General features: G+C 49.6%; 4 protein-coding genes across 4 annotated transcripts; 2 read left to right on the top strand and 2 right to left on the bottom strand.

Annotated features, from left to right (window-relative positions):
• The first annotated feature begins 12,314 nt into the window (after window positions 1–12,314).
• Window positions 12,315–61,195, top strand: ABAT (4-aminobutyrate aminotransferase). Its single transcript, XM_060260866.1, has 16 exons — window positions 12,315–12,397; window positions 34,119–34,251; window positions 38,834–38,931; window positions 39,639–39,668; window positions 41,052–41,169; window positions 43,004–43,053; window positions 45,705–45,785; window positions 46,634–46,726; window positions 48,863–48,925; window positions 50,094–50,157; window positions 52,226–52,374; window positions 52,905–53,042; window positions 53,441–53,608; window positions 56,581–56,727; window positions 57,225–57,336; window positions 58,162–61,195. Exons 2-16 carry the CDS (start codon window positions 34,182–34,184, stop codon window positions 58,281–58,283), a joined length of 1,503 nt encoding a protein of 500 aa, XP_060116849.1. The 5' UTR covers window positions 12,315–12,397; window positions 34,119–34,181; the 3' UTR covers window positions 58,284–61,195.
• Window positions 61,196–63,118: 1,923 nt separating this feature from the next.
• On the bottom strand, window positions 63,119–67,028 carry TMEM186 (transmembrane protein 186). Its single transcript, XM_060260610.1, has 2 exons — window positions 66,850–67,028; window positions 63,119–64,722 (listed from the first exon to the last, which is right to left on the bottom strand). The coding sequence occupies exon 2, from the start codon at window positions 64,714–64,716 to the stop codon at window positions 64,015–64,017; it is 702 nt and encodes a 233-aa protein (XP_060116593.1). The 5' UTR covers window positions 64,717–64,722; window positions 66,850–67,028; the 3' UTR covers window positions 63,119–64,014.
• PMM2 (phosphomannomutase 2) lies at window positions 66,901–81,879 on the top strand. The gene is made up of 8 exons (XM_060260608.1): window positions 66,901–67,180; window positions 70,698–70,809; window positions 72,115–72,191; window positions 75,319–75,410; window positions 77,540–77,639; window positions 78,416–78,491; window positions 80,364–80,479; window positions 80,810–81,879. The coding sequence occupies exons 1-8, from the start codon at window positions 67,094–67,096 to the stop codon at window positions 80,912–80,914; spliced, it is 765 nt and encodes a 254-aa protein (XP_060116591.1). The 5' UTR covers window positions 66,901–67,093; the 3' UTR covers window positions 80,915–81,879.
• Window positions 81,880–87,206: 5,327 nt separating this feature from the next.
• On the bottom strand, window positions 87,207–100,879 carry CIAO3 (cytosolic iron-sulfur assembly component 3). Its single transcript, XM_060260907.1, has 11 exons — window positions 100,789–100,879; window positions 99,036–99,131; window positions 98,020–98,163; window positions 97,069–97,201; window positions 95,446–95,580; window positions 94,674–94,792; window positions 93,445–93,574; window positions 91,565–91,637; window positions 90,900–91,037; window positions 90,012–90,169; window positions 87,207–88,508 (listed from the first exon to the last, which is right to left on the bottom strand). The coding sequence occupies exons 1-11, from the start codon at window positions 100,861–100,863 to the stop codon at window positions 88,267–88,269; spliced, it is 1,443 nt and encodes a 480-aa protein (XP_060116890.1). The 5' UTR covers window positions 100,864–100,879; the 3' UTR covers window positions 87,207–88,266.
• Between the last annotated feature and the right edge of the window lie 16,898 nt (window positions 100,880–117,777).

Below are 117,777 nucleotides of genomic sequence, written 5' to 3'. Positions count from 1 at the left end.
TTTAAGTCTCCTTCTAGCATCTCTCTCTCTCGGCTTGGCTTCGCGAACGAAGATTTAAGAAGGGTGCAATAGCCCACGTTTGCTGCAGGCTCGCTGGTGGCTGACAAGACCAAGCATAAAATATGCAGTATAACCCAATAACAAAATGTACAATTCAAGGCAGACGCAATTTAAAACCTAGGCATACAAATGCCAATATTCCAATTCTAAAATTTTAGGCTTAAAATTGATAAAATAATTAAATATTTTTGCCTAACAATTTTTTTTCCGGTGTCTTGTAGCTCGAACAGTAAATGTTGCCACCTTTAAGGTAATTTCCTGGTCCCTGTCAGCTCAAAGCTTATCTAAATAAAATCTGGAATCTCTTCCCAGAAGTCGACTACAGATCAGGGATATATAGGCCATCCAAATATTCTGATGAAGTTTGCATTCGAATGGTACGTGTTCCCTTGTCTCCATCTTCCCAATTGCATACATATGCATCTTTCTGTGCAAAGAAAAGTATTAAGAGTTTTAGTAAAGATGTGTGTGCATTTAAATCATCATCTGTAATACAATATTTCCTTGTTTTATTTCTGTCTTCTGACTTTCCCTCAACATTATGTGTATTTTTAATGTTAGAACGTAATATGTCATTGCATAAATTTATTTATAGAAAAGTTAATAAAATATTAATTCAAAAAAAGAGAGTTGTATATGCAATATTAGTTCATGTCTTGCAGCTCTCAAACATCTGACATTAAGCAAGTTTGGCTACCCCTGGTCCAGGGTGTTCTCCTCAAAGCCAAGTCTGGAAAGACACCCACCATTTCGCACTTTGCCTTCTAACCTCTTGTATCTGCAGCCTCCCCTCGAGCATGAACTGAGATAGCTTCCCTTGGGAATGTTATTCGGCCAGACGCCCCCCTCAGAGCAGATTTGGATAGTTTAAAAAACAAAATATGTCTGTTTGAAATTTTAATCTTTATTTTGCTTAAGAGCATAAGAGAAGCCATGTTGGATCAGGCCAATGGCCCATCCAGTCCAACACTCTGTGTCACACAGTGGCCCCAAAATTTATATATACACACACACACACACACACTGTGGCTAATAGCCACTGATGGACCTCTGCTCCATATTTTTATCTAAACCCCTCTTGAAGGTGGCCATGCTTGTGGCCGCCACCACCTCCTGTGGCAGTGAATTCCACATGTTAATCACCCTTTGAAGAAGAAGAAGAAGAAGAAGAAGAAGATATTGGATTTATATCCCGCCCTCCACTCCGAAGAGTCTCAGAGCGGCTCACAATCTCCTTTACCTTCCTCCCCCACAACAGACACCCTGTGAGGTGGGTGGGGCTGGAGAGGGCTCTCACAGCAGCTGCCCTTTCAAGGACAACCTCTGCCAGAGCTATGGCTGACCCAAGGCCATTCCAGCAGGTGCAAGTGGAGGAGTGGGGAATCAAACCCGGTTCTCCCAGATAAGAGTCCGCACACTTAACCACTACACCAAACTGGCTCTCTTCTTTGGGTGAAGAAGTGCTTCCTTTTATCTGTTTTAACCTGTCTGCTCAGCAATTTCATCGAATGCCCACGAGTTCTTGTATTGTGAGAAAGGGAGAAAAGTACCTCTTTCTCTACTTTCTCCATCCCATGCATTATCTTGTAAACCTCTATCATGTCACCCCGCAGTTGACGTTTCTCCAAGCTAAAGAGTCCCAAGTGTTTCAACCTTTCTTCATAGGGAAAGTGTTCCCTATGTATCTTAAGTATCTCTTTTGACTTTTAATTGGGGGGAGTCCATTGGGGCAATTCCATAAAGTGACAAGAGCAAACAACAATGTGGGCTGCTTGTGAAAACAAAACCTAGCGTCTCTTTAGTATTTGAGAGGGGAGATCAGAATTTAAAAAAATGTTTCTTATGTTGTACTAGGACTGGCAAGTAAACCCATGGACATTCCTTTCTCTCATCTCCTACAGCTCACCCAATCCCAAAATTAAGTGCTTGGGGTTTTTGCACAGAATACAAAGCCCAAATGCTTGCAGATTGGCACTGGCCTATGGAAAGTCAACCCCCCTCCCCCCATTGGAACGGGCTTTCAACCTCATCCAGTTTTCTGGGTCACCCTTTGTTCAGCAGCCTGAGCAGCCACAGAACCCCAGCTGTGCTTCTCCTTGGTCACTCTTTCGCAGGCCCTGGCCTTCCTCCACTCTGCCTTGCTGACCCGCACTTAGCTCCCCTCCCCCCCCCCGTCCCTTAAGAACACACACTCCCTTTTTTGCAGAGAACTCTGCCCCCTCATTCAACTCATAAGAACAGAAGAGAAGCCATCTTGGAACAGGCCAATAGCCCATCTGGTCCAACACTCTGTGTTATACAGTGGCCAAAGTCCCGGTGCCACCAGGAGGTCCACCAGCAGGGCCAGAACTTCAGAAGCCCTTCAACAGTTGCTCCTCCCGCCCAAGCACCAAGAAGACAGAGCATCACTGCCCCAGACAGAGTGTTCCATAAATACCTTGTGTCTAATAGCCACTGATTGATCTCTGCTCCAGATGTTTATCCACTCCCCTCTTAAAGCTGTCTGTGCTTGTAGCGGCCACCACTTCATGCAGCAAGTGAATTCCATGTGTTAATTACTACCGCTCCTTGATTTCATGGAGGGACCGCGAGTTCTAGTATTGTGAGAAAGAGGGGGAGAGACTTCTCTGCCTTCTTTATCCCGTGCATCACTTTCTCTGTCATGTCACCCCCTCAATCCTCATTTCTCCAAGCCAAAGAGCCCGGACCTAAACTCCTTTTTTTACATGCCCTCTACAGCTGGGTCTACGCAAGGGGGGAGGGGGACTTAAACAGCATCTCTTTTGCCACGGAAAAGTAGTTGGGATGGGGCATAGCCAGGAAAATGTGAATCCTTAAAGCATGAGCCTTCCCCCCTCTGAATATATATATATATATGATCAAAAGAGAAGCCATGTTGGATCAGGCCAATGGCCCATTAAGTCCAACACTCTGTGTCACATAAGAGAAGCCATGTTGGATCAGGCCAATGGCCCATCCAGTCCAACACTCTGTGTCACATAAGAACATAAGAGAAGCCATGTTGGATCAGGCCAATGGCCCATCCAGTCCAACACTCTGTGTCACATAAGAACATAAGAGAAGCCATGTTGGATCAGGCCAATGGCCCCTCCAGTCCAACACTCTGTGTCACATAAGAACATAAGAGAAGCCATGTTGGATCAGGCCAATGGCCCATCCAGTCCAACACTCTGTGTCACATAAGAACATAAGAGGAGCCATGTTGGATCAGGCCAATGGCCCATCCAGTCCAACACTCTGTGTCACATAAGAACATAAAAGAAGCCATGTTGGATCAGGCCAATGGCCCATCCAGTCCAACACTCTGTGTCACATAAGAGAAGCCATGTTCGATCAGGCCAATGGCCCATCCAGTCCAACACTCTGTGTCACATAAGAACATAAGAGGAGCCATGTTCAATCAGGCCAATGGCCCATCCAGTCCAACACTCTGTGTCACACAGTGGCCAATATGTGTGTGTGTATATACATACACACATACATACACATATACATACATGCATACACACACACACACACATATATATATATATATATGTACTTTAATATATATTTCAATATATATATATATTGCAAAACTATGGTAATCTAACCCCAATCCAGCCAAGGTCAGTAATTATTTGTGCCGCTGAAGTTGGGTTGCCAATCTCCAGGTGGGGGCAGGGGATCCCCCGGTTTGGAGGTCCTCCCCCCGCTTCAGGGTTATCAGAAAGTGGGGGGGGGAGGGAAATGTCTGCTGGGCATTCCATTATTCCCTTTGGAGACCAGTTCCCATAGGATGTAATGGAGAATCGATCCATGATTATCTGAAGTTCGGGGGAGGGGTTGTTTTTTGAGGTAGAGGTACCAAATTTTCAGCATAGCATCTGGTGCCTCTCCTCAAAACATCTCCCAAGTTTAAAAATGACTGGACCAGGGGATCCAGTTCTGTGAGCCCCCAAACAAGATACCCCTATCCTTCGATATTTCCAATGGAAGGAAGGCATTTAAAAGGTGCGCAGTCCCTTGAAATGTGACGGCCAGAACTCCCCTTGGAGTTCAATCATGCTTGTCGCACCCTTGCTCCTGTCTCCACCCCCAGAGTCTCCTGGCTCCACCCCCAAAGCCCCCAGAGATTTCTTGAATTGGTCCTGGCAACCTGAAGCCAAATGCACCATAACTAACTGAAGTCTCACTGCTCTCCAACCCTGACGAAGGAGGGGAGCAAGGGGGGAAAGCATGGAAATGAGAAATGAGAGTCCAAACAGAAAAAGAGAGAGGAGGGAGGCTGCATGCTGTGGATGGGGCAAGTCAGGTCTGGAAACTGGGCCTCTGGGGGCCAAGGAGCAGAGGTTTCCAGGAAGTGTTGGGAGGGGAGAATTCCCCATTAGTTTTGACCTTTGAATAGGCAGTCAAAGGTTGATATCCAACCAAGGACGGCCTTTGGAGGATATTCCTTACAGATCACCTTTTCCGAAGAGGCGTCTGTGTGCAAACAGTCTCTCTCTTTGTGGTTGGTTAGTTTGCTTTTCTGCATTGCAAAGAGAAAAGAGGCAGAGCATGTCCTCATCTGCTACTCTTTATCCCCCACCGCACAAATTGACATGACCCGGCTGACTGTCTTCTGCAAGAGCGATTCTCCCAAGGCCCTGCCATCTTTGATTGCTGGGCACGGAGGGACTGGCATGATCAGAGATGGCAGCTCCTGCCCCTCAGGGAATTAACATCTCGGCAGAGAGATTTGGAGAGCAGGGCAGGGATTACAGAAACGATGCAAGAATCCGGGCCCCAAAAGAAAACCGGGTTGAAAGAACAAGATGTTTAGCATTTTTGCGAGAAAGACTCGAGGCAAGCCGGTTATGAGGAGGAAGTTTCCTGGGAAACCGGAAGATGTCCTCATCCTAGGGTTGCCAAGTCCAATTAAAGAAATATCTGGGGACTTTGGGGGTGGAGCCAGGAGACTTTGGGGGTGGAGCCAGGAGACATTGGGGTGGAGCCAAGATCAAGGCTGTGACAAGCATCATTGAACTCCAAAGGGAGTTCTGGCCATCACATTTAAAGGGACGGCACACCTTTTCAATCCCTTCCTTCCATAGGAAATGAAGGATAGGGGCACCTTCTTTTGGAGCTCATAGAATTGGACCCCCTGGTCCAATCTTTTTGAAACTTGGGGGGTATTTTGGGGAGAGGCACTAAATGCTATACTGAAAATTTGGTGCCTCTACCCCAAAAAACAGCCCCCCCAGAGCCCCAGATACCTGCAGATCAATTCTCCATGATTTTCTATGGGAATAAATCTCCATAGGGAATAATAGCGTTCCCAGCAGACATTTCCCTCCCCTCCCCCCCGCCCCCCCCCCCGCTTTCTGACGACCCTGAAGCGGGGGGAGGGTCTCCAAACCGGGGGATCCCCTGCCCCCACCTGGGGATTGGCAACCCTACCTCATCCCAAGAAGTATGCTTGAGTTGCAACGCAATCTGCCAACTTTGTCCCTCAGGTTTTTGAACGCAAAGTCTGGCCTCTCGGTTTGACTGCTCCCAACGTTGTTTCTTCAGTGGACGTCAAATTAGAGCCCGTGTGGTGTAACGATGGACACAGCAGACTCAGATTTGATGTTCGCAGATCCAGGTGGGAATCCTCACTCTGCCAAGGAAGGTTGCTGGGTGTCTTTGGACCACTCACACACTCTCTGCTTGAGCCTACCTCACAGGGTTGTTGTAAGGATAAAATAAAGGAGGGGGAAATCTGCTTCCTCCCCCCCCCCCAGGGAAGAAATGCATCCGTGGAATGCATCCGAAGCAGATATGGTCTCGCACTGATGTGTTTCAGCTTTGCCAGTGGTACAAACCATTGAAATCAAGCATATCAGATTGCGGCAAATGTGAAAATTCAGTGAACTTCCAGTCATTTAACACCATTGGTTATATCAAAACATTGCAATAACCACCCCCCACCTTAGGAAGGCTAGGGTAGGGGTGTCAAATGTGCGACCCGGGGGCCGAATCAGGCCCCAGGAGGACTCCTATCAGGCCCCCAAGCAATTGGCTGTCATCTGCTTCCTTCGTCCTGTCTCTCGCTTCCTTCTGCATAGCAGCTTGCATTGCCAGCCAGGATTGCTCAATAGCACAGGAGTTACAGAGCAAAGCTTGTATTTTCTCCATTGGCTGAGTCTCCTCCCTCGGGGAGGAATGGGGTGAGGGAGAGCTTGCTTTGCCAGGTTCTCTCAATCGCACAACAGAGCTACTGAGCCAAGGCTCCCTCCCTTCTATTGGCTGAAGCTACTCCCCCTCCTGGCTCCCTGGGGAAGGAAGGAAAGAGCCAGAGCTTCCCTGGATCCCATGGGGAGAAATACAAAGAAAGCACCTTTAAGACCAACAAGTGCTAATGTTTTAAGCATGTTTTATTTTTAAGTTTTTTAAAAACCTTTCAATTGTGTGTATCTTTGTCCTTTATAAAGTTTATATCTCTGCTAGCTAATCTTAAATAGGTACACATGCGGCCCGGCCCGATACGGCTCGGCCCAACAAAGCCTCCTTTACGTAAGATCTAGCCCGCATAACAAATGAGTTTGACACCCCTGGACTAGGGTTTATCACCCCCTCATTCTAAAAGGCTGATTTCGGAATCTAAGCAAGGTCAAAATTGGCTACTCTTTGGGTGGGTGACCTGCGAGGAATACCAGGGTCGTGGCAGAGGCAGGCAACGACAAACCACCTCTGAAATGTCTTTTGCCTCAAAAGCAAGTCTAGCTTGCTACCTGCGACAAGGTGACCGCTTTATTAATCACCCCACTAAAAAGATCACCTGTCGTCATTTCAGTTGTTAAGAAGAAGGTGATATTGGATTTATATCCCGCCCTCCACTCCGAAGAGTCTCAGAGCGGCTCACAATCTCCTTTCCCTTCCTCCCCCACAACAGACACCCTGTGAGGTAGATGAAGATATTGGATTTATATCCCGCCCTCCACTCCGAAGAGTCTCAGAGCGGCTCACAATCTCCTTTCCCTTCCTCCCCCACAACAGACACCCTGTGAGGTGGATGAAGATATTGGATTTATATCCCGCCCTCCACTCCGAAGAGTCTCAGAGCGGCTCACAATCTCCTTTACCTTCCTCCCCCACAACAGACACCCTGTGAGGTGGGTGGGGCTGGAGAGGGCTCTCACAGCAGCTGCCCTTTCAAGGACAACCTCTGCCAGAGCTATGGCTGACCCAAGGCCATGCTAGCAGGTACAAGTGGAGGAGTGGGGAATCAAACTCGTTTCTCCTAGATAAGAGTCCGCACACTTAACCACTACACCAAGTGGTTAATACATTAAGTATTTCCCTTCAGAAAGTTGGCATGGTAAGCACCCAGGTAAAGTTTATACAGTTTTTGGTTTATTAAAACAAAATGGCAGGAAAGGGAATTGATATTTCTGTTGGGTTGGGGATGTGGAACTGGCAGGCAGAAATTTAAATGTAAACACAGAACTGCCTCTTAGGTTGATGTCACAAGAGATGGTTTTAGACTTAAAGCTGTTTTGCCTCCATGAAAGGTGTTACAGATGTTAAAAGGTTTAGTCTTAGAAGCTACTTAATCTAGATGTCCTGTTAAATTTTACACATTATAATCACACTGTCTTGAATGTACTCAGCTTTGTCCCTTTGATTAAGACTAAGATCTCTCCTCTATACCTCTTTTCTCCGGCAAGACCGTTATTATTTCCTCTTTAAAATAAATAACCTCTCAATGCTTCCTGGAAACCATTCAACATCACTTCGAACCCTTTGCCTAATCCTGATTTTCCAGACTGACTGTCTTTCCCCACTAGACAATAAGCTTAATACTGGAGAACGAAAATTCCCTCTCAAGATGTAATTCTTTGCTTAACACACGCTTTTGGGAACAGTCTCCCAAACAGAGTATATCCCAAGCCCCAGCACCCTGGCTCAGAAACAGACTCTCCACTTTTTGGGATGTCTCTCACACCCAGGGCTTTTTTTTGTAGCAGGAACTCTTTTGCATATTAGGCCCTGATGTAGCCAATCCTCCAAGAGCTTACAGGGCTTTTTGTACAGAGCCTACTGGAAGCTCCAGGAGAATTGGTTACATCAAGGTGGTGAGGCCTAATATGCAAAGGAGTTTTTGCTACAAAAAAAGCCACCAGAGAGTCTCCCTAAAGCAACCACATTCTTCTCCATCCACTCTCCATCTGCCGTAACTCTCCAGCTCCTGTCTCCAACTGCCTAACTGCCACCCTCTTCTCGAAAGTTAAGTTGTAGTTCCCCAATCAGAGTGAGTTCTGTTAGCTGCCACTCGCTTGCAGTTCCATTAGTTGCCACTCCTTTGCACTGCCTCTAAGCATGCGTAGGCCTGCTGTCCGTCACACACCCTAGTGGTGCACAACGCAAAAAGAACTAGAACTTCTGACTGCCAGACAATCTCAGGTTCTCCTGGCTATGCTACACACAATGCCATACGATAATTAAGAGGAATCAAGCTTCGTCAGTAGCTTTCCGGTCCAGACTTGTACCTGATGACATTTGTAAGACAGAGGTAAGTGAGCTTGCTGCTCAAAGGAGGGGTCGTGGCTCAGCGGCAGAGCCTGTGCTTGGCATGCAGAAGGTCCCAGGTTCACTCCCCACCAGCTCCAGCTAAAAGGACCAGGCAGCAGGCGATGGGAAAGAGCTCTGCCTGAGACCCTGGAGAGCCACCGCTGGTCTGAGTAGACATTACTGACTTTGATGGACCAAGGGTCTGATTCAGTTGAAGGCAGCTTCACATGTTCAGGTGTACTCTCCCATGTGGGACTGCACAAAAGCCACTATGGTGAAAACGGGGTTGCATTTATAGAACCATCCCTCCCTCCTTTCCCCATAGGGGGCTGCTCATCCATTGCAATAGCGTCCTGGCGGAAAGGAACTGTGATCCTTTGGGCAGGAAAGGGATCTCTGAAGATGGAGAGGAGGGGAGCACATCTAGCATCTAGAATAGGAGCGGCCAACGGTAGCTCTCCCGATGTTTTTTGCCAAAACTCCCATCAGCTCCAGCCAGCATGGCCAGTGGCTGGGGCTGATGGGAGTTGTAAGCAAAAAACATCTGGAGCGCTACCATTGGCCACCCCTGATCTAGAATATTCTTTTTCAAAGCTTGCAAGTTCTTTCCTGCAGCTGGCTTACAACCATGCAGTTGCCTGTCTGCACAGAAGATCATCTGATGAACAACAATTACAGGGAATTGTTTCCCCTCTCCCCACCCCACCCCCCCCTTAGATATCTTCTGGAGCGCTCAGCCTTCTCAGTTGTGAAATCTTGTTGGAAGAAGACATAACTAAACCGTCAGACTAAGCGGAACAGGAAGGGTCAGGGTGACATTGACCTGTTATCAGGTTGAGTTCTGTCCTGATGAAACTTCAGTTCTAAAGTTAAGGCTCATGGAAGCAGTTGGTGAGGGTGTGCTCTGATCCCCATGTTGTCCATCTGCTTGGATGGGGGGAAAGTGATGGCTAAGAATGGAAGAATGGAGAGCCAGTTTGGTGTAGTGGTGAAGTGTGCAGACTCTTATCTGGGAGAACTGGGTTTGATTTCCCAGTCCTCCACTTGCACCTGCTGGCATGGCCTTGGGTCAGCCATAGCTCTGGCAGAGGTTGTCCTTGAAAGGGGATGGTGGCTCAGTGGCAGAGCATCTGCTTGGGAAGCAGAAGGTCCCAGGTTCAATCCCTGGCATCTCCAAAAAAGGGTCCAGGCAAATAGGTGTGAAAAGCCTCAGCTTGAGACCCTGGAGAGCTGCTGCCAGTCTGAGAAGACAATACTGACTTTGATGAACCAAAGGTCTGATTCAGTATAAGGCAGCTTCATATGTATATATATATATATATATATATATATATATATATATATATATATATATATATATATATATATATATATATATATATATATATATATATATGCTGTGAGAGCCCTCTCCAGCCCCACCTCACAGGGTGTTTGTTTTAGGGGAGGAAGGGAAAGGAGATTGTGAGCCACTGAGACTCTTTGAAGTGGAGGGCGGGATATAAATCCAATATCTTCTTCATCTTCAAAAATGGCATTGCTGGCTGTGTGCAGCACGAGCAGGTTTACTCCAGAGTATGGCCCAGTGAGACAAGTTGATGATTCTCAAGGAGTTAAAATGTAAATCAGCTTGGAGTGTAATCAATTGGAAGGGTCTCCGGCTAGACCTGAGATGGGCTCCCATCACCTTCTGCTCAGTCCTTTTAACAGGAGATGGTGGGGATTGAACCTGTGACCTTCTGCATGCCAAGCAGGTGCTACATTTGGTTCAGAACATAGTTGCTGGGACATTGTCTTTGGCAGGCTGTTTGAAGGAATTCACATTGATCTGATAACTTCATTGGCTCTCATTGGCTGTCGTTTTTGGTTTGTTTTCCTGTTCTCAGACTAGCTTCCTTTGAATTCTTTCCTTTGTTGCTAGTTTCATGTGTTTGTGTGTGTGTGTATGTTGTTATTGTTTTTTTAGTTTGTTTGGTTCATGTTGAACTTCATGAAAGCTGCCTGAAACAATTGTATTAAAACCAACAAGAAAACCAAGGTGCGAATATTTTAATAAGTAAACCTCTCTCCGGTGGTCCAGGGTTTTTTTTTGGGGGGGGGGGCAGGTGGAGTCTTGAACCAAAGGGAAAAAGACACCTGGGGGTAGCTGGGTTTGTTACCCTCTTAAGATGACAGCTGATGGAGGGACTTCTCTTTCAGTTTCCAATTTTAACCCTGCCTGGCTAGCAGCCAGGTCATTTTTGGCTTTGCTTCTTTTTTATTTGTCATATTTAGTTGGCATTGATAAAGATTTTTTTTTCCTTTGCGAATTTTCCTAAGTCTGTTTATAAACTCTAACAGACACCCACCCCCTTTGCTGCATGACGGTAACCAGACATTTCCCTTTTTCCCTTCCCTTTTAACCACACACGTATACCTATGCTATGCAACCTGAGTGTAGGAAATAATCTAAAGCAGGGGCTTTAAAACTGGGGCTTGCACACATTTTGTGTGGCTCTTAAAGCACCCACAGCCCCGTTGGGCCATTTAGAGAAGGCATTTGTCTCTTTAAATCACTTTTACAAGCCAAGCCAGCCAGAGTCTTGGGGAATGCTTTTAAACTTAAAAGTTGCTTTCTTTCCACCTGTCCCTCCCTCCCCCCTCGCTCCATCTATTTGTTTTCTTTCCACCTACCTACCTTCCTTTTTTCCTTCCTGTCTTGTGGCTCTCAAACATCTGACATTGATTCTATGTGGCTCTTACATTAAGCAAGTTTGGCCAGGCCTGATCTAAAGGGTGCATCTGAGCATGTTGAGAGCACTTTCCTCTCCACAGCAGCTTTTCAGGGAATCTAGTGGGAGGGGCATGGCTTTGTGGCACTCATAAACCCCACTGTTGCATACAGTTGCCGGCTCTCGGTTGGGAAGTATCTGGAGATTTGTGGGGTGGAGCCTGAGGGGGCCATGGCTTGGGTAGGGGAAAGGACTTCAGTGGGGCATAATGCCCTCTCCAAAACAGTCAATTTCTCCAAGGGGAGCTGATCTCTGTCAGTTGGCGATCAGTTGTAATGCTGGGAGCTCTCCAGGCCCTGCCTGGAGCTTGGCAACCATACACTATTGTTTTTAAAATTAAACCAGCCTTGCATTGCACTGATCTTTAACAAAGGATGTGACGTCGCAAGAAAATAGCTGGTGTTGTGCAAGTGGGTTCGACTTGGCGGTGCGAGGCATGAGTTCAAATCCGGCTCCTTTTCTCGCCCGGTGGCTTTGCGCGCCCGCTCAACCTCACAGGGTTGTTGTGACGCCAGACCGGAGGAGCCATGCAGGCTGGGCTCCTGGGCGGATGAAAACGAATGAGTCAGGGAGACAATAAAAAGGAATTTCATCTCTGCCCATCTTAACCATGGCCTCCATTCAAACCGCCGGCCTCGAGGTCTCTGCCAGCCTCTTCCCCTCCCTCGGAGCACTTTCCTCTCCACTGTGCTGGATTCCTCGTCTGATGAAGCGTGCTTAAGAGCACACGAAAGCTTACGTTCTAAATAAAAACTGGCTGGTCTTAAAGGTAAAGCTTGACTGCTGCTTTGTCCCTCGGAGGGGGTGTGTCATCGGCGGCTCTCCCCATTGGCCGGCGCCGCAGCCGGGCGGCCAGAACGCGCCTCTGATTGGCCACGACGCATTCGGAGGAGCGAGCCAGCCCAGCGCTGAGCCTTCGGGGACGCGGGCTGAACAGGAGGCCGCGGGCGAGGGCGCTTTGCGGCGGGACCGGCTGGGAGGCCGCTGGGCTGGGAGGAAGGAGGACGCCGGCCGTTGCTTCGACCGCGGTGAGCGAGGGTTGAGCCCGGGAGAAGAGGGGCGGCGGCCTTTCGCCCCCCACCCCCCCTGCGCGGAGCCCGGGATTGCAGCCCCCAAGGGCGGCGGGGGGAGGGGGGTCGCGCCCAGGATGCCGGGATGGAGGGCTGCAGCGGGAACGGCGGCTGCTGGCAGAGGGTCGGGGGGCAGGTGGGTGGCGGGGGGAGGATGGCCGGCCGGCCAGCCATCTTTGCTCCTGCCCTTTCTCAGGGTAGCTCTCCCCCAGGCTCTTCAGTATTCACTAATACCCCCCCGCCACACACACACACACACCCCTTTTGCTCTTTTTGAAGACCGCCCACCCCCTCCTTTTTCTGCCTGGGTATCCAAGGGACTCCAGCAGTCCTGTTTTTTTCGGGGGGGGGGGGACATCCCTAATTTTTAAATTTTTCCTTCCTCCCTCCCTCTCCTTCCTTCCCTCCCTCCCTTTCCTTCCTTCCATCATTCTTTCCTCCCTTCCCCCCTCCCTCCCTCCCTATCTTCCTCCCTTCCTTCCTCCTTTCCTCCCTCCCTCCCTTCCCTTTCTTCCTTCCTCCCTTCCCTCTTTTTCCTTCCTTCCTTCCACACTGCCTCCCTCCCTTTCTTCCTTTCTTCTTTCCTTCCTTTCTTCTTCCCTCCCTCCTTCTTTCTTTCCTTCCTTCCTCCTTTTCTTTCTCCCTTCCTTCCTCCCTCCTTCCCTCCCTCCCTTCCTCCTTCCCTCCCTCCCTCCCTCCCTCCCTTCCTTCCTTCCTTCCTTCCTTCCTTCCTTCCTTCCTTCCTTCCTTCCTTCCTTCCTTCCTCTCTCTCTCTCTCTCTCTCTCTTCCTCCCTCCCTCCCTCCCTTTCTTCCATCCGTCCTTCCTCCTTCCTTCCCTCCCTCCCTGCCTTTCTTCCTCCTCCCTCCCTCCCTCTCTTCCCCCCTCCCTCCCTTCCTCCCTCCCTATCTTCCTCCCTTCCTTCCTCCTTTCCTCCCTCCCTTCCCTCTCTTCCTTCCTTCCTCCCTTCCTTCCACACTGCCTCCCTCCCTTTCTTCCTTTTTTCTTTCTTTCCTTCCTTCCTTCCTTTCTTCCTTCCTCCCTCCCTCCTTCTTTCTTTCTTTCCTTCCTTCCTTCCCTCCCTCCCTCCGATGTAAAGAAGGGCCACTTTATTAACTCTTTATAAGCAGTGCAGCGAGGGGAACCCAGAAGTGCCGAAAGGGCAGTACAGGTACATCCTTGGAAAGGCTCCCTGCCCTCCATTGGTTGAATCAGCTGCCCCAGTGCCATTTTGGGGCTCCGGATATTGGCCTAATTTTTAATATTCCAGTCCAAGACTTACTATATCCGCTCCCCCCCCCCCCGCTCGTCCTCCAGGGGTCTCAGGGATGAGTCTGGTGTCTCTTCCTCACAGCACCCCTGTCAGGTAGGTTCAGCTGAGGGAAAATGAGTGGCCTGAGGTCACCTATGGAGGCTGGTGGATGAGCCGGCATCTGAACTCAGGCCTCTCGAGATGCTGCATCATGCAGTCTTTCTGGATCCACTCAACCCTGGGTTTCCCTCCACCCCAGAAATGTTCATGAAATGTTTCTGGGTTTCCCTTCATTCCCACCACTCTCCCTCTCCCCAAGGTGTATTGTGAGTCTGCCTGGTTGCTGATTTGCTTACTGTCTCCCCAAATCAACCTCGCCCCGTCCCCTTTTTTAAAGATCCTATTTCTAAAACTTCCATCTGTTCCGCTCCTTTCTCTCTGTCCCATTCTGAACGTGTCCTGTTTCTTTTTCTAAGCTAGGGCTGTTAGATCCTAGTTGGGAGACTCCTGGAGATTTGAGGAGGACAGGGGGACGATAGCTTAGGGAAGACAGGCCCCTCAGTGGGGTTCACTGCCCCAGAGTCCACCCTGCAAAGCACCCCGTTTTCTCCAGGGGATCTGAACCCTGTAATCTGGAGATGAGCCATAATTCCAGGTCCCGCCTGGAGGCTGGCATCCCTATTTCCGCATTATCCTGTTAGATGCGTCTTGCTGCTTCTCCATCTAGTTCCCCTTTCTCTGATGCCCCCAGGGAGAGAGCAGAGGACTCCTTCGGGCCAAGAGCAGGCCTTTGCTGGAGGATAACTAGCGTCAGAGAGACGTTGCAGTTTCCCTTGGACGTCTCCCAGAGTCACTCCCCGGGCATTCAAAGTAAATATTGTGACACATTCTGGGCTGCAAGTTATCAGTTTGATTAATCTGACAAAGCGTCCGTTGATTGATAGTTGGGGGGGGCGGGTTCAGAGTCAAAAAGGCACCCTTTAGAGGCAGTTTGGTGTAGTGGTTAAGCGTGCGGACTCTTATCTGCGAGAACCGGCTTTGATTCCCCACTCCTCCACTTGCAGCTGCTGGAATGGCCTTCAGTCAGCATAGTTCTGGCAGAGGTTGTCCTTGAAAGGGCAGCTTCTGAGAGAGCCCCACCCACCTCGCAGGGTGTCTGTTGTTGGGGGAGAAGATATAGGAGATTGTAAGTCTCTGAGTCTGATTCAGAGAGAAGGGTGGGGTATAAATCTGTGGTCGCCATCGTCTTCTTGATTTTCCTCCTCAGTTTTTCATTTTGTTGTAGGGAGCAAAAAAAAAGAAACAGGAGGGGTGTGCGAGACCGTGCCACCTTTGCCATTCACAGTTTGGGGAAAGCTTCGCACTTTTGTTCTTCAGCTTTCTCTTTTAATTATAATGAGTATTTTTGTGTCAAACCCAGCCTTCCTTAGGAGACCGGAGCTGGCGTAGAAAATGCAGCCTTGCTATGGAGGGGAGGCTGAGAGAAGTCACCCAGCTTTGTGGCTGAGCAGAGAATCTGAGACCAGGTTTCCCCTATCCGAAGGTGAAACTAAGTGAACTGCGCAAAGTGTTACCTCAGCCCTATACTTCCGATCCAGCCTAGTCGGTTCTGGCGGTTGTTTTTATCGATTTTTTTAAAAAATGGTCATGGATCTCTTAGCAGTCTTCGACTCTGGCTCTCAGTCCCACACATTAGCAGATGGGTTTAAATTTTAATGAATCTGTCGCGACTCCCTTTTAATGTATTTAACGCCGCCACCAGGAATTTAATTCCAAACCTTTTTTTAATTAACCTTTCCCACAGTATTGCGCTCAAGCTCTACGGCTTCTTCGTTGGCCCTGGGGATGAGAATCTTTTGTTATTAAAGTCATAGGACTCCAGGTTAATAGAAAACAAAATAAAACTTTATTTGTACGATAAGCATAGTGGTTTCAAGATGTTTTTAGCTTAATTCTTCAGTGAATAATAGCAAGAGCTAAGTGTTACCCTGCCAGGGTGAGGAAAACAGACTACGACATTTTTCTAGAAGTGTATACATTTCATTTTTGTGTTTTAAAGAATTTATTAATAACATATGGTTACAATAATTAATTGTCTCTTTTCTATGCTAACCCATATGATATTTCAACCCCCCCCTCCCTCCAATTTTTGACTTCCCCGAAGTTATAAATTTAAATTCAATTGCAAAGGGACCACTAGCCAATCAAAGTCCAATATTTTTCTTCTCTCATTAATACTAATAAATTGTCCAATGACTTTTTATATTCCATTCTTTCTCCATATATCCTTTAAATTTCTTCCACTCCTTTTTGAATATATCCAAATCATAGTCTCTTAAAGTTTTAGTTAATTTGTCCATCTCACTCCACGATAAAACTTTCACAATCCAATCCCATTTCTCTGGTATTTTTCCCTATTTCCACAGCTGCGCATACAATGTCCTAGCAGCTGAGAGCAAGTACCAAATTAAAGTCCTACCTTCCTTTGGAAATTTTTCTAATTGTAATCCAAGCAAAAAAGTCTCTGCAGTTTTCTTAAAATCATAACCCAAAATTTTGGAGATTTCTTGTTGTATCATCTTCCAAAATTCTTTCACTTTTTCACAAGTCCACCACATGTGAAAGAAAGAACCTTCATGTTTTCTACATTTCCAACATCTATCAGACATCTTCTTACTCATCCTATATACATTTCATTTTTTATGTCAGGTTCTATGTAATAGTCCCACACTAGCTGTTGAAGTGTATTCTCCCCCCTGGTGTCTTCCAATAAATCCATAAGGGTGACTTCCTCCACATCCAACTATCTGATTATTTGTAAAGTGCTGTAGTAAGTTTTTATTTATTTATTTGACTTCTTTCCCGCCTAAGCAGACTCTCTCTCTCTTTTTTTAACATATTCACGTGTACCAATTTCCACCTCTGGTCATTTTTGACCCTAGAGATAGCATATATCAGGGGTTGCCAAACTTGCTTAATGTAAGAGCCACATAGAATAAACGTCAGATGTTTGAGAGCCACAAGATGTGAATGTCAAGTGTTTGAAAGCTGCAAGACATGCAAGACGGACGGAAGGAAAGGCAGAAAAAAAGCAAATAGATGGGGGAGGAGGGAGAGGTGAAAAGAAAGCGATTTTAACTTTAAATGCATTCTTCAAGTTGCCAGCTGGCTTGGCTTGGAGAAGTTATTTAAAGAGCGAAATGCCTTCTCCAAGATGGCCGACGGGGTAGTGGGGGCTTCAAGAGCCACAAAATATGTTTCTGTCATACCAGAGTTTCTGTTTGACCTGTGTGCTTGCCATATTAATCTGTGCATGCCTCATCATTTCTTCCATTTTTCCTTCGAGGTTTAATACATAATCCACTACAGATGTTTTTCTTTCTGATATTTCCCCTTCCCATTCCTCCTTTACTAAACTAAGAGGTCCTTGCGGATAACGCCCATGCATCAGTTCAAATAGGGAGAATCCTATGGATTCTTGCGATACCTCCATATACACAGAGGAAATAGGGAAGTCTGTCGTCCCAATTGTTCGGTGACCCTCCACGTACGCTTTCATCATGCTCTTTAAACTGCTAGTAAACTTTTCCACAAGACCGTTAGTTTGGGATTGAAGTGCAGTGGTCTTTAAATGCTTGATGTCACTGCGCTCCCATATGGTCTGCGTGGTATCAGACAGAAACACTTTAGAAGAAGAAGAAGAAGATATTGGATTTATATCCCGACCTCCACTCCGAAGAGTCTCAGAGCGGCTCACAATCTCCTTTACCTTCCTCCCCCACAACAGACACCCTGTGAGGTAGATGAAGATATTGGATTTATATCCTGCCCTCCACTCCGAAGAGTCTCAGAGCGGCTCACAATCTCCTTTCCCTTCCTCCCCCACAACAGACACCCTGTGAGGTGGGTGGGGCTGGAGAGGGCTCTCACAGCAGCTGCCCTTTCAAGGACAACCTCTGCCAGAGCTATGGCTGACCCAAGGCCATTCCAGCAGGTGCAAGTGGAGGAGTGGGGAATCAAACCCGGTTCTCCCAGATAAGAGTCCGCACACTTAACCACTACACCAAACCGGCTCTCCGGCTTTATACCTTGATCAGATAGTATTTCTACAGGGAATCCTAAACTCAGGAAAACAAATATTTAAAAGCGCTTCTGCAACTGATTTCACCTCCACAGAAGACAGTGCCTCTGGGTATTTAGTTGCAAAGTCTATCAGGATGTTTTGCATCCCTTTCTGATGAATTTGGGAAGTGCATTTCTTTATTTCCTTTTGATTTATATCCCGCCCATTCCAAAACGGACTCAGGGCGGCTAACAAGTCACAATAAAACCAACATCTCAATTACAAGTATAAAACGATAAAACATAAACGGTTTACAATTTAAAACAAAATATTGGTGTTATACAGAATCTTAAAACATAGGCGGATCAGATTATATTAGGTCTTCTAATTAGGTTTATCTGTTGGTGGTCCTTCCGGTGGAATTGCTCCACAACATAGAAGCAGCAGCCTTCTTCCACTAGTTACTATAGGCCTGTTTAAAAAGTTCGGTTTTACAAGTCCTGCGGAATTGGGAGAGATCCCACAGGGCTCTTATGGCTTCAGGGAGAGCATTTCACAACATTGGTGCTGCCACCGAGAAGGCCCTGGCCCGTGTAGAGCCTGGTCTGGCTTCCCTTGATCCGGGGATGGTCCCACTCTGTCAATTCCCACTCTGTGAAAGGCTTTAGGGGTAAGGGTTGAGAGGAGCATTTACTTTATGCCCTTGTTTCCCCACCTTCTGACAAATCTCACAGCTTTGACAGTACTTTTTCACATCTTATGAAATTCTGGGCCAGTAATAATCTTTCCACTAGTTACTATAGGCCTGTTTAAAAAGTTCGGTTTTACAAGTCCTGCGGAATTGGGAGAGATCCCGCAGGGCTCTTATGGCTTCAGGGAGAGCATTTCACAACATTGGTGCTGCCACCGAGAAGGCCCTGGCCCGTGTAGAGCCTGGTCTGGCCTTCTCCCTTATGCCTTTTAATTAGGGTCTGTCTTAATCTCTTTCTTAAACTTTTCAGAGTTTTTATTAATGCCTCTTCTTTTTCCTTGGGACATTTCAGCAGTACTGACAAAGGTTTCTGAGTCTGCATTTCTGCTCTCCTGCAATGTATCGATTGAGTTTGTTGCTAAGACACTTACGGGCCTATTTTCTGACCCTGTTTGTTCACCTTGCATCAAATGTTTTGTGTCTGTGCATATTTGAATTCTTGCCTTTGCTACCATTACATCTCTTCCTAATAGGACTGGTATTCTCTGTTCTTTCCCCTGCTATGGGGAAATATTCTTCCTTTTTCCTCAAGTTAATTTTCAGCTGTGCTAATGGTACACTTGTAGAATTTTCCCAAACACCTTGTAAGGATATATGCTTATCTGGAATCATGTTTTCTTTGTTAACCAAATCCACTCCCAACCAGCGTTATTGATGCCCCTATGTCTAAAATGGCTAAAGCATCTCTCCCATCTGTGTGTACAACTTCTCTCAGTTTAGTATCGTGGGCAATCTTATCTATCTTACACAAGTAAACTTTTTCAGGATTCATGGATAAGGGAATGTTTTTACTGGATTTTTCAGGTGTTTTGGTTGAGCAGTTGGAGTCTCTATCTAGCCTGTTCCCTCTCACTCTCTGAACTGGTTCTAGTGACTATAAGAACATAAGAGAAGCCATGTTGGATCAGGCCAATGGCCCATCCAGTCCAACACTCTGCGTCACATAAGAACATAAGAGAAGCCATGTTGGATTAGGCCAATGGCCCATCCAGTCCAACACTCTGTGTCATACAGTGGCAAAAAAATTTATACATAAACACACAAACTGTGGCTAATAGCCACTGATGGACCTCTGCTCCATATTTTTATCTAAACCCCTCTTGAAGGTGGCTATGCTTGTGGCCGCCACCACCTCCTGTGGCAGTGAATTCCACATGTTAATCACTATACATGCTCAAGTGCAATATATATATATATATATATATATATATATATACACACACACACACATATATTGGCCACTGTGTGACACAGAGTGTTGGACTGGATGGGCCATTGGCCTGATTCAACATGGCTTCTCTTATGTTCTTAAGTGTTGTCTGCTTGTGTTGGTTCTTTGAACATTTGTAAGATAAATGGCCTTTTAGCCCACATAAAAAGCCCAGTCTGTCTTTCCAGGATCCACCATTTCCCCCTTCTGTATTCTTATCCTGTCTCTTTATCATTTCAGTTCTCTCACACATTCCTTTCCTTTATTCCTCTTATCCTGTTTGATTTAAAAGCTAGTTTATAAGGAAAGTCTGTTCACTGCACTCAAGAACCTCTATTAAGTGTTAACTTATCAGCCTGTTCTTCTGCCTGTTTGGCATTCTCTGGAAGCTTCTCTCACCAGAAGCCTGATCTTTGAGGGAAGTTGAAACAAAAAATTGATGTAAAATCATTAGATCCCTTATTCCCCCTTTAGAATTAGCTTTGGCAGATGAAATCAACTTATCCAAATAGTCAGTTAGTTTGGCACTAAAATACTTAAATGGCTTCTCTTTCTGTGGCAGTGCGCTTCTAAACTTCTTTCTAACTTGAACCTGAATCTTTTAATGCCCCCTGCATGATGTTTCTGTTCCCATTTGTGATGTCTCCCCCCCCCATCAACCTAGGGATGCCAGCTTCCAGGGGGGACCTGGGGATCCACAGGAATTACAGCTCTTCTCCAGACTACAGAGATTAATTCCTCTGCAGAAAAGAGCCTCGTGGCGCAGAGTGGTAAAGCTGCAGTACTGCAGTCCGAACTCTCTGCTCACAACCTGAGTTCGATCCCAGCGGAAGCTGGGTTCAGGTAGCCGGCTTCAGGGGGACTCACCCTTCCATCTTTCCGAGGTCGGTAAAATGAGTCCCCAGCTTGCTGGAGGGAAAGTGTAGAGGACTGGGGAAGGCAATGGCAAACCACCTCGTAAAAAGTCTGTCGTGAAAACGTTGTGAAAGCAATGTCACCCCAGAGTCGGAAACGACTAGTGCTTGCACAGGGGACCTTTCCTTTCCTTCCTTTTCCAGAAGAGCCCCGTGGCGCAGAGTGTTAAAGCTGCAGTGCTGCAGTCCTAAGTTCTGCTCACGACCTGAGTTCGATCCCAGCGGAAGCTGGTTCAGGTAGCCTGCTCGAGGTTGACTCAGCCTTCCATCCTTCTGAGGTCGGTAAAATGAGTCCCCAGCTTGCTGGGGGGAAAGTGTAGATGACTGGGGAAGGCAATGTCAAAGCACCCCATAAAAAGTCTGCCGTGAAAACGTTGTCAGAGTCAGAAATGACTGGTGCTTGCACAGGGGACTACCTTTACCTTTTAGAAAATGGATGCATTCGAGGGTGGAATCTATGGCCTTGCACCACACCGAGGGCCTTATCCTCCCCAGGCCTCATCCCCAAATTTCCAGGAGTTTCCTAACCTGGATTTGGTAACCCTAATCCCCCATCTTCAGCAGTGGCCAGCTGACTCACGACAACCTTGTAGGATTTTTATTTATATTTATTTATTCCTTTTATTCGATTTTTAGCCCGGCCTTCCCGTAGAACGGGCTCAGGGCGGGTTACGTCATCAAAACAGTCAACAGTAAAAACAATAAAAGACTACTTTAAAATCTAAAATTAGACAGACTAAGATGGCAGATGCTGCCTCATGGATGTGACCTGTTGTCCAGGTCCAGCAGATCTTGTAGCGCTGGGATGGAATGAGGCGGGGAGGCCGATAACGAGTGACGCCCACAGCCTCAGCTGAAAGCCTGGCGAAAGAGCTCTGTTTTACAGGCCCTGCGGAATTGAAGGCGGTTTGCCATTGCTTGCCTCTGCATTATGGTGGTCTCCCATCCAAATATTCGCCAGGGCTGTCCTGCTTAGCTTGCAAGATCTGACAAGATCGGGCTCTCCTGGAGCCATCTAGTCCAGGGTCCATTAGAAACACACACACCCCTCAAACGCACAAACACACTCTTCATTTTTTCCTCCTCCTCGGGAGAACGCCCCAGGCCTCCTTTTTCTTCTTTCATTGTGAGCTGTCATGGTTGGCTGCTGTCATTGTGACGTCGGCTTTGTGCTTGGCAAGGGGAGATGAGAGCAGAGTCCTGTCTTCCCGAAGGTGGATTTATGCCAGAATGGTTTGCTCGCAAGTGGGCCGGCTGGAACCAGGAGCACAGCCTCCGTCTCCCTTCCCTGTTATCAGCCTGTGCCAGGTGTGTTGGGTGGGGGTGGGGGGAGAGAGAATTCATTGCTCAGCAGAGAGAGGTAGAAAGAGCCGTACATTTGCACTTTGGTCTGCACACTCGGCCTTGGCAACGGCTGAGGGAATGCCCAGGGAGCCCGCCTCCATCCGGCCCAGTACAGGTGAAGTACCTGCAGGATTAAACCTGGGACCCTCTGCATGCAAATCGGGTAAGCAACCGCAGAACTCCGATCCCCGTCTCGCATACACATCTCTTGGACGATAAACAAGCACTTGAGAGGCTTAAAAATGGAATTTTGTTTTCGTTATGCTTATATAGGATTCAGTAAGTTTAAGAGAGCGATGAGGATGATCGGGGGCGTGGAGACCAGGCTGTACGAGGAAAGGCCGAGGGACCTGGGGATGTTCGGTCTGGAGAAGTGGAGGTTGAGAAGGGTCAGGATTCGTTTTCCTTCTAAGCTGCCGAGTCTTGTGAGCAAAAATTCTTCTTTGGGGAGCTACTGGTATTAAAGTGGTGAGCTCCTGGCGTTAACGTTGCGAACGGCTGCATACATTATTGTGTTCTGGGGCCATTTTTCCTGATCTAAGACAGAAGTGTGCGAGCTGGAGGCTAAAAAATCGGTGAGCTAGCTCACGCTAACTCAGCTTAGAGGGAACGCTGGTCCGGGTTGCTCTCTTGAAGGGTTGTCACTTAGGGGAGGGCAGCGGAGGAGACGCAAGGATGGGTTTAAATGAAGGGTGGGGAGTAGGGTTGCCAATCCCCAGGTGGGGGCAGGGGATCCCCCGATTTGGAGGCCCTCCCCCCGCTTCAGGGTCATCAGAAAGTGGGAGGGGGAGGGAAGGAAATGTCTGCTGGGCACTCTTTTATTCCCTATAAAGATCGATTCCCATAGGGTATAATGGAGAGTTGATCTGCGGGTATCTGGGGCTCTTGGGGGGGGAACTGTTTATTGAGGTAAAGGCACCCAGTTTGCAGCATAGCATCCAGTGCCTCTCCTCAAAAGACCTTCCAAGTTTCAAAAAGATTGAACTAGGGCAGAGGTGGCCAACGGTAGCTCTCCAGATGTTTTTTGCCTACAACTCCCATCAGCCCCAGCCATTGGCCATGCTGGCTGGGGCTGATGGGAGTTGTAGGCAAAAAAAAAACATCTGGAGAGCTACCGTTGGCCACCCCTGCACTATTGGAATCCGTGGCATCAGCATGTTTATAAAGTTGTACATCAGGTAGAGAAAGTAGATTGTGAGGATCTTTTTTGTCCTTTCCCCAAAATTGTAGAGCTCAGGGGAAACCCAATGAAGTAGATAGGCAACAGATTTTGGGACAGGCAGGAATTTTTTCCACTCCAAAAATATTTAGCTTGTGGAGCTCGCTGCCACTGGGTGAAGCGATGGTTGGCTTTAAAAGGGGAGATTCGGCAAATCCAGGACTATTCGCCACAATGACTAAAGAGAACCTCCAGTTGCAGAGGCAGTGTACCTTTGGAACTCTCAGGAGGTAGCAGACAGGGAGAGCCTTTGACCTGTGTGCACTGGCTTGTGGGCTTTCCAGGAGCATCTGATTAACTGCTCTGGGAAACAGGATCTTAGATTTATCTGTTCCAGCACGGCTGCTCTTATATGAGAGTCAGTTTCATGATATGGCCTGTGTTACATCATCCAGTGCTTAGTTCTTGTGGCCCTTTCTTGCACACCCAGGGAAATGCTGACTGGCACTTTGGGGTCAGGCAGCAAGTTTGGCAAGGGATCCTGGAGGTTTTTTTTGCCATTTTCTGGGCATGGAGCACGGCTCACTGGATGTGTGTGTTGGGGGAGGTATTTGTGAAGTTTCTGCATTGTGCAGGGTGCTGGACTAGATGACCCTGGAGGTTGCTTCCAACTCTATGATTCTACAGTTTCAGGAATATAATATTTCTCTTGTAAACTGTCCTAAAGCTTTGTAAGTCACCTTGTGTGCCGTTGACTGGCAGAGAGGCAGAGGATAACTGCTCCAAAATAAACCTGAATAACAATTACAGGTGTTTGCAGTTTAGAATGCCACATCTCTAACGTCGAACGCGCAAGCCCTGCTTTCCCCCAGGGTTCCTAAAAGGCGAGTTAAACTTAGAAGCAAAATGCAACCAGAGACTTTCTCCGCTGTCCCCGGGCAAATGACTGAAATGTAATCTCTGTCGGGTGGTGGTACCCGGGAGGCTGCAGTCGAACAACATGCAAAACTGATTTCCAGCCAAATAAGAGACTGTTTTGCAAACGGTGGCTGCTGGAGAGAATGCAAAACTCCAGGAAGCCGTCCCTGCAGCTTGCAGCTGTTTCCCCATCTTAGCAGCTAGGGAAGCGTCATGGTGGACTTCTCTGGCCTTGCCGGAACAGCAGTTAAGCAGCACTGACCACTAGGTCAGGGGTGACCAAACGTGCTTAATGTAAGAGCCACGCAGAATAAACGTCAGATGTTTGAGAGCCGCAAGGCATGAACGTTGAGTGTTTGAGAGGTGCAAGGCATGCAAGAAGGAAGGAAGGAAAGGCAGAAAAAAAGCAGAGATGGGGAGGGAGGGAGAGGTGGAAAGAAAGCAATTTTAACTTTAAATGCATTCTTCAAGTTGCCAGCTAGCTTGGCTTGGAGAAGTGATCTAAAGAGAAGAAAAAGCACACTTCTTCATACGAGGGGATCAGATGCCACCGCCTCGGGAGGTTGTGGGCTCTCCTTCCTTGGAGGTTTTTAAACAGAGGCTAGATGGCCATCTGAGAGCAATGAAGATCCTGTGAATTTAGGGGGAGGGATTTGTGAGTTTCCTGCATTGTACAGGGGGTTGGACTAGATGACCCTGGAGGTGACTTCCAATTCTCCAAAATGGCTGGCAGGGCGGTGGGGGCTTCGAGAGCCACACAATATGTGTGAAAGAGCCACATGTGGCTCCCGAGCCACAGTTTGGCCACCCCTAGCCTAGGTTCTGGAAGTCCAGGCCCCCGCTCTGCCTTGGAACTCACTGAGTGACCTTTGAGGCGGTCATACTATCAGCCTTGCCTACTCTGCAAGGTTGTTGTGAGGGTCAAACCGGGGAAAGGAGAACCGCGTACGTATCACATTCCTAAATGGCCAGCTGCTTCCACGAGGCGGGACCGTGGCGATGTGAACAGGAGTCGTAAACGTTGGCTTAGTGAGCGGTGGCGGCAAGAAAGCCAAATCCTTGTTAGGGATTATTTGTTAGGGATTATTTAGAAGGGGGAATGAATGTAAATCAGCTGGCATGGTAATGCTATTGTGATAAATCTGTGGTGTGCACTTGGAATACTGTGTAGTCCTGGATGCTGTATCTCCGAAAGGGGCCTTGTATCTGGAAACGGTGCAGTAAAAGGCAATTAAATCGAAGGAGGGATTGAAACATCTTCTGTACCAGGAACAAAGCAGGAGTCAAGTTGTACCTTTAAGACCAACAAAGTTTTATTCAGAACATAAGCTTTCATAGAATCATAGAATTGGAAGGGACCTCCAGGGTCATCTAGTCCAACCTCCTGCACAACGCGGGCAACTCACAAATCCCTCCCCCTAAATTCACAGGATCCTCATTGCTGTCAGGTGACCATCCAGCCTCTGTTTAAAAACCTCCAAGGAAGGAGAGCCCACCACCTCCTGAGGCGGTGGCATCTGATCCCCTCGTATGAAGAAGTGTGCTTTTAGCACACGAAAGCTTACATTCTGGATAAAACTTGGTTGGTCTTAAAGGTGCACCTTGGTTGGTCTTAAAGGTGCACGCTTGGATCTATGTCGCAGGAACAGTTAAGGAACATTTTAAGTTTAGTAGGGTTGCCAGCTTCCAGATCAGTTCCCCCTGGAGAAAAATCTGCTTGGGGGGGTGGGGGTGGATTCTATGGCATTATACCCTGCTGAGGCCCTCCTCTTCCGAAATCCTGTCTTCCCAGGCCCCACCCCCCAAATCTCTGGGTATTTTCCACCCCACAGCTAGTAGCCCTAGATAAGAGGCAACTTGTGAATGGGGCATGATAGACAACGACAGGGGTGGAATTCTAGCAGGAGCTCCTTTGCATATTAGGCCACCCCCCCAATGTAGCCAATCCTCCAAGAGCTTACAAGGCTCTTTTTTGTTAGCTTTTGGAGGATTGGCTACATCAGGGGGGCATGGCCTAATATGCAAAGGAGCTCCTGCTAGAATTCCACCCCAGGACATCGATAGAGTACATGCAGGGTAGAGAAAGCAGATAGAGAATTTTTTTGGCCTCTTTTGCTGGATCTCAGAGGAACCCAGGGGCAATGCTGGGATGTAGCTTGAAGCTGGACCCCGAAACGTTCAACCCCTTTTTCATCATCAACCAGTGGAGTTTCGTAAAACCTCGGCCACTGCTGTTCTTCCTTTCGTGACCCGATGACTAACTGGGGCAGGCAGAGAAAGGCGTTAAGCCTGATCAAAAGTCACCGGTGAGTTCTTGGGCACATTTCCCTCCCCTGATAAAAATTCTGGTTAGTAACTGAATCTGGCAGCCGCCTCTCAACAAACCCAGCCCGCGAGTTCAGCCTTCGTGGAACTCATTAACTCCCTGCTGTCAGCCACTGCAAGGAAGGGAGGTTGCGAGTTCAGAGTTCGATCTCTTCGCCGGGTCTATTAATAGTGCAACATTTGATCAAAAACTGCTGCGGATGAATCCAGCTCTTTCATAAAAAAAACTCTGCCAGATGCTGGGAAGGTAAACTCACGGCAATGGTCAGGGGTGCTTGCGCTGTGATGCTGTTTCCTGAAATTCTGCCATTCAAGCAGGAAAAAAAAAAGTTTAATTCTCTTCCCTTCTGCTCAGTTGGGGTCTTGGATTCTAACATCCGGCAACCATGCCGTACACCTTCTGTGGGTGACACCAAGCCCAAGGGTGCCCCAATTCCTGTAGACTGGGAGAGTAATGAACACGCAGAATTCACTGCCACAGGAAGTGGCTACAGGCATGGACAGCTTCAAGTGGGGATTGGGTGAACATCTGGAGCAGAGGTCCAGGAGTGGTTATTAGCCACGAGATACAGAGGGAACCCCTCTGTATGGGGCAGTGATGCTCTGTATTATTGGTGCTTGGGGGGGGGCAACACTGGGAGGCCTTCTGGAGTTCTGGCCCTGCTGGTGGACCTTCTGATGGTACCTGGATTTTGGTCACTGTATGACAGTGTTGGACTGGATGAACCACTGGCCTCAACCAATGTGGCTTCTCATATGTTCTTGTGTCTGGGGCAGAGATACTCTGTCTGCTTGGTGCTGGAGGGGCAAGAGTGGGAGGCACTGCTGGTGGACCTCCTGATGGCCCCTGGATTTTGGCCACTGTGTGACCCAGAGTGTTGGACTGGATGGGCCATTGGCCTGATCTAATATGGCTTCTCTGATGTTCTTATGTCTGGGGCAATAATACTCTGTCTTCTTGGTGCTTGGGGGACAAGAGTGAGAGGGCTTCTGGAGTTCTGGCCCTGCTGGTGGACCTCCTAATGGAATCTGGATTTTGGCCACTGCATGACCCAGAGTGTTGGACTGGATGGGCCACTGGCCTGATCTAACATGGCTTCTCTGATGTTCTTATATCGGGGGCAGTGATGCTCTGCCTTCTTGGTGTTTGGAGGGCAACAGTGGAAGGAAGCACGTTGGTCATCGTCATCTTGAATCCCCATCGTCAGTGCTTTCAGAAGCTTGCGTGTCGTTATGGATGGAAGCAATCGCTAAAGATTTCTTTGGAGCTGATTCAGAGTGAGATTCCTGAGGGCACTTTTGCTTTTTCCTCTTTATTTAAGTCTGCTTTCAGTTTACAACAAAGTTTTGGTATCCTCAGCTCTGGGATCATCTTATGTAGGCTGCTGAATTGGTTGCTGCTCAGCTAATATTTGTGATGGTGATGAAGCTAGAGGCCTGCTCCTGGTCTTGCAGATGTTACGAGGCTTATTCCTAGAGGTTATAGAGTTCCTTGTAAACTTCACAGTTGATAAACTCACACTCTTGAGAACATACTCAGCTTAGTCCCTGTGTTTAAGGCTAATGTCTTTCCAGAAGAAGGAAGAAGAATTTCAGAGCGGTCACAATCTCCTTTACCTCCCCCTCCCCCACAACGGACACCCTGTGAGGTAGATGGGGCTGAGAGGGCTCTCACAGCAGCTGGCCTTTCAAGGACAACTCTTGCAAGATCTATGGCTGACCCAAGGCCATTCCAGCAGGTGAAGGAGTGGGGAATCAAACCCGGTTCTCCCAGATAAGAGTCTGCACACTTAACCACTACACCAAACTGGCTCTCTAAACCCCTTTTCCAGTAAGATGGTTCTTATCTCTTCTTTAAGATAAACAACTGGGCCTTTGGCATGCTGAGGGACTTTTGATGCCACTTTAAACCCTTTTGCCCAATTCTTATCTTGCAGACTGCGTCTTTATACCCTGGAAAGTAAGCTTAAACTGGAGATTTAAAATTCCCTCTCAAGATGTGATTCTTTGTTTTACATACACAGTCTCTGTTTAGACTTTTGGGAAGAGTCCCCACCAGGGTCTTTCCTGTATCCCAAGCCACACCACCCTGGCTCTGAAACAGTCTCTGCTTTGGGGGCTTTTCAAAGACCGTCGCAAGCAACCACCCTCTTCTCCATCCGCACTCCAACCGCTTCTCCAGCTCCCTAACTGACACTCCCTTTATTGACAGTTAGCAGTGGCTGTGATCGTATAGTGGTTAGTACTCTGCGACAGTTAGCGGCAGTTCCCCAACCAGAGTGAGTTCCATTAACCGTCACTCCTCTCGTTCAATTGCACGCCTCAAAGCATGCAATCTGTCACACCTCAGCTTGGTCATTTTAGCTTCTAGGGTGTGTTCAGGCTTGGTTTGATCTTGTTGTTGTTGTTCGGTCGCACAGTCGAGTCCAACTCTTTGCGACCCCATGGATCAAGTCACGCCAGGCCCTCCTGTCTTCCACCACCCTCCGAAGTCTGCTCAAATTCGTGTTAGTTACATCAGTAATGCTGTCCAGCCATCTCCTCTTTTGCCGTCCCCTTCTTCTTTTGCCTTCTGTCTTTCCCAGCATCAGGATCTTCTCCAGGGAGTGCTCCCTTCTCATTGGGTGGCCAAAGTATTTGAGCTTCAGCTTCAGCATCTGACCTTCCAGGGAACAGTCAGGGTTGATTTCCCTTACGACTGACTGATTGGATCTTCTTGCAGTCCAAGGGACTCTCAAGAGTCTTCTCCAGCACCACAGCTCGAAAGCATCTATTCTTCTGGCTCAACCTTCCTTATGGTCCAGCTCTCACAGCCAAACATTACTACTGGGAATACCATCACTTTGACTATACGGACTTTTGTTGGCAGGGTGATGTCTCTCCTTTTTATTATACTGCCTAGGTTCGCCATAGCTGTCCTCCCAAGGAGCAAACGTCTTTTAATTTCATGGCTACAGTCACCATCTGTGGTGATCTTGGATCCCAGAAATGTGAAGTCACGATTTCCATGTCTTCCCCTTCTATTTGCCACGGTGTGATGGGGACGGATGCCATGATCTTAGTTTTTTTTTTGATGTTGAGTTTCAAGCCTACTTTTGTGCTCTCCTCTTTCAACCTCACTTTTTGCCATTATGGTTTGATCTACAGTCCACTTATTTGTCTTTTTGGCCTCCCACGTTCTCCATAAAACTCTCCTCCAACACCACGTTTCAAATGCCTCCAGTCTCAGTAAAATTATATCGTGGTCTGGATTTTACTGGTCTGTTCCACGTTTCGCCGGAGCACGGATCTGTCTGCTAATGCAAGAACCTACGTCACAAAGTTGTCTTGAAGGGAATATGTGGGACGCTAACCCTGTCCATGAATGATTTCTTCTGACAAGTAACTAACTCCCTTGTTGCAGTTTCCCCTCAATCCCTTTTTTCCTCCCCAAAAGCTAATGCTGTTGACTGTGGATCTCTCTCTTCCTTTCGATGCTCACTGCTACCCTGCGAGGTAGAGTAGGCCATGAGGGGGAGGGAGGGAGGGAATAAGGTTACTTGGCCGTCATTGTGGCTAAACGGGAATTTGAACCTGGCTCTTCCAAGGTCAAGGCCAAGACTCCCAGGGTATTTATTTTTTCACTCCTATGCAGGGCTTTTTTGATAGAAAAATCCCAGCAGGAACTCATTTTCATATTAGGCCACACCCCCTGACACCATGCCAGCCAGCACTGCATTCCTGTGTAGATAGATCCAAGAGAGCAGCCGTATTGGTCTGAAGCAGCTGAACAAAGCAGGAGTCAAGTGGCACCTTTAAGACCAACCAACTTTTATTCAGAACGTAAGCTTTCGTGTGCTCTCTAAGCACACTTCATCAGATGAGGGGTGCAGGTATTGTGGGCTGAAATGCATGCAGAGTGCAAACTGGCTGTGGTCACGTGATAAAACAGTGTGGCTTGGCCATTTGGTCCGGATAGCCATAAAAGGTAATATAGTTCCCTGCCAATTGGTGTTCTTGCAGATCACAGAATTCCTGTGCGTTCCTGCTTAAAAAAAGCCCCGCTGCTATGCATTTTAGGAAACAAAATTAGGAAGAACATCCATCCAAGACAGTTCTGCTTGTTTCCATTTCCCCCCCAGAAAAAAAACATCCCTGGGATGCAGTTTTCTATAGAGTTGCCGAACGGCGTTAACACGCACTGTCTCGTGTCTAATAATTGCAGGTTTCCTTAGCGGTACCCTCCCTTTTCCTCCCATGGGTTTCCACAGCAACTGGGTAATAGCTCAGCCGAAGAGTGGAGAGCCATGGGGGTACTTTGTGGCTCAAAAGGCCCCCACCCTTTGCATTCATTGGTCCCCTCTGCTCGCCTCCCTGCCTGTCACGGGTGCCATGGCAACACATCCAGGGACGCTGAGGGGCTCTGCTGGCTTTATTTTCTCACCACGAGTTAAGAAAAGATCTGCGATTGCTTGGAAGAAAAGATCTGGCATTGCCGCTAATCCCCCATGCGCGTGTGTGTGTGTTGTGTGTGAGCAGGCCATGCATGCATGCAAGGACCGCGGATTCATGCGCCGGAGGGTAGGACAGTGGCTCTGTTCTTTAGGAGATTTTTTTGTGTTGTGCTGTGTGTGCAGAATTTCAGACTCGCCGTGACCTGGGAATCCCTTTCCTGCTGCGAGACTGGGGAGGAGAGAATCAAGCTCTCCATACAATACGGTTTATTCGGACATGCAAATCTCGCTTCATGATGACGATCGCGATGCCAAGCACTTCGGAAGGGAGTATTTGCATATTTGGTTAATAGAGCAGAGTTTGCCTAGCCGTAGAAGCGTGGAACTGAGTGCTGAAAATAAATCTCCCAAGCGGTATATTGCAACAAGGGTAAACCTACATTTATTCATGTCGATCCAGTTCACATTCAGGTTGCTGTTGGAAGGAGAGAGAGGGAAGCCTGTTCTAAAGAGGACTTTCCCTGTTGCAAATGGCCAGCTTGTCTGGCATAATTTGTGGTAGCTGTGTGTGTGGACAAGATCTTGGTGTATGGATGGACCATATGTTAAATGAGAGCAGCCAGTGTAACGCAGCGACAGAAAAGGCTAATGTGATCTTGGGGGGTGTATCAACAGAGGCGTAACGTCCAAACCGCAAGGTGTCCTAATCCCGCTGTACACTGCCTTGGTCAGGCCACACCTGGAGTATTGTGTGGAGTTCTAGAGGCCTTCCTTCAAAAAGGATGTAGGCAGAATGGAGTGGGTGCAGAGGAGAGTGGCGACGATGATCCGGGGCCTGGAGACGAAGAAGCCGGGGAGGGACGGTGGCTCAGTGGTAGAGCATCTGCTTGGGAAGCAGAAGGTCCCAGGTTCAATCCCTGGCATCTCCAAAAAAGGGTCCAGGCAAATAGGTGTGAAAAACCTCAGCTTGAGACCTTGGAGAGCCGCTGCCAGTCTGAGAAGACAATACTGACTTTGATGGACCAAAGATCTGATTCAGTATAAGGCAGCTTCATATGTTCATATGTTCAAGCCCTAGGAGAGGTGGAGGGACTTGGGGATGTTCAGTCTAGAAGAAAGGAGGTCGCGAGGGGACAGGATTTTAAGCAGGGTATAAAAACCAACCTCCTCTTCTTCTTCTTCCTCCTCTTTCTCCTCCTCCTTTTAAGAAGTCAGTCTCCTGTACATCACTGGGAAACGTGTGCAAGGAAGACTTGAGGTGCTGCGCTCTCGCCCTCTTTCAAACCTCCCTTTGTGTGCAAACACCCCCAGACACACAGCTAGCCCTTTCCAGCTCCCAAGCCATGATTTTTTTTTCTGGGCCAGGCCCCTCATCGCTCCACAGCAAAGCCTTCCCTTGTGAATTTCTCAGCCCCTTTCAAGAGACTGGAGAGGCCAGCCCGATTTGGCAAGAGCATCCTTGTGTTTTGCAAATGCCGTAATAAATTGTGCAACCCAGCCAGAAGGGGCCTGGGTTCTGGAATAACGGTGAAGCAAGAATCCTTGCGTACGCAGCACTGCGACGGGGAACGGGGGGGGGGAGACTCTGGAGCGGCTCATGACTCAGCACATGTTCAGTTCCTGCCAAGCGGCTGCTGAGAAACTGGATTTGACCTGCTTTGCAGGATTACGGAGACTCCAGGAGCAGGGAAAGGAGTTTTTGAGGCAGGGAGGAGGGGGAGAAGGATGCATTCTTAACCAAGGAAGGAGAAGGTGTATAATAGTTTTCGCTTTGCTCACGTGGTGTTAGGATTGTTGACAATTCTGTGTGAGGACGTTCCTGGAGGTTTCAGGAGCAGAGCTTGGGAACAACAGAGTTTCAGGAGGAGAGGAGACTCAGCAAGGTAGAATGACACAGAGTCTACCTTCCTAAGCAACCAGGTTTTTTTTTTTCTCCAGGGGAACTGGTCTGTGTAGTCTGGAGATCAGTTGTAATTTCAGGAGAGATTCTGGATTTATGACTCCACTGGTGGACCTTCTGATGGCACTTGGGTTTTTTGGCCACTGTGTGACACAGAGTGTTGGACTGGAGGGGCCATTGGACTGATCCAGCATGGCTTCTCTTATGTTCTTATGTCTGGGACAGTGATGCTCTGTATTCTTGGAACTTGGAGGGGCAACAGTGGGAAGACTTCTGGGATTCTGGCCCTGCTGATAAACCTCCTGAGGGCACCTCGATTTTGGCTGCTGTGTGGCACAGAGTGTTGGACTGGATGGACCACTGGCCTGATCAGATATGGCGTCTGTTATGTTCTTATGTCTGGGGCAGTGATGCTCTGTCTTCTTGGTGCTTGGGAGGGGGGCAACAGTGGGAGGGCTTCTGGAGTTCCGGCCCTACTGATGGACCTCTAGATGGCACCTTGTTTTTGGCCACTGTGCGACACAGAGTATTGGACTGAATGGACCATTGGCCTAATCCAGCATGGTTCCTCATAGGTTTTTGTGTCTGGGGCAGTGATGCTTGGACCTGGCGCCTTGAGGGGCAATAGTGGGAGGGCTTCTAATGTCCTGGCCCCACTGGTGAACCTCCTGATGGCACCTGGGTGTTGGCCGCTGTGTGACCCAGAGTATTGGACTGGATGGGCCATTGACCTGATCTGGCTTGTCTTCTGTTTTAAAACATACATACTTTTGGCCAGAGCCGTTAGCCGACGTAAGCCCTAAAGTCCCCTGTGCTTGAATCCGGAAGCCCTCCCACTGTTGCTCCCCAAGCACCAAGAACACCAGAATATGGAGCATCACTGCCCCAGATCTGAAAGAGAAAAGCAGTGTGCTGGGTTGTGTCCACCCAGGTAGCCCTCATCTCATCAAATCTCAAACACTAAGCAAAAGGTCGGTCCTGGTTAGTACTTGAAGAGGTGGCCTGCCAAGGAATAGCAGGGTTGCTACGCAGAGGTAGGCAGCAGCGAACTGCTTCTGAATCTCTCTTGCCTTGAGGACCCTAAGAGGCCACCATAAGTCAGCTGTGACTGGTTGGCACCTAACCCACCACCAGGGTTTAATGAGTTCAGGCTCAGCAATGAGAATCTTGTGCGTCTGGATCCTGTTACAGCAAACCGATCGTGGGGGTCATTTGGCGCAGTTGCGTGTTTTTGTTTTGCAGGCTGGATTCCGACGCTTAGTGGCCTGTTAAATTAAAACAAGCCAAGAAATGAACACATCCAAATTCTAGAGTTGGAAACCTGTTCTCGCAGTGCTCTGGCAATCGAATGAATTTGTGATTTTGTCTCTGTCTTTGTTTCTGTCTTTGTCTCTGTCTCTCTCTCTCTCAGGTCATCGGCTGAGACAGAAAGATCCACACTCGTTTCCCCTCCAAAAGCAGAGCAAGGAATAAAATGGCATTGATGTTGTTGAGCCGACACGTGGCTTGCTTGCTGCAGCCGAACTCCAGGGTACTCGCAGCTGGTAAGTGGAGATAATGTATTTTGGGGGATCCCAGACCTCAGGCTGTCGTTTTTGATTGTGGGGTTTCTCACCATCTCAGCAGGTGATCCTGTGTGAAAGAGGAATGGGGTGGGGGAGTGAGGGGAGGCTTTCTGGAAAGACAGCTTGCCCATCCTGATACGATCACCATCTTCAAGTACTTGAAGGGCTGTCATATAGACGATGGTGTGGGATTGTTTTCTGCGCCCCCAGAAGGTAGGACCGGAACCAGTGGGTTGAAATTAAATCAAAAGAGTTTCTGGCTCAACATTGGGAAGAACTTCCTGACCGCTAGAGTAGTTCCTCAGTGGAACAGGCTTCCTCCTCAGGAGGTGGTGGGCTCTCCTTCCTTGGAGGTTTTTAAACAGAGACTAGAGGGCCATCTGACAGCAATGAAGATCCTGTGAATTTAGGGGGAGGTATTTGTGAGTTTAGAGCGATTCCTCAGTGGAACAGGCTTCCTCCTCGGGAGGTGGTGGGCTCTCCTTCCTTGGAGGTTTTTAAACAGAGGCTAGAGGGCCATCTGACAGCAATGAAGATCCTGTGAATTTAGGGGGAGGGGTTTGTAAGTTTAGAGTGGTTCCTCAGTGGAACAGGCTTCCTCCTCGGGAGGTGGTGGGCTCTCCTTCCTTGGAGGTTTTTAAACAGAGGCTAAATGGCCATCTGACAGCAATGAAGATCCTGTGAATTTAGGGGGAGGGGTTTGTGAGTTTAGAGTGGTTCCTCAGTGGAACAGGCTTCCTCCTCGGGAGGTGGTGGGCTCTCCTTCCTTGGAGGTTTTTAAACAGAGGCTAGAGGGCCATCTGACAGCGATGAAGATCCTGTGAATTTGGGGTAGGTATTTGTGGGTTTCCTGCATTGTGCAGGGGGTTGGACTAGATGACCCTGGAGGTCCCTTCCAACTCTATGATTCTATGATCCCTGTTTTATAGGAACGTATGAGGCTGCCAGTTTGGTGTAGTGAGTAAATGTGCAGACTCTTTTCTGGGAGAACCAGGTTTGATTCCCCACTCCTCCACATGCACCTGCCGTTGTGAGCTTGAGTCAGTCATAAGTTCTCGCAGAGCTGTTCCTCTCAAGAGCAATTCCTGTCAGAGCTCGCTCAGCCCCACCTACCTCACAGGCGGTGTTCCCTCTAAGCTGAGCAATCCTGTGAGCAAAACGTCTACTTTGTGAGCTCCTGGAATAAAGTTGTGAGCTACTGGCAATAAAATTGTGAGCTACTGCATGTATTACTTTGCTCTGGGGCCCTTTTTCATGAGCGAAGGCAAAAATGTGTGAGCCACAGGCTAAAAAAACTGTGAGCTGGTTCACACTAACTCAGCTTCGAGGGAGCACTGCTCACAAGGGTGTCTGTTGTGGGGAGGGGAAGGGAAAGGAGATTGTAAGCCGCTCTGAGACTCCTTTGGGTAGTGAAGAGCAGGGTATAAATCCAGTCTTCTCCTCCTCTTCCTCCTCCTCCATTGGCCCATCAGGCTCTCTGGCTGGGTCTGGGGCAGAGAAAAGTGGTACCCAGAGAGATGCTTTTGACAAGATGCTTTTGACAGGACTGAACCAGGAACCTTCTGTCGTTTCATCAGCAGCTCATGAAAGTAAAAGCTGGTGGTTTTCTTGTAGAAGATGTAGTGCTCGTTCCACAGAAGTGTTGAAACCATTGCTGTCTCTTCCCCTCCGAATGCAATTCTGAAAGCCGTCTGCGAGAAGTATCGATTCCTTTTCAAACCACTTCCTCAGAGGGTCTGTTTTGTTTCAATAGTTTGGAATGCGCCAGATCAGTACTGCGGGGGGGGGGGGGGGAGGCAGGGCTGGATCTAGGGGGGGGGCAGAGGGGGGTGACGGGGGGGCGCCAAATTGGGTATGGACTCCCAATTTACTGTATTCTCACTGTATTCTATGGGACCATAAGATAGAATGGCCCAAAAGGGGGTGTCATTTTTAAATTCCCCCCCCCCTTCAAAAAACATGTAGATCTGGTCCTGGGGTAGGAAATGACCGATTTGCTAAACTGTAGAGCGTGTCCCTCCAACACCCCAAAGGAGAGGGGTAACAGAACAAAGCAGTAGACAAGTGCACCTTTAAGACCAACGAAGTTTTATTTAGAATGTAAGCTTTCGTATGCTCTTCAGCAGACTTCAGTGCCTGGGAAATCTGGGTTTGAATGCAAGAAAGCCCTCTGTGCACCTCTTCTCTCAGCCTAGCCTTCCTCACAGGGTGGTTGTTAATTGGAAATAAGGAAGAGAGAACAATATGCATGCAGTTGCCTTATACAGAACCAGACTGTCGGTCCATTGAAGTCAGTATCATCTACTCAGACCGGCAGCGGCTCTCCAGGGTCTCAGGTAGAAGTATTTCCCATCACTACAGATGCTGGGGATTGAACCTGGGACCTTCTGCATGCCCTGGAGAGGCTCTTCCGCTGAGCTGCAGCCCCTCTGGGATAAAAATGGACTGATAAACCATGGGCAACTTAGGGCTGAGGAGTGCCGCTTTAGTCGCAAGGTAGTCAACAAATAGGTTAAATGAACGAAGCCTGGGGTGGGCCTGGATATCATCTTTGCCATTCTTCAGGGACAGCTCTCAGCCTCTGTAGATCTATTTGCAAGCCTGGAAAGATTCCTTGGCTTCCTTCGGCGCACACTGTGGGTTTTGTGTGCTTGAATTCCTGTGACTTTTCACCATGCAGCCCCAGGAAACCTGGGCAAACAGTCTGGTTTCTGGCTTTCCGTGCTTCTGACCTTTAAGAGGCTTTTGAATGCCTCCGATTTGGGGGAAGAGGAGAAAGGATACTTTCCTGGAAGTTGCCTCCTTGTGCGGTTCCTGGGTTCTCCAAGGCTTCTTAAGTTTCACTGGGAGCATTTTTGCCAGAAGATTGTGCAATCGGCCGTGTTTACATGCTACTGCTCCTTCCCGTCAGATTGCTGTGTTGCTTTTGGGGCCTTGGAGGTTTTCTGTAGGAATAGCAGCCAAGAGCGCTTGGGAAATCTAACTTCTTGGAGAGAACTAGTTTCTCGCTCATCACTAAGCTTCAACCCTGAAGAAGTTTTGGACAGATATTTTTAAGGGAAGTGGAAAAGAGGTTGTATTTACAATGCGACGTACGTGCATTGAAAAACTGCACTGGAAACGCCAACGTCCAGTGTGGTGTCGTGAAAGGCAGGTTGGACTAGGAACTGGAAGTCCCAGGTTCAAATTCCCACATGGCTACGAAACGCACTGGGTGACCCTGGACTGGCTGCTACTGGCCTAGCCTACTTTGCAGGGTTGTTGTGAAGGTAAAATGAAAGGAGGGAAGGAACCCCTGTTCATCATTGATGCTTGTTGGGTGAATTTGGGCAGCCCTTTCTTTCAGCCTAGCCTACCTCAAAGGGTTGTTGTGAGACTGAAATGGAAGACAGGAGAACCAGACACCTTGGAGGAAGAAGAAGACTGCAGATTTATACCCTGCCCTTCTCTATGAATCAGAGTCTCAGAGTGGCTTACAATCTCCTATATCTTCTCCTCCCACAACAGACACCCTGTGAGGTGGGTGGGGCTGAGAGGGCTCTCACAGCAGCTGCCCTTTCAAAGACAACTCTGCAAGAGCTCTGGCTGACCCAAGGCCATTCCAGCAGGTGCTAGTGGAAGAGTGGGGAATCGAACCCAGTTCTCCCAGATAAGAGTCCGCACACTTAACCACTACACCAAACTGGCTCTCTGACTGAGATTTTAAAAATGTACTAGGTAACATTGTGAATCACAATAATGCAAAATCATCACAAAAGAAAAATTGGAAGGCAACAGGAAAAGAGGGAGACTCAACAGGAGATGGACGGACTTAGTCAAGGAAGCCACGGTCCTAAGCTTGCAAGACCTCAGCGAGGCTATTAGCAAAAGGATGCTTTGGAGGCCGACAATTCATAGTGTGGCTGTAAGTCAAAAGTGACTTGACGGTGTATAACACACACATCAGTCTGAACTTTGTAAAGGGACCTGAAGAACCCACCGACTGCAAGAGCAAAAGAAGAAGAAGATATTGTATTTATATCCCACCCTATACTCTGAATCTCAGAGCAGTCACAATCTCCTTTACTTCCCACCCCCCCACAACAGACACCCTGTGAGGTGGGTGGGGCTGAGAGAGCTCTTGCAGCAGCTGCCTTTTCAAGGACAACTCCTATGAAAGCTATGGCTGACCCAAGGCCATTCCAGCAGCTGTGAGTAGAGGAGTGGGGAATCAAACCTGGTTCTCCCAGATAAGAGTCCGCACACTTCACCACTGCACCAAACTGGCTCTCTAAGAAATGTGAAAATAAGGAGTCAACAGAGGAAAAAGTCTGGGTTGGTTTCCACCAAGGGAAGTCGGTTTTGCCTCTGCTTTTCCCTCCCTCCAGTCCGGTCCTGAAGCCTCAAAAACCGCTGGCAGAGGAGGTGTCTTGGAGGAAGCAGCAAGGCAGATTCTTGGAGCAGGGAGTTCCACAGGCTGCATCCCCCAGAGCCTAGCTATGCATGCCCCCCAGTCTTACTTCAGGTCCTGTGGGACGCAGGGCAGATCTTAACTCAGTCTCTTTATTCTTTTTTTCTCCAGGACACCGAGGGATCAGTCAAGCTGCGGCGAAAATCGACGTGGAGTTCGACTACGATGGACCTCTCATGAAGACGGAAGTCCCAGGGCCCAAGTCCAGGGTAAATCCATACAATCAAAGTCCTCCATCTTTCCTGGCTCACCTCGAGAGCCAGTTTGGTGTAGTAGTTAAGAGCGCAGACTCCGATCTGGGAGAACCGGGTTTGATTCCCTACTCCTCCTCCACATGCAGCCAGCTAGGTGACCTTTGGTCAGTCACAAATTCTTTCAGAGCTGTTCTCTCAAGAGCAGTTCTCTCAGAGCTCTCTCAGTCCCACCTGCCTCACAGGGTGTCTGTTGTGGGGAGAAAGATAAAGGAGATTGTGAGCCGCTCTGAGACTCTGAGTGAAGGGTGGGGTATAAATTCTACTCTTTGCTTCTCCCTGATGTTTTCAGTCTTCTTAAGGAAGGAGAACCTGGAATACTCCCGCAGTTCTACCTCAAGCATTGTCCATTTTGCTGGCAGAATTTCCCAGCTATGGTTGACCCAAGGCCATTCCAGCAGCTGCAAGTGGAGGAGTGGGGAATAATCATTTTATTTTATTATCTGTTTATTGTTATACCATGATATTGTATCATGCTTTGTAAGCTGCCCTGAGCCTGCCTTGGGGGGGAGGGCGGGGTATAAATAAAAACGTATTATTATTATTAAACCCAGTTCTCCCAGAAAGAGTGTTGGATGGGCCACTGGCCTGATCCAGCACGGCTTCTCTTATGTTCTTAAGTTATGTTTGTAACTAGCTTCTCCTCCCTTTTATTTCCTTTCCAGGAATTAATGAAGCAGTTGAATGGAATTCAGGTAAGTTTTTTTGGGGGGGAGGGTGGAGAAGAAGCAAGCTTCTGCCCTCTTTACCCCTCTCAGCCCCAAGCTATTTCTTTGCAGGGCCCCAAAAGACTAGTAGTCCACACCACAGTGTGGTGAAGTGGTTAAGACTGGCAGCCTAGTACCTGGGAGACCCAGGTTCAAATTCCCTTTTTGCCATGGAAGCTCTCTGGGTGATCTTGGATCACACCTCTCAGCCTGGCCTACCTCACAGGGCTGTCTTGAGGGGGGGAATGGAGGCGAGGAGAAAGATGTAAGACATCTTGGGTTTCCTGCTGTGGAGAAAGACGAGGTATAAATGAATTAAATAAATAAAATAAACCAAGCAAAACAGTTTTGTTTGTGAGGGGGTGCGGTCGAGGAGACGAATGAATGACTTTGGTCATCTCTTTGTGAATGACTTTCCTCTGAACGTATTCATTTCTTAAAACTTTTATATCCCACCTTTCCTTGTGCTCCAAAGCTGCTTACGATAATAGTTAAATGAGAGTCAGTTTGATGTAGTGGTTAAGTGTGTGGACTCTTATCTGGGAGAACCCGGTTTGATTCCCCACTCCTCCACTTGCAGCTGCTGGAATGGCCTTGGGTCAGCCATAGCTCTCGCAGGAGTTGTCCTTGAAAGGGCAGCTGCTGTGAGAGCTCTCTCAGCCCCACCCACCTCACAGGGTGTCTGTTGTGGGGGAGGAAGATAAAGTAGATCGTGAGCCACTCTGACTCTGAGATTCGGAGTGGAGGGTGGGATATAAATCCAATGTCTTCTTCTTAAAACATTTTCAGATTGAACACCAAAATTAAAATTGGAAGCCCCCAATCTCCCCCCCTTTCAAAGATGCCTGCCGTACAACCCCCTCTCCCCCACCTCCATAGCCTTGGCAAACAGGCAGCCCTGGCAGTGCCTCCTGAAAATTTCCAAGGAGAGGGACTCCCCTCTTCAGAAAGCCTCTTCCACAGAGCCGGGGCCACGATCAAAAAGGCCCAGGCTCTGGTCGATGCCTGACGGGAGCCCCCTAAGTGGTGGGAGAGCCCACAGATGGCTTCCTGATGACCATAGTTGGTGCATCAGGACATGTGGAAAGAGGCGGTCCTTCAAAGACTGTCCTTCAAACAGCTGTTTCATAAGGGGCATCCTGTCTTCCTAGCAGCTTGCTCTTGTCCATAGTCAGAATTCTGGTTTAGCTGCTGCCTCGTAGGAAACTGGTGAATGTCTGAAGTCATGTAGGGAAGGGGAGACTGAAAAATCCCACCTCGCCAGCCCGCCTCCATCTCCCTGGTCCCTTGCACCCAGAAAGCAGCCGTTCCCAAGCCAGACGTGGCCCTGTGCGAACTATGCAAACCGTCTTCCCTTCTCCCGCCTTCCAGAATGCAGAAGCTGTCCACTTTTTCTGCAACTACGAGGAGAGCCGAGGGAATTACCTCGTCGACGTGGATGGGAACCGCATGCTGGATCTCTACTCCCAAATCTCTTCCATCCCAATAGGTAAGGCTCTGACACGTGGAGCGGAACTCTCTCTCCGGGTCGAACAATGCAGGAGTCAAGGAGCACCTTTAAGACCAACCAAGTTTAATTTAGAACGTAAGCTTTCGTGTGCTCTCTGAGCACACTTCATCATCTCTCTGGGTGGAAGCTGGGTACTCATTTTACCGACCTCGGAAGGATGGAAGGCTGAGTCAACCTTGGGCCGGCGACCTGAATCCAGCTTCCGCTGGAATCGAACTCAAGTCGTGAGCAGAGAGTTCAGACCACAGTACTGCAGTACTGCTGCTTTACCACTCTGCGCTGAGCACTCCCTTTATTCTCTGAGCTGTTGTGACATGGCATCACAGAATGCTCAGGCATTCCAGCTATTGGGTCTGAATTTTTAATTTATTTGTTAACATTTATATACATTGGCAGGGGTAGGATTCTAGCAGGAGCTCCGTTGCATATTAGGCCACACCCCCTGATGGAGCCAATCCCATTGGAGGATTGGCTACACCAGGGGGTGTGGCCTAATATGCAAAGGAGCTCCTGCTAGAATCCCACCCCTGGACATTGGTCTCCTGAAAACAATTTCCTGAAGGTCTCATTGTCGGGAGACCACGGTATATCAAACGAATAAATTTTTAAAAATCCAGGCCTGACAGCTGGAGTGTTTGTGCGCATTCCGTGACATCGCATCGCAGCAGCTCGGCAGATAAATGAAAAGATGCAACGGCATTGGAAGTAAAGCATGGGAAACGCAGGACAAGCCGACAGCATGTTAAGGTGAAACTAGCAGTACCGTTCGAATAAAATCAGGCACAAATGCCTGAAGAAATTTTTTTTTAAAGTTTTGACCGGCTGCTGAAAAGTTAACAGATGTGGGAGCGGATGAAGGGTTTGTGTCCAGGGGCCTCAGCAGAGAAGTCTTCGTCCTTTGTGGCCTCTTGCTACTTGAAGCGGGGCCTGTGTTGCAGATCTCTTTTTAAAAAAGAGCGGGCTCCCGTTTGCAAGTGCCAGCAACGGAATGAGACAAACAGCGCAGTTTCTGGGAGGGAAGAGAGAGGTCAGCGTGGCTAGGGGAAAATCAGACAGATCTATGGGCCAGAAACTGAGATTGGGACAATGGGAGATCTCTGTGGTGAAACGGATCCAGGAGGAGATGAAATTTATCCAGAGGCTTAGGAGGAATGTGTCAGAAAAAAGGCTTAACGAACAGGTCTGTCATTGGCTGGGCCTGTTGTGAGGCTACAGAATGTTCTCAAGCATTTTCACTGCTCAGAGTGAAGGCAGCGGCAATGAAGTACAACAAGCATCTGCATTTCTCAGGCAGCCTGTTATTCTCCCTTTTTCCCCCTTAAAAAAACAAAATAAAACAACCAGATGGGCCTAGGCCATTTTGATGTCCTCTAAATCTCTTTAGAGGAGAGAGCTGGTTTGGTGTAGTGGTTAAGTGTGCGGACTCTTATCTGGGAGAACCGGGTTTGATTCCCCACTCCTCCACTTGCACCTGCTGGAATGGCCTTGGGTCAGCCATAGCTCTGGCAGAGGTTGTCCTTGAAAGGGCAGCTGCTGTGAGAGCCCTCTCCAGCCCCACCCACCTCACAGGGTGTCTGTTGTGGGGGAGGAAGGGAAAGGAGATTGTGAGCCGCTCTGAGACTCTTCGGAGTGGAGGGCGGGATATAAATCCAATATCTTCTTCATCTTCTTCTTCTTTACTGCTTGTAAGCCATACAAACCGTCTCTGTTCTAAGCCATTTCTGAGAATCCCAAAATGCAGCACTTAGCATCGCAGAGACATAGTTCATTTCGGTGGAGACACCCTGAAAGCCTGCTCCTTCTTCCATTCCAGGGTACAGCAACCCCTGTCTGATCAAGCTGCTTCAGCAGCCTCAGAATCTGGTAAGTGTCTCCTTTTCAAAGTCGGCCATGTAAATTCCGCCCACGTCTGGCTCACTTTTGTGAAAGCTCGTTAATATTCCTGATTCGTGAATCCCTCGGGATGTCATCAGACGCATACCGATGCCTCGCTTCCTTGCTGGTTTAGGAGAAAGCCACAGCAATTGTTTTTCCCCCCAGAAGAAGACACCCAGGCTGTCTCTCTGTAGGAATTAGGGAAATCTAGATTCTCTCGTCTTCTTTCCAAAACCGGATCACTGACACCCCCCCCCCCCCCTGCTACCTCCATCCCCTTCCCTGTGCCATTTTCCTGCAAGACTATTTACCTTTTAAATACCTCAAGAGCAGGGATATTTTTATAGCAGGAACTCCTTTGCATATTAGGCCACACACCCCCTGATGTAGCCAATCCTCCAAGAGCTTACAGGGCTCGTAGTACAGGGCTTACTGTAAGTTCTTGGAGGGTTGGTTACCTCACGGGTGTGTGGCCTAATATGCAAAGGAGTTCCTGCTACAAAAAAAGCCCTGTTCAAGAAGCTGCATCAAGGAAACACAGCTATTTGTAGCAAGGTGCTGGATCGAAGTTTCCGAGGGCGACGGTATCTTTCCAGGCTATGCAATCTTTTCCGGGGCAATATTAACTTAAATAGCATTCCACCAAAATGTTGCAGACGGGACTGGGGTACTCCCTGCCACTGTGAGTAAGGTTTGTCCATTATCAGTGGCAGGCTGGTCCCTCCTGTGGTTGAACGGAAGAACCTTTGACACTAGACCCCCCCCCCCCCCCCCGAAAAAAGAGAGATGGAAGATGCTGGGCTTTAACTGGAGGTTCATGATGCCTTTTAAGCATTGGATGGAGGGGCGTGGAGTTAAGGGTAAAAGCCTTCTCTCCCTGTGAGGAAGTCGCAATCTGAAAGGGGGTCGGTCCCTTGTGCAGCTATCTGCTTAGCACTTAGGGGTGTGCTCACTTTTGTTGCCAGCAGTTTAGACATGGCTGTGTGTTGCGTAATTTTGAGGGGACAGCACGTTTACTCTGTTACACAAGCTGTAGACTCACTACTTTACATTGCAGCCAAGTGTCATTTCTTCAGTGTTGTCACATGAAAAGATATAAGAACATATGAGAAGCCATGTTGGATCAGGCCAATGGCCCATCCAGTCTAACACTCTGTGTCACATAAGAAAATAAGAGAAGCCATGTTGGATCAGGCCAATGGCCCATCCAGTCCACACTCTGTGTCACACAGTGGCCAAAAAAATTATATATATATATATATATATATATATATATATATATACACACACACACACACACACACACTGTGGCTAATAGCCACTGATGGACCTCTGCTCCATATTTTTATCTAACCCCCTCTTGAAGCTGGCTATGCTTGTAGCCGCCACCACCTCCTGTGGCAGTGAATTCCACATGTTCATCACCCTTTGGGTGAAGAAGTACCTCCTTTTATCCGTTCTAACCCGACTGCTCAGCAATTTCATTGAATGCCCATGAGTTCATGTATTGTATATACTTAAATATTTACAAAATGGGACGGGGTGTGCTCACTTCTGTGACATACTGCATATAAGAAAATTCTACTATGCATAACTATGGTGTATATATAACATTGTAGAACATGTTATTTAGCATTTAAGATAACATCCAGTTCACCAATCAATCTGTGGATAAATAAATAAATAAATATCTTCTAAGTGTCAGAACTGGGAACTTCAAAGGAAACACATCACTCTGTTTCAAAAGTTAATCCGTTTATTCAAGAACTCCTGTCCATGGAAAAAGCAAGTTGACTCTGATGGCTTCCAAGGCCATCGGTGCATTCTTATACATTGGTAACATAAAACAATAAATCCTTTCTCACACTCAGAGAGACAGTTGTCTGTTCCCAGGCCCCTTATCTCCCATCAGGGAGGAAGAAACCCCCGCTGTCTTTCTCTGGCTTACTAGCTTCAAAGGGCACCTGCAGATTTTTGTGAGGGGTTACCCGTCACCCTTCAGTGATTAGGGTTTGTTTGAAATGCAGAATCACTGGGTTAGAAAGTTTCACAACATGGTTAGTACAACTCACAATATGGAGTCAGTTGAGCTAACTGGGTACAACTCTAGCTAAGCCTATAGGTAAAGGTACAAGTTCTGACACTAAGGATACATTAACTGGTAATTGGGCTAGCATTTTGACTCTTAAGCTAAGAATCATGCCTTGCTCCGTCCCAAGCCAAACCAAAGGGAACATTTCAATACAAAGAGAAAGAAGGGATAGCATAAGTTAGAAAGAATTATAGTGAGAGAAACTGAAGGTAAGTTGTGTTAATAGGTAAAGTGTTTTTAGATTCAGTATATTCCAGCAACGGAAGCCATTTTTCTTCAAAAGATGTGACCTTGGGGTAAATGTCAGACAAGGAAAGTTGTGCTTTGATTTTCTCCATTATTAAAATGTCCCAGATTTTTGTAAACCAGGGTTCAAGGGACTGGAAAGTGTTGGATTTCCACAGAGACGCTAGCAGTGTCTTTTGAAGAACTGTGTGATGGTTATGGATTAGGAGAATTGCTTGGCTTTTAATTAATGTGGCAGATTCCCTCCCAGGCTCTCCCGGGAACTCTCAACATTCAGGGTGAACTTTCCTTTCCTTTTTAGAGCACTTTCGTCAACCGTCCTGCCCTGGGCATTCTGCCCCCTGAAAACTTTACGGAGAAGCTAAAGGAATCCTTGCTTACAGTAAGTTGACTCGGGGTGGAATGGGAAGGAACGGGACTGGAAAGGACCCAACGCAGACAATCCGGCTGCCCGCTTTATGGCTCACGGATGAGAGGCAATGTGGTGCAGTAGACAGAGCACCAGACTAGGACCTGGGAGGCTTGAGAGCCTGCTGCGGTGTCGTGGTTAGGAGCGGTGGACTCTAATCTGGAGAACCGGGTTTGGTTCCCCACTCATTCACATGCAGCCAGCTGGGTGACCTTGGGTCAGTCACAGATCTCTTAGAGCTCTCACAGCCCCACCTACCTCAGAGGATGTCTGCAGAGATAGAGGACTGAAGAAGAAGAAGAATTGCAGATTTACACCCCGCCCTTCTCCCTGAATCAGAGACTCAGAGCGGCTTACAATCTCCTATGTCTTCTCCCCCCACAACAGACACCCTGTGAGGTGGGTGGGGCTGGAGAGGGCTCTCTCAGCAGCTGTCCTTTCAAGGACAATCTATGCCAGAGCTATGGCTGACCCAAGGCCAATCCAGCAGCTGCAAGTGGAGGAGTGGGGAATCAAACCCGGTTCTCCCAGATAAGAGTCCGCACACTTAACCACTACACCAAACTGGCTCTCAATACAAAGAGAGACTGGCATGGGACAGAGCTGCTGGGATATTTTGGGACTCCCGGTGGGTCCCAGTTCATCCCACTTCAGCTGTCTTCCCCAAGGGCAGACTTGGCCCATCTACTTAACTGAGCAAATTCACCACAGGCGGCTGCAGAGATAACTTGGAGAGACCTGGCCACTCCTCACGGAGCTTCTCCGGCGTGCTGATTTCTGTTTTTGTTTTTCCTGTCCGCCCCCCCTCTCCCCGCCGACAGGTGGCTCCTAAGGGCATGACTCAGGTGGTCACCATGTCGTGTGGCTCGTGCTCCAACGAAAACGCTTTTAAAACCATCTTCATGTGGTACCGGGTGAGTAAAAAGCCTTTGTGGGCGTCCCTGCCTCCAGCACACGCTCTTCTAGAAACATGCGTCTGCGCTTCTGATGTGTAGAGGGCAGAGATGGGCTTGTCGGTGTGCGATCGAGCACATGTCGTGCATAGGGTGGGTCCCAGGTTCAATGGCCTGCATTTCTGGTCCACAAAACCTTTGCATAGCAAAGGAAAAACCTGAGAGGCAGCCGCCGCCTTCCTGCTGGTGTTGGTAGAACAAGGCTGGATGGACCAATGGCTAGTACAAGGCAGCTTCCTGCTGTCCCCGTTCCTCTGTTTTCCTGCTGCAACTAAGGACATAAGAGAAGCCATGCTGGATCAGGCCAATGGCCCATCCAGTTCAACACTCTGTGTCACAGAAGAACATAAGAGAAGCCCTGTTGGATCAGGCCAATGGCCCATCCAGTTCAACACTCCATATCACACAGTGGCCAAAAAAGCCCAGGTGCCATCAGGAGGTCCACTAGAAGCCCTCTCACTGTTCCCCCCAAGCACCAAGAATACAGAGCATCACTTGCCCCAGAAAGAGAGTTCCAGCAATACGCTGTGGCTGACAGCCACTGATGGACCTCTGCTCCATACGCTTATTCAATCCCCTACTGATGTTGTCTATGCTTGTAGCTGCCGCCACCTCCTGTGGCAGTGAATTCCATGTGTTAATCACCCTTTCCTACATAACTTTCCAGCGCAAGATTGTACCCACCAGCTCCTAGCCAAAAGTTAGTGTGGAACCTAAAAGGTGTGCAAAAGCCACACGTGTGTAGCTTTCCGGCTACCCGATTACTTAAATGTGTGTATGAGCAGCCCGCAGGTATGGCAAAAAATTTCCCAAAATACTAGAACTCGAGGGCATCCGATAAAGCTGATGGGCAGTAGGTTCAGGAAGAACAAAAGGAAATACTGTTTTAGACGGAGAGGGACTGAAATGTGGAATTTGCTGCCAGGGGTCTGGTAGGAATGATGGCCGCAGGAATCAACAGCTTTAAAAGGGAATCAGACGGATTCAGGTAGGAGAGGTCTATTAGTGACTCTTAGCCCTGGTGACGGAGGGGAACCTCCATGTTCAGAGACACTAATCTTCTGAATCCCAGAACCAGGAGGCAACATCTGAGGAAGGCCTCAGCCTCTCTGCCCTGTTGTTGGCCCTCCAGAGAAACTGGCTGGCCACTGTGTGAGACAAGAGGCTGGACTAGATGGACCCTCACTGGTCTGACCCTGCAGGGCTCTTCTGATGTTCTTCTCAGGGGAAGGCCTCAGCCTCTCTGCCCTGTTGTTGGCCCTCCAGAGGAACTGGCTGGCCACTGTGTGAGACAGGAGGTTGGACTAGATGGACCCTCACTGGTCTGACCCTGCAGGGCTCTTCTGATGTTCTTCTCAAGGGAAGGCCTCAGCCTCTCTGCCCTGTTGTTGGCCCTCCAGAGGAACTGGCTGGCCACTGTGTGAGACAGGAGGCTGGACTGGATGGACCCTCCCTGGTCTGATCCATCAGGGCTCTTCTGAGGTTCTTATAAAGGCCTTGGTCTCTCTGCCCTGTTGTTGGCCCTTCGGAGGAACTGGCTGGCTACTGTGTGAGAGAGGTTGCTGGGCTTGGTGGACTGTTTTTCTAATCCAGCAGGGTTTATGTTCTGCTTAAGGAAAGGCCTCAACTTCTATGTCCAGTCGTCAGCCGCTGTGGGAGACAGGATGCTGGACTGGAGAGGCTGCCAGTGTGAGCCTGCAGGGCTCTTCTGATGTTCTTATGTCACGTAGAGGCAGCTGCTCTCTCTCTCTGGAAAGCAGTGTATCCCGGAGGTTGGAGATCTAGATAGAATCCTCCACTGCGAAGGTTTTATAGAGGCCGCATCAGCTTCTTGCTCAGTGCCGGAAATCGAGAGCTGGAGCATCTGTAACCCACAGCTGCCCAGTCTCTGTCCAAAGACCCCCAGATAAGCAGATGGTTCCATCGTTTTCTAGTCTCCCTCCCAAGGGCTTTTCAGCACCTTTCTCCTTCTGTATAGTCACTGTCTTCCAAACAATGGGATAGTACTCAAGCGCATCCACCCCCCAGTACAGGAGCAAGCTTTTCCAGAAGTTCATAAGGAAACTTCTCTCTTTCTTTCTTTGCGTTTTTTTCAAGAACAAAGAGCGGGGCCGCAACAGCGTGACTAAGGAAGAGCTGGAAACCTGCATGATCAACCAGGTGAGCTGCTCTAGGCCCCGAGTTTTGGGGCTTTGCGATTCTGAGAGATCAAACGCATACTGGAAAGAAGAAGACGACGACTGCAGATTTATATCCCGCCCTTCTCTCTGAATCAGAGACTCGGAGCGGCTTACAATCTCCTATATCTTCTCCCCCCATAACAGACACCCTGTGAGGTGGGTGGGGCTGAGCGGGCTCTCACAGCAGCTGCCCTTTCAAGGACAACTCCTACGAGAACTATGGCTGACCCAGGACATTCCAGCAGCTGCGAGTGGAGGAGTGGGGAATCAAACCCGGTGCTCCCAGATAAGAGTCCGCACACTTAACCACTACACCAAACTGGCTCTCTCTCTGGTGGTGGGTGGGGGGGGAGTCACAAATTTGCCCATGGAAACATGGTGTAGTGCAGGGGTGGCCAATGGCAGCTCCCCAGATGTTTTTTTTTTGCCTACAATTCTCATCAGCCCCAGCCAGCACGGCCAATGGCTGGGGCTGATGGGAGTTGTAGGCAAAAAAAAAACATCTGGAGAGCTACTGTTGGCCACCCTTGGTAGTGGTTAAGAGTGTCAGAATAGTACCTGGGAGAACCAGGTTCGAATCCTCGCTCATGCCATTGAAGCTTGCCAGGTGACCTTGAGCCAGTCATGCGCTCTGTAAGCCTAACCCACCTCACAAGGTTGTTGCGAGGATAAAATGGAGACGAGCAGAAGGCCGTGAGCCGCTTTTGAGTCCCCGCTGGGGCAGAAGGCAGGGGATAAGTGAAGCCAATGAATAAATGACAGGCTTTTCACTGCTGCAGCTCTCAAAACCATCAGGAGGTTTTTTTGGTGCCCGCCCCCTTCTAGTTTACATAATCCTGCTTCAAATCCCAGGGTAGGAGAGACTATTCTGCCACCTAGTGGACATTGAGCATAATCAAAGATTTCAGGTTTTCACGGCTGGCATCATCATTAGGGTTTGTAGAATCTTTCGGGCTCAAGTGCCGTGTTCTACTGGAGAAAGTTTTTCTTCCAGACGTTTCGTTCTCAGCTGCGGATGTTCTCCGCAGCTGAGAACGAAACGTCTGGAAGAAAAACTTTCTCCAGTAGAACACGGCACTTGAGCCCGAAAGATTCTACAAACCCTAATGATTGAGCATAATGTTACAATATTTTTTTTTTCCTTTCAGCCTCCAGGTTGCCCAGAGTACAGCATGATGTCCTTTATGGGTGGATTTCATGGGAGAACCATGGGTAAGGGGGAAATTAATGCTTTGGGGGGGGGGGGCTCTTGAGTTGCAAGGGGGAAGAGGAGGGTTCTTTCTGCAGGACTTAACAGATCTCCCAACCGGTGTTCCCTCTAAGCTGAGTTAGCGTGAGCTCGCTCACAGATTTTTGGCCTCCATCTCACACATTTCTGGTCTTAGCTCAGGAAGGATGGCTCCAGGGCGCACTAATTGATGCAGTAGCTCACAACTTTAATGCCCGTAGCTCACGGACTAGATTTTTTTGCTCACAGGACTCTGCAGCTTAGAGGGAACATTGCTCATGACTCATTCTAAGTAGCTACTCTAACATATAGGGTGACCCCCCCCTCCCCTTCTGCATGGTTTGCAAATGCAGTTCATGGGTGTGCGAGAGTACGATGGAAGAGACCAATGATGAAAACTGCCAAAGGCCTAACCAAAAGGTGAATCAGAGTCATGGGGTAATTAATGAACTGGCTTGCTCTGCTTCAGGCTGCGGGTGGAAGATAAGAACATAAGAGACGCCATGTTAGATTAGGCCGGCGGCCCCTCCAGTCCAACACTCTGTCTCACACAGTGGCCAAAACCCAGGGGCCATCAGGAGGTCCACCAGTGCGGCCAAAATTCCAGAAGCCCTCCCACTCTTGCCCCCCAAGAACCAAGAATACAGAGTATCACAGCCTCAAACATAAGAACAAAAGAGAAGCCATGTTAGATCAGGCCAGTGGCCCCTCCAGTCCGACACTCTGTCTCAAACAGTGGTCGAAACCCAGGGGCCATCACTCTGTCTCAAACAGTGGCCAAAACCCAGGGGCCATTTGTTGTGAGCCGCCCTGAGCCTGCTCCGGCAGGGAGGGCGGGATATAAATAAAACGTGTTGTTGTTGTTATCAGGAGATCCACCAGTGCAGCCAAAATTCCAGAAGCCCTTCCACTCTTGCCCCCCAAGAACCAAGAACACAGAGTATCACAGCCTCAGACATAAGAACATAAGAGAAGCCATGTTGGGTCAGGCCAGTGGCCCCTCCAGTCCAACACTCTGTCTCAAACAGTGGCCAAAACCCAGGGGCCATCAGGAGGTCCACCAGTGCAGCCAAAATTCCAGAAGCCCTCCCACTCTTGCCCCCCAAGAACCAAGAATACAGAGTATCACAGCCTCAGACATAAGAACATAAGAGAAGCCATGTTGGGTCAGGCCAGTGGCCCCTTCAGTCCAACACTCTGTCACACAGTGGCCAAAACCCAGGTGACATCAAGAGGTCCATCAGCAAGGCCAGAACTTGAGAAGTCCTCCCACTGTTGCCCACACCCCCCCCCCAGCAACAAGAAGACGGAGTATCACTACCCCAGACATAACAATGTGAGAAACCATGTTGGATTAGCCCTTCTGGTCCAACACTGTGTCACACAGTGGCCAAAACCCAGGTGTCATCAGGAGGTCCACCAGTGGGACCAGAACTCCAGAAGCCCTCCCACTGTCACCCCCACCCCCTCAAGCACCAAGAAGACAGAGCATCACTGCCCCAGACAGAGTATTCCATCTAGACCTTGTGGCTAAGAGCCACTGATGGACCTCTGCTTCACAGGTTTATCCAATCCCCTCTTGAAGCTTTCTGTGCTCATATCCACCACCACTTCTGGTGGCAGTGAATTCCACATGTTAATTACCCTTTAGGTGAAGAAGGACTTCCTTTCGTCTGTTCTACTGCCTCTTCGGCATGCTCCCCTATGTGAAAAAGGTGGAGGGAAAGCCCCAATCCCCCACAAAAAGCTAGCATCAAAGGGAACCGGGGTGGGTGTCCTAGAATCTCGACTTTCCGATCTGCTAGTTTTCCGTTTGGGGAGACTCAAGGGTTCTGCAGACCTGAAAAATGCTATCTTATCTCTCACCTGCCGTCTGAACCGGGGCAGCCAGTTCTGCCACCTCAGGACCCTAAGACCTCAGTCCTTCTGAGAGGTTCGAGGTGCCGTCACACAATCCAGCTTCAAGCCCGGTTGGCCCGTGCAATGCAGAGTGCCGGGGAGGGGAGGCAGGATGGTCTCTCAGTGGGCGTCTTTTTCTCCTCCTCCGCTCAGGCTGCCTGGCCGCCACGCACTCCAAAGCCATCCACAAGCTGGACATCCCGTCCTTCGACTGGCCCATCGCTCCGTTTCCAAGACTGAAGTACCCGCTGGAGGAGTTTGTGAAAGAAAACGAACAGGAGGAGTCCCGCTGTTTGGAAGAGGTGAGAGTGCTTGGGGGTGAGGTCCTTCCTCCTACTCCTAGATGGCAAAGGTTCTAATTCTGCAGCAGTGCAAGAGGAAAGCACTTTGCGCATGCTCTAGGAGGCTCTGTTTATTCTTTTAATATTTCCGGCCTGGGCCTTGGCCTTTCAAATGTCCAATACTCCCTCTAAGCTGTGGAGTCTTGTGAGCAAAAAAATTCTAATTTGTGAGCTACTGGCATTAACGTTGTGAGCTACTGCATAAATCTGGAGCCATTTTTCCTGAGCTAAGACAAAAATGTGTGAGCCGGAGGCTAAAAAACCCTGTGAGCTGGCTCACACTAACGCATCTTAGAGGGAACACTGGTTGTAAGATTGTTAAAGTCCTAACTGCACAATCCGAGTTCCCCGGGACAGCATTCTTTCGGTACAAAACACCAAAGTTCTCCGGTTCACTTTTTCCTTAGAAACAAAACGGGTTGGCATTATTTCGCTGCATCTAGAGGGAAATACTTTCTTTTCTTAAGTTTCTTTTCTTAACCCATGTCTAGGTGGAAGATTTGATTGTGAAATACAGGAAAAAGAAGAAAGTGGTAGCTGGGATCATCGTCGAGCCGATTCAGTCGGAAGGCGGCGACAGCCACGCTTCAGACGACTTCTTCCGGAAGTTAAGGAACATCGCCAGAAAGGTTGGTCCTGTCACATTTGCAAAGGGGAGCATTTTGGCAGGGAGGGAACCATCCCTTTTCTTTTCTTTTCTTGCAACTCAAGCTCCACCTCCCAAGCTGCTAGACGCCACCCCTAACCCAAGAAGACCCCGCCCCGTACGGTCGGAGACCTATCTTAGCTTCCATTCTTGTTTTGTCATCTGGAAATAGAGATTGAAAGAGGCTGGCTTGCTAAGAACTTTCTCCAGAAGTAGCACTTGAATCCGGGCCTCCACCCCCTTAATATTCCATGCTTCTCTGCCTTCATGGCCAAGGTAGAGATCAGAAGGATTTTGTCCACCCACCCAGATCCCAGTCCCTCCTGCCGCATCCCAGTTCTTTGGCTGAATCGACCTTGCTTTTCCGATCTCTTTGAACAGCACGGCTGCGGTTTCTTGGTGGACGAGGTGCAGACGGGGGGCGGCTGCACTGGGAAGTTTTGGGCCCATGAACACTGGGGCCTGGACGACCCCGCCGATGTCCTGAGCTTCAGTAAGAAGATGATGACAGGAGGGTTTTTCCACAAGGAGGAATTGCGGCCCAATGCTGTAAGTCTGCAGAATCCAGCATCTGAAACGATCATTTGTGGGCACTGGATGAATTGGTATTTCAGTGGCCGGCCTGCCTTCTAACCAGGGCTACACGCATTCTTCAGTTGCACTGGCAGCCACAGTATATAGTATCCTGATAATCTAATCCAAGATCATTGGGATACTATATACCAGGGGTGGCCAAACCTGCTTAACTTAAGAGCCACATAGAATAAATGTCAGATGTTTGAGAGCCGCAAGGGGGGAAGGGAGGGGAGGAAGGAAGGAAGGAAGGAAGGAAGGAAGGAAGGAAAGAAAGAAAGAAAGAAAGAAAGAAAGAAAGAAAGAAAGAAAGAAAGAAAGAAAGAAAGAAAGAAAGAAAGAAAGAAAGAAAGAAAGAAAGAAAGAAAGAAAGAAAGAAAGAAAGAAAATAGATGGGGGACAGAGAGGTAGAAAGAAAGCAACTTTAACTTTAAATGCATTCTCGAAGCCACCAGCTGGCTTGGCTTGGAGAAGTGATTTTTTAAAGAGACAAATGCCTTCTCCAAGCTGGCCAATGAGGCAGTAGGGGCTTCGAGAGCCACACAATATGTGTGAAAGAGCCACATGTGGCTCCTGAGCCACAGTTTGGCCAGCCCTGATAGATATAAATATATATAAGCTTCTAGCCCTCTTGATACCGTTGAAGATGAAATGGTGGAAGCCTGACTGATTTCTCAGTAACCAGATCTTTAGAGGCTGTTTTTAGGGGTTGGTTAGTTATGGAGGCTGCCACAGCAGCAGTTTATTCCCAGAATCCAGGTGTCTACCAAGCGGTTTTTTAATTTTGGAAGGGGTGTTGAAAGACCTGAGTCAAACTGAGGTGACAAGAGAGGAGGTCCTACAACTGATAGACAAATTAAAAATTAATAAGTCACCAGGTCCAGATGACATACATCCAAGAGTTCTGAAAGAACTCAAAGTTGAAGTTGTGGATCTTCTGACAAAAATATGTTATCTTTTATTGAAAACTGCCTCCGTTCCTGAGGACTGGAAGGTAGCAAATGTCACCCCCATCTTTAAAAAGGGTTCCAGAGGAGAACCGGGAAATTACAGGCCAGTCAGTCTGACTTCAATACCGGGAAAGTTGGCAGAAACCATTATCAAGGACAGAATGAGTAGGCACATTGATGAACACAAGTTACTGAGGAAGACTCAACATGGGTTCTGTAAGGGAAGAGCTTGCCTCACTAACCTGTTACAGTTCTTTGAGGGGGTGAACAAAGGGGACCCAATAGATGTTGTTTACCTTGACTTCCAGAAAGCTTTTGAAAAAGTTCCTCATCAAAGTCTCCTTAGTAAGCTCAAGAGTCGTGGAGTAAAAGGACAGGTCCTCTTGTGGATAAAAAACTGGCTAATTAATAGGAAGCAGTGAGTGAGTATAAATGGGCAGTCTTCACAGTGGAGTGCAGTGGTAAGCAGTGGGGTGCCGCAGGGCTCAGTACTGGGTCCCATGTTCTTTAGCTTGTTCATTAATGATCTGGAGTTGGGAGTAAGCAACGAAGTGGCCAAGTTTGCAGATGACACTAAATTGTTCAGGGTGGTGAGAACCAGAGAGGATTGTGAGGAACTCCAAAGGGATCTGTTGAGTTTGGGTGAGTGGGCGCCAACGTGGCAGATGAGGTTCAATGTGGCCAAGTGCAAAGTAATGCACTTTGGGGCCAAGAATCCCAGCTACAAATACAAGTTGATGGGTGTGAACTGGCAGAGACTGACCAAGAGAGAGATCTTAGGGTCGTGGTAGATAACTCACTGAAAATGTCAAGACAGTGTGCGTTTGCAATAAAAAAGGCCAACGCCATGCTGGGAATTATTAGGAAGGGAACTGAAAACAAATCAGCCAGTATCATAATGCCCCTGTATAAATCGATGGTGCGGTCTCATTTGGAATATTGTGTACAATTCTGGTCACCATACCTCAAAAAGGATATTATAGCATTGGAAAAAGTCCAGAAAAGGGCAACTAGAATGATTGAAGGTTTGGAACACTTTCCCTATGAAGAAAGGTTAAAACACTTGGGGCTCTTTAGCTTGGAGAAACGTCGACTGCGGGGTAACATGAGAGAGGTTTCCAAGATTATGCATGGGATGGAGAAAGTAGAGAAAGAAGTACTTTTCTCCCTTTCTCACAATACAAGAACTCTTGGGCATTCAATGAAATTGCTGAGCAGTCACGTTAAAACGGATAAAAGGAAGTACTTCTTCACCCAAAGGGTGATTAGCATGTGGAATTCACTGCCACAGGAGGTGGTGGCAGCTAGAAGCATAGCCAGTATGTATATATATGTATGTGTGTGTGTGTATATATACACACACACACACACATACATATATATATATATATATACACACACACATATATTGGCCGCCGTGTGACACAGAGTGTTGGATGGGCCATTGGCCTGATCCAACATGGCTTCTCTTATGTTCTTATGTGACTCAGAGTGTTGGACTGGATGGGCCATTGGCCTGATCCAACATGGCTTCTCTTATGTTCTTATGTGACTCAGAGTGTTGGACTGGATAGGCCATTGGCCTGATCCAACATGGCTTCTCTTACGTTCTTAAGTGACACAGAGTGTTGGACTGGATGGGTCATTGGCCTGATCCAACATGGCTTCTCTTATGTTCTTAAGTGACACAGAGTGTTGGACTGGATGGGCCATTGGCCTGATCCAACATGGCTTCTCTTATGTGACTCAGAGTGTTGGACTGGATGGGCCATTGGCCTGATCCAACATGGCTTCTCTTATGTTCTTATGTGTCTCAGAGTGTTGGGCTGGATGGGCCATTGGCCTGATCCAACATGGCTTCTCTTGTGTTCTTAAGTGACACAGAGTGTTGGACTGGAGGGGCCATTGGCCTGATCCAACATGGCTTCTCTTATGTTCTTCCGTCCTGCATTTTCCATTTTCTCTATTCTCCCCCCTTCTGTCCATCCCCTCCTGCAGCCGTATCGGATTTTCAACACGTGGATGGGCGATCCCTCCAAGAACCTGCTTCTGGCAGAAGTCATTAACGTCATTCGAAGAGAGGACCTTATCAGCAACGCCGCTCACGCCGGGAAAGTCTTGCTGGCGGGGCTGCTAGATTTACAGGCAAGAGCACCTGGGAGAGTTTTCACCTGGCACAGCCTGGGAAGATCTCATGAGGCCCCCAAAAGAGAAAAAACTGCCTCGGGCTGTGGCAGAAGTCAAATCTGTCTCTGGCACAGGGTCAAAAATATTTGGTAGACATCATAATTGTTATTATCGTGTGGCTATGTGAGTGGTATAGCCCAGATCCTAAGATTGTCTGGCTGTTGGAAGTGCTAACTCTTTTAGCGTTGTGCCCCAGATTAGATTCTGCCGCTCTTAACCACTAAACCATGCTGCGTCAGTGCTGGTACCAGACTGCCGATGTTTGGTTCTCACCCCCCACAGACCTGCATTTAAAGAATTTTTCAAAATTTGGGCCAGCATGCTGTTTGTCGATTGTCCCACAGCAGGGGTCTTGATTCTTGTGCTGGGAAAGCCAACAGCAGCGGGCACCTTACTAACTCTTTATCTTGTTCGCCCCCTTCAAATGGAGAATTCATGAACGATTTTCTTTCCAGGATCGCTACCCTCACCTGGTCAGCCGGGCGCGAGGACGGGGGACTTTCTGCTCGTTCGACGCTCCAAATGACGCCGTTAGGAACAAGCTCATCGTATTAGCCAGAAACAAAGGTAAAACAATGGCCTTTTTTAGAGGCGCCGCATTCCCCGTGAAGCTTCGGGCTGTGTGCCCTCAGAGTTAAATTTTGCACCCAAAAAAGAGTTGCTATAAAAAGAGAGTTAATATTTTGCAGAGCCAAGTTCTCTGGCGTGCAGGCATTTTGCATATGAAGCCACGACATCATTTATTCCATGTTTTTGCCATTTGGGGCACAATTTGTTCCAGCACTGTTAATTTTGGGAGGGACAACCATGACCTAATGTGCTCTCAATGTCAGAACTGGCAGAACGTCAAACAGAGTCCAAACTTGTTACAAAGTATAGGCGTTTATTTGAGAACTACAGAGCTGAAGCTACAAGATAACACTGATGCCTAGGCCTGGCATCCAGTTACATTTTATGTGGTTAGGACAGCAACAATAAAACCATCTTTCACACGGGGTACAGACCAGTGTCTCGTTCTCAGGGATCGTTATCAGGAGGGAGGATGCATTCCCGCTGTGAAGGCCTATTCGGCCTGGCTTCAAACGGCCATCTGCAGATGTTGACCAGAGGTTATCTGTTACCCTCCAAAGATCACAGGGTGTTTGAAATGCAAAGCATTTGGGTGTTAGTTGCAGAGGACAAGCGTTATGTGTTAAGGGGAGCCTGCAATATGGAGTCGGTGTGGCTCACAGCATACATGAAAGTTACAAGTTCTGACACTCGTCACCAGTCTTGAATCCACGTGACTGAAAACCTGGTAGTGTTTTTAACGCAGAGTCCTCTGCCTATATTCTGTGCCATCTGCCTTATCGCTGGGAAGAAACCTTTCCTTTCCTGCTCCTTTCCCCTCAGGTGTCGTCTTGGGAGGCAGCGGCGACCGGTCTATCCGTTTCCGGCCCATGCTGGTCTTCCGGGACCATCACGCCCATCTCTTCCTGAACATCTTCAGCGACATCTTGGCGGACTTCAAGTAGCGGAATCTCTTCACCTTGCACTGCCGAGAGCCCAAATCCTACAACAATCTGAGATTTAGTTTATTTAAAATCATAAATATATACACATAGATATATATATCTATATATCTATTTTCACTAACAGGTTTTTTAAAAAAAAAAAACTGGTATTGTCCCATGCTTGCCACCAATTCAAGATGCTTCGGACTCGAACTCTGGACACCGCTGGTGCAGCTGGAATCTCTTGCAAGTGTACTGAGTTCCGGGGCGGTGGGGTTCAAATGGATGGGGGGTGAGGGGTGGGCAGAGCTGTTCCTTCCACCCCCTCGTTCAGCATGTGCCAAATCGTACACAAGGGGAGGACTTTGGCAGTTGAGCAGCCGAATTGATCTTCTTCAGATTCTCTCAAGCCCTCAGGGCTTTGGCCAACATTCTGGAAAATGTCACCACGGCATCACAACAAGGTACACACCAGTGGTTAGGGCGGCACTCCAAGATGTAGCTGGCTTGCCACTGTCGTCGTGCCCCTTTCTGTATCATTGTCTTTTTTTTTTTTTAAACCCAATTATTGATGTTTTATTGATTGACACGGAAATGACCGGAACTGCAAAACGTGCTTTCCAAAACAGAAGCGGTTGTCAACGCAGACGATACTTACGTATTCCTCCCCTCGCCCCAAATATTTTTGGTAGCGTAATAGCAGCTTTGTCTCTCAAAGACTACTCAAAAGAATTTCCCACCTGCACTAGTGGAATTTTCCACTTCCACCATTTCCATCTACCGCTGCCAGCTTAATTTAGGCCGTGGGGTTTTGAAAATCGAGGCAGAAAGGCTGAGTGACACAGCATCTCCACACCCTTTGGAGTATGATTCTGAGAGTTTGGGATGTCTGGTCAATTCTCAGGAGCCTCTCTCCTGACCCAGCAGAGGTCTGTCCCAAATTTGCTATCCTTTTGACAGAGAGCTGGCTCAGCGAACTTTGGCAAGCGTCACCGTCGAGCTGTGTAGCCCAAAATGTGCCACTCCTCTTTCCCACAATCACCAACAATACAATGTGCTCTTTGCTGCTGTGCACAACCCCTTTCTTAACAAACACCCCAGGCTGGGGCCTAAAATGGGTAAAGAGAGGCCCCATGTTGACACCGGAGCAGAGACCTAATTCTCTGAGAAGTGTCAGGAGACAGCTTGTGCGTCACCGCCTGCCGGGGGCTTCACCAGCTCCATCGTTTCAGGGAGAAAAAGCCAGGTGTCCGTGTGGGGCTGGTACCAAGGCTCCATTAGGTCTGACTTTAACTCCTCACTGTGCCAGGGTAGAAGCACAAACGTGGTGTTTCTCACTGCCCGTTTCGGGTATTCAGAGGAAAGGAAGAAGCAACCGGGTCTGTGAGCATGGGTTTGACGTTTGTCTGGGGGGGTTTTTTTTGGAAGAGTTTCTCTGCTAAGCAGAAAGTGTTGTCTTTCGTAGGGGCTGAGGGAGAGAAAGAGATGTAGGTGGAAACGTTGAGTCCCGCCCTCCTCCACCCACCCCCGACATACTTATCAATTGAGTTTTGAGCGTTTTAGGTGGGCTGAGCGCTAGCATAGAGCTGGCTGTCCCAGACTGGACCAAACAAAGGTGTTTCTTCTATATTGTGCCTTCAGATCCTTACCCCGAAATCCCCACTCCCCCAGAAGCGCATCCAACTCTGCCTCTTTCTCACTCCCTTCGTGTCAGTGTTGGTTGAAGGGAGAATGAAGGAGCTTTTAAGAGAAGACGCGCTCCTTCTTTCCCTCACGCCGTTGCTGAATCGTGTCTCTCTGGTGCTCTCCAAGAAGGGGAAAGAACCTTTCGAGCCGAACGCGGAGTGCCCTTCAGGTGGCCAGATTTCGCTCTCGGGGCCGCCCCTCACAAACCTTTTCCTCACTTGATTAATTCTGCTTTGACCCCGCAGCACATTCTTGCAGCCTTAACGGCAGTGGATCTGAGGGGGGCCCCAGAACTGAATGCGAGGGACATCAGTTCGAGACGGTCCCCTTTCCCCTTACAATGGCTATTGGCTGGGTGCATCATTAAGCAGGGCCGAGCATCGTTTAACTGCCTGAGCATCAGCAAAGTACCCCACAATACCCCACAGCCATACTCAGATGGGTGCTGCAACTCAGTCAGCCTGCTCTTCTTCCCTTTTATGTCCTCTTGGATGATCTCTGAAACAGCCAGGAGTCTTTTCATGTGCACTGAGGAGGAGAGGGGCTGCGCAAACACATGCACAGAAGTTTGGCGCGTAGAGGATAGGTGGGCGTTGACCCCCACCCCTGCCCTCTATCTTCTCAGCACTTCTTGGCACTTATTTGACCTCCTGGCCTTACTAGCCATCCATTTTTTTTCCACAGCCCTTCCACATTTCTAGAAGGTCGACCGGGGCAATCCCAACTTCCTTCCTGCCCTGTTCCCATCTCCACCCCATCGAGTTTCACGCATGGAGAAACAGGTTTGCGTTTCTCATCGACTGGGGAGACCTGGTTCTGTCAACATATTGGTGCAGTTAAGGGGATTGCCATCTCTAGAAACCCCTTTCCCAGTAACCAAATCCATGATCTGGTAACCAAAACTTTTGCCACGTTCTGTTTGGGGTGGGGGGGTGTCTTTATTTTTTTTTTGAGGGAGGGGTATAAATACTTCTAAGTGTGTCTTATGTTTTTTTTAACAGTAATTTTTATGGAACTCTTAACTGTGAACTGGCGCGCACCCCCGGCGGTGTGGTCTAATTCTGTCTTTAAAAAGTAATAATCTTGTTTACAACCTGTCGTCCGTGCCAAATTCATGCGTAAAACCGATGCTTAACCGACCTTCTCAATATGTAGCCAGTAGCCATTTCACACGGATCCATGAGATTTTAAGTTTCCTTGTGTTAATCAGTATTCTTAAAATAATAATAAAAATATTTATAACTGAATTTGCTCTCTGCAAGAGGCATGGTTCTTAAGTCAGCTTTGTTAAAAGTGCTGTAATCTGGAGGCTTGGCTTAGTCACAAAACCTCTTTGTAGGGCAATCAAAGGGGCTCAAGTCAAGACATGACGGGGTTAGTCCTGTGGAGGGTTAAGCATGACTAGATTTTCTTAGGCCTGAGAGCTGTGTGGTAGATAAGCTGCCCTGTGGTAAGAAAGAACATCAGAAGAGCCCTGCTGGATCAGACCAGGGAGGGTCCATCTAGTCCAGCATCCGGTCCCAACAGTGGCCAGCCAGTTCCTCTGGAGGGTCAACAACAGGGCTGAGAGGCTGAGGCCTTCCCCTGAGAACATCCGAAGAGCCCTGCTGCATCAGACCAGGGAGGGTCCATCTAGTCCAGCATCCTGTCTCACACAGTGGCCAGCCAGTTCCTCTGGAGGGCCAACAACAGGGCAGAAAGGCCAAAGCCTTCCCATGAGAAGAACAGAAGAGCCCTGCTGGATCAGGTCAGGGAGGGTCCATCTAGTCCAGCCTCCTGTCTCATACGGCCAGCCAGTTCCTCTGGAGGGCCAACAACAGGGCAGAGAGGCTGAGGCCTTCCCCTGAGAAGAGCATTAGAAGAGCCCTGCTGGATCAGACCAGGGAGGGTCCATCTAGTCCAGCCTCCTGTCTCACACAGGGGCCAACCAGTTCCTCTGGAGAGCCAACAACAGGGCAGAGAGGCTGAGGCCTTCCCCTGAGAAGAACATCAGAGGAGCCCTGCTGGGTCAGACCAGGGAGGGTCCATCTAGCAGCCTCCTGTCTCACACAGTGGCCAAGCATTTCCTCTGGAGGGCCAACAACAGGGCAGAGAGGCCAAGGCCTTCCTCTGAGAAGAACATCAGAAGAGCCCTGCTGGGTCAGACCAGTGAGGGTCCATCTAATCCAGCCTCCTGCCTCACACAGTGGCCAGCCAGTTCCTCTGGAGGGCCAACAACAGGGCAGAGAGGCTGAGGCCTTCCCCTGAGAAGAACATCAGAAGAGCCCTGCTGGATCAGACCAGGGAGGGTCCATGTAGTCCAGCCTCCTGTCTCACACAGTGGCCACCCAGTTCCTCTGGAGGGCCAACAACAGGGCAGAGAGGCTGAGGCCTTCCCCTGAGAAGAACATCAGAGGAGCCCTGCTGGGTCAGACCAGGGAGGGTCCATCTAGTCCAGCCTCCTGTCTCACACAGTGGCCAGCCAGTTCCTCTGGAGGGCCAACAACAGGGCAGAGAGGCTGAGGCCTTCCCCTGAGAAGAACATCAGAAGAGCCCTGCTGGGTCAGACCAGGGAGGGTCCATTTTAAATCCATAGAAATGCTTTCTGCACTTTATCACTAGAGCAAAGTTGGGAGGTTTTTAGTCCAGGGGCACCTTTAAGACCAACAAAGTTTTATTCAAGGTATGAGCTTTTGCGTGTATGTACACTTCCTCAGAAAGCTACTTTGAATAAAACTGTGTTCGTCTTAAGGGTGCCACTGGACTCAAACTTCGTTCTACAGCTTCACACCAACATGGCTGCCAATACTCCCTCTAAGTCGTGGGGTCTTGTGAGCAAAAATTCTACTTTGTGAGCTACTGACATTAAAGTTGTGAGCTTTTTTCCTGAGCCAAGATCAAAGGTTGTGAGCTGGAGGCTAAAAAACCTGTGAGCTGGCTCACGCTACTCCCAACTGGATCTTTCCTCACCAAGGAGTATGTGCTTCTCAGTGCCTGTTAGCTGTGCACACTTGTGCAGCATGCATTTAAACTTGCTGTCTATTAGCAATGTGGTTTTCTAAGTCCTGCGCTTGGCCGTTGTCTGAATTTTGGTTCCTTCCCTCCCTCATTCCCATGGGGGCTCTTGCTTCTGCTATCAGCTGGTCTCCCACCCTGACCCGAGTGCGAACAGACAACTGCCTTCAAAGAGATTGGACATTTTAAAGTTTAATGTAGGAATCCCATAGTTCTCTGGTGTCGCAAGTAACAAGGTGGAACACGACATTCTAGACCTATGGCTTGGAAGATCCCCATCTAAAAGAAGCAATAATTATCCCACAGAAGCCAGCAGACCACTCCCGAGTCCCCTCATCCCCCCCCCCCCCCGGCCTGGCTCCAACAGTGACATATTATCAGGGCTTTCTTTGTAGCAGGAACGCCTTTGCATATTAGGCCACACCCCACTGATGTAGCCAATCCTCCAGGAGCTTGCAGGGCTCTTAGTACGGGGCCTACTGTAAGCTCCTGGAGGACTGGCTGCATCAGGGGTGTGTGGCCTAATATGCAAAGAAGAAGAAGAAGATATTGGATTTATATCCCGCCCTCCACTCCGAAGAGTCTCAGAGCGGCTCACAATCTCCTTTCCCTTCCTCCCCCACAACAGACACCCTGTGAGGTGGGTGAGGAGTTTCTGCTACAAAAAATGCCCTGCATATTACGACTGTGAATTCGTGGTTTGCAGGGCAGGCGTCCACAGCGCCCCGTCTTTTTAAGCAGGGCTGTGGAGGATTGCTGGCTGGCTTTTGGGGGGGGAGCCCCCAAAATTGGGGGATCCCCTGTCCCCAGCTGGCAACTGGCACCTCTAAGAGAGGACATCCCCACCCACATCCAGTACAGGGAGACCTCGGGGTGCTGGAGGGAACGCACTCCCTCAAGGAAAGACACCTCTGTGAAACGTAACTCATGATGCGTCTCGTGTGAGAGACGTCTCCCAGAATGGCGGGCTGAAGCGTGGACTGACCTATCCCTGCGCTGAATTAAAGACGAGGCCCCCCCAGTGGCTTCCAGACACTGGCAAATTTGTCCATCGGAGTTTCCTCGCCGCTTCCTAAACTGTTCCAAATACCCTTCTGAACCCTTCCTCGTCCACAACCTGCCCAAAGCGGAGAGTGAAGTAGAAGAAATGATCCCTGTCGTACCGCTGGAGGCAGACCAGAAGCTCGTTCCTGTCTTCACCAAGGTCAGCCAAGGTCATCACAGTTTCGACCGGGCAGCAGAAGTCCTTCCTCCTCCCCCAAAACGTCAAATGAGCCACTCTTAGCACCGTGCCGTCTTGGTTCAAGTACATCAGTCCTACGATTCGCCGGAAGTAATAACTCATGGCATACAGCATGAAGCCGGCAAAGCAAGCGATGCCTGTGCTGTAGAGACACTGGGCTTGGGTCACTTGGTCTTGCCAGTGGAGAAGCCAGACTGGAGGGAGAATCAGCGCCGTAATGGCTGTCTGAAGTAGTTTCAACCTTGACAGGGCTCGGCAGTACCGGATCCCGGGGAACCTGTAAATCAGTCTGAAGTCTTTGGGGCTCTCGGCGTTTTTTTCCTCCAGGGCCGGCTGAGAAGGGGCTGAAATGCCAAGCCATCTGGGCAGGACTTGCCGGACTGCAGGACTCTGCCAGCCACACGGGTGCACTGCTGGTCGCGTTCTAAAGGAAGGGAGCGAGGCCTTTTCCGACTGCCCCAACCAAGCGGCATTTGGGAGACGCCTTCCCCAGGATCGAAAGAGGCACGGGCGACGGCAAGCACCCAGCATTCCGGCCTGAAACAAAGCATGCGTTTCTGTTAAGACCTGCTATGCCAGAGGTGGCCAAACTTGTTTGACTTAAGAGCTAAATAGAATAAATGTCAGATATTTGTGAGCTGCAAGACATGAATGTCCAATGTAGGTAGGTAGGTAGGTAGGTAGGAAGGAAGGAAGGAAGGAAGGAAGGAAGGAAGGAAGGAAGGAAGGAAGGAAGGAAGGAAGGAAGGAAGGAAGGAAAAGGAAAATAGATGGGGGGGAGGGAGAGGTCAAAAGAAATCAACTTTAAATGCATTCTCCAAGTTGGCCAATGGGGTGGTGGGGGCTTTGAGAGCCACACAATATGTGTGAAAGAGCCACAGTTTGGCCATCCCGTGCTATGCCCTAAAATAGGATACTGGGTGAAGCAGAGAGGCACCTGGTGAGGCTTCCCTTAGAATGCATGAGACATTTCGAGCGCAAAGAAGGGCGGGATTAAAAAGAAATCCTGCAAGCACAACCTTAAAAAAAAAAAAGACAGGTTTCTGTTTAGATCTCGTCTGTGTGTGCAGGTCTATCGTATTTATTTTGCGTGCGTGCAAATCTCTCTGTACAGCTCTACCTGGTGGGCAGACCTTCCTGTAGGTCCAGGTGGGTAGCCATGTTGGTCTGAAGCGGCAGAGCAAAGTTTGAGTCCAGGATCACCTTTAAGACCAACAAAAGTTTATTTAAGCTATGAGCTTTTCTGTGCAAGGCACACTTCCTCAGATACACAGAAATTGAAGTTAACCAGTCACATATACAGGCAGATGTCTCTACACAGGTGAAGAGTACAATTAATTGAAAATATAGGCATCTGCCTTATATATATATAATTTCATTTCATTATACACACACACTTTCATTTCATCATATATATATATATATATACTTTTGATGTACCTGAGGAAGTGTGCATGCACGTGAATGCGCATACCTTGAATAAACTTTGGTTGGTCTTAAAGGAGCCACTGGACTCTTATTTTGTTCTCTATGCGCTTGAAGATCTGTTTTTATATCTTGATTCTGCATACACTGTGAGAGATCTGCACATATTCTGTCTCCCTGCATGCACACATATAAAATACAGATGCAACATGGATACGCACACCCATTGAACTACACACAAATGCACACAAACCTACATTCATGTACAACGGCCACATATGTAACAACAAGGGTTGCCAGATTTCCTCTTGGCTACTGGCAGGTGATGCAGGTGGCGGTGATTAAGAATAGGATTGCTAGATCCAGATTGGAAAATTGGAGATTTTGGGGGGTGGATCCTGGGGAGGGACTCCATCGGGGTCTAATGCCATAAAGTCCACTGTCCAAAGTGGCCATTTTCTTCAGGGGAACTGATTTCTGTCTCCTGGAGATGAGTTCTAACAGCAGGAAATCAGAGAACAGCTAATGCCCTTTGGAGGAGCTGACTGCACTTATACCGCTGTGAGCATTGGTTCCAGATAATATGAAATGAATGATTAGATGAAGGCTGACGCTGAAGCACGGCTTTGTAAACCTAGGGAACGTGTTATCAGCTGCACTTCATTATCAGCGACACATATAAAGACATTGCCTTAATTTTCTGCAAAGTAACCTTGACTTCGTTGGCAACATTACTGATTTGGAGGGGCTTTTTCGCATCTATCAGTCTTCGTTCTGAGTGGACTCTTCCATTAAATTGCAAACTGGCAATTGCCTTTATGCAAATGCATATTGTAAACTGCAAGAATGTTTTTTGTACATTATAAACCATGCAGTGCTAAGCACTGAAGATAACGAGACATCCTGCATTTATTGCATCTAGTTTTCAGAAACATATTCTGCAAAGGGCTTCAGCATTGCTCAGAAACAACTTCACGTAACGAATTTATTCTTTAGCAGAACACGGTTCTCGCCTGTTCCTAACCTCGCTGTGTTCGTTCCCCTTGGTTTGCACCACCTGGAGGTTGGCATCCCTAGGACTCGGGGGTGGGGCTAGGGGGAGGGGCTTCAGTGGGGTAAAACGCCATAGAGCCCACCCCCTTCAAGCATCCGTTTTCTCCAGGCGGGGGGATCTCCAGGTCCCACCTGGATGTTGGCACCCCGAACAAATCAGCGTTTTCCCTAAGCCGCTTTCCGTACCTGCCTGGCCGCCCGCTCAGCGTTCAGAGGAGCACCATAGACAGCAACGGCGCCCAAACCGTCAAATCGACGCCCAGCCGGAAGTCTTCCTCTTCTCTTTCCGAGTGCGCGTGCGCTGAGCGGGCGCGCTTCCGCCCCCCTAGGAGTCTTCTCCCGCGGGGCATGCCGGGAGTCGTAGTCTGGGCGGGGGAAGCGGAACCGGCGCCAACTCATCGCTAATTCGGACCCAGCCGGCAGGTGAAGCATGGAGGACGGCGGCGAAGGGAGCCTGGACGGCGGCCGCGCCCTCTGCCTCTTCGACGTGGACGGCACCCTCACCGCGCCCCGCCAGGTGGGAGCCCGCGCGAGCCCCTCCTCTGAGCACGTGCAGAGTGCCCGGCGACTGGGGCGGTGATGGGCAGCGGTGACGTGTTGCACCGGACTAGTCTTTTGCAATCCTCTTTCGCCGTGAGCTTGTGTTAGTTATGGCTAGGGTTGCCAAGTCCAATTCATGAAATATCTGGGGACTTTGGGGGCAGAGCCAGGAGACTTTGGGGGTGGAGCCAGGAGACATTGGGGGCGGAGCCAGGAGCAAGGGTGTGACAAGCATAATTGAACTCCAAGGGAGTTCTGGCCATCACGTTGAAAGGGACAGCACAGCTTTTTAAATGCCTTCCTTCCATAGGAAATAATGAAGGATAGGAGCACCTTTTTTGGGGGCTCATAGAATTGGACCCCCTGGTTTTGAAACTTGGAGGGTATTTTGGGGAGTGGCACTAGATGCTATACTGAAAATTTGGTGCCTCTGCCTCAAAACACAGCCTCCCTAGAGCCCCCGGTATCCGTGGATCAAGTCCCCATTATTCCCTAAAACTGCTGGAGATCTAGAGCTGTGGGGATGGGGCTTCCCCCGCTGGCTAGCTGGCTGGGGGCGGGGGTGGGGGAACCTTTAAAACCAGGAGATCCCTGCTGGGACCTGGGGATTGGGAAGCCTAGTTATGGCATGGCTCAGAAAGATGGTCCTCTTTGCATCCCCGCAATTCTTGTTGCATGGCTTGTGGGTGTCTTGCGCGGTCTGGTTCGACGGCTGTATGTGTGGGGTGGCCAAACTGCGGCTCGGGAGGCCCGCGTGGCTCTTTCGCACTTATCGTGTGGCTCCCGAAGCCCCCATCGCTCTGCCAGCCCGCTTGGAGAAGGCGATTATAATTAAAGTTGCTTTCTTTCCACCTCTCCTCCTCCCATCTATTTGCCTTCTTTCCTCCTTCCTTTCTGTGTTGAGGGTCTCAAACGTCTGATGTCCGTGTCTTGCGGCTCTCAAACATCTCACGCTTATTCAATGTAGCTCTTACGTTACGAAAGCTTGGCCGTCCCTGATATATATGGATGGATAGATAGATGTTTTTGTAGGAAAAAGCCCAACAGGAACTCATTTGCATAGTAGGCCACGCCCTCTGACAGCAAGCCTGCCGGAACTGCGTTCTTGTTCAAAAAAAGCCATAGATAGATACCTGCCTTGAGTCTCCACCAGAAATGCAGGCAAAGAATGAAACAAGGGAATAAAGCAAATAAAGAGGTCTGCTAACAGCAGTGAATGGCCACTGCGTGCGATGTGGGACCCCGGTTCGAGTCCAGCGGCACCTTTCAGGCCAACAAAGTTTAATTCTGGTTATAAGTTGTGCGCATGCATGCAAAAGCTTATACTCAGAATTGTACACTTTGTTGGACTTGAAAGTGAACTTAGAGCAGCATACTTACTCCTCCCTTCTGCCTTTTCATCTGAAGAGTAAGGGAAATGACTGGCCCAGAGGTCACTAATGTCTGATAAAAGGCTGTGCTTTGAATGGTGGTTTCTCGTAATATTTCCAGCAGCATTTCTGATGGGTTTCAGGCAGAGATGGGATTCGAACCAGGACCCAGCTTGTGTGAGGTCTCTGCCACCACCCTGTTGGGTAGTCTTGGGCAATTGTAAAGGGGTAGCTCTCTTTATTGTAGCGAAAGAAAACCAATAGTCTTGTCACTTAAAAGACTAACAAATGTTTATTTCAACAGGACTCTTGATCTCAGTTCTTGGCCTCGATTTAAATCTGTAATATAGTAAGGGTAACAGCCAGATAATTCTAGGAATTTAGGCAGACCATGAGAGGGAGAGCAGGAGGGGATGAATGTGGCCCATTCTTATATGTCCAGGATAATGCCAGTTACTACTTTGGGGTCAGGAAGAAATTTTCCTCCAGGTCAGATTGGCCCAGAGATCCCAGAGGGTTTTTTTTTTCCACCTTCCTCTGGACATGGAGCAGGTGGAGTGTATGTTTGGGGGTGTAGGAGAGGCAGTTGTAAATTACCTGCACTGTGCAGGGGGTTGGACTAGATGACCCTTAGGAGTCTCATTCAGTTTTATATTTCTAATGTCTGCAAAGCACTTGAAACACCGAAAGGGCCCAAGGAAATGCATTTGTTTACTGACTTCATTTCTAGTCCCCCCCCTCCTTTTTTGCTGATCCCCAAGGAAATGCAAAGCATAAAAAATGTGTAGGGTTTTCCAGATCTGGGTTATGAAATAACTGGAGATTTGGGGGGTGGGACTTGGGGAGGGTGGGCCTTGAGGAAGGGAGGGGCTTCAGAGGGTTATACTGCCAATAAAGCCCCCCTTCCAAAGCCATTTTCTCCAGGGGGACTCTATCATCTGGAGAGCAGCTGTAATAGCAAGACATTTCCAGGCACTACCTGGAAGTTGGCACCCTAAATCAGATAGTATAAGACGGCGAATAATACAGCGGATTACTGAATTAGGAAACAAGGCGAACAAGGAAGAATGGTAAGGCCTGGCATCCCATAATGCCAAGAGCAGGTTACAAAGGTGAAAGGCGGTGCCGTAAAAACAAGGTGATCCTGCAATCCGGTTTCCTTATAGAACTGATTTCCCCAGTCGTCCTCTTCCTTTTGCAGCCTGAGTTGACCTAGAATTCATTTTAAAAATAAAGAAATAAATGCCATTATGCAAAAGCACACCGCTGACAATCAAACGTGTGCTACTCTCAGCAGAGAGGAAACTGCACTCTGTGCATACTTAGGGGCCGCTCTTTTTTAATTTTCCCAACTCGGTAGGGGGGTGCATGTCTATAGGAGCAGGTGACCTTCGCTTGCCCTTTGTTGGAAGTTAAATCAATGGGGACTATTTTTCTTTTTCCTTCGTGCTGTAAAAAAAAAATTAAAAGCGTCTTTGGAATTCAGCTTGGGCATGAGGGGAAGAGGTGTGAGCCGCCTTGCAGGGCTGTTGTGCGGGGACCTGAGAACAAAGCTACTTAACGCTGCCTTGTGCTTTAATGTGATAATAACATTTTATTATAGTGCTATACCGGGGTGGCCAAACTGTGGCTCAGGAACCACATGTGGCTCTTTCACACATATTGTGTGGCTCTTGAACCCCCACCACCTCATCAGCTGGTGGCTTGGAGAATTCATTTAAAGTTGCCACCTTTCCACCCCTCTCTCCCTTTCCCCTTCCCATCTATTCTATCCTTCCTTCCTTCCTTCCTTCCTTCCTTCCTTCCTTCCTTCCTTCCTTCCTTCCTTCCTTCCTTCCTTCCTTCCTTCCTTCCTTCCTTCCTTCCTTCCTTCCTTCCTTCCTTCCTTCCTTCCTTCCTTCCTTCCTCTCTCAAACATCTGACTATTCTATGTGGCTCTTATGTTAAGCAAGTCTGGCCACCCTTGTGCTATACAGTTGACATTTCTTCATTGTATTGCCTCTTTACAACTGTGGATTTTTTGGTTGCTCTTTGAAAGCCAGTTGGAGCAGAAAAAGTTATTGTCTAGATTGTAGTTGACGCGCAGTGGTTTTATTTGCTTTTCCCCCTTCTCTGTCATTCTAGAAAATAACTCCAGAAATGGCAGATTTTCTGCAGGTTCTGCGGAAGAAGATGAAAGTGGGCGTAGTGGGCGGCTCGGACTTTGACAAAATCCAGGAGCAACTTGGAGAAGACGGTAAGGCTGGAGCGTGGCCCTTTCGAGCTCAGTAAGCGAACAGCTGGCCAGGTCGTATTCTGGGTGCGTAAGCTTGTGCGGAAATCCGGCTCTGTTGACTTTTGCCCACCCCAAATTAAGTTCCACAAACGACATTTGCGCTCCTGAAGAGAGCTTTTAGCTCCTGTTCAAAGCCGCACCTTATTTCGGAGCAAGCAATCTTGGAAGCGTTGAATTCAGGCCTCATTTTGGGCAGGAGCTCACAGGAGCAGAGCTCCGGAACCTCTAAATTTTATTGTGCTCTCTCTTTCTCTCCCCCCCCCCCAAAAAACCCCCCACACCCTTGCTTCTGGGCTCCATTGTTCAAACCCCCTGTGAGAATTTTGCTGAACTCTTGAGATTTAACGAACTTTCTAATATTTCCCCCTCACACACACAAAAAAAAATGGGAAAAGAACCAAAACATATAAAGCAGACGGGTGGAAATCTTCATAATTCCTCTGCGGCCACATAGGAGACAGTAATTTAAAAAGTTACGGGAGTCAGGTTTTATTATGACTGTTAATAATCCCAGAAGCATTTTAAGGTAGATGCTGAGCTGATACAATTTAGTACACCTTCCAGAGATGTCAGGGGGTGTGGCATATGCAAATGTGTTGCGCGAATGAGATCTGGCACCTCTTTTCCTATGACATGCCCCCTGATTGGATTGGATTTGCGGAGGGCAGCTACAGTCCCTAAATGGAGCCTCCACAGTCAGCTGCAGTGTACCTCCGAATTGTACTTGCTGGCAATAATGCAGGGGCTTTTGTACCTTGTCCATTGGCTTTCCTGATCCAGCCAGCAGAATACCCTAGCACTTGGACTCTGGGCTGATCTACCAAAGCATTTCATGGACACCCTTTCATTGTATGCCTTCCCAAAACCATTAGGCAATTCATACGTGTTGGCCTATAAGACTTTGCCTTACAGCCGCCTCGGTGCTGGCTGGAGCTGTTGTCTGTTAAAAAAAAAATGTAAGCACGCTTGCTGTATTTCGATCTCAGAAACTTCAGCTGGGCCGCTCTGATTTTTTGCACCTTTCCTTTGGTGGCCTGTAGAGCCCTGTTCTCAGTCTCTCTCTGTCCCGGATCCTGCTGTCTAATTCGTAAAGTCATTTTCTGCACATGTTCAAGGTTAGATTCTCTCCTCGCCTCCCCGTTTTACTGATGTGGGGGCTGGAACGAGAGATCTGTTGGGAGCTGGTAGATGAACCTACTCCATCGCCGCAGATTCCGTAATAAAGAAAACAGCACGCTTATTTGTTGCCCACATTTCTTTTCCTAGTGACTGAGAAATTTGACTACGTCTTCCCCGAAAATGGTCTGGTGGCCTACAAAGAAGGGAAACTGTTGAAGAAGCAGGTGAGGATAAGAGAAAACGAAATGGCACCCTAGCGAAGCTTGCTGGCTTGAGAGGGCTTGCTTCTGGTGTAACCTGGGGGTTTATTTTGCACCCCCCCAAAGAAAAACCAACCAGAAATGTTTAAACCAAAGGTGAAATGGTAGCGTAGCCATGTTGGTCTGAAGCAGCAGAACAAACTTAGAGTCCAGGGCCATCTTTAAGACCAACACAGTTTTATTCAAGGTATAAAATTTTGGGTGTGTGCATGCTTCTTCGTATATTTGAAGAAGTGCGTGCGCACGAAAGCTTGTACCCAGAATTAAGCTCTGTTGGTCGTGTTGGCCGTACTGTGGCTCTTTCACACATATTGTGTGGCTCTCAAAGACCCCACCAACCCATTGGTCAGCTTGGAGAAGGCATTTGGCTCTTGGAGACGAGCATTTGTCTCAAGGGTGGCTTGGAGAATGCATTTAAAGTTGCTTTCTATCTATCTCTGGAGAGCCAGTTTGGTGTAGTGGTAAAGTGTACGGACTCTTATCTGGGAGAACCGGGTTTGATTCCCCACTCCTCCACTTGCACCTGCTAGCATGGCCTTGGCTCAGCCATAGCTCTGGCACAGGTTGTCCTTGAAAGAGCAGCAGCTGGGAGAGCCCTCTCCAGCCCCACCCACCTCACAGGGTGTCTGTTGTGGGGGAGGAAGGGAAAGGAGATTGTGAGCCGCTCTGAGACTCTTCGGAGTGGAGGGCGGGATATAAATCCAATATCTTCATCTACCTCACAGGGTGTCTGTTGTGGGGGGAGAAGATAAAGGAGATTGTGAGCTGCTCTGAGACTCTTTGGAGTGGAGGGCGGGATATAAATCCAATATCTTCATCTACCTCACAGGGTGTTGTGGGGGAGGAAGGGAAAGGAGATTGTGAGCTGCTCTGAGACTCTTTGGAGTGGAGGGCAGGATATAAATCCAATATCTTCATCTACCTCACAGGGTGTTGTGGGGGAGGAAGGGAAAGGAGATTGTGAGCTGCTCTGAGACTCTTTGGAGTGGAGGGCGGGATATAAATCCAATATCTTCATCTACCTCACAGGGTGTCTGCTGTGGGGGAGGAAGGGAAAGGCAATTGTGAGCCGCTCTGAGACTCTTTGCAGTGGAGGGCGGGATATAAATCCAATATCTTCATCTACCTCACAGGGTGTCTGTTGTGGGGGAGGAAGGGAAAGGGGATTGTGAGCCGCTCTGAGACTCTTCAGAGTGGAGGGCGGGATATAAATCCAATATCTTCATCTACCTCACAGGGTGTCTGCTGTGGGGGAGGAAGGGAAAGGCAATTGTGAGCCGCTCTGAGACTCTTTGCAGTGGAGGGTGGGATATAAATCCATTATCATCATCTTCTCTCTTTCCTCTTATCTGTTTCCTTCCTACCTTCCCTCCCTCCCTCCTAGTCTTGCAGCTCTCAAACATCCGATGTTTATTCTGTGTGGCTCCAACGTTAAGCAAGTTTGGCCACCCCTGGTCTTGGAGATGCCCCTGGACTCAGATTTTGTTCTACATGCATATTTCAGCTTTACCGGCAGAAAAAGCCCTCAGAGGGTGTTTACACCATTCCAGACTGCTGTCGATATGTGGTGGTGGGAATCAGTACTCCCTGTGGAGTCTTGTGAGACAAAATTCTACTTTGTGAGCTGCTGGCGTTTCCAGTGGTGAGCTGCTACACCGATGAGTTTGCTCTGCGGCCATTTTTCCTGCGCTCAAACAGAAACGCGTGAGCCAGAGGCTAAAAAACCTGTGAGCTGGCTCGCACTAACTCAGCTTAGAGGGAACGCCGGGCGGGGACTCTGTTTGGATGGATCCTCGCGGGGGAGGGGGATATTCAGTGAGGTTTCTCAGTAGGGTGAACGGGGCATCGTGCGGCGCGCGGCTGTGTTGAAATGAAACATTCGTTACAGGGAAATGACAAAAATCGCCATGCGAGGAGTCAATCCCACCAAAAATGGAAGTAACCTCCCCGGGAATCCAACCTCAAGGTCTTTGGTGAGAGCTGGTGTGGTATTGTGCTTAGACTGCTGTGGCATATTACAGATGAAGGTTATTCCAGCGTAAACACTTGTGGATCAGAACTCACAACCCGAGAAGCACAGAAGTGAGCATCCATCAGGCGTTCTGTTATCTGCAGTTGTGAGCGTAACCGGGGCTTTTTTTTGAGCCAGAACGCACAGGGACACAGTTCCGGCTGACTTGGCATCAGGGGTGTGGCCTAATATGCAAATGAGCTCCTGCTGGGCTTTTTCTACAAAAGAGGTCCTGTATAGCTTCTGGCACGTGGTTTCTGTTCCAGAAAAGCCAGAATAAATGTAGTAAGTCCTCAAGGTGCCCAAAGACTCTCATTCAGTTTTGTTTTTGCAGACTAAATAACCGCCCATCTGGCGAGGATGTCGAAACAGGCTTGGGTTCAAATCCCCCTTTAGCTCTCACAGCAGCTGCCCTTTCAAGGACAACTCTTACAAAAGCTATGGATGACCCAAGGCCATTCCAGTAGCTGCAAGTGGAGGAGCGGGGAATCAAACCCGGTTCTCCCAGATAAGAGTCCGCACACTTAACCACTATGGCTGACCCAAGGCCTTTCCAGCAGCTGCAAGTGGAGGAGTGGGGAATCAAACCCAGTTCTCCCAGATAAAAGTCCGCACACTTCACCACTATGGCTGACCCAAGGCTATTCCAGTAGCTGCAAGTGGAGGAGTGGGGAATCAAACCTGGTTCTCCCAGATAAGAGTGCGCACACTTAACCACAACACCAAACTGCACCAAAAAGCAGGTTTATCAAATGCTCCAAGTCCGAGAACAGTTTTGTCGATCTCATTTCAGGCTGTTGAGTTTGCTTCATGTTCCGTTAATGTCCTGGCCTGGTTTTCTTGTTGGTTCACAGCCTTTGTGTACTGGCTGGATTTGCTTTATGTCCGTGTTCCTTCTCATTACCCAGTTGCTTGGGTTTGGTTTATTGTTGCAAGTGGTGTGAAGCTGGTCTGGAAAAGTGGCATATTTAAGAAAACAGAAGCGCCCTTGCTGTCTGGACCTTCGGCTTCCTGTTGCCATTTCCTTTGCGGCTCACGTTTTGACCTCCTTTCTGCGTTTTCTCCTTTTCCCCCCTGCAGAGCATCCAGAACCATCTGGGGGAAGAACTCCTACAAGAGCTGATCAACTACTGCCTGAGTTACATCGCGAAAATCAAGCTGCCCAGGAAACGGTGCGTGAGCCGGGGTTTCCTAGCCGGGGTGTGTGTGTGTTCATTTGCTGAGCTCCTCGCCTGTCATAAAACGTGGCTAACAACCGTGGATGGGGTTTCTCTGTCCATTTGTCGGATCACCACTTGAATTAGGGGCCGTTGCTGCATCCAGTGGCAGTGAGTTCCACAAGTTAATCCTTCCTTTGCACCCGTGCAGTTTGAAGCTGCTCAGGCCAAAAATCCTCTCTCTCTCTCTCTCTCTCCTCTTTCTGCCATGTTGTTCTTTGTAACTGGGTGAGACGAACCTTTACATACAAAGTGACCACTGGGGGAGCCTGCCCCAGCCCTTATAACTCCATTTCCCCTCCCTCCTTTGTGTGCTCAATTCCCTCCTTGGTTTCCTCCTACTCCTCCGCCCTTTTATCCACACAACAATCCAGTGAGGTGGGTTCGGCTGAGAGCGGCTGGCCCCAGAGCACCCAGGGAGTTTCATGGCCCGTTGCGGGATTTGAATTCAGGTCTCCTCTTTCCTAGTGCCCTACATCTCCGTGTCCTGTTTCTTCCCCTCCAGCAACGTACTGTGTGTGCTTTTGGGGCAATAGGCCTCTGACGCTGCTGGGCTAACCCCCACCCCATTAATACACCCCCCCTCAAGGGCTTTGAAGAAGAAGTCTGCAGATTTATACCCCACCCTTCTCTCTGAATCAGAGACTCAGAGTGGCTCACAATCTCCCATACCTTCTCCCCCCACAACAGACACCCTGTGAGGTGGGTGGGGCTGAGAGAGCTCTGACAGAAGCTGCCCTTTCAAGGACAACCTCTGCCAGAGCTATGGCTGACCCAAGGCCATTCCAGCAGCTGCAAGTGGAGGAGTGGGGAATCAAACCCAGTTCTCCCGGATAAGAGTCCGCACACTTAACCACTACACGAAGAAGAAGAAGAAGAAGATTGCGGATTTATATCCCACCCTTCTCTCTGAATCAGAGACTCAGAGTGGCTCACAATCTCCCATACCTTCTCCCCCCACAACAGACACCCTGTGAGGTGGGTGGGGCTGAGAGAGCTCTGACAGAAGCTGCCCTTTCAAGGACAACCTCTGCCAGAGCTATGGCTGACCCAAGGCCATTCCAGCAGCTGCAAGTGGAGGAGTGGGGAATCAAACCCAGTTCTCCCGGATAAGAGTCCGCACACTTAACCACTACACGAAGAAGAAGAAGAAGAAGATTGCGGATTTATATCCCACCCTTCTCTCTGAATCAGAGTCTCAGAGCAGCTCACAATCTCCTATATCTCCTTCCCCCACAACAGACACCCTGTGAGGTGGGTGGGGCTGAGAGGGCTCTCCCAGAAGCTGCCCTTTCAAGGACAACTCCTACAAGAGCTATGGCTAACCCAAGGCCATTCCAGCACCAAGAAGAAGAATTGCAGATTTATACCCTGCCCTTCTCTCTGAATCAGAGACTCAGAGTGGCTTACAATCTCCTATATTTTCTCCCCCCTCAACAGACAACCTGTGGGGTGGGTGGGGCTGAGAGAGCTCTCCCAGCAGCTGCACTTTCAAAGACAACTCCTACAAGAGCTATGCCTGACCCAAGGCCATTCCTGCACCAAGAAGAAGAAGAAGAATTGCAGATTTATAACCCACCCTTCTCTCTGAATCAGAGACTCAGAGTGGCTTACAATCGCCTATAACTTCTCCCCCCACAACAGACACCCTGTGAGGTGGGTGGGGCTGAGAGGGCTCTCACAGAAGCTGCCTTTTCAAGGACGACTCCTACAAGAGCTATGCTAACCCAAAGCCATTCCAGCACCTAGAAGAAGAAGAATTGCAGATTTATACCCCGCTTTTTTCTCTGAATCAGAGACTCAGAGTGGCTTACAATCTCCTATATCTTTTCCCCCCACAGCAGACAACTTGTGAGGTGGGTGGGGCTGAGAGAGCTTTCCCTGCAGCTGCCCTTTCAAAGACAACTCCTACAAGAGCTCTGGCTAACCCAAGGCCATTCCAGCAGCTGCAAGTGGAGGAGTGGGGAATCAAACCCGATTCTCCCAGATAAGAGTCCTTGCACTTAACCACTAGACCAAACTGGCTCGCCAAACTTTGCCCCCTGGCATCCGTCTGGGTTGTAATTTCCAGACTTCTCTTCCAGGGGCACTTTTATCGAATTCCGAAGCGGGATGTTGAATGTCTGTCCCGTGGGCAGAAGCTGCAGCCGGGAGGAACGGATGGAGTTCTATGAGCTTGATAAGGTCAGTGCGGGTTTCCAACCAGGCTGCGTGCCGCCTCTTGTGAACAGGTGTCAGGTAAAATCCTGCCGTCCATCCTGCTTGAAGGTTTTCCTCAGGCCTGGCTTCCCCGGGGCTGATGGGAGCCCAGTGCCGGCAGCAACCAACCATGAATATGTGAGCGGCTGTGCAGAGTTAGACCCTGGTGGGAGGGCTCTGGAGCATTCCTTTTTAAACACGCTGCAAGCTTGTAAACACTCGATCCCGCAGTGGTCAGGCTGCACTGAGACATGTGGGGCCACCACCGACGTTCTCTCGAAGCTGCAGTGTCTTGTGAGCCAAAATTTTACTTTGTGAGCGACTGGCATGAAAGCTGTGAGCCGGGAGCATCAATTAGTTTGCTCTGGGGTCGTCCCTCTTGAGCGAAGACAAAAATGTGTGAGCTGGAGGCTAAAAATCCGTGAGCCGGCTCACGCTCACTCAGCTGAGAGGGGACACTGGCCGCCAGTGGACTGTCTTCGCCACTACAGTGCTTTGGGAGAGGAATAGGCTCTGAAGTCTGCGCCCATTCCACAGAGGGGGAAGACGAGGCTCGCCACAGCCTACGTGAATGGAGTGCGTGCCTTAGAGTGCGTCCCCGAATCCTTTGCCAAGCAAGCAGATCTCCCAGCATGCACCGGGGTTCTCGGGAGAGGCCAGAAGGGTGGGAGAAGACTCCAAAGGAACTGGGGCAAGGCGTGTGCTCGACGCCAGCCATAATAATCACCGCATTGGGGTGTTTTGTTTTTTTTTTCAAACAGAGAGAGCATATCAGAGAGAAATTTGTTGCCGATCTGCAGAGAGACTTTGCAGGAAGAGGCCTTACATTCTCAATAGGTAAGTTTGGGGTTTTTTTTTAAAGCACAACATCAGCAGAATGTGATGGATTCCATAAGAGAAGCATTTGGGATTATTTCTAATATGGGACCTGAGAAGGTCCCATCTGGGAAAACATTTTCTTGTGATCCTAAGCCTGCAACAGGCCCGTATATTTCTCTTGGGAGCAAATGCGATCGTAACATGGTATTTGGCCTGAGGAGATTTATAAAAGATGATGAAGAAGAAGATATTGGATTTATATCCCGCCCTCCACTCCGAAGAGTCTCAGAGCGGCTCACAATCTCCTTTCCTTCCTCCCCCACAACAGACACCCTGTGAGGTAGATGAAGACATTGGATTTATATCCCGCCCTCCACTCCGAAGAGTCTCAGAGAGGCTCACAATCTCCTTTACCTTCCTCCCCCACAACAGACACCCTATGAGGTAGATGAAGATATTGGATTTATATCCCGCCCTCCACTCCGAAGAGTCTCAGAGCGGCTCACAATCTCCTTTCCTTCCTCCCCCACAACAGACACCCTGTGAGGTAGATGAAGATATTGGATTTATATCCCGCCCTCCACTCCAAAGAGTCTCAGAGCGGCTCACAATCTCCTTTCCTTCCTCCCCCACAACAGACAACCTGTGAGGTAGATGAAGATATTGGATTTATATCCCGCCCTCCACTCCAAAGAGTCTCAGAGCGGCTCACAATCTCCTTTCCTTCCTCCCCCACAACAGACAACCTGTGAGGTAGATGAAGATATTGGATTTATATCCCGCCCTCCACTCCAAAGAGTCTCAGAGCGGCTCACAATCTCCTTTCCTTCCTCCCCCACAACAGACAACCTGTGAGGTAGATGAAGATATTGGATTTATATCCCGCCCTCCACTCCGAAGAGTCTCAGAGCGGCTCACAATCTCCTTTACCTTCCTCCCCCACAACAGACACCCTGTGAGGTGGGTGGGGCCGGAGAGGGCTCTCCCAGCAGCTGCCCTTTCAAGGACAACCTCTGCCAGAGCTATGGCTGACCCAAGGCCATTCCAGCAGGTGCAAGTGGAGGAGTGGGGAATCAAACCCGGTTCTCCCAGATAAGAGAGCTCTGGCTGACCCAAGGCCATTCCAGCAGCTGCAAGTGGAGGAGTGGGGAATCAAACCCGGTTCTCCCAGATAAGAGAGCTCTGGCTGACCCAAGGCCATTCCAGCAGCTGTAAGTGGAGGAGGGGGGAATCCAACCCGGTTCTCCCAGATAAGAGAGCTCTGGCTGACCCAAGACCATTCCAGCTGCTGCAAGTGGAGGAGGGGGGAATCCAACCCGGTTCTCCCAGATAAGAGAGCTCTGGCTGACCCAAGGCCATTCCAGCAGGTGCAAGTGGAGGAGTGGGGAATCAAACCCGGTTCTCCCAGATAAGAGTCCACACACTTAACCACTACACCAAACTGGCTCTCCGCACATACGTGGTCTCCCTTTTTAAAAACTAACCGCTGACTATCCTTATCATAAGTTCTTTGAACTGAACTTTTGCACGTGTTATCGTACATGTGTGGATTGTATTTCTTAAACCACACCATTTTAATGCTTTCTGTGAGCTGTTTACATTGTCAACCGTCAATAATTTTTTTTCTTTAAAAGAAAAAATAAAAGCACAGAGAAATGTAATATTCAGACGCTGCTGGCCCATTCAAATCTTCCAGGAGATCATAAGGCAGAGCTACAGTTTTTTTTCCCCTACTATAAAAATGCAGATCCAGGCTGAATTTTGCTAAACTGGGCTTCTCCCTCAATCCGTCCCCCCTAATCCAGGGGAAAAAATTGGAGCTACAAAAGAAGAAAGCAATCAGACTTGCTCTGTGCTAGAGCAGCTTTTAAAAAACCTTTATCCTTCCAGGGGGCCAGATAAGCTTCGACGTGTTCCCAGACGGCTGGGACAAGCGATATTGTTTGGGCATCGTGGGCAACGATGGCTTCAAAAAGATCTACTTTTTCGGAGACAAGACCATGCCGGTGAGTACAGAACAGTTCGGTTGGTACCGGATGCTGGTTTCATGTAACGTGTTTGCTTAAAATGTGTCCATACTGGGCTTCCATTCCTCAGTGGGCTCACATTAGCCGGAGCAAAAAAATTTCCTTGAGCAGACCCCCCCCCCCCCCGAGTCAAGTATTTGAGGACGACCGCTTTCTGCATGGGAAAACGATCCGCATTTGAGTGAGGGGGGACAGAACTGTAGCAAAAAACAGCCGGCTGAAGATTAAAGGAAAGAGAATTTCAGGGTTTCAGTCCCTCTCCTTGTGCTCTTTTTGCTTTTGCAATTAAAGATTTCCCTCTCCTTGCAGGGAGGCAACGACTATGAAATTTACACCGACCCCAGAACCATCGGCCACAGCGTGACGTCGCCTGAGCAGACAAAGCAGATCTGTGAAGCCCTGTTCTTTAACTAAACCAGGGGGGCTTGTTTCGGACAGGGACGCACCGACAGTCGCTTCCGGCACATCTCAAAGCCAGAGTGGGCATGGGGCTTCCCCAAAAAGGATTCCAGAAGCCTGCCTGTGTTTCGGCAAGTGACTCATTCTGTTTCCACGGATGCCTTTCTTCTTAACACCAAGAACCTCTCCTTCTCCCTCCCACCACTGATACCACGTTCATCGGCATGGGGATGCCGCGGCGTCACTTGCCCTTCCTCACATCACCGGGTGACCTCGGTCCGGTCACTCGACAAGCTGATGAAGTCACGACACGAAAAGGAGCGACCCTCAATCCAGGGAGAAGGAGTCTATGCGGGAATGCTGTTTTGGGGGGCAGCCCTGTGTCACACAGGGTGTCGATTTGCTTCCACGTGGAAACTGCGCATGCACCTACCTGACACTGCAAATCCGGCCTCTCAGTGTGCATTCCTGGACAATTAAGTGTGTCTTCTGTTCTAGGTCTCAGGGGGTCCAACGGCAGCTAAAAGACCTCACACGGTACAATCTGGGCAAAGCTAGGAAAACCCACAAGTCTGGTTTTGGCAAATGATTGGTTCCAGAGAACTGCCTTTCCTTCTGCAGCCAGAAGAGGGAAGCTCTTTTCCCCCTTCACTGCTGTGTCCCTGTTACGCAATCTAGGTCCTTTCTCCCGATTAGAAAGAAGCACAGAAGGTTTGTGATAGAAGGAGATCTCTGGATCCAGCACGCAGTTGCCCCTCTGGCAAGCTCTCCTGCCGTTATGTAGAACATTCCCTGGGTTGGTAGAAGAGGCAACAACACACACACAACACTTCTTAGTCTCTTCTTTAGAGACAGTTAAGCGAAACAGTTCCTTTTCGCCAATGGGGAAAAATGCAAATGTGTGTCTAATATGGAAATAATGGAAACTGTCAAATGTCACTTGTGTAAATGGGGAAGAAATAAATCTATTTTTGACTGTTTATGGTGATTTCCTTCTGTAACAAATACGTTTCAGATTAGGGCGTCGAAAGCAGTTGCTTTTTAGAGGCAAAGTGCCATTTTTATGTAGCGTCACGTTAGTTTTATCATAGGGTTCAATACATTGAGTAGAGTTAGGAAACAGGAGACTAGAAATGCAGTACTTTGATTTCCCCTCAAAATTACAAATGCAAAGAATGCAGTTTCCACACGGGCTGCTTAGAAATGCCCACCAGGTTTCTGCTCCAAAGAGGTAGAAAAAAAAGACATTCAACCTCTACTTCTGCTGCCAGCGGGACATCGCTTTCTGCATCCGCTTAGCTTTTGATGTCAACTTGAAAGGGAAGAGTGGAGGGAGACCAAAATGGAACCATCTGATGGTGTGGGTTTTTCATAAGCAATGGCCAGAACAGTTGGAGTCAGCCCAAATTCTGCATGGTCCGCTTACGCAGGAGCACTGGGTTTCTGGGCCAAAGCAGTAGAAAACCATGTAGAGTAGGAACACAGTTTCGGCTGGCTTGGTGTCAGGGGGTGTGGCTTAGTATGCAAACAGTTCCTTCTGGGCCTTTTCTACAAAAAAGCCCTGTGTGAAACAATAGTGATGTCATGGGGTGTGGCCTAATATGCAAATGAGTGCCTGCTGGGCTTTTTCTGCAAAAAACCCTGCTAGTTATTGTATGGCAGCCTAGAGATCTTAAGATTGTCTGGCAGCCACATGTTCTAACTCTTTTAGCATTATACACCACTAAGTGGCAAACTAGGCTTGTTTTTTTAAGACGAGAAGTTTCTGAGGTGGTTTCCCATTGCCTGACTGCACAGCAACCCTGGTATTCCTTTGAGATCACCCTTCCACATACTAGCCGGGACTGACCCCGCATAGCTTCCAAAATCTGATGAGATCAGGTTAACTTGGGCTGCCTGTCAGGGCTCCCTGCTAGTCTAAACAAGGCCATGGCTGCAGGCTTTCTGCATCGATTTGGCTCTGAACTGCAGGTTCTGATTTGTGTGGACAGGGGAAAGAATAGCTTTCTCCTTTGCTGGTCCTGTGGTGCAGAGCGGTAAAGCAGCGGTACTGCAGTACTGTGGTCTGAACTCTGTGCTCACGACCTGAGTTTGATTCCGGAGGAAGCTGGGTTCAGGTAGCCGGCTCAAGGTTGACTCAGCCTTCCATGCTTCCAAGGTCGGTAAAATGAGTACGCAGCTTGCTGGGGGGAAAACGTAGATGACTGGGGAAGGCAATGGCAAACCAGCCAGTAAAAAGTCTGCCATGAAAACGTTAAGGCAACGTCACCCCATAGTCGGAAATGCCTGGTGCTTGCGCAGGGGACCTTTCCTTCCTTTTCCAGAAGAGCCCCGTGGTGCAGAGTGTTAAAGCTACAGTACTGCAGTTTTAAGCTCTGCTCACGACCTGAATTCGATCCCTGGGCCCCGGCGGAAGCTGGGTTTTCAGATAGCCGGCTCGAGTTTGACTCAGCCTTCCATCCTTCCGAGGTCGGTAAAATGAGTACTCAAATTACTGGGGGGAAAGTGTAGATGACTAGGAAAGGCAATGGCAAACCACCCCGTAAAAAGTCTGCCGTGAAAACGTTGTGAAAGCAACGTCACCCCAGAGTCGGAAACGACTGGTGCTTGCACGGGGGACCTTTCCTTTCCTTGCTGGTCTTAGCCATGCAGCTTCCCGATTCCGCCACTAGAGGGCAGCATCTGCCACGCAAGTATCTCAGTTTGACCACAGAACAGTTTTGAGTCCAGTGGCGCCTCCATGCCCACTTCTTCAGATACGTGCCATAGGAGTCCAACTTCGTCCTATCGCTTCAGACGCGGCTACCCGACCTTTTCTTCCCGCAGACTCCCCTTCCGAGGCGACACCTAAGGCGGGGGGATGCAAGAAAGCCCGAAAGGACGCCCCGCTTAGACGGCGAGACCGGAAGTGTATGTTGTGGGTCTCTGTCGATCCTTTGCTTTATCTCTTTGGCTCCAAAACCCAGGGAGATGCTGCCGTCTCGTGGCCAAATTGAGGAATTGCACAGCTAAGCCATTGGAAAGGTCGATGCAGGCGGGCAGCCGTGTGGGTCTGCAGCAGCAGAAGAAAATTCGAGTCCAGTTTCACCTTTAACATTCCAACAGAGTTTTATTCAACGTATAAACCCTCGAGGGTTTCGGAAACACGGCTGCCCACGTGGATTTACCTTTTCAATGGCTTAGCCAAGCAATTTCTCAATTTGGCCACCAGATGGCAGCAGCTCCCTGGGCTTCTAAACCAGAGGAAAAAACCAAGAGGTGTGCAGAGACCCACGACATATACTTCCGGTCGCGCGGTCTATGCAGGCCGTCCTTTCGGGCTTTCTAGCATCCCCTCCGCCTTAGGGGTCGCCTCGGAAGGGGAGATTGCGAGGAGAAATCCTCCCGACGTGCCCCCCCCCTTTTTTTGCAGTTGGCCTACCAACCAAACGCGGAACACAACGATCGCGAGGACAGCGCGAGTTTCCGCACGGACCATTTAAAAAAGCGCACATGGTTCCTTCGCCAAAGAGGTAGAAACAAATTGTACCTGCGCTATATACACTTCCGGTCGAAAGGAGGGCCCTCCCCATGCACGTCTCCCATTTATTCGCCTAAGTAAGGTAGCGGGCAGGTAAGCTGCGGGTGGATTGGAACCCAGGATTCCCGGGAATGATCTGTGTTCTGCACTCAAAAGAAAAAGCAGCAAAGCTTGGGGAGAAAGCAGTTCTCTTTACGCATTGATGCTTCGTGCCAACCTCCAGGCGGTGGCTGGAGAGCTCCCGCTTTTTATTTAGCTTAATTTCTACGCCATCCTTCCTGCAAGCAGGCTCAGGGCGGGTTACACAAGGACGCTGGCACGACTGATCTCCTGGGGACAACACTCATCAGCTCCTCTGGAGAAAACGGCCACTTTGAAGGGTGGACTCTAGAGCATTGTACCATTCTGAGGCCCCTCCCCAAACCCCGCCCTCCTGGCTCCACCCCCAAAGTCTCCAGGTATTTTCCAACATCGACCAGGCAACCCTGTCTCTAGGGCGTTATACCCTGCGAAGGTCCCTGCTCCCCACCCTCCTCCGCCTCCACCCCCCAAAAACCTCCAGGTATTTCCCAACGTGGATCTGGCAACCTTAGCCTTGTCCCCTGTAATGCTGGGAGTTGGGGTGTTAAACAGCACCAAAAACGGAGGCCAGCCTCCAGGTGGGACCCAGGGATCTGGAATTCAGGGCCTGCATTGTGCAAGGGGGTTGGACTAGATGCCCCTGGGAAAGGGAAGGTCCCCTGTGCAAGCACCAGTCGTTTCTGACTCTGGGGTGACGTTGCTTTCCCGTTTTCACGGCAGGCTTTTTTTACGGGGTGGTTTGCCATCTCCTTCGCCAGTCCTCTACGCTTTCCCCCCAGCAAGCTGGGGACTCATTTGACCTTCAAGGCTGAGTCAACCTCGGGCCGGAGACCTGAGATCGAACTCGGGTCGTGAGCAGAGTTCAGATCACAGCACTGCAGTACCGCTGCTTTACCACTCTGCACCACGGGGCCGCTGATGACCCTGGAGATCCCTTCAAACGCTGATGATTCTACAGCTTATCTCCAGACTGCAGAAATCAGTTTCCCCTGACGAAAAATGGATTCTTCGGGGGGGGGGGGGGTGAACTTTATGGCTCTGCACCCCATAAATCCTTGCTGAGGGATTTATGCTGCAGCCAGTTTCTGGTGAGTTAAAGTATTTGACGTGAGCCAGCTCTGGGCACAACAGCCATTTACACTCAGCGAAAATCAGGGCCGCACCACAGATTCCCCCCCCCCCCCAAAATGTCATGGCTCCCGAGAGCAGAACAAATGCAAAATAAAATCGAATTGAGAGTGTGAAAACACGCAAACTGCTGACTGCCTGGCTGGGAGATCTTGACTCTTATCGCGGGAGGGGGGAGGGAGACCTGAAATCAAACTGGCCCGAATGTTCAAGGCCTTGGGACATAAGAAAGACCCCTCCGGTGCTGTTCTTGGGTGAAAATGTTTCAGCAGGAGGGCTGCACTTCTGCCCCCCACCCCCGGTCCCAATCCAACCGCATCTTCAGAAAAGAGCTCCTCGCTGAATTCAGGTACGGTATTTTCATGCTGCCTCTACAAACTCCTGATGAAGTATAGCATTACAAAAATAATAGTCTAGCATAATAACTACATTTTAAAACCCGAGTTTATTGACAACGTTTCCAGTATGACAGATGTCCACGGGCCTCGCTCACCTGGGATCTCTGTGCTCGAGAAGATAGAAGAAGATATTGGATTTATATCCCGCCCTCCACTCCGAAGAGTCTCAGAGCGGCTCACAATCTCCTTTACCTTCCTCCCCCACAGCAGACACCCTGTGAGGTGGGTGGGGCTGGAGAGGGCTCTCACAGCAGCTGCCCTTTCAAGGACAACTTCTGCCAGAGCTATGGCTGACCCAAGGCCATTCCAGCAGGTGCAAGTGGAGGAGTGGGGAATCAAACCCGGTTCTCCCAGATAAGAGTCCGCACACTTAACCACTACACCACACTGGCTCTCCTGATCCAGGAATCCTCGAGGGCTCTCTCCTGATCCAGGAATGCTCATTCCCGCCTCCTGCAAAGCTGTGGGGCTCTCCCACTCGAGAAGGGAGCCCTGGCTCACAAAAGCTCCTGCCCTCCTACTGCTGGCTCTTTTCTGCTGCTCTAGGCAGACTGATACAGCTGTCCATCTTAATTCCACTCCTATAGACTGGGGTGGAATTCTAGTAGGCGCTCCTTTGCATATTACGCCACACACCCCTGATGTAGCCAATCCACCAAAACTTACAAGGCTCTTTTTTGTAAGCTCCTGGAAAATTGGCTACATCAGGGGGTGTGGCCTAATATGCAAAGGAGCTCCTGCTAGAATTCCACCCCTGCCTATAAACATTGAAAGAGCCCCGTGGCGCAGAGGGTTAAAGCTGCAGTACTGCAGTCCTAAGCTCTGCTCACGACTTGAGTTCGATCCCTGGCGGAAGCTGGGTTTTCAGTTAGCTGGCTCGAGGTTGACTCAGCCTTCCATCCTTCCGAGGTTGGTAAAATGAGTACCCAAATTGCTGAGGGGAAGTGCAGATGACTGGGGAAGGCAATGGAAACGACCCCGTAAAAAGTCTGCTGGGAAAACGTTGTGAAAGCAACGTCACCCCAGAGTCGGAAACGACTGGTGCTTGCACAGGGGGCCTTTCCTTTCCTACAAACATTGAAATGTTTATGTGATGGAGCCACTTTTTAAAGAACGGCCAGCCATCTTCGGGAAGAGTTGCTTTGGAAAGGGGGTTCCCAGTTTGGGAGACAGACTGGCGTCAGGACTTAAAAATAATTTTTATTAACAGGAGCAGAAATGAATAGAACAGAAAACAAAATGGCAGACAGCAGTTTTCTGGGGCGCTGTTTGAAAACGCTGAGGGATGAGGCCGGCTTGGGTCCTCTCTCCCCACTCCCCCTCGTGTCAGGAAGGAGAACAGAAAGACAAAATGGGGCCTGCCAGTTGCCTGAAGGGGAAACACAGAAAAAAGAGAGAAAAGGGAGGGCAAGTAGACAAACTGGGGGGGAAATAATGGGAGGGTGGGAGTAAACGAAGAGAAACAGAGTAAGATAGGGAAACGGAAAATGAGACGCAGAAGAAAGGAGATGAGAAACAGAAGAGAGGAGGCAGAAAAGAGAAAGGCAAGCAGAGAGAGGCTGAGTGGGAGGGAGAAAGAGGACAGGGAAAGAATCAAGGAAGGAGACCTGACCAAGGAGGAAAGGAGACAAGTTCTGAGAGCGACCGGAAAAGAGGGAGGAGAGCGTGGCCCAGAGAAAGAGAGAGGAGGGGGCAGAAGCTGAGAGGGGGAAGGGAGAAGGGGGAGATGAAGGAAGCAGACGCCCAAGTGTGTCTCTCTTCTAGTTTCTCCCCTACCCTTTCTTCCCAAGAGTCTCTTGAGTTCCTGAGGACACATTTACTCTGCCGGGGGAGAAGGCATGCAGAACATCACCTGGAAGTCAGATAAAAAGGGGGGTTCCCTTCCAGCCCAGTTTCCTGGGGGCCCTGGGAAAGGGCACAGCGAAGCAACGGTCCCCTTTGTATCCCTGTCCCATGGGGGAGGCAGGGGTGCCTTTTTTCACAGCGCTGCCCTGGCGCGTGTGCGAACCACAGCCGCAAAGGAAGGCTTTCTGACAGCGTCAGCTCGAGAGCCGAAGCAGGACATGAGGTCTCCAGCTGTGGCCGGAGGGGAGAAATCCCCTTTCCCCAGCCCAACCCAAATCGGCCTGAGCTCTCCGTCCTCGCTGCCGACCCCGGCTTCTCCCCTTGCTCTGGCAGCAGTCGAGACGCTGTCCTGAAGGAACTGCAGCGTGGACCTCAGCGCTAGAGCCGGCCCCTCGTCACCACTTGATGTTAAACGTGGCCGCGTTCGTCTTCTCCACTGGGTGGTACTGGGTGTGCAGGGCGCGGCGCGCGCGCTCTGACTCGGGGCCCCCCAGCCAGTCTCGGTAGAGGGCGCTCACTTCCTCGTTCCTCTCGGGCTCTTCCGGCTCCACCGACTCGTACAGCCTCTCCACTTCGCGCAGCAGGTCTCTGCCGGCTTCACGGTCCGCCCGGAGCTGGCCTCCTCCGTTCAGGCACCCTGCAAAGCGAAAGAAGCCCCGGCAGGGCCGAAGTCAGCTCCTCAGAAGGCTTTCACCGCTTCCTGCAAGGCCGAAGGGCCAACTTCCGCAGCCGAAAGAGGTGGGCGTTGGCCTCTGTGGGGACTCCGGCCCCCGGCAGGTTTCCAGGCAGCCAGGCCGGTTTGCCGTCCCCATTGACCAGTCCGGTGCTCTTTTGCTCTACAAAAATTCAGGCATCGCCTTACTATTCAGCCTTCTGGGTTTCGTATTTCCTCAACCGTCCTTTCTACTTATGGCTGCCACGAAGCCTCGTCTTCCCACTTCCTCGTCGTTGCTTTCAGCTAGTCTGGCTGCATTAACTTTACAAAGGGGATAACCCTACTTGGCCCAGGCCCGGATACTCCAGGCGAACCTGATCTCATCAGATCTTGGAAGCTCAGCCTGGATGAGAGAACCCCAAGGAAGGTCCCAGGGCTGCTAGGCAGAGGCAAGCAATGGTCAACCACCTCTGATATGATAGGATCACCATCTTCAAGTACTTGAAGGGCTGTTCTATAGAGCAGAGGTGGCCAACAGTAGCTCTCCAGATGTTTTTTTGCCTACAGCTCCCATCAGCCCCAGCCATTGGCCATGCTGGCTGGGGCTGATGAGAGTTGTAGGCAAAAAAAAACATCTGGAGAGCTACCGTTGGCCACCCCTGCTATAGAGGATGGTGTGGAATTGTTTTCTGTGGCCCCGGAAAGTAGGACCAGAACCAGTGGGTTGAAATTAAATCAAAAGAGTTTCCGGCTCAACATTAGGAAGAACTTCCTGACCATTAGAGCAGTTCCTCAGTAGAACAGGCTTCCTCCTTGGGAGGTGGTGGGCTCTCCTTCCTTGGAGGTTTTTCAACAGAGGCTAGATGGCCATCTGGCAGCAATGCTGAGCCTGTGAACTTCGGGTGTAGGTATTTGGGAGTTTCCTGTATTGTGCAGGGGGTTGGACTAGATGACCCTGGCAGTCCCTTCCAGCTCTATGATTCTATGATGCTATGACCCTCTCTTGCCTTGGAAAGTCCACTGCCATCTAGTGGCGCTTTCCTCAACGACCAGCCCTGGATGCCAGTGCACCTTTATCTCACATAAATAAGTTTTACCTTTGTCTGAGCTTCACCAAGAGATGCTCGAAAATGACTGCTGAAGGTGCTGGGGACGATGCTACAATCGCTGGCACCTTGGCGTTCGCTGTGCCTTGTGGTACACAATCTCCTGCTGAGGTGCTTGGGGAAACAGACCTGGGGGGAATGTGCCCACCCCCACCAACTCAGGCTCCCAAGTCCCTCCTCCCATCCCCCTCCAGAAATCCTCCATCGACTCTACACAGCTACAGAAGCCTCGGCTATAACTGGGGGTGGGGGGAGAGATGGAAGGAGCGGTTGCTTGCCCCTCCCAGGCAGCACTGGGCCTGAACGAGCGGGAAGGCATTCCTGATTGGCTTTTGCAAGGCTCAGAGCCCCCCCTCCCCAAACCCCCCCCCCCACCCACCTGAAGGGCAAGCCATGACCTCCACGTAGTGGTAGGGCGATTTCCCCCGCTTCAGTTTCTGCACCAGGTTCTGGATGTTCCGGAATCCGTACGCCAGGGCAAAGCGCAGCAGGGTTTCGCCCTCCTTCTCCAGAGTCACCTCCTGAAAATCTTTGTTCCTGAAGGGGTGGGGGAGGGACAGAAACACAAGCACGTGCCGTTCTTACCTGCTGCGGCTTCTTCCTGACAACGCTTGCCCGCCAGCTCTCTCGGCTGTGGTTTCAAGGAACGTTCATAAACATTCCAACTGTTCAAGAGGAAACCAGCAACTAGAGAATGCTGGCTAGTAACACGGAATTATTGGTAGGGGGGGAGGAGTCAGTTGGGTTGTGGGCCGTGTTTCCTCTAAGCTGAGTTAGCGTGAGCTAGCTCAGATTTTCAGCCTCCAGCTCACACATTTTTGTCCTAGCTCAGGGAAAATGGCCCCAGAGCACAATAATTTTTGCAAGAGCTCACCATTTGAATGCCAGTTGCTCACAAAGTAGAATTTCTGCTCACAAGACTCCACAGCTTAGAGGGAACATTGGTTGTGTGTGTGTGTGGGGGGGGGGGGAAATGCCTCCTCCTTTCTCATCTGCTGTTTGCACGGCTGCTGGGAATCCCTTTCCCAAATCCCATCGGGAAAAATCTCTCATCTTATCTCCTTCGGCTCCACCTGCTTTAAACCCTCGTGGCCGAAGCAGGGAGTCATTCTTGGAGAAAACACGAATTGTGAAAAAAACAGGCAGCCTGCTAGACAAACGACCTGACCGGTACGCAGAGACTTTCTTGCTCAGAGACATGTCCAGGGAAGGGCGTTCTGGCTAGGCTGCTGGAGGGGAGATCTGGGAGGAAGTTCGAACTCCGCACCTCAAGGGCTTGTACTCCAGTTTGTCCACTTGAATCCCGAAAAGCTCCATGGCTGCGTGTTTGAAGATGTGTTCCAGGTAGCCACCGGAACCGCCTCCGGCGTGGCCACAGAGCCCGTCTTCAGAGGAGCTGCTGAATCTAAGAGGGGAAGGAATAAAGAAAGCAGCTTACAAAAGAGCGGATTAGATAAATATATGAAGCAGAGGTCCATGACTGGCTCTTAGCCACAAGGCATAGATGGGACACTCTCTCTGCGGCAGCGATGCTATGTATCCTTGGTGCTTGGGGGGCCACAGTGGGAGGGCTTCTGGAGTTCTGGCTCCACTGATGGACCGCCTGATGGCCCCTGGATTTTGGCCACTGTGTGACACAGAGCGACGGACTGGATGGGCCACTGGCCTGATCCAACATGGCTTCTCTTCTGTTCACTGCACAGAATGGGACAATGGCGCGCCAGGCTGACCCCGTGTGAGCATTCAGAGGTTCAGAAACCTTCACAGACAGGATACCACCACTTTCCTGTTTGCAGCAGGCTTCACCAGCAAGGGTGAAAAGCAGAGGAAGGCACGCCTGGAGGAGGGGGGCGGGCGGGGAATCCACAGGGTTCAAAACACAGCACAGGAAGGGAGGAATTTGAACCCAAGACCCGAGGAAAGGGCACTCACAAGCCATCCAGCGGGGCAGGCTCCACATCTGGAAGGGAAACCCCCTCTTGATCCAACAGCTTCACCACTTCTCCTGAGCACAGAGAACCAAAAGGACAGATTAAAGATAAAGCTGCTGCAAACTGGAAACGTCCAGAGGCACCAACAAAAGAAGACTTAATTGGAAAGATAGTATAACAGCAGAACTGGATAAACTCTCCTCTTTCCTGAAAGAAAAACTGATTCATGAGATAGAGACTGTCTAGACCAGGGCTGGGGAACAGTGGCTCTCCAGATGTTTTTAGCCTACAACTCCCATCAGCCCCAGCCATTGGCCACGCTGGCTGGGGGCTGATGGGAGCTGTAGGCAAAAAAACATCTGGAGAGCCACTGTTCCCCACCCCTGGTCTAGACAAATTGTGATAACCTGTGTTCTGAGTAGCTGTACTATTTTAGTTGAAACTATCTTTGCGGTACTGATTTTTTTTATATAAGATAATAATTAGTTCCAGATTACTTATTGAATTATGATTTCTCTTACTCCTGATGGTACCAGGCCTCGGATTCAGCGGGAGCTCACAGCAGCAGAGCTCCTGAACCTTTCTGAGGGCTCCCCCTTCTCCTTCCCACCTTGCCCACTGAAGAGTAGGTGCAGCTGCATAACAATCCCTGGGTGAGCTCCACCAGCTCTTTTTCTACAAAGCGACCCCTGGATGGTACTATTTTCTAAACATATGAACATATGAACCTATGAACATATGAAGCTGCCTTATACTGAATCAGACCCTTGGTCCATCAAAGTCAGTATTGTCTTCTCAGACAGTACTCTTGTACATATATTTGTATTAGTGGTTAAAGCAGAAAGTTATTTTGCATATTCTCTTTCCTTGTATCTGTCAAGCATCGATATTTCGCAATAATCAAGCTTTTGTTTTTAATCAAAGACTTGCTTTATTGAAACTCCATGACTTGCCCCAAGGACGGATTCCTTGGAAGTAATGATTGACACAGTATTGAATAGTATCTTATAGACTACTTCAAAAGGCAGGGTTACAGATAACTTCAAAAGAATAACATAAGGATGCAAATTGAGTTGAAGGTCCAAAAGCTACTCGCTAGTATCTCTTTTATGACAAAGGAATGTTAACATCTCCATTTCTCACGCATTCTCTGCTAGCTAAGACATGGCTGTGTGAATCTGGGGGAGAGGCACTTTACACCGTTAATACAAGGTTACACTAAACATCCTGGAGTCAGAGGGATTTATTATGCATCCATAGGGGGGAAGGGAGAGGGAAGAGAAGAAAGGTATGGATAAACCAGCACTTAGAAACAGCATGCTTGACAGTATCCCTACATTCAATTTTCCCCTCCCTTCCTGTCTCTTATGTCTAAAAACTGAATAAAATATTTAAAAGAAAAATAAAGCTGCTGCTGCTGCATCCGCCCCCCCCCCCCAAAAAAAAACCCTGTCCAGGAGAGATACCAGAAGGTGGGCAGGACCTGGGGCTTTCCCTAGCAGCTGCTGGGGCAAAGTATTCCCCACTCATCATCCCAGCAGGCCTCCTCGGGTTGCTTGAAAGGTACTTCTGCTCCTGAGAAGCATGACTAAGACACAAGCACTGTCAGTTGCTCTCCGCCTATGAGGTGAAAACGGACAGGTTTCATGGTCCTTCCCAATTAGAAGCGGCTGGGGAGGAGCACAGGTGGAAGGAAGAGAGAGAAAGGAATTCAGTCGGGGCCTGGCCTAGGACAGATTGGCCAGCGACAGTGCCAAGGGCAACCGCCTCCTGCTTTCCAAGACGGTCCTGGGAAAGGGGGCTGTTTGGAGGGAAGTGAGCGAGGGGCCTGCCCGTCCTTCCCTAAAGGAACAGCGCTCTCCGGCCCGGCCTGCTGTTTACCTGTGGTGATCACGCAGTCGACCTCCCGAGTCTGGTGCTCCTGGATGAAGAAATCAGGTCGGGAAGCCTCCAGTTTTTTGTCATAGCAGGGCATCACGGCCACGTGGTAGATCTGGTCAGGTCTCAAGTGCTAAGAGGAAGAAGACGACGACGACATTGGATTTATATTCCGCCCTCCACTCAAGAGTCTCAGAGCGGCTCACAATCTCCTTTACCTTCCTCCCCCACAACAGACACCCTGTGAGGTGGGTGGGGCTGGAGAGGGCTCTCCCAGCAGCTGCCCTTTCAAGGACAACTTCTGCCAGAGCTGTGGCTGACCCAAGGCCATCTCAGCAGGTGCAAGTGGAGGAGTGGGGAATCGAACCCGGTTCTCCCAGATAAGAGAGCTCTGGCTGACCCAAAGCCATGCTAGCAGGTGCAAGTGGAGGAGTGGGGAATCAAACCCGGTTCTCCCAGATAAGAGAGCTATGGCTGACCCAAGGCCATTCCAGCAGCTGCAAGTGGAGGAGTGGGGAATCAAACCCGGTTCTCCCAGGTAAGAGAGCTATGGCTGACCCAAGGCCATTCCAGCAGCTGCAAGTGGAGGAGAGGGGAATCAAACCCGGTTCTCCCAGATAAGAGAGCTATGGCTAACCCAAGGTTATTCCAGCAGGTGCAAGTGGAGGAGTGGGGAATCCAACCCGGTTCTCCCAGGTAAGAGAGCTCTGGCTGACCCAAGGCCATTCCAGCAGCTGCAAGTGGAGGAATGGGGAATCCAACCCGGTTCTCCCAGGTAAGAGAGCTCTGGCTGACCCAAGGCCATTCCAGCCGCTGCAAGTGGAGGAATGGGGAATCCAACCCGGTTCTCCCAGGTAAGAGAGCTCTGGCTGACCCAAGGCCATTCCAGCAGCTGCAAGTGGAGAAGGGGGGAATCAAACCCCGTTCTCCCAGGTAAGAGTCCACACACTTCACCACTGCACCAAAGTGGCTTCCAACACAAGGTGTTGGAAGGAGGGAGTGAAAGGGATCCTGAGCCCAAATCCACGCAAAAGTTTTCTCCGCGGAACACAACAGAACGCTTCCGACGGGGCTCAGTTTAGGTTCAAAGCACTCTGGAGCAAAAAACTCACTCTGTGCTGGCCTGTGGGCTTGGGCTCAGGGTCCATCGGACCCCCTGGCCGGAAGTCAGCCGAGATCTCGGCACTACGTCTCGCACTCCTCAGGAAATGCCACCTTCCAGAGAGCCTCACCTGCTGTTCCGCGAAGCGGCCCTTGACGAGGGACCCCATCACCTGCTGGGGCGACTTGGCGGTGCTGACGTAAGGGATGATGAAGCTCCCGTGGGTTTTTTCGGCGTAGCAGATCCAGCCTGAAAGAGCAAAGGGAGAGGGGAGGTGGGCCGAGGGCGCCTCCGTGGTCCAGCTCACAAGCAATCCTCCCTCTAAGCTGTAGCGTCTTGGGAGCAACAATTCTACTTTCTGAGCGGCTGGCATTAAAGCGGCGAGCCGCTGCATCGATTAGTTTGCTCTGGAGCCATTTCTCCTGAGCGAAGACAGAAACGGGTGAGCCGGAGGCTAAAAGGCTGTCAGTTAGCTCACCCTAACTCAGCTTAGAGGGAACGCTGCTCCTCCGGGATAGAGTCGCGCAGAGGATCCCACAACACTTCCGGGGAAGAAGGAAAGTCCCCCATAAACTTGGAGGGAGGGGGGCTGGAGCGAGGAGCCTGGCTTCCAGGGGGAGGGACCCATCGTGCGCGTTTTGTCCACATTTCACACTCGCGGCTGCGGCTCCTCTCCCCCTGCACACCTCTTTCCCTTCCTCTCCGACGATAAACCAAAAGCCACTGCTAAACTGAAATTAACAGGGGGGGAAAGGGCGACCCAGGGTTCAGGGAGTGAGGGAGGCCGGAGGTCCCGATTTTTCTGGGTCGGCAGGCGGTCTCTCTTTCTCCCCACCTCCAGCTAGGTCCGCTTTCCTGTCCATGCTCCCCGCACCCCCACAACCACGGCAATCTCACCCCACCTGGGCAGGCGGCAGCCAACATGGGGAGCGCCCTTCCGTCATCGTCTCGTCTCTGGAAGCGGCGCACGAACTCCCGCTGGCTCTCCAGGAGGCTGAAGGTCCGGGAGAAAGTTGTGTCAAAGACAAAGGCCACCCCTGAGGAAGACAGCAAAGAGTTTGGCTATGTTGGTGACGGGGCAAGGAGAAGGTTTTCAGCTGGCGGTGGAAGCAATGTTAGGTGCAGGACGGATTCTCTGTACGGCCACCCAACTGCCTCTTCTAAAAAGCATGCTTTAGAATGGGGTGGCCAAACTGTGGCTCAGGAGTTGCACGCGGCTGTTTCACACATGCTGTGTGGCTCTTGAGGCCCCCACCACCCTGTTGGCTGGCTTGGAGAAAGCATCTGTCTCTTTAAATCACTTCTCCAAGCCAAGACAGCCAGTGGCTTGGAGAATGCATTTAGAGTTGCTTTCTTTCCATCTCTCCCTCCCGCCTCTCTCCCCATCTTCCTTCCTTCCTTCCTTCCTTCCTTCCTTCCTTCCTTCCTTCCTTCCTTCCTTCCTTCCTTCCTTCCATCCATCCATCCTGTCTTGCAGCTCTCAGACATCTTTTATACTACATGGCTCTCACATTAAGCAAGTTTGGCCACCTCTGCTTTAAAACAATGTGAAAACAAAATCTGTGATTTCTGCCTTGCAGGGAAGGGAACGGCGAGGAGGATTTTGGATTCCCCACCCCCTCCCCAAGCCGTTTTTCCGGCCGTGCTGCCTAAGGGGGGAATTTCCCCAGAACCCAGAGCCTCAACCACAGTGCTAGACAATCTGGCAATACACTGCCTTTGTCAGATCTGCAGGAACGCATCCCTGGTCTGTCGACATGTGACGCTTTGGTTAATCCTCTTCAATGTCGCCAACAGGGAACCTGCAGCTAGTGAGAAAAACCACCTTCTGAAAAGTTTTCATGAAATGGGGGAACACCTGGGCACTGCCTTCCGATGCACTGATCCCAGAGGTTCAGTCCCTGAGAAACACACCCGCTAAATGCTTTGGCCCTCACGGTCAAGAGTTGGGTGCCTGCTTTAAAAAGTTGCAGACAATACCGGACAAGTGGGCTGATGGCCAAATTAAATGCAAAGCATCAGAATCAGAATTGGGAGGGTTCACAGAGGCCATCTAGTCCAACCCTTGCTCAAAGCAGGATTACAGCCTCCCTGACAAGCGCTTGTCCGGCTGCTGCTTAAAGACTGCCAGAGAAATCAAACAAACCTCTTAGCTGGTCTGCGTTTTCAACGTGGGTGTTTGGAGTCTGCACTCCAGGATGAAAAGCAATCCACATTCAACGCTGCTCACCCCATGCCCCCCCCGCCCCCGCGCATCTACAAACCTCCACCCCTCCTGTCCCCCAGCACAATGGGGACTCAGCCCTGCCCCACAAAAAATTCTGCTCTCGAACAGAAGGAAGCCCCTCTGGCCAGAACTTCTAAGACAGACCTATGCAATTGGATCCTAAACTGATTTATTCAGAAATAACCCCGACTGCATCCAAGTGGGCTGATGTCACAGTCAAGGGACAACCTAAAACGGTCCTTGTTGCTCCCCGTTGACTTAATTCTCAGCCCCCAATTCCTCCCAGAATGCGTCTCACCTAATTTTTTAAAGAATCCCGTCAACTTCTTGGCAGTGTCTAAAGGAGTCAGTTTGTATCTGGCGGCCAGCGAAGCTCTGGATTGTGGAGACACAGAAACCACCACCAGCTTCTGGGAAGCAGAATCTGATGTCTTTTGGGGGAAAGAAAAAAACCATTACAATGCATTAAAATTTGCCAGAGAGGCAAAGGAAAATAAGCATTTTTATAGTTCCTTGGCATAGTGTAGAAAGTACTCTTTCGTTCTCAATTTTTAAAAGCCGTCAGTCTATCTACTGCAAGGCAACCTCTATCTTTATTCAATTCATTTAGATCCCTTCCTTTCTTCTCAAATGAGAACCCCCAAAGCAGCTGACGTTGTCCTCCTCTCCTCTGTTACATCGTCACAACAACCCTATAAGGTAGGTTAGGCTGAGAAAGTCTGACCCAAGGCCACCCAGCAAGTTTCCACGTTACAAGCTGGGATTCGAACCTGGGTCTCCCAGATGCTAGTCCGACAGTCTCAACCACAACAGCACACTGGCTGGGCACATGGACTACTGAACTGCTTTTGCAAAGAGGCAGTCTAATCTGAATTTTCATTTGTTTCCCTGCAATTGTCTTCCTGTCTTTATGCTGGTACGGATTAGACAACCCCTTCTTTTTTAAACGGGAAAGCAAGCAACTACATACCGAAAGTTCGGAAGCAAGCCAATAGAGCAGGGGTGGCCAACGGTAGCTCTCCAGATGTTTTTTGCCTACAACTCCCATCAGCCCCAGCCAGCATGGCTGATGGCTGGGGCTGATGGGAGATGTAGGCAAAAAAAACATCTGGAGAGCTACTGTTGGCCACCCCTGCAATAGAGAACTGGGAAAGAAGCCCTGAGTGAAAAAGCCCCATCTTCCCAAGGGTCATTGGCCTGACAGGAAGTAAGCCCCTATTGCTCCCCAGCTGGAACATCACCAACTGACCTTGTTGGCATTCAACACTTTGTGGAGCTCTTCATGGCTCTGCTGAGTTATCAGGACACTCTCGGCCGACGTGATGCAGCCGCTACAAGCCAGACAGTCGTTGAGCGTGATTTTGGCTTTTTCGAGCTTCTGCGATTCTCCATCCTGAAAGGGAGGTGGGAGAGACGGGATTGGAAGCATCAGCAAAAGCTGCCGTCTGCCACCGGCAGCCATTCCAGGGGCCTCTATCCCAATTAAGCTGGAGGAGAACTAGGGGGTAAAGCACCACTGGCAGAACCTCAGATGTTAGATTGGTCCAGCAAGGATGTTGGCTTGAAAGTGATACAGGATACAGCTCTTGCAACGCTGGGCCAAACAAAGAGCAGACAATGATCACTTTGATTGATTGACTGGGAAAAGCATTTCTAATCATTTTGACTTTTTGATTAACAGTGAAATCCCATGCAGAGTTCCTTCGGTCCAAACCCACTGAAATCAACAGACTTCTTCACTCAAAGGGTGATTAACACAAGGAATTCGCTGCCACAGGAGGTAGTGGCGGCTACAAGCATAGACAGCTTCAAGAGGGGATTGGATAAGCATATGGAGCAGAAGTCCATCAGTGGCTACTAGCCACAGCGTATTGTTGGAACTCTCTGTCTGGGGCAGTGATGCTCTGTATTCTTGGTGCTTTGTGGGGAGCAACAGGGTAAGGGCTTCTAGTGTCCTGGCCCCACTGATGGACCTCCTGATGGCACCCGGGGTTTTTGGCCACTGTGTGACACAGAGTGTAGGACTGGATGGGCCAGTGGCCTGATCCAACATGGCTTCTCTTCTGTTCTTATGTTTTTATGACTTAGACTGGAATAACTCTGCATAGGATTCTTCCGTGAAACTAAAAGTGGCCGATCTCTGCTTTCCTCCATCCCAGAGGTTGGCCAGAGCCACTGCTTGGGACGAAGAGCCGAAAGTCTTGGGCTGATACCTCAGCCCTGCTCTCTTGCTCTTAGACAGGGGCAGAGGAAGAAAGGCCTGACCTCGTTCACTTGGAAGTAACTCCCGTCGTCTTCAATACGGATCTTGGCCGCCGCTTTCCCAGGCTTCTTGTCAACTTTGACAGGTTTGATGCAGTCCTGAAAGGCAAAAGAGGGATCGTTACTGAAAAAGCAGCAGATCAAGAGAGTGTCAGTGCTTCACAAAGTTACTGGAATTATTTCAAGCTGTATAACTGAACGAAGCAGGAGTCAAGTTGCACCTTTAAGACCAACCAAGTTCTATTCAGAATGTAAGCTTTCGTTTCAAGCTACATACTAATTGAGGGCCATGTTAGAAAAATCTAAAAATGATGACTTCATGGTTAATTACTCGTCAAGGAAATCATGGATGGTAAAAAGGCTGCGTCCTCTTATGTATTAAAAATTGGTTAAACAGCAGAGATTAGGAGTGACAGTTTTCACAATGGTGGGAAATGAACGGGGTGGGGAGATGTCCCTACAAGCCTTGGAATTGGAACATTGTGATCTCTGTTCATAAACTATCTGGGATTGGGGATGAACAGTGCAGTGGCCAAGTTTGCAGATGACACCAAATCATGGCTTTTTTTTTGGTAGCAGGAACTCCTTTGCATATTAGGCCACACACACACCCTCCCGATGCAGCCAATCCTCCAGGAGCTTACAGGGCTCTCAGTACAGGGCCTACTGCAAACTCCAGGAGGATTGGCTACATCAGGGGGTGCAACCTAATATGCACAGGAGTTCCTGCTACAAAAAAAAGGCCTGCACCAAATTATTTAGGGCAGTCAAAACCAAGGCACAAAAATTGTGAAGAATTCTCTAATAAAAGACATGGGGAAGAGGCCTGGCCCAGAGGGGTTCTGACCCAGACCTCACCTCAGGCCAAACCCAGCAGGCAGCTGCAGCCCAACCCCTGGTAACGTGTGGTCTCCCTTGCAGGGCTGTTGTTCAGCTGTAAGAGGCAGCAGCCGCCACCACTCCAAATGCTCCAAGCACAAACATCAGCTAATAATGACCACAGTGAGAAGATGACGACTGTAGATTTATACCCTGCCCTTCTCTCTGAATCAGAGTCTCAGAGCGGCTTACCATCTCCTATATCTTCTCCCCCCACAACAGGCACCCTGTGAGGTGGGTGGGGCTGAGAGAGCTCTTGAAGCAGCTGCCCTTTCAAGGACCTCTGCAAGAGCTAGGGCTGACTCGAGGCCATCCCAGCAGGTGCAAGTGGAGGAGTGGAGAATCAAACCCGGTTCTCCCAGATAAGACTCTGCGCACTTAACCACTACACCAAATAATGCTCTCCCAGCTAGGGTTGCCAAGTCTAATTCAAGAAATATCTGGGGACTTTTGGGGTGGAGCAAGGAGACTTTGAGGGGTGGAGCCTGGAGCAAAGGTGTGACAAGCATAATTGAACTCCAAAGGGAGTTCTGGCCGTCACAGTGAAAAGGGACCGCACGCCTGTTAAATGCCTTCCTTCCATAGGAAATAGTGAAGGAAAGCGGCACATTATTTTGGGGGCTCATAGAATTGGATTCCCTGGCCCAATCCTTCTGAAACTTGGCGAGCATTTCGAGGAGAGGCATCGGATGCTATGCTGCAAATTTGGCACCTCTACCTCAAAAAACAGCCCCCCCCCCCCAGAGCCCCAGATACCCGCCTATGGGAATCGGTCTCCATAGGGAATAATGGAGTGCCCAGCAGAGACTCTGACTTGGGGGGATCCCCTGCCCCCACCTGGGGGTTGGCAACCCCACCCCCCGCCTCCCCTGCGCACCTGCGAGGGCCCGATATAGTCGTCCAGGTCGGTGAGCTGCAGGACCCCGCTGAAGGGGGACACAACCGCCGCCATCTTGGGCGCCCCGCCGTAAAGCGCCGCCGCCGCGCCACACTGCCGCAAACGGCCGCCCGCGCCCCCTAGAGGGCGACGCAGCAGCAGCTCTGGAAAGCTGCGCGGGACGCTCTGTCTCGCGCGCCTCTATGGTGAGCCGAGGCATTTCCGGTCTTGGGGAGCCCGAGCGAGGAGACTGACAGCGACGCCGCCTGGAGGCGGGACTTCCTCCTATTTTCTGTAGCTTGTGGCGAAAGGTTAGGGGCGCACAACGGCCCGGCAGGGTAGGGCGGCGTGGGGGTTGCAACCGGGAGATTGGGATGGCCCAGCCCTGTAAAGCAGCGGTGGCCTGGCTTGACGCAAGAAAGAAGCTCTCGATTTGTTGGGGTGCCAACTTCCAGGTGGCACCTGGAGACCGCCTACAATTACAGCTCCTCTCCAGGCGACAGAGATCAGCTCCCCTGGAGGAAACTGGATGCTTTGCAGGGTGGGCTCTGGGGGCATTGCACCTCACTGAAGTCACTTTCCTCCCCGGGCTCCACCCCCAAATCTCCAGGAGTTTCCCAACCTGGAGCTGGCAACCCTACCCTCCATCCCCCGCTGATGGCCTGGGTACCTGGCAACCCCATCCTGCAGAAATGTGCTCTTTTGGCTCAAAAACCCCACGCTGGAGCAAATGCTGCGCCTTAAGGTGCCCACTGGAGCCCCCTTGAATTTTGCTGCAGTAGACTGGCGTGGAGACCGTGCAATGCCATTTTTGGGGGGTGGAGGGGGGAGGAAGGAGTTTTGCAACAGCCCCGCCATGCAGTCCCGGGTGGGGGGCGTGCTTTGACACTGCCCCTGCTGTACACTCCCAATATTGGTGTATTGCAACACTGGGATAGAATACTGCACACTTTGGTAGACCCAGGTGGGCAGCCGTGTTGGGCTGAAACAGCGGAACAACAGCGTGCTTCACAACAGCCCAGCAGTGTAGTTCGACCTTATTAGCAGGAAGGGGGACGCTGGCAACTCTAGGAAGCGTGCCCGGACTATGTTTCCAAGAGAGCACCAGAGTGTGCCTGTCCGTCCGTCCATCCATCCACCCCGGGGGAAGGCAGTTTGGATCAGCGCGTGCGTCTGTGTGTGAGATGCAAACGGAAAAGAGCCGCCTGCAGGGAGAGCGCGCGAGCAAACCTTCCAGGACTGTCGCGCATTCACACGTGGCGGCGGCTCAGAAGGCAGAGAAAAGAACCGCGAACTGGAGCGCCATCTCCTGGCCGATGCGGGGAAAGGCCAGTCAGATCCAAAAATCACCCCAAATTGATTTGACTGCTGGCCTTTCCCAATGCCGGCAAAGCGTTTTCTAGGGAATCACCTCGTTTCTACTAGTCCAAGATTGTTCTGTTTATTGGTAATATTCAGCAAGTAGAAGCCCTGACCTGCCCAGACTGGTTGTTCCTGTCAGATCTTAGAAGCTAAGCTGGGTAGACCCTGGCTAATTCTTGGATGGGAGAAGTCCAGGGTTACTACGCAGAGGCAGACACCTCTGAACATCTCTTGGAAACCCCATCAGTCGAGTCTGACTTGAGATGGGGCAGCACATGAAACATAAATATAGAGAAAAGGTAGAGAAAGAAGCACTTTTCTCCCTTTCTCACAATACGAGAACTCGTGGACATTCAGTGAAATTGCTGAGCAGTCGGGTTAGAACAGATAAAAGGAAGTCCTTCTTCACCCAAAGGGTGATTAACACGTGGAATTCACTGCCACAGGAGGTGGTGGTGGTTACAAGCATAGACAGCTTCCAGAGGGGACTGGATAAGCATCTGGAGTAGAGGTCCATCAGTGGCTATTAGCCACAGCTTATTGTTGGAACTCTCTGGGGAAGTGAAGCTCTGTATTCTTGGTGCTTGGGTGTCCTTGAACAATGCTTGGTGCTTGGGGGGGCACAGAGGAAGGGCTTCTAGTGTCCTGGCCCCACTGGTGGACCTCCTGATGGCACTTGGGTTTTTTGGCCACTGTGTGACACAGAGTGTTGGACTGGATGGGCCATTGGTCTGATCCAACATGGCTTCTCTTATGTTTGTGTGTGTGTATATACACACACACACCTTGCTTAAACTTTGCATTCTAAACCACAGCCCACCAGCTATATGTAACTCTGCTCACTGCACCCCATTCCATTGTCTGATGAAGTATGTATGCTTGCAAAAGCGTCCATTCTGAATAAAACTTTGTTGGTCTTAAAGGTGCTACTGGACTCCTGCTTTGTTCTGTTGCTTAAACTTTGTTCTACAGCTCCATGAACCAGTAAGTTCAGAGACTGACATCGAATCTCCGAGTTGGGAGGGCCCATAGAGGCCATCTAGTCCAACCCGCTGCACAATGCAGGATCAGCCAAGAGCAGTTCTCACCTCCTTCTAAATGGCACCGTGGAAATAAGCTCAGTGGGACAGCAGGGTTGCGATTCTCTCTTTTCTTGGGTCGCTTCAAATTCCGTGCTGTGGACGGTGCTATGAGCCCACTAACAAGCCACAAACACACAAACACCCACACAAAGTCGCCTGTTATTGAATCAGACTCTCGCCCCCTCAGGGTCAGTATCGTCTACAAGGTTAGCCAAGGCAGGAGGCTGAGTAGCCGCCAGAGTGTCCAAATGTGGTGGATACTGGAAACAGGACCGGCCTGTAAAACGTACCACTCTCTTCAACCAGAAAGACCACTTACAGGAAGGGGGGCAGTTGGGTTCAGAGAAAGAAAAGCTCATGAGCCCTGCTCTCTTTCTGATCAGACTCGCCTCTTCCCCAAATAGGTTTCCCAGTTCAAAGAGAGCTGTCGGAATCACAAGATGCGTTTCTGGCGCTCTGGTCCTTTGGCCCTCAACGGCTGAGCAGGTGAGGAGTGTGGGAGAACGGGGGATGTTTCTCTGCCTTGGAAACGCACTGTCCAAAAGCTCCCAATGGAAGAAACAGATGCACGCTGTCTGGGTTGGCGCCCCTTCAAAAATCCACCGGCGATCCCCTCTGCCAGCAAAAATTTAATAAATCCCTTTTAGTGTGAGCATCTATCAAGGATCTGTGATTTCATCGGTGCTTTCCAACACATTCCCAGGAACCGTTCCCTTTGGAGGGCTGACAACAGGGCGCAGAGACTGAGGCCTTCCGCTGACGTTGCCTCCTGGCTCTGGGATTCTGAGGCTGACTGCTTCTGGACATAAAGGTTCCCCTCAGTCGCCGTGGCTTTTAGTCACTGATTGACCTCTCCTCCACAATAACAGCACATGGTGTCTGGGGTTACTCTTGGATCTCTTGAGAGTCAGTTTGGTGTAGCGGTTAAGTGCGTGCACTCTTGTCTGGGAGAAGCAGGTTCGATTCCCCACTCCTCCACTTGCACCTGCTGGAATGGCCTTGGGTCAGCCATAGCTCTGGCAGAAGTTGTCCTTGAAAGGGCAGCTTCTGGGAGAGCTCTCTCAGCCGCACCTACCTCACAGGGTGTCTCTTGTGGGGGACGAAGGTAAAGGAGATTGCGAGCTGCTTTGGGACTCTGAGATTCAGAGTGAAGGGGGGGAGGGGGTATAAATCCAATATCTACTTTTTCATCATCTACTAGTGGAGGCCATACCTACGTTTTGATACCTGCAGGGCTTTTTTTTGTAGCAGGAACTCCTTTGCCTATTAGGCCACACCCCCTGATGTAGCCAATCCTGCAAGAGCTTACAGGAGGCCCTGTATTAAGAGCCTTGGAAGCTCTTGGAGGATTGGCTACATTGGGGAGGTGTGGCCTAATATGCAAAGGAGCTCCTGCTGCAAAAAATGCCCTGGATACCTTCAACCGGAAAGGGGGTGACGAATGGAAAACTGAGGCCCTGAATGACAGAAGGAGGAACAGGAGGAGGAGTTGGATTTATACCCTGCCCTTCACTCAGAATCTCCCAAGCTGGAGTTGGCAAGTCGAGTTGATTTTAAAGAAATGTGTATGTCACCATAAACTTTGACACCATAAACTTTGCCCTTCACGGGCCAAAGCAGCAGGTCGCTTTCAGAAGGCCATCAATCATTTCCCTTGTTTTTGTCTGTCTCTTTTTACAGCCACACACCTGATTTTTTTGAAAAAAACAGCCTCCCCTATTGAATAAGTGCCTTGCCAATTCCATTACGCCTGATTCCGATGAGGCTGCGGCCAAGTCAGGTTTGGGTGGCTTTAGGGTTAGCCCTGCCGCTAGGCAAACTTGGCATCTGACCTTCTGGGACACCAAATTGTGTTCCCCCCCCCCCATGTGACTTATGAACATATGAAGCTGCCTTCTACTGAATCAGACCCCCCTGAATCAGATTCAAGTCAGTATTGTCTCCTCAGACTGGCAGTGGCTCTCCAGGGTCTCCAGCTGAGGTTTTTCATGCCTATTTGCCTGGACCCTTTTTTAGTGGAGATGCCGGGGATTGAACCTGGGACTTTCTGCTTACCAAGGAGATCCTCTGCCACTTAGCCACTGTCCCTCCCCTAAAGAGAAACAAATTGAACATATGAAGCTGCTGAATCAGACCCTGGGTCCATCAAAGTCAGTATTGTCTCCTCAGACTGGCAGCAGCTCTCCAGGGTCTCAAGCTGAGGTTTTCCATACCTATTTGCCTGGACCCTTTAGAGTTGGAGATGCTGGGAATCGAACCGGAGACCTTCTGCTTACCAAGCAGATGCTCTACCACTGAACCATCATCCCTCCCTAGCACTTATGAAGCTGCCTTCTACTGACTTAGACCCCCCCTGGGTCCAAGTCAGTCTCGTCCATTCAGACTGGCAGTGGCTCTCCAGGGTCTCCAGCTGAGGTTCTTCACGCCGACTTGCCTGGACCCTTTTTCGTTGGGGATTGAACCTGGGACCTTCTGCTTACCAAGCAGATGCTCTGCTACTGAGCCACAGCCTCATTCATGGCTCTTCAGGGTCTCAAGCTGAGGTTCTTCACGCCTACTTGCCTGGACCTTTTTTAGTTGATGATGCCGGGGATTGAACCTGGGACCTTCTGCTTACCAAGCAGATGCTCTACCACTGAGCCATCATCCCTCCCCATGGTGACATTATCAGTACAGGGCGGGGGGGGGGGGGGGACAGAAGTTAGCCTTGGCTAGGATGGCAGACAGTCTAGGCCCAGCCTTGCTTGCCAGCTGGTGCCTGCAGCCTGGATTTCTAAGGCTGCTGGAAGCACTGACCCAAACAGGGAAGAGTCCGTGAGAACGGCAAGGCTGCCTCTAATGGCGTTTCACAGGCTTTGATCAGCAGCAAAGTCAGAGCTCCGACTCGCTTTTAGGGCTCCAGCTCTCAGAGGACTTGGGGTACCGAATGACAAACTCCCCCTTTTCGCTCTTGGCTCCAAGCAAGGGCCGTGGGTCCAGCAGGTTACTCCGCACCACGAGACGTCTTTCCTAATGGCCTCCCTGCTGAATTCTAAGTTTCAGTCGCAGCCTCTAAATTTTCATTACGGCCAGTCACCCAGAGAGGATGATGGATTAGATTTTAAGTTGGAAAACCTCCAGATAAAAGTAAAGCGCTTCTTTCTTTCTCTCCTGACTCCCCCCCCAACCCCCCCCCTTTTTTGTAAAAGGGGAGGGAGAAAATCTCCCAACCTTTCCGCTTTCCCCCTGCGGTGCTTTCAATACCGGGTTTCAAGTGATGCTAGTTCTATTTAAACTTATCCGCTGGCACATGCTCGCTTCCCCGCCTCTCAGAAGATGCCACGGTCTAGACACTGGCACACTGGAACGGGGTGTGTGTGTGTGAAAGCTGGCTTGCCAACTGGGAGGCAAAATGGGCCTGACAACTCAACTAAAGGAGGCACGCAGCTAGGCTCCTCTGTGGTTTTCAGGGGGCATGTCACACTGCTTTGTCTGGTGGGGGCGGGGATGATTTACCCACAAATGGGGGGAAAACGTCAAGCAGCGCCTCTTACGCTTTGCTAATCAGCCTGGGCCACGATCCAAGCAGAAAGTCCTTCTGTGTCAGCCCCCAAAGAAAGAAACGAGGGAGCGCTGACTCTCTCTCGGCCTACTGCATGCCTCTGAATGCACGTACGGCCTTCTCTCTCTTTCCTTCCCCTTCATTATCCATGTTTCTCTTTGGCTCTCGCCACCACCCAACTCCATCTTCCACCTCCCCAGTTTCCTGGCATCCCCTTTTCCTCTCCCCTCCTTTGTCCTCCCTCTTTTTGTCTGCCTCCCCCAGCCTGGCACGATCCTTTGAACGCTTTTAATCTCTCCAGATTGTAGACAGATGAGACAATCGCTTTCTGGGTACTCCTCCTTCCACGTGACCAAGGCCGAGGTGGTTTTTTTCTCTCCAGACGAGCCACTGTTTCAAATTGCCAGCTCTTTTCCTTTCCTTTTTTTCCTTTTCTTTCTTTCTTATTTTTTTTTTATAAGTTCTTACATCCATGATTGCAGCTCCTGGCGGGTCGATTTTTCTAACAGATGTTCTTTCTTCTTAGGCCGAGGGAAAGATTACGCGCGGCTCAGAACGAGGCTTAAAGGAGGCTCTGGGTGCTTTAGGGTGTCACCGAGAATCAAGAGAGGAGGAGCGGCACGGCCCAGGGAGAAAGAGCCAGGGATGACGGCGTGATTTGCACCCATGTCAGCTCCTTGAAATTAAATTCCGAAGAGATTTATCCAGTGATGGCTCTGGGTCAACCCTTGGCCCCTTTCCTTTGTGTTGCTGCGCCTCCAATTGATATGGAGCTGAAAGGTTGCATTTAGCGCAAAGACTTGAAGATTGTTCTCTGTTCTTCAAGTCTTTTTGCCACCATTTCGGCGTCTGCCTTGAAGTCTGACTTTGGGAGAGTCTTCTGGAAGACAGACCAGATGACTTTGTGCCTCTCCTCACCTGATGCCCGGAGGCCATGCTCCAGAGGGGTTGGCTGGTTGTAGGGTTGCCAATCCCCAGGTGGGGGGCAGGGGATCCCCCAGTTTGGAGGCCCTCCCCCCACTTCAGGATCATCAGAAAGCGAGGGGGGGGAATCTCTGCTGGGCACTCCATTATTCCCTATGGAGACCAATTCCTACAGGGTACAATGGAGAATTGATCTGCAGGTATCTGGGGCTCCAAGGGGGAAAGTTTTTTGAGGTAGAGGCACCAAATTTACAGCATAGCATCCAGTGCCTTCCTCAAAATGCACTCCAAGTTTCAAAAAGATTGGACCAGGGGGTCCAATTCTATGAGCCCCCAAAGAAGGTGCCCCATCCTTTATTATTTCCAGCGAAGGGAAGGCATTTACAAGGTGTGCGGTCCCTTTCAATGTTAAGGCCAGAACTCCCTTTGGAGTTCAATTCTGCTTGTCATAACCTTGCCCCTGGCTCCACCCCCAAGGTCTCCTGGCCCCACCCCCAAAGTCCCCAGATATTTCTTGCCTTGGACCTGGCAACCCTATCTCTTCGCTAGAGTTTCCTTTGGTCACAAGGACAGCATCGAGACTTGCTCCAGAGGCGTTGGCTGGTCACCAACCTCCAGGTGAACCAAAACAGAAGCCAACGCTGTGTTCCAATAACTGCTAATGTGTTATTAATGCATACCTACAACAAGAGGAATTGGACTGGTTGAGATATCGCAATAACTTTGGAATAACTACGATGTTTATATGGTGTACTTAGGGTACTGTTGCATGTGTGCATTAATAACGCATTAGTAGCTATTGCAACATAGCACTGGCTTCTATTTTGGACCATACCAGCCAAGCATGGCCAAACACGCTTAATGTGAGAGCCACATAGAATAAGCATTAGATGTTTCAGAGCTGCGAGGGAGGGAGGGAGGGAAGGAAGATAGATGGGGAGGGAGGAGGGAGGGAGAGGTAGAAAGAAAGCAACTTTAACTGTAAATGCATTCTCCAAGCCACCAGCTGGCCAATGGGGTGAGGGGTTTTTTTTTAGAGCCAAGCTATGTGTAAAAGAGCCACATGTGGCCCACGAGCCACACTTTGGCCACTGCAGTTCCCCAAGTTTTGTTGCTGAACCTCCAGGTGGAGATGAGACAACTCCCAGAATGACAGCTGATTTCTGGACTAAAAAGAAGTAGTCAAGTTCACTGGAGGGAATTGCTACTTTGGAGAGTGGACTTTGTGGCATTATTCTCCACTTTGATCCCTCCCCAAAAGCCACCCTACTCAGGCTCCACCCCAAATCTCCAGGAATCCACAGCTGGCAACGCTATAACCCCACAGATTCCCCCCCCCCACCCCACCCTGTGCTGATGCAGAACGGCAGCCCTCTTTGTCCTTTGTTTCAGTCTATGATCCTTCTGGGAAAGAGAAAGGAGCCAATCGAGCTTCCGAGAGGAGCGACCTCCACCGCTGACATGGTGCAACCAACAAAAAGGCCCTATTTCCATTCACAGCTACGGAGGGTTGCCATTTCTGGGTTGGGAAATTCCTGGAGATTTGGGGTGAAGTTTAGGAAAAGCAGGGTTTGGGGAGAGGAAAGAGCACAGTAGACAACATTGGATTTATATTCCGCCCTCCACCCTGAATCTCAGAGGGGCTCACAATCTCCTTTCCCTTCCTTCCCCACAACAGACACCCTGTGAGGTGGGGGGGGGGGGGGGGCTGAGAGAGCTCTGACAGAAGCTGCCTTTTCAAGAATAGCTCTGTGAAAGCTATGGCTGACCCAAGGCCAATCCAGCAGCTGCAAGTGGAGGAGTGGGGAATCAAACCTGGTTCTCCCAGAACGGAGTCCACGCACTTAACCACTACACCAAACTGGCTCTCAGTAGAAATGCAATGCCCTAGAATCCCCCCTCTGAAGCCACCACTTTCTCCAAGGGAGCTGATCTCTATAGTCTGAAGATCAGCTGTGATTTTGGGGGCTCCCCAGGTCCCACCTGGAGGTTGGCAACCTTAATTAGGAGCAGAGAAATAGGGGCACAAAGCCCTGGAAAACTGCAGAGAGCTTGCATGCACAGACAAATTTTAAAAGCCGCCCTTTAGTGACAGCATAAGGACTTTAACTGAAGACACCTGAAGGGCTGGAACCAGACAATCTTGACTGCCTTTGCTAAAGAAGAACAGTTTATAGGTAAGCAGGGTCCCATGAATGTAATAGTTGCGTCCTTTTAATGCTGAATTATTTTCATGCCTGCAAACCAAAGCTCTTGGAATGAAACTCAACAACAAAGCTTGAATGGTGACTTTCACCGGGGCCTGCTGCCCGCGTGTCCAGGGTGGCGTTGCCAAGAAGCAATGGTTAGAGGACAGCGATGGGGCCAACCAGAAACCAGAGGCGAGCCCTCTGAAAATCTCTGGAGAGAGGATGGAGCCCTCATCAATTCGGGATCCTTCCCCCAGCCACGACGAAGTGCCAAGACTGACAGAAACCGTCCCGCGGCTGCAATCGACGCACCTCGGCTTCTCCGCTCCAAGTCTTCACGCCCACAGCCGGGCGAGAGTCCAGTGATATTTTGGGACAGGTTTCCCGGCACATTCCAGAGGCAATTTTGAAAGGAAAATAAAGGACGGGAGAAGAGGTGTAACCAGGATGGAACTAGCGCGCTGTCCAAAAACAAAACCCCGCCAGAGGCGCGCTTGCCAGTTCTGCCGCTCAAGGTGGGGAAGCTACTAGGTTGGAAAGGAAATCCAGAAGGTCGCTGGCACTGGACTGGCACCCAAACAAACTGACACCCAGGAACGGTTTTCCAAAACAGGCTTGCAAATGGGTCACCGACAGGAGGGAAACCCATGGTGAAGGAGCCATGGAGAAGAAAGGCTGTCGTTCCAAACTGTATGCTCAAGAGAAAGGTCTGGTTTCCAAAAAATGTGCTCAGGGTTCTTATGGAGGTCCCACGCTAGCCAAATGGAGCTTGATCATCACAGAACGCCATTGCCAAGAACCGAACGACAAACCCATTTGAATGGGAAGGTTGGTTCGTGAACTGTCCCAGTCCTTATTGGTTTGTGAGCCATTTAAAGTTTAAACCCCTGCTTTCTGCTCCCCACAAAAAGCGGCAGTGGGGTGTAGAAAGCAGAGGGCCATTTAGACCGAACAGCCAAGCAGTGGAGACCTCCCCACCGCTCAGCTGTGGCAAAAAGCCACGGGGAGTAGAAAGCAGAGGTTTAAACGGCTCCCAGCTGCTTTCTGCTCTTCTCGAACCACCACAAACTGCATCGAAATTCACCAAAAGTTCATGGCAGTTCTTCAGTTCACGAATTTTGCTTCCCAAACCATGAATCGCACAAAAATTGTGACGGACTTCAGTTTGTTAGCTGGTTCATGCCCATCCCTCATCACCATTCATCCATTGTTCTCCTGTTCTTTCTGGGCTAGGGTCCTGTTTTCTCCGAGGAGCTGATTGGTGACAAATGTGTGGGTTTTGTGCACGCCCCACAACTTTAAAAAAAATAAACCATAGCACTATTATGCCATTGTGAACGCCCCCATTTCTGTTTTTATCCTTTCCCTGAGCCCGCCTCGGTGGGGTAGGGCGGGATATAAATCGAATGAAATAATAAATAATATCAGTAGGCGATTTTCTGTACAGTGACATCCAAGACAACAGTAAGCTGTCGAATGATAAACCTAGAAATGGCAGCAACTCACAAGTGCATAATACAGTGGCAACTCCCTCAGTGGTTTGGGTGCCACCTGTGGCTCTTTGTCAGGCATGTGGCCCTTGTCCCACATTCCAAAAAAGCGGTTGCCATATTGAAACAGCTACCACTGGAGGAATGGGTAAGCTGCAAACATTCCTGTAGTGTAGGCCTCACACCACAGACAGAAATCAATGTGGTTCTTTCCATTGATGGTAACTGCAGAAGTCGATCTCTGCAAATCGTAGGCTGAGCACCCCCAGTACCAACTCTGATTAGCCCTCATCTGCTCACACTGAAACGAAAAACAACGAAGAAGAGGAGATCAGATTTATACCCCGCTCTTCACTCGGAGTCTCAGAGCAGCTTCCAATCTCCTTTCCCTTCCCCTCCCCACCACAGACCCTCTGTGAGGTAGGTGGGGCTGAGAGAGCTCTGAGAGAAACTGCTCTTGAGAGAACAGCTCTGAGAGAACAGAGACTGACCCAAGGTCACCCAGCTGGCTGCATGAAGAGGAGGAAGAAGAAGATATTGGATTTATATTCTGCCCTCCACTCCAAATCTCAGAGCGGCTCACGATCTACTTTATCTTCCTCCCCCACAACAGACACCCTGTGAGGTGAGTTGGGCTGAGAGGGTTCTCACAGCAGCTGCCCTTTCAGGGACAACCTTTGCCAGAGCTATGGCTGACCCAAGACCATTCCAGCAGGTGCAAGTGGAGGAGTGGGGAATCAGACCCGGTTCTCCCAGAGAACAGTCTGCACACTTCACCACTGCACCAAACTGGCTCTGGATGGAGTTATATGTTCACTGGCATCAGTAAACAGGAGGGAAATAAATTGATTTGAGATTCTAATGGAATGGAACCTACCGTGCAGAAGGCAAAAACGAGTGGAGGGGGATATACATTCACAGGTGCAGTCTTCATCGATATGTGGATCCTTCAGCCAATCGATATGTGGATCTTGTCTGCAGCCAATGCTAGAACACCAATGGCTGGGTGGAAGAGAAGGGGCCCACTGTAGAAGCCTCCTGTAGCTGGGAATCTTTAATAGATCCTCCATGGCTACAGGCAGTGTACCCCATTTAGGAAGGGAGGGAAAAAAAGATTAAGTACGCAGGGAAAAAATGGCGAAAAATGAAAAGACTGAAAGAAAAGAGAAGCAAAGGAGAGGGAGGGAACCACTGGCTTAACTCTAAAACCCTTTCTCTTTCACTCAATTTCTGTTGTCTTCCCACAGGGAAAACTTTGGCGCAGAGTTCCAAGCCTTTAATGAAGACCAGGCCCGGCTTTACCTTGCAAGGCCTTGATTCGCAGCATCCATAAATATTGCTTTTAAAACGTTTTTTTTCTGAAGCGCTCCCTGAGGGTTGGGGCTGCCGCCAGCCTCAGGAAGCGACAGGGCGTCCCTCCTCCGCCAGAAGCTGGGGGGGGGGGGGTGCGGCTGGGAAAGAGCAGCTGCTTTACACGCCGGCGAGAGATTTATGAGGCCCCAAACCTGCGGGAGCCATAAAACGACAATTTGTTCAATTTCAGAAGCAGACCTCTGGCCCATCGCAAAGGCCTTTCACCGGGGCTTATAAATCCAGACTTTAAAGGCCTTTATGGGGGGGAGAAAAGATGGATACTCCAAAGCCTGTCTTTATTTTTCTCCCAAACCTTTAGAAGATGGAGATGTTGGCCACGGAGATGAAAAATGGGCACCTCATGGTCCAAGGATGGGCTGGTTAGCTCTGTTGTCACATCTGTACAAAGCCAGCCGCGGTTCGTTCCTTTTGGGACAGTTGGAGGTAGCTCACCTTAGCAGGTGCAACTTGTCACGTCCTGGGGTGTGAGGGAAAAGGGACACCATGCAAACTTTTCACTCCTTGAATAATTCTGCAATGGGAACCCTCTTACCTAGGGTTGGCAGGTCCCATTCAAGAAATATCCGGGGACTTTGGGGGTGGAGCCAGGAGACTTTGGGGGGTGGAGCCGGGAGCAAGGTTGTGACAAGCAGAATTGAACTCCAAGGGGCATTCTAGTCATCACTTTTAAAGGGACTGGACACCTTTTAAATGCCTTCCCGCCATTGGAAATAATGAAGGATAGGGGCACCTACTTTGGGAGCTCATAGAATTGGACCCCCTGGTCCAATCATTTTGAAACTTGGAAAGTGTTTTGGAGAGAGGTACCAGATCCTATGCTGAAAATTTGGTGCCTCTACCTGAAAACACAGCTCCTCCAGATCCCCAGATACTCAAGCATCAATTCTCCATTGTATCCTCTTGGAATTGGTCTCCATAGGGAATAATGGAGTGCCCAGCAGACATTTTCCTCCCCAACTTTCTGATGACCCTGAAGTGGGGGGAGGGCCTCCAAACCGGGGGATCCCCTGCCCCCACCTGGGGATTGGCAGCTCTACTCTCACCTCTTGCCTCTCTATCACTGGGGTTTTCCCTGGTTTATTTTAGAGAGAGTTGCACCACAATTTGTATAAGAACAGCAGAAGATCCCTGCTGGATCAGACCAGGGATCCATCTTGTCCAGCATCCCATCTCACACAGTGGCCAGAACCTCTGGAAGTCACAGAACAGGGCTCAGAGGTCAAAGACTTCCCTGAGAAGAACATCAGAAAAGCCCTGCTGGATCGGACCAGAGAAGCCTCCTGCCTCACACAACAGTGGCCAACCTGTTCTTCTGGAGGACCAACAACAGGGCACACAGGCCGAAGCCTTCCCCTGAGAAGAACATCAGAAGAGCCCTGCTGGATCGGACCAGAGAAGCCTCCTGCCTCACACAACAGTGGCCAACCTGTTCTTCTGGAGGACCAGCAACAGGGCACAGAGGCTGAGGCCTTCCCCTGATGTTGCCTCCTGGCTCTGGGATTCAGAGGTTTAGTGCCTCTGAATGCGAATCTCCCCCTCAGTCACCGTGGCTAGTAGTCATGACTAGACTTATCCACCAGGAAACTGTCTAATCCCATTTTAAAGCTGTTTTATTCCTGTGGCCATCACTACATCCTCTGCCAGCGAATTCCACATTTCAGTCACTCTCTGCGCAAAGTAGTATTTCCTCTTGTCCATCCTGAACCTAGTGCCCATCAGCCAATCACATCTCAAGCACTTCATGGGCGAAAACTTGAGACTTATGTCTGAGTACAATATTATGGACAATATATGGACTTTGTGAGATATAATTTTTCTATTTGTGGATATGTAATTTGTACAAAAGGGTTACTGAATGTTGTTATATTCCTATTCCTTGTTTTTTTGTCATGGCTTGTATTTTGTCTTTGACTTATCCCGTGACTCTCTGTTGGCTACATGCTCACCTGGAGGCTGGTAGAACCAGAAGGTAGGACCAGAACCAGTGGGTTGAAATTAAATCAAAAGAATTTCCAGCTCAACATTAGGAAGAACTTCCTGACGGTTAGAGCGGTTCCTCAGTGGAACAGGCTTCCTCCTTGGGAGGTGGTGGGCTCTCCTTGCTCAGAGGTTTTTAAGCAGAGGCTAGATGGTCATCTGACAGCAATGAGGATCCTATGAATTTAGGGGGAGGTATTTGTGAGTTTCCTGCATTGTGCAGGGGGTTGGACTAGATGACCCTGGAGGTCCCTTCCAACTCTATGATTCTATCAAACGTACATCACCTCAGCTAGGAGACGGCCGGCTCTGGGTTGGGAAATACCTGGAGATTTGGAGGGGGTGGAGCATGGGGTGGGGGGAGGGACTTCAATGGGTTATGATGCCATAAAGCCCACCTTCCCAGGCAGCCATTTTGGCAGCCCTATACTTGGCGTTGCGGCTACTAGAAACAGGGAGAAGCTGATGGAACCGTCTGCATTTCTTTTTTATTTCATACGTGGACGTTGGTCTGTATTTCACTTTCACTGCTATCCCTTTTCAGGCCTTTTAAGGCCTTTTAAGGCCATTTATCCCTTATTGATGAGCGGTCAAGGGGCAAATAACGTTTGACAAACGTGTGTACTTTTGTTTTTCTTAGGGACAGACACTGGACATGAGGCATCAGAGCAGTGGAAAAATTGTGGAATGGACTTCCTGAAGAGGTCTGGCAGGCTCCCGGCTTTCTGCAAACTTCGCAAAACTGAAGCACTCAAAAGGGTTTTTTCTACACAGGCAAAAAAGTTCCACTGTACTAGATTTGTGAGGGTTTGCCAGCTACTGATCCCAGTTCAACTCAGTGCATATGAAAATGGTCAGAGGCTTTTTGGAGATCGACACAGAGCGACGGATCTTCGTGCCAAACTGACAAAGTTACTTGGGAAAATTATTAGGGACGGTGGTACATACGATCATGTTTCGCTTTCTGAAACTAGGATCCTACTGGGTAATTTTTGCATAATTTCCATTTTAAATAGATTTATTAGGTTTTCAGGTAGGAGGGGTAGAAGGGAAGGGAACAGACTCTGAATAGTATTATACTAGATATTAAGGTGGATTGAGATATTGTAACTGTCTGAAATTTTTGCATAACTTAATGTGTCATGTTAAGACTTATGCTTTGCTTCAGTTCTGTTGTTTTGACTTCTGGTTGGTTCCACAACCCAGATACCATGGCATTGTTTATTGAATACCCCGTCCTGTCAATGGTAAAAAGGTAAAGGTGCAAGCACCAGTCATTTCTGACTCTGGGGTGACGTTGCCTTCACAACGTTTTCACAGCAGACTTTTTACGGGGTGGTTTGCCATTGCCTTCCCCAGTTATCTACACTTTACCCCCAGCAAGCTGGAGACTCATTTTACTGACCTCAGAAGGATTGAAGGCTGAGTCAACCTTGAACTGGCTACCTGAACCCAGCTTCCGCTGGGATCGAATTCAGGTTGTGAGCAGAGTTTGGACTGCAGTACTGTCAGTGGTACTGTGTAATCCACCTTGAATCCAAGGCAGAAAGGCAGACAATAAATGATGTACATAAATATGTAAGTCAAAATTGGGGGGGGGGGGGGGATTGGAATGGTCTCACACACACCCTAACTTGAAAAGCGGGAAAAGAAGAGACAAGTTTACATAAGGATGCAAGAATCACTGCTCGAATTGCACCCTGGACTATTAGAAACCTCCACAATATCAGTTAGCTTTCAACTCCACATTTCACGTACATTTAGGATCAGGCGACCTCCAAGATAACATTTGCACTATCTTCCAGCCTCAACGAGGGACTTCCAAAATATTACTGGAGAAACATGGTCCCCCTTTCAGGCAGACACTTACCGCCCTCTGCTTCTTGAGTCTGAATGCCTGAGGGGGGGAAAAGGGTTCGAGATGAGAGATTTACGGGTTTGCCCCATGACAAAGCTTCGATTCAGACTTTGCCGGTGGAGGCCCTGAAACAAAAGGAGAGACGATAAAGAAAGGGCCACCGATAAAAGTCTACCTCTCAAGGAGGACTAAATCCCTCTTCGGATTAGGAATGGCTTCGCCAGCCTTCAGTGAAAGGATGTTGACGCTTTTTTTTATTACGGCCTTATTAATAAAGAACTGGGAAAGCGCTTAACCGCCAACCTGTAAATCTTTAAAGATAGCGAGGGGAGCAGGGAGTGAGTGCCGGGAAGGTGTCAGAAGTGGAGGAAAGCTCACAGGAACATCCAGTTTTGACCTCTATCTCCCACGTCTCCAGGCCATCAGCCGCGGGAGCTCTGGTTTCAAGCAGCCGCCCTCTGGAGATAGGCCCCAGGTGGGGATAATTTGAACCCTGTCTGACAGACAGGCCGCAAGCCTCTCTTGGCTTGAGGACAGAATGTTATAGGGTTTTTGAGTCCCGTCTTGCGGGACTCACCCTCTGATTATAAAGGGCACGTTTTTGTGAGCTAGCAAAGAGCCGTTCTGTTCGGGATGGGACAGTTAACCCCAAGGCAGGGAACAGCAAATGCCCGCCATTTTGTTTTTGATACCTGTTTAGCATCACAGCTCCCTGGCAGTTGCCAAATATGTCTTGGCTCGCTCGAAATTTGACATACTGCCATCAGTTTAGTGCCCAGATAAATACGCAGTGATCCTGTGGCTATTTCGATATTTCAACTTGTGTCTTTAATATTTACTTTTCCCCTAAACTGCTGAACGTTACTTTTTCTCACTTATTTCTATGATTGCTATATTATTTTGTCCAAAAGCCTAAATGCTATGTAGGCGTCCCTGAATAAATGAATAAAATATGTCTTTACATATTCTACCTTTTCTACAAAAAAAGCCCTGCAGGAACTCATTTGCATATTAGGCCACACCGCCTGACATCACCATTGTTTTACACAGGGCTTTTTGATAGAAAAAGCCCAGCAGGAACTCATTTGCATGTTAGGCCACACCCCTGACACCAAGCCAGCCAGAACTGTGTTCCTGTGCATTCCTGCTCCCAAAAAAGATCTCTGTGTTTATATTTTTGGCAGGGGCTCCC

This window comes from Heteronotia binoei, chromosome 20 (genome assembly GCF_032191835.1).
Source record: "Heteronotia binoei isolate CCM8104 ecotype False Entrance Well chromosome 20, APGP_CSIRO_Hbin_v1, whole genome shotgun sequence".
In the NCBI taxonomy this organism is placed as follows: Eukaryota; Metazoa; Chordata; class Lepidosauria; order Squamata; family Gekkonidae; genus Heteronotia; species Heteronotia binoei.
The sequence above is the reverse complement of the archived record's forward strand: the minus strand, read 5'-3'. Positions and strand labels throughout refer to the sequence as shown.

Coding starts and splice junctions, on each gene's coding strand:
- ABAT (XM_060260866.1), top strand. CDS start 34,182: ATGGCATTGATGTTGTTGAGCCGACACGTGGCTTGCTTGCTGCAGCCG. Junction 53,043..53,440: donor TAAGGAACATCGCCAGAAAG/GTTGGTCCTGTC, acceptor CTCTTTGAACAG/CACGGCTGCGGTTTCTTGGT. Junction 56,728..57,224: donor CGGGGCTGCTAGATTTACAG/GCAAGAGCACCT, acceptor TTTTCTTTCCAG/GATCGCTACCCTCACCTGGT.
- TMEM186 (XM_060260610.1), bottom strand. CDS start 64,716: ATGCTGGGTGCTTGCCGTCGCCCGTGCCTCTTTCGATCCTGGGGAAGG.
- PMM2 (XM_060260608.1), top strand. CDS start 67,094: ATGGAGGACGGCGGCGAAGGGAGCCTGGACGGCGGCCGCGCCCTCTGC. Junction 75,411..77,539: donor ATCAAGCTGCCCAGGAAACG/GTGCGTGAGCCG, acceptor CTTCTCTTCCAG/GGGCACTTTTATCGAATTCC. Junction 80,480..80,809: donor TCGGAGACAAGACCATGCCG/GTGAGTACAGAA, acceptor CTCTCCTTGCAG/GGAGGCAACGACTATGAAAT.
- CIAO3 (XM_060260907.1), bottom strand. CDS start 100,863: ATGGCGGCGGTTGTGTCCCCCTTCAGCGGGGTCCTGCAGCTCACCGAC. Junction 98,164..99,035: donor GTTACTTCCAAGTGAACGAG/GTCAGGCCTTTC, acceptor CCTCCCTTTCAG/GATGGAGAATCGCAGAAGCT. Junction 91,038..91,564: donor CCTGCCCCGCTGGATGGCTT/GTGAGTGCCCTT, acceptor TTCCCCTCTTAG/ATTCAGCAGCTCCTCTGAAG.